The sequence below is a fragment of the Phacochoerus africanus genome, chromosome 3 (assembly GCF_016906955.1).
Source record: "Phacochoerus africanus isolate WHEZ1 chromosome 3, ROS_Pafr_v1, whole genome shotgun sequence".
Classification (NCBI taxonomy): Eukaryota; Metazoa; Chordata; class Mammalia; order Artiodactyla; family Suidae; genus Phacochoerus; species Phacochoerus africanus.
Genome location: NC_062546.1, coordinates 49,895,735 through 50,014,719, shown reverse-complemented (window position 1 = coordinate 50,014,719; position 118,985 = coordinate 49,895,735). Strand labels below are relative to the sequence as shown.

At 39.5% G+C, this 118,985-nt stretch overlaps 2 protein-coding genes across 2 annotated transcripts in view; both read left to right on the top strand.

The window, feature by feature from the left end:
- POTEA (POTE ankyrin domain family member A) overlaps positions 1–30,598 on the top strand; it is a 130,504-nt gene extending 99,906 nt beyond the window's left edge. The window contains 1 exon segment of the mRNA XM_047770205.1: positions 30,383–30,598. Within this exon segment, the coding sequence (XP_047626161.1) occupies positions 30,383–30,598 (216 nt within the window).
- Positions 30,599–39,951: 9,353 nt separating this feature from the next.
- LOC125121896 (ankyrin repeat domain-containing protein 26-like) lies at positions 39,952–116,643 on the top strand. The gene is given in 27 exon segments (XM_047770204.1): positions 39,952–40,355; positions 41,646–41,852; positions 44,204–44,318; positions 44,472–44,645; positions 44,849–44,955; positions 47,328–47,398; positions 49,726–49,759; positions 51,791–51,860; positions 61,590–61,594; positions 73,272–73,445; positions 75,478–75,511; positions 76,384–76,525; positions 80,975–81,036; positions 82,089–83,048; positions 84,733–84,885; positions 87,666–87,736; positions 88,080–88,173; positions 90,418–90,530; positions 92,163–92,292; positions 97,600–97,659; positions 97,661–97,735; positions 97,737–97,892; positions 98,474–98,637; positions 99,933–100,170; positions 111,324–111,369; positions 112,531–112,596; positions 116,375–116,643. Coding segments are annotated over 27 exon segments (4,194 nt in total).
- Positions 116,644–118,985: the final 2,342 nt, after the last annotated feature.

Genomic DNA, 118,985 nt, shown 5'->3' with positions numbered 1-118,985 from the left:
GAGGCTCAGCTGAGGACCAAAGGCAAGCCTCAAAGTCACAAGAAAAGCAACAGCAATGGCTGAGGAGGGCAAAGAGAGTGAGAGCTGCACAAATCATCTGCACCCACCACCCCAGACACCATAGCCTGAGAGTGCTTGGGTGGTGGGACTGTGGGCTGAGGACTTAGGATCTGGAGGTAAGTCCGGGGGAATGACTAGGAGTTGGAAGTGGGGGACGTCTAAGGGGCTAAAGAACACTGTGCCATGTGTCGTGGAGGGGTGTCTACGGGCTGGAGAGTGGAACACCACAGCAGAGAGAACCCAGAGAAGGTCTGGGTCCGCCAGCAACCCAGGAGCCACTGTTGGGGAGGGCGAGAGGGGGAGGGGCGGAACTGCCATAGGCAATCTCCCTGCACATATGTCTGCGGGCTTTCAGAGGGTAGGGAGCCGTGGTACACTTGCTGGGGGTGGCGAGAAGCCACCTGTTTTGAGCTACAGGAGCCTGGGCACTCTTGTGCAGGCTATGGAGTCGGGCACCTTTGTGTGGTAAGAGCAGTTGGGGGGCTAAGTGCAATGTGGTGCTTCTTGTGTGATCTACAGTGTCAGAAAAAGACCATGGTGGTCTTTCTCAGAGGCCAGAGGGAGGCGTGGCTGCCACCACTGGGGGCCGTGAGTGGGCTCCACCTGTGGCCCCAGTCACCTTAGGTGTGGCAAAAAAAAAAAAAAAGCAGAATAAATAATGCAGAGGAATGAATTAGACTCATGTCAATTGCCCAATCAGGACAGCAGACAGAAAACCAAATGAGAAAACATGAAAGCAATATAAGAGATCCATGCGATAATATAAAGAAGGTCAATCTATGAATAATAGGAATTCCAGAAGGAGAAGAAAAAATAACAGGGGATGAAAATATGGATGAAATTTATTGTCTGAACACTTCCAAATCTAAAGGAAACTGATCAAGATACAGGAAGCACAGACGGCCCCAAACAAGTTGGACACAAATAGGCCCACCGCAAGACATAGTATAATAAAAAATGACAAAAGTTAAAGAAAAAGAGAGGAAGGATTCTAAAGGCAGCAGGAGAAAAACAAAGCATTAATTATAAGGGAACCCCCATAAGGCCATCAGCTGATTTCTCTACAGAAACATTCCAGGCCAGAAGGGAGTGGAAAGATATATTTAAAGTGCTGAAAGGGAAAATTGCAACCTGGAATGCTCTATCCAGCAAGAATATCCTTTAAAATAGAAGGGGAGCCACACGGGAAATCCAAACTCTTGCCTTTGGAATGGATTAGCAATGAGATCCTGCAGTGTAGCACAGAGAACTATGTCTAGACACTTATGATGGAGCATGATAATGTGAGATAAAAGAATTATGTACATGTATGTGTAACTGGGTCACCATGATGTACAGTAGAAAAACAATAATGTATTGGGGAAATAAAAAATAAAATAAAAATAAAAATAAATAAGTTAAAAATAAATAAATAAAATAAAAGGGGAAATAAAGAATCTCTCCAACAAACCAAAGCTAAAAATACAGCCATACTAAACCCATTTTAAAAGAAATACTGAAAGGTTTTCTCTAAATAAAAAAAGAAGTAAGAAGAAATTGGATGGAGGAAACCACCATTGGAAAGCAATCACTTAAATATGGCAGCATACAGATCTAAAAGAGGAAAAAACAAACAAAAAAACTACTGTAAAAGCGATGATAAACACAAGGAACAGCAAAAGGACAAACATGAAAATGTTAAAAAAGGACTTCGAAGTCATAGAATGTAGGGAAGGAAAGCAAGAAAATATAGACTCCCTTTTTGAATAATGTGTTGGAGCCTATATGACTATCTGGCTAAAGCAAGCAGAGACAGGAAGGGGTTAACATACTTGAAAATCAGGGCAACCACAAATCCAAACCAAACATCCCATTCACAAAAACTAAACAGAAAAGTACTCCAGCATAAAATAAATGGCACTCTTCTAACCAAAAAAAGAAAGGAAGGCGAAACATAGACTCAACTGGAGAACAAGGTTTAAAATGGCAATGAAAGCATATCTACCAATAATTACCTTAAATGTCAATGGACTGAATGCTCCAATCAAAAGACAAACAGAGCAGCCGATTGGATAAAAAAGGAAAACCTACAATCTGCTGTTTACAAGAGATTCATCCTAGGGCAAAGGACACACAGACTGAAAGTGAGGGGATGAGAAAATATTGTTCATGCCAGTGGACAAGACAGGAAAGCAGGAGTTGCAATACTCCTATCAGACAAAATAGACCTTAAAATGAAGGCTATAAAGAAAGAAAAATGGACACTATTTAATGGTAAAAGGATTCATTCAAGAAGAGGATATTGCAATCGTCCATATATAGCCCCCTAAAATAGGAGCACCCAGATACCTCCAACAAATACTAACAGACAAAAAAGGAGAAAGTGATGGGAATACAATCATAGTAGGAGACATTAACACCCTGCTCATATCAATGGACACATCCTCTAGACGGAAAATCAATAAGGCAACAGGGAACCTAAATGACACATGAGAAGAGTTAGACTTAATTGACATTTTCAGGACATCATATCCAAAAATATCAGAATATGAATTCTTCTCAAGTGCACATAGAAATACTCAAAGACTGATCGCATACTGGGGTGCAAAGCTAACCACAACAAATTTAAGAGAATAGAAATTATTTCAAGTAATTTCTCTGGCCACAATGGCATGAAACTAGAAATCAACCACGGGAAAAGAAATGAGAAAAAGCACACTACATGGAGACTAAACAACATGCTAGCAGAAAACAAATGGGTCAATGAGGAAATCAAGAAAGAAATTAAAAAATGCCTCAAGACAAATGATAATGAAGACACAACCACTCAAAATCTATGGCATGCTGCAAAAGCAGTGCTCAAAGGGAAATTCATAGCAATACAGGCCTTCCTCAAAAAGGAAGAAAAATCTCAAACAACTTCACCCACCACCTAAATGAATTAGAAAAAGAACAAACAAAACCTAATCAGCGGAAGGAAGGAAATCATAAAGATCGAAGAGGAAATGTATAAAATAGAGATTCAAGAAACAAGAGAAAAAAAGCAATCAACCAAGAGCTGGTTCTTTGAAAAGGTAAACAAAATTGACAAACTTCTGGCTAGACTCACCAAGAAGAGGAGAGAAAAAACCCAAATAAACAAAATAAGAAATGAAAACCAAGACATCACAATGGATAATACAGAAACACACACACACACACACACACACACACACAAAGGGAGAAAATACTATGAACAATAGTATGCCAACAAATTTGACAACCTAGGAGAAATGGACAACTTTCTAGAGACTTACGGCCTGCCAACACTGATTCAAGAAGAAATAGATTAACTGAACAGACTGATCACTAGAAATGAAATTGAATAGATCATAAAAACACTCCCTACAAAATAATGTCCAGGAACAGATAACTTCACAGGTGAATTCTACCAAACATACAAAGAGGAACTTTTAGACATCCTCCTTAAACTTTTTCAAAAGGTTGAAGGAAGAACATTCCCAAAGACATTCTATGATGCCACCATCATCCTATTTCCAAAAAACCAGACCAAGATACCACCAAAAAAGAAAACTATAGGCCAATATCATTGATGAATATAGATGCAAAAATTCTCAACAAAATTTTAGCCAACCGAATTGAACAAGATATAAAAAAAAGATCATACACCACGACCAGACTGGATTCATCCCAGATTCACAAGAATGGTTCGACATATGCAAATCAACCAATGTCATACACCACAGTAACAAAAAAAAGTCAAAAACCACGTGATCATCTCAGTAGATGCAGAGAAAGCATTTGACAAAGTCCAACATCCACTCATGACCAAAACTCTTACCAAGGTGGGTATAGAGGGAACATACCTTAACATAATCAAAGCCATTTATGACAAACCCACAGCAAATATAACACTCAATGGAGAAAATCTGAAAGCCTTCCCACAAAAAGCAGGAACAAGACAAGGATGTGCACCCTCTCCACTGTTATTCAACATAGTATTGGATGTCCTAGCTACAGCCATCAGACAAACAAAAGAAATAAAAGGCATCCAAATAGGAAGAGAAGAGGAAAAACTGTCACTGGATGCAGATGACATAATACTCTATTTGGAAAACCTCAAGGCCTCAACCCCAAAATTACTTAAACTGATCAACAAATTCAGCAAAGTAGCAGGATATAAGATTAACATTCAGAAACCCATCACATTTCTGTATGCTAACAATGAAATACTAGAAAAGGAATACAAAAATACAACACCTTTTAAAATTGCACCCCCCAAAATCCAATACCTGGGAATACACCTGACAAAGGAGGTGAAAGACTTACATACTGAGAACTATAAAACATTAATCAAGGAAATCAAAGAAGATACAAAGAAATTGAAAGATATCCAATGCTCCTGGGTTGGAAAAATTGATATTTTACAAATGGCCATACTACCCAAAGCAATCCACAGATTCAATGCAATCCCTATCAAAGAACCCATGACATTTTTCACAGAACTAGAACAAACAATCCAAAAATTTATACAGAACCACAAAAGACCCAGAATGGCCAAAGCAATCCTGAGGAACCAAAAACCAAGCAGGAGGCATCACTCTCCCAGACTTCCAGAAATATTACAAGCCATAGTCTTCAAGACAGTGTGGTACTGGTACCAAAACAGATAGACCAATGGAACAGAACAGAGAACCCAGAAATAAACCCAGACACCTTTGGTCAAGCAATCTTTGACAAAGAGGGCAAGAATATAAAATGGGAAAAAGAAAGTCTGTTCAGCAAGAATTGCTGGGAAACCTGGACAGTGGCATGTAAATCAATGAAATGACAAAACACCCTCACACCATGCAGGAAAATAAACTCAAAATGACTGAATGACTTAAATATAAGACAAGACACCATCAAACTCCAGGAAGAGAACATAGGCAAAACATTCTCTGACATCAACCTTACAAATGTTTTCTTAGGTCAGTCTCCCAAAGCAACAGAAATAAAAGCAAAAGTAAACCAATGGCACCTAATGAAACTGAAAAGCTTTTGCACAGCAAAGGAAACCAAAAAGAAAACAGAAAGACAACTTACAGAATGGAAGAAAATAGTGTCAACAATGCAAATGACAAGGGCTTAATCTCTAAAATATACAAGCAAATTATACAACTGAACAGCAAAAAAGCAAACAACCCAGTGGAAAAATGGGCAAAAGCCCTGCATAGGCACTTCTACAACGAAAATATACAGATGGCCAACAAGTGCAAGAAAAAATGCTCAACATCCCTGATTATTAGAGAAATGCAAATCAAAACTATTATGAGGTACCACCTCACATCAGTCAGAATGGCCATCATTACTAAGTCCACAAATAACAAATGCTGCAGGAGGTATGGAGAAAAGGAAACCCTCCTGCACTGTTGGTGCAAATGGAAGCTGGTACAACCACTAGGGAGAAAGGTATGGAAGTGCCTTAGATAATTATACATAGAACCACCATATGATGCAGCAATCCCACTCGTGGGCATCTATCTGGACAAAACTTTCCTTAAAAAAGCGCATGCACCCCCCCCCATGTTCATTGCAGCACTATTCACAATAGCCAAGACATGGAAACAACCCAAATGGCCATCAACAGTCAAATGGATTAGGAAGACATGGTATATATCCACAATGGAAGACTACTGTGCCATAAAAAGGAACAAAATAATGCCATTTTCAGCAACATGGATGGAACTAGAAACGCTCATCCTCAGTGAAGTAAGTCAGAAAGAGAAAGACAAATACCATATGATATGACATATCTGGAATCTATTATATGGCACAAATGAACATCTCCTCAGAAAAGAAAATCATGGACTTGGAGAACAGACCAGTGGTGGCCAGGGGGGTGGGGGAGGGAGTTGGATGATCTGGGATTCTGGGGTTAATAGATGTAGACTATTTCCTTTGGAATGGATAGGCAATGAGATACTGCTGCAGAGCACTAGGAACTATGTCTAATCGCTTGTGACGAATCTATACATGTATGTGTAACTGGGTCAGTAGAAAACTGACAAAACACTGTACACCAGAAAACTGACAAAACACTGTACACCAGCTATAGTGGAAAAAATAAAAATCATTATAATAAAAAAGAAAACAGAAGAAAATTTTAAAGGTCTAAGGTTAGACAAAGAGTTCCTAGATGACACCAAAAGGAAAAAATTATAAATTAGAACTTAGCAAAATTTAAAACTTTTGCTCTACAAAAGACCATGTGATAAAGGTGAAAAGACAGTTATAGTCCAGGAGAAAACATTTACAAACCACTCACCTGCCAAAGAACTAGTCTCCATATAAACGACTCAAAACTCAACAGTAAAAAAAACAAAACAAAACAAACAAACAAACAAAAAACCAATTCCTATTAGAAAATGGTCAAAAGGGAGTTCCTATTGTGGCTCAGCAGAAAGGAATCTGACTAGTATCCATGGGGAAGCGGGTATGATCCCTGTCCTCATTGCCATGAGCTGTGATGTAGCTTGCAGATGCGGCTCAGATCTGGCATTGCTGTGGCTGTGGTGTACACCAACGCCTATAGCTCTGATTCGACCCCTAGCCTGGGCACCTCCATAGGCTGCGAGTGAGGCCCTAAAAAGACAAAAATTAAAAATAACAAAAATAAAAGAAAATGGACAAAAGACAGGTCAATGAAAAAGATATAGAAATGGCAAATAAGTACACAAAAAGATGTCCAGCATCATTAGCCAGTAGGAACACCTTAAAACACAACAAGATAGTCACTATACCCCTGCAAGAATGGCTAAAATGAAAACTAGAAACACTGCCATGTTCTGGCAAGGATGCAGAGACTCTGGATCACTCAACAGACTCTTGAGAATGTAAAATGATAAGGCACTCTCAAAAGTTTGGCACATTCTTAGAAAACTGAAACATGACGACCATACAGCCCAGTGACTGCACTCCTGGGCATTTGTCCCAGAGAAATAAAAAATTGCATTCACCAAAAATCCTGTACACCCATGTTTACGGCAGCCTTATTCATAACAGCCAAAACAACCCAGATACCCTTCAATGGGTGAATGATTAAACAAACTGTGGTACATCCATACCATGGATTAACTACCAAGAAATAAAAAGCAATGAATTTTGATACAATGACAACCATGAAGCTCCAGAGAATTATGTGAGTGAAAGAAAACCATTCGCAAAGGTTACATATTCTGTTATTCCATTTATATAACGTTCTTGAAATGACAAAGTTACAGAAAAAATGAAGAACCCATTCGTGGCTGTCAAGGGTTATAAAAAAGGCATGGTGATGAATGAGTGTGGCTACGGCTACAAAAAGGCATCCTTGTAGTGAGGGAAATTCCATGTTCTGCATCAATGACAATATCATGGCTCTGGTGTATCATAGTTTTGTAGAATGTTATCATTGAGGGAGAATGGGTAAAAGGGACATGGAATCTCTGTATTATTCCTTACTACTACAAAGAAATCTAAGAAACATCTCAAAATAAAAATTTTAATTCAAGATCATTTGCTTAAGGAACAAAAAAAAATGAACTACTTAGAACAGTTATATAAAAGAATCTTTCTAACAATAGATTTCAAGACAACAGTTTATCAACTGACAGTTTAAACTTAATCTTTAGCTGAATATTTACTTCCTTAAGAAATACAAACCATTTGAGAAATACCAGATGTCACCAGGTTAAAGGCATACACACATCTCAGAAATTCATTCATAAATTCATCCACCAAAATCAATGAACAAAATAAAATATAAAAATGTAGCACAAATATATAAAATTACATTATACTCTATTCTCTACCTCATAAAAATACCTTTTTAACAACACACCAAGCTTCACCTGCAACATTATACATGACTTCCAAAAGAGTTTTACTTCTATGCTTTTATCCGTTCCTTAATCTGAAATGTTTTCCTCTACTACTTTGACAAATTTCTTTTCATCTTTTAAGACTGGGCCTGCTTTGAGAAGACTTCCTTGATTATGGCTATCTTTTCCCAGATAAATAAGTCTCTCTTTCTCTGAAGCTAACTTAGTACCTTACAGACTTTTCCAGTGAATCTTAACATCTGAACTGGAAATTATTTCTTTACATGTCTATTATCTTTGCTTCTGGACTGTAGAGGACAAGCTCTTTTTGGTGGATGCTGTTTTTGTTTTGTTTCTTGCCCAAACCCACAGCATATGGAAGTTCCTGAGCCAAGGGTCAAGTCTGAGCCATAGCTGTGACCTACCCCACAGCTGCGGCAACGCTGGGTCCTATAACCCACTGTGCCACTGGGCCGAGGATTGAACTTGCAGCTCCTAAGAGACCCATGCCTCGGCAGTCTGATTGTTCACCCACTGTGCCATAGGGGGAACTCCAGGACAAGCTCTTAAAATCATCTTTGTATACACAGTTTTTATTTATTTTACTCGATAATTATTTATTGAGTTCCTGCTCAGTACTAGGCACTGGAGTTTAAAGAAGAAAGAAAAGGAGTTCCCTGTTGGCCTAGTGGTTAAGGACTCAGCACTGTCACTGCTGTGGCTCTGGTGCTACCAGAGGGGTGTCATGGACAGAACCTGGAGCCATGGAAAGTGGAGACTTAAAAATTTGTGCACAGAAAAGAAACCCTAAACAAAATGAAAAGACAACAGAATGGAGGAAAATACTTGCAAATGAAGTGACTGACAAAGGATTAATCTCCAAAATATATAAACAACTGAATCTCAATTTCACAAAAGTAATCAACCCCATCAAAAAATGGGCTACAGATGGAAAAAGACAATAAAAGAAGACCTACAATGGCAAAAAAAAACAAACAAACATGAAAAAGCGTTCAACATCACTAACTATTACAGAAATGAAAACCAAAACTACTATGAGGTACCACTTTACAACAGCCAGAATGGCCATCATCAAAAAGTCTACAAATGATGAATGCTGGAAAGGGTGTGGAGGAAAGGGAACCCTCTTAAACTGTTGTTGGGAATGTAAAGTGGTGAAACCACTATGGAAAACATTATGGAGCTTCCTCAAAAAATTAAAAATAGAATAATCATATGATCCAGCAATCCCTCTCCTGGGCATCTATCTGAAGAAAATCATGACTCAAATAGATACAAGTACCACAATGTTCATTCCAGCATGATTATACAATAGCCAAGACATGGAAGGAACCTAAATGTCCACTGAGAGAGAGTGGATAAAGAGGATGTACATATACACAATGGAATATTACTCAGCCATAAAAATGAATGAAATAATGGAAATTTCAGCAACATGGATGGACCTAGAAATTACCATACTAAGTGAACTTTGTCAGACAGCGAGATGCAAACATTATTGCAATTACTTACATGTGGAATCTAAAAAAAATCAAGGCCCACTGAAGCTACTTGTAGTAAATAAATGGTCTCACAGATGTTCAAAAACTTATAGTTACCATGGAGACAGGTTGGTGGGATAGGGAAAGACTGGGGTTTTGGGATGGAAATGTTCTAAAGTTAGGTTGTGATGACAGTTATATAACTATAAATATAATAAAATTCACTGAATTAAAACAAAACAAAACACCCCCACATACATATTTCTGAACAACCAATTGGTCAAAAAAGAAATTTAAAAAAAAAAACCTTAGGAATTCCTGCTGTGGTGCAGTGAGCTAATGATCCGGTTTGTCTTTGTGGTATTGTCAGTTTGATCCTGCATCAGCTCACTAGGTTTAGGGTCCATTGTTGCAGCACCTGTGGTGCAGGTCAGAGATGTGGTTCGGATTTGATCCCTACACTGGGAACATCCACGTGCCAAGGGTATGGCTGAAAAGGGGGAAAAAACAATCTTTTTTTTATTATTTTTTTAAATTTTTTTTTATTTTCCCACTGTACAGCAAGGGGGTCAGGTTATCCTTACATGTATACATTACAATTACATTTTCCCCCCAGCCTTTCTTCTGTTGTAACATGAGTATCTAGACAAAGTTCTCAATGCTATTCAGCAGGATCTCCTTGTAAATCTATTCTAAGTTGTGTCTGATAAGCCCAAGCTCCCGATCCCTCCCACTCCCTCCCCCTCCCATCAGGCAGCCACAAGTCTCTTCTCCAAGTCCATGATTTTCTTTTCTAAGGAGATGTTCATTTGTGCTGGATATTAGATTCCAGTTATAAGTGATATCATATGGTATTTGTCTTTGTCTTTCTGGCTCATTTCACTCAGTATGAGGTTCTCTAGCTCCATCCATGTTGCTGCAAATGGCATTATGTCATTCTTTTTTATGGCTGAGTAGTATTTCATTGTGTATGTATACCACCTCTTCCGAATCCAATCATCTGTCGATGGACATTTGGGTTGTTTCCATGTCCTGGCTACTGTGAATAGTGCTGCAATGAACATGCGGGTGCACGTGTCTCTTTTAAGTAGAGTTTTGTCCGGATAGATGCCCAAGAGTGGGATTGCGGGGTCATATGGAAGTTCTATGTATAGATTTCTAAGGTATCTCCAAACTGTTCTCCATAGTGGCTGTACCAGTTGACATTCCCACCAACAGTGTAGGAGGGTTCCCTTTTCTCCACACCCCCTCCAGCACGTGTTATTTGTGGATTTATTAATGATGGCCATTCTGACTGGTGTGAGGTGATATGTCATGGTAGTTTTGATTTGCATTTCTCTTATAGTCAGCGATGTTGAGCATTTTTTCATGTGTTTGTTGGCCATCTGTATATCTTCTTTGGAGAAATGTCTATTCAGGTCTTTTGCCCATTTTCCACTGATTGATTGGCTTTTTTGCTGCTGGGTTGTATAAGTTGTTTATATATTCTAGAGATTAAGCCCTTGTCGGTTGCATCATTTGAAACTCTTTTCTCCCATTCTGTAAGTTGTCTTTTTGTTTTCTTTTGGGTTTCCTTTGCTGTGCAAAAGCTTTTCAGTTTGATGAGGTCCCATGGGTTTATTTTTGCTCTAATTTCGATTGCTGTGGGAGACTGACCTGAGAAAATATTCATGAGGTTGATGTCAGAGAGTGTTTTGCCTATGTTTTCTTCTAGGAGTTTGATGGTGTCCTGTCGTATATTTAAGTCTTTCAGCCATTTGGAGTTTATTTTTGTGACATGGTGTGAGGGTGTGTTCTAGTTTCCTTGCTTTGCATGCAGCTGTCCAGGTTTCCCAGCAATGCTTGCTGAATAGACTTTCTTTTTCCCATTTGATGTTCTTGCCTCCCTTGTCAAAGATTAATTGACCATGGGTGTCAGGGTTTATTTCCGGGTTCTCTATTCTGTTCCATTGGTCTGTCTGTCTGTTTTGATACCAGTACCACACTGTTTTGATGACTGTGGCTTTGTAGTATTTCTTGAAGTCTGGGAGAGTTATGCCTCCTGCTTGGTTTTTGTTTCTCAGGATTGCTTTGGCGATTCTGGGTCTTTTGTGGTTCCATATAAATGTTTGGATTGTTTGTTCTAGTTCTGTGAAAAATGTCCTGGGGAATTTGATAGGGATTGCATTGAATCTGTAGATTGCTTTGGGTAGTATGGCCATTTTTACAATATTGATTTTCCCAATCCAGGAACATGGAATATCTTTCCATTTCTTTACATCTTCTTTGATTTCTTTGATTAAAGTTTTATAGTTCTCGGCGTATAGGTCCTTTACCTCCTTGGTCAGGTGTATTTCGAGGTATTGGATTTTGTGAGGTGCAATTTTAAAAGGCATTATATTTTTGTATTCCTTTTCTAATATTTCATTGCTGGTATACAGAAATGCAACTGACTTCTGAATGTTAATCTTCTATCCTGCTACTTTGCTGAATTTATGAATCAGTTCAAGTAGTTTTGGGGTTGAGTCCTTAGGGTTTTCTATGTATACTATCATGTCATCTGCATACAGTGACAGTTTGATCTCTTCTCTTCCTATATGGATGCCTTTTATTTCTTTGGTTTGTCTAATTGCTGTGGCTAGGAGTTCCAAAACTCTGTTGGAGAGCAGTGGTGAGAGTGGGCATCCCTGTCTTGTTCCAGATTGGAGTGAGAAGGCTTTCAGTTTTTCCCCATTGAGGATTATATTTGCTGTGGGTTTCTCATAAATGGCTTTGATTATATTCAGGAATGTTCCCTCTATACCCACTTTGGCGAGGGTCTTGATCATGAATGGATGTTGGACTTTGTCAAATGCTTTTTCTGCGTCTATTGAGATGATCATATGGTTTTTGACTTTTTTTTTTTGTTAATGTGGTGTATGATGCTGATTGATTTGTGTATGTTGAACCATCCTTGTGAACCTGGGATGAACCCAACCTGGTCATGGTGTATAATTTTTTTGGTATGTTGTTGGATTCGGTTGGCTAAGATTTTGTTGAGAATTTTTGCATCTATATTCATCAATGATATTGGGCGATAGTTTTCTTTTTTGGTGGTATCTCTGTCTGGTTTTGGAATGAGGGTGATGGTGGCATCATAGAATGTCTTTGGGAGTATTCCTTCTTCTTCAACCTTTTGAAAGAGTTTAAGGAGGATGGGCACCAGTTCCTCTTTATATGTTTGATAGAATTCACCTGTGAAGCCATCTGGTCCTGGACTTTTATTTGTAGGGAGTGTTTTTATGACCTCTTCAATTTCATTTCTAGTGATCGGTTTGTTCAGTTGGTCTGTTTCTTCTTGATTCAGTTTTGGCAGGCTGTAAGATTCTAGAAAATTGTCCATTTCTTCCAGATTGTCAAACTTGTTGCCATATAGTTGTTCATAGTATTCTCTTATGGTTTTTTGTATTTCTGCTGTATCCGTTGTGGTTTCTCCTTTTTCATTTATAATTTTGGTTATTTGGGTTCTTTCTCTCCTCTTTTTAGTGAGTCTGGCCAGGGGTTTGTCCATTTTGTTCACCTTTTCAAAGAACCAGCTCTTGGTTTTATTAATTTTCTCTATTGTTTTTTGAGTCTCTATTTTATGGATTTCTTCTTTGATCTTTATAATTTCCTTCCTTCTGCTGACTTTAGGACTTTTTTGTTCTTCTTTTTCTAATTCATTTAGGTGGAGGGTTAAGTTGTCCATTTGGGATCTTTCTTCTTTTTGGAGAAAGGCCTGTATTGCTATAAATTTCCCTCTGAGCACTGCTTTCGCAGCATCCCATAGATTTTGAGCGGTTGTGTCTTCACTATCATTTGTTTCAAGGTAGTTTTTAATTTCCTTCTTGATTTCCTCATTGACCCATTGGTTTTTTAGTAGCATGTTGTTTAGTCTCCATGCAGTAGGTTTTTTCTCTTTCCTTTTCCCATGGTTGATTTCCAATTTCATGGCATTGTGGTCAGAGAAGATACTTGAGATAATTTCTATGCTCCTAAATTTATTGAGATTAGCTTTGTGTCCCAATATGTGGTCGATTCTTGAGAATGTTCCATGAGCATTTGAGAAGAATGTGTATTCTGCTTTTTTTGGATGTAGTGTCCTGAATATATCAATTAAGTCTAACTTTTCTATTGTTTCCTTTAGGATCTCTGTTGCTTTATTGGTTTTCTGTCTAGAGGATCTGTCCATTGATGTGAGGGGGGTATTAAGGTCTCCTACTATGATTGTATTCTCATCAATATCTCCCTTTATGTCTGTTAATATTTGTTGTATGTATCTGGGTGCTCCTGTATTTGGGGCATATATGTTGACGATAGTAACATCCTCTCCTTGGATGGATCCCTTAATCATTAAGTAGTGTCCTTCTTTGTCTTTCTTTATGTCTTTTGTTTTAAAGTCTATTTTGTCTGATATGAGCTTTGCAACTCCTGCTTTTCTGTCTTGTCTATTGGCGTGAAATATTTTTCCCCACCCTTTCACTTTCAATCTATATGTATCTTTTGTCCTAAGGTGAGTTTCTTGTAGGCAGCATATTGAAGGTTTTTGCCTTTTTATCCACTCAGCCACTCTGTGTCTTTTGATTGGGGCATTCAGCCCATTGACATTTAAGGTGATAATTGATAGATGATTATTTATGGAAAAAACAATCTTAAGACAAATGAAAATGTAAGCCACAGGGGAAGTTCAAGACACATGAAAATGTAAACAAAATATACCAAAACTCATGAAATGCAGCAAAAGCAGGTCTAAGGGAGAAGCTCACAGAAATAAATGCCTACATTATGAAAAAAAAAAAGATTTTAAACAAACCAACTTTACACCTCATAGAACTAGAAAAAGAAGAATAAATTAATCTAAAGTTAACAGAAGGACAGAAATAATAAAGATCAGAGCAGAAAGAAATGAGATGAGAAAAATCATGGAAAATATCAGTGAAACTAAGAGTTTGTTTTTTGAAAAGAGAAACTAAATTGACAAACTTTAGTTAGACTAACATAGAAAGATAAAGGGAGGCCTTAAATAAAATATAAATGTGAGAGGAGATATCACAGCTGAAACCACAAAAATATAGAGGATTGTAGAAACATTTGTTTTACCGGCTGTGTGCTCAGCATGTGGAGGGTCCCAGGCTAGTGACTGAATCAAGCTGCAGCAACATTGGATCCTTTAGCCCACTGCACCAGGTCATGGATCAAACCCTGGCCTCTTCAGTGACCCAACCTCCTGCATTTGGATTTTTGACCCACTGGGACACAGTGGAAACTCCCATAAGAGACTATTACGAACAACTAGATACCAAAAAATAGAAGAAATGGACAGGAACATACAACCTACTAAGGCTGAATCATGAAGAAACAGAAGATCTAAACAGACCCATGCTGAGTAAGGAGATTGAATCAGTATTCAAAAGTTACCAATAAATATAATCTCCAGACCTGAGGGCGTCCCTGGTGAATTCCACCAAAGATGTAAAGAAGACTTAATACCAATACTTATCAAATTCTTCCAAAAACTGAAGAGAAGGGAACACTTCCAAACTCACTTTATAAGACCAGCATTACCCTGATGTCAAAACCAGACAGAGACACTACAAGGAAAGAAAATTACAACCAATATCTCTTCTGAACATAGATGGAAAAAGCATCAATAAAGTACTCGCAAACTGAATTCAACAGCACATTACAAGGATCATAAAGTACGATCAAATGGGGTTTGTTCCAGCGATGCAAGGAAGGCTCCACACACACAAATCAATAAATAGGATATACTACATTAACAGACTAAAGGATACAAATCATAGAATCACCTCAATAGAAAAATCATTTGACAAAATTCAACATCCTTTCATGATAAAATTCTTGGAGTTCTGGTTGTGCTGCAGGGAATAAGAATCTCCCTGCAGTGGCTCAGGCCCCTGAGGAAGTATGGGTTTGATCTCCAGCCCTGCAGAGTGGGTTAGAGGATCCAGCATTGCTGCAACTGCGGTGTAGGTTGGAACGGCAGCTTGCATTCAATGGATGGCTCAGGAAATTCCGTATAATACATATACAGATGCATCCATAGAACAAATATTCTTAACATATAAGGTTTATCACCAATGCACATCAACATAATAAAGGCCACACATGACAAGCCCACAGCTAACACCGTACTCAATGGTGGAGAGCTGAAAGGTTTTCCTCTGAGATCAAGAACAAAACAAGGATGCCCACTCTTGCCACTTTTTCTACTCAAGAGAGTAATGGAAGACTTAGCCAGAGCAAGTAAGCAAGAACAAGAAATAAAGGACATCCACATTGGAAAGGAAAAATAAAATTGTCACTATTTGCATATGATATGATATTGCATAGAGAGAACTCTAAAGATTCCATACAACCTGTTAGAATTAGTAAATCAATTCAGTCAAGTTTTGGGGTATGAAATCAACACACATAAATCAGTTGCCTATCTATAGACTAAAAATGATCTATCAGAAACAGCAATGAAGAACATAATTCCATTTACAAAAGCATCAAATATTACAATATCTAGAAATAAATTTAAACAAGGACATGAATGATCTGTACCCAGAAAACTATAAAACACTGTTGAAAGAAATCAAAGACACAAACAAATGGAAAATTATCACATGTTCATGGATTGAAATAATATTGTGAAATTATGCATACTACCCAAAGCAATCTAGGCTCAAGGCAATTCCTATCACCAGTGGCATGGTCCCCAGAAATAGGAAAATAATCCTAAAATTCTTAGAGAACCGCAAAGACCACAAAGAGCCAAAGCAATCTTGAACAAGCAGAACAAAGTTGAAAGCATCACACTTCCTGGTTTCAACATATTCTACAAAATTAGAGTAATAAAATCAGCATGATACTGGCACAAAATCACACATACAGACCAATGGAACAGAAAAGAGAGCCCACAAAGAAATCCACTTACTTAATAGCCACTTAATTTTCAACAAAGATGCCAGGAGCCCACAATGGAGAAAGGACAGTGTTTTCAATAAATGCTGTGAGAAAACTACTTTCCACATGCAAGTGATTAAAACTGGACCCTCATCTCACTCCATATGCGAAAATCAACTACAACATAATTAGAGGAACTTGGATGTAAGACCTGACACTGTAAAACTATTAGAAGAAAACCGAGCAGAAATGCTTCTTGGTATTGATCTGGACAATGTTTTTTGAATATGACCTCAAAAGTCCAGGGAACAAATGCAAAAATAGACAAATAGGATTGCATCCAATTCGAAAGCTTCTTCACAACAAAGGAAACCAAAAAGTGAAGACAACATGTGGAATAAGAAGAGATACTGGCAAACCTCAAACATTTGATAAGGGGGTTCATATCCAAATTATATAAAAAACTCAAGCAACTCAATAACAACTTGATCAAACAAACAACTTGATTCAAATTGGGCCAAGGACCTGAGTAGAAACTTCTTAAAAGAAGACAGAAGTGGCCAAGAAGTATATGAAAAGTTGCTCAAAATCACTAGCAATCAGGAAATGCAAATCAAAGCCACAGTGAGTTATGGCCTCACTTCTGTTAGGATGTCTGTAATCAAAAAGACAAGAGACAGCAAATGTTGGCAAGGCTGAAAAGAAAAGGGAATCCTTGTATACTGTCAGTGGAAATGATCATTGGTACAGCTCTTCTGGAAAACAGTATGCATATTGCTCAAAAAATTAAAACAAGAACCATCCTATGACCCAGCAATCCCAATTTGGGGTATATACCCAAAGGAAATGAAATCAGGATCTTGAAGAGATATCTGAACTCCTATGTTCACCTCAGCATTCATCAAAAAAGCCAAGTTATTAAAAAAAATAACCAATCGTTCACCGACTTATGGATGGAGAAAGAAGATGTGGTATATAAATACAACGGCCTGAATACAGTATTATTCAGCCATGAGAAAAAAAAAAAGGAAATACTGCCTTTAGTAAAAACATTATGCCCTCCATTATGCTGCAGGGCATTATGCTAAGTAAAATAAGCCAGAAAGGGAAAAGCAAATACTGTATGGTATCCCTTATATGTGGAATGTAAAAAAAAAAAAAAAATTGAACTCATGGAATCAAAGAGTCGAATAGTGGTTATCAGGGGCTTGCAAGTTGGGGATGGAAGAGGAGGGAGAAAGGGGGAGAGATGGTGGTCAAAGGATACAAAGTTGCAGTTTTGCGGGATGAATAAATCTAGAGATTAATGTACAGGCATGATGACTAATCTTAACAAGTCTATCAAACACTGAGAATGTTCTAAGAGACTGGATTTTAAGCAAGTTTATCTCATACAAAATGGTAACTATGTGTGGAGATGACATATTTATTTATTTATTTATTTATTTATTTATTTATTTATTTATTTTTTGTCTTTTGTCTTTGTAGGGCTGCACCGTGGCATATTGAGGCTCCCAGCCTAGGGGTCTAATTGGAGCTGCAGCTGCCGGCATACACCATAGCCACGTCTGTGACTTACACCACAGCTCATGGTAACGCCGGATCCTTAACCCACTGAGCAAGGCCAGGGATCAAACCTACAACCTCATGGTTCCCAGTCGGATTCATTTTCACTGCGCCACAACGGGAACTCCAGAGATGACATATTTATTAATCGACTTGACTGTAGTTATCATTTCACCATGTATTTGTACCTCAAATCCTCATGTTGTGCACCTTAAATACATAGCTTCTCTTTAAAAATACATAAATAGGAGTTCCAGCTGTAGCACAGTCGGTTAATGGTCTGGTTTGTCTCTGAGGTGTTACCTGTGGATCCCTGGCCCAGCACAGTGGGTGGTGAAACCAGTGTTTCTGCACCTTTGGTGAGGATTGCGGATGCGGCGTGGAATTCAGTCTCTGTCCCAGGAACTTCCGTGTGCCACAGGTGTGGCTAAAAATGAATATTTAAAAAATGAATAACTAGTCTGATATTCACAACTTTGTAATGTATCACAGAAATCAATGGATTCATGGGTGTATAAATGGACAGATTCTTAAATTGTTCTTGCAGAATTATTCTAAGTATTTTGCTCAAAGAGTTACCACACAGTTATTTTATCCTATTTTATCACCTTCACAAATATACTTGGTCAAAACTTTGCTTTGACGTGAGGAACATTTTGACAGAAATATTAACGGATACCCAGTGCTGGGATCCAGTAAGTATTTAAGTTGTTGTTAATATCTGAGACTTTCTTCTCTGCCCCATTTTACATTCTCTTAATTATAAAACCCTTAGATGCAGGTGTGACTTAAATCAGGGAACTGAAAAAATATTATTTAAAGGGGTCTTGCAAATACAAACAAATAAGATCCTATTTTTTTTTTTTTTCTTATTTGCCTGCCCTGTGGCATGTGGAGTTCCAGGCCAGGGATTGGATCCAGGCCACAGCTGCAACTTACGCCCGCTGTGGCAGTGAAGGATCCTTTAGCCCACTGTGCCCCACGGGGGGATTGAACCTGCTTCCTGGCAGTGCAGAGACACCGCCGATCCCCTTGAGCTACAGTGGCAAGTCTAAAATGCTACGTTTAAGATTATATAGTTTTATCTGTACTCATCATTTTTGGTATTATGGCTAGTTCAACTTGTGAAACAATACTGTTAGCACTAAAATAGCACATTTAGCATGACTAAAGCCAGATGATCAGTGGATATAGGCATGCTTGTTAAAAACATCAACTGAGTTCTAATTCTTAGGTACTTGTTAGCCTCTCATCTATTTCCGACATTGATGTCTGCTGACTGTGCTGCTATTGATGGAGAGTCTGTGATTTACACAGCGGTGGAAACACAGTGATGCTGCTGATTCAGAAGGGTAATTACTATTTGTTATGAAAGATAGACTATGAAGTGGTTGTCAAACTCTCTTTCAGAGAACTCATGCAGAAGCTGCTCAGAGGGAAGGAGAAGAGGATGATATTCATCTCTGCCAAATATAACAGCTTTACTTTACAGATTTCCTTCCTTCCTTTCTTTCCTCATCCTTTCCGTTTAAGATTTCATCTCAGCAGGAGTGTGTGGGATCAAAAGTTAGTTGGAGAATTCTATTATAGACTAATCACAGGAACCAAAAATAACATGAGATGGTATTGAGGACTTCTTCACCATGTTTTAGTCAGTTTTTAATGTAATGGAAAAAACATCTGGCTTTGTGATAGAAAGTGAAAAAAGCAGGAAATAAAATGAAATGCAGAAAATGTTCCCGTTTTTGTATGTGTACACACACACACACACACACACACACACACTAAAAAGGACTAGAAGAAAATGCCAATATATTAACTGTGATTATCTCTGGGGAATGGGATATTATGGTAGATTTAAATGTTCTTTCTAAATTTTCTGAAACAGACTTTAACAAATTTTACGTTCTGAGGGAACGGATATTTCAAAAATTAAACCATATATGTTAAAATATTATTTTGACCATCTTTAAATGGTGTGTCTCCTGGTAACATAAATATCTGGATTTTGATGTGCTCTAAGTTTAGCTTGGTACTTTTCTCCTTCAGCCTGATATAAATTAAATCATCTTCAAATACCAGAAACATGAAGTCACCCTGTGGTTCAGCGGGGGGAGGATCCCACATTGCTGCAGTTGCTGCACAGGTTTGATTCCTGACCTGGAAACTTCCACATGCCACTGGTGGGCAAAAAACAAAACAAAAACTCAAGTAAAATATCCCAGGACACTTGTACTAAACAATACAATACTGTTTGTTTATTTTATCTGGCACGTGGAATTTGGAAGAAAATCTTCTTGTTAAAGACCAACTACTACTTTTCCTTTACTAATATTGAAGAGGAAATGGTCTCTTTCTCTTTTTAAAAAAAATTTTTTTAATAATTTCTATTTACTTAGAAAGCAAAGAGACAAACATCAAACTGGAGGAAATATCCACTATACCTATATAATGAACGAGATATTAGAATCTATAATTAATAAAGAATTCCTATAAATCATTAAAAAATAGATGAAGCAACCAAATAGATAAATGGGTTAAATACATGGATAAAGATTTCACAGAACAGAAAATATGAAAAGTGAAACATATTACGTCATTTTTAGAAAATGCAAATTAAATGACAAAACATGTCACTTTTGTCTGATGCTATCAACTGTTGGTAAGGCTGCAAAGCAGGCAAAACTCATAACACACTGTTACAGGAAATATAAAGTGATCTCTGTACTTTTAAAAATTATACCTGTTTAATTAAATACTTTATTTAATAAGAAGTTATTTTTAAGTACTAAATTTGTTTTTTCTTTTAATGATTTTTATTTTTTCCATTAAAGCATAGCATGAATTAATGTTGAACTTTCTCAAATGGTATCTTTCTTAAATGTGCAACTTAGGAGAGCTTACATCTTGTCTGGAAAAGAAGGCAGCTATAAGACTGTTAAATTAGGTTGTGAAAGTACATACCTTGCGTTGTCAACAGAAAATTTAAAACATTAGTGTTATTTGTGGCAAAAACTGGCACAGCTTTCTATGAAAGCATCACAATTGGAGTGGAGTTCCCTGTTCTATTCTCCCTTAGAGCACCACCCTGGGAGGGCTAAGGTGCTGCATTCAGCAGTGGCAATTTTACAGTTATTTCTGTGATTCTTTGAATTTATTCATCCTTCTCACTGGACACTAAACTCCAAAGGGCAGAAGCCCATCTATTTTTTTTTCCTACCTTCTATTATTTCTGAAACCTCTCTGCTTGGCACAGAGTATAGGATAAAGACATATTTGCTGAGCAAGAAAATAAATAAATCTGAAAGATGAGAAGATACAATGAGTATATTGTTTTGGAGCTTTTGCAGTTTCTCTTCTAGCTTAATATGTAACCTCAAAACTAACGTATCATGTGCTGGTGAGATAACACCTTTTTTCATCCTCAATGTGAGAGGTGAGGACAGTGAAGGACAGAGCCTTCCCTTACGAAAAGAAAAAATTCATTTGTAGTTTTAATAAAAGTATCAAGGTTTCTGAATTCTCTACACATAGTCAATCATTTTAAGTTATAGTGACAAATTGGTTAAGTGTGGGGGACCTGGGACCTGGGGCCCTTTGCTCCAGTGGCTGCAATGCTTGCACCTGGACAAACATCTCCTTGAATGTTTAAAAAAATTAAAAATGTTTTTAAAAACATTTAAAAAAATACATATAAGCTATAAGGACTGAAGACAACTCTGGACAGGCAGCTTTGGGGCAAATTAGGGCCAAGAAGATACAAAATAATCAGGGAGTTCCTGTTGTGGCTCAGCAGAAACAAATCTGAGCAGCATCCATGAGGACCCGGTTTCAATCCCTGGTCTCGGTCAGTTGGTTAAGGGTCCAATGCTGCTGTGAGCTGTGGCATAGATTGCAGACATGGCTCAGATCCCACATTGCTGCCACTGCTCCAATTCAATCCCTATCCTGGGAACCTCCAATATGTCATGGGCCCAGCCCTAAAAAGAAAAAAAAAAAAAAAAAGATACAAAAGAATCTAAAAACCCAACTGCCACTTCTTAAGAGCCCAGAGCAAAAACAGGGTATGGGGAGCAAAAGCAAGTACTATGCCTGCCCCTGCATACAGCACCACCAAAGTGCTGGGCAGACCACCTCAGCCACCCCTCTGGCCTGACCTCTGGACCTGCCCCTACCCTCTCCCATATAAGGAACCAGATGTCCCCCCACCCCCAGAAAGGGAGCAAGCAAGGGAACCTGTTTGTTGTGCCACCCTCCACCCCTGAGGCAGAAGTGTCCCCTATAAAGCCTAACCCGAATTTTCCTGTCTGGCCTCTTATTAATTTCCATTGATTAAGGAGGCCAAGAGCCAAGAAGGCACACTTACCCAGCATGGTGACACTGCAACCGGAGGTTCAGGGGGCTGCTCATCATTCATGGGGAAGCTGTATTAGGTGGCCCCGGAGATGCCCAGATCCTCTTCCAGAAACAGGACAACTGCCCCACATTGGGTGCCGTAAAATCGCTTACCAACCTGGGCTCTTGGCCTCCTTCATCAGTGAAAATTCAAGAGGCCAAAGAAATTTAGGTTAAGTCTTTACTGGGGCTCCTCCTGCAGTGGGGAGAGTGAAGTCATAAAATGAGTCCCCTTGCTTCCTTGTTGGAGGTGGGGGGAGCTGGTTCCTTATATGGGGTGAAGGTAGAGGCAGGTTCAGGGTCAGGCCAGAGGGGTGGCTGAGGCGGTGATCTGGCCACACCGTTGGTGGTGCTGTGTGCAGGGTGTATGTGTAGCAACCTGCTCTTGCTTTCCACACCATGCTTTTGCTCTGGGCTTGTTGGCACAAGTCCCTCTGTCCAATGCACAGTGAGACTAAACAAACCAAAATGTCAGAGTTTGGAGAAGAGCAACGTGTATTGCAGAGCCATACAGGGAGATGAGTGGCTTGTGCCCCCAAATATCCCAAATTCCCTGAATCAAAATTCCAAAGCATTTTTATTTGTATTTGTAAAAAAAAAAAAAAAAAAAAATTTTTTTTTGGCCCTCCTGCAGCACACGGAGCTCCCAGGCCAGGGATCAGATTGATCCCTACTTGCGATGCAGCTGCAGATGCAGCGATGTTGGATCCTTAACCCACTGTTCTGGCCTGGGAATTGAACCTGTGTTCCAGTGCTCCAGACACCCCACCAATCCCTTTGCACAACAGTGGAACTCTGAAAAGGAAATCTCAAGGCAGGGTGAGGAAGGGGCATGGTTGGGTGATGTAAAGTTCTTGGTACAGAAATCCTTTGTTCTTGTGGCTGCCCAAGGAGGTCAGGTCAGGATGCTCCTGGAAATGTCCAACAAGATAAATGTTATACTTCAGAGAGGAGCTAAGGCAGAGGATCTGGGGGAAGGGCCTGCCCCAGGAAGGCCCCATAGAGTTCTGCTTCCATTCCAGGCTCTTCAGAAGTACCAGATGGGTTTTTAGCATCTTTGTAATTTTTGCCCATAATTGGCCCCAACTACTGCATGTTTCTGTTATTTTTAGTCACTGATAGTTACATTGTATTTTGTTGCTCAAGGAGAGGTTTGTCCAGGTGCAGGCACTGCACTGGATATGCTGCCCTGTATGAGCTAAAATAAATTCACTTTTTTCTGTGTCAATACATGCTATACAGAGAGTGAAGATATGAGTGAGCTCTGGTAGATAAAGAAAAGTGCTGAAATAAATACAGGTGAGAGCACAGAAAGCACAGAAAGAGGAACTAGGGCTTCCTTCATTCTTGGGTGGTGGGAACAGCAGAGTGTCCCTTCCCTGACTCCCCACACAGGGCTGGCTACTGATGCCCACTCAGGATGTGGGTACCTGCACAACCTAAATGACCAGGAGGAACTCGGTGGCAAGACGAAGGAGGACCACGCTTTTACTGTGAATGTAGAGTGAGGGCTGCCTGAAGTGACTAAGAACTTGGTGCAGAGAGAGGCTCCTAAAAGGATAAATGACACAGTCCCCTGACATTGGCAGGGCCTGGGCAAGTGCATAAACAGAAGCCCACAGACCCCACCTCTAAATCACTACGCTAGTTCATTGGCTATTAATTAGGAAGGTTCTACTCTCCTATCTTGAAAATATCCGTCCATACAGGTACCTATGTACTGTAGTGGGGGGAGGGTGGGGAGAAGGGCCCTCCCAGAACAAAGGCCACATGCAACATTAGCACCTGCACATGCATGCGCAGTTCTGTAACAATGTAACGTAACCTGAATCCATGGGTGCAAGCATATCTATAACTGTCCACTCAGGAATTACAGAATGTATGTTACCTTTTAAGGGGGACAAAGGGACCAAGGTGTAAAAGAAAAAAAATGGAGGGTATATAAGATGGTGTCCCACTGCATTTGGGGCTCAGCCTTTTGATATGAATCTGCTGAGCCAGTGCCAGCATGAATACATGCTGCGTCCTGGCAAAAAGCCTTCGTGTCCCATTTCTCTGTACATAAGTCCTGGAACATTTCTTGGGGGCTCATTTGGGATTCAGAGATGGTGATTTCACCTCCTTTGTCACTGGGCTGCAACCTTTGGGACACAGGGAGAGGTGACCTCCCCTGGCACCAGCAGGCTGATTGATCCATAGAAGACTAGCCCTCCCGTTGTGTCAGGGTATGGACACTGAGAGCACAACTCAACCCAGTGAGGAGCACCACCCGTCAGACTGGTAAGAACCCGGGTTCAATTTGGTGGCCTGCCCCTAAGAGGTAGAAGGGGAGCCTGATCATCTCCCAGAGTTAACCCTGGTATTTTCACAGGGGTTCTCATAAGAGGAGCCAGGAGAGGAAACCGCAACTCTAAGGCGATGGGCGGCGGTTTGGAGATGTTGTGTGAATGCGAGTGAATGAGACGGACAACAGGAGAGTTCCGACTTCACCAGACAGGCCGAAGTGAGTGTTGAGTCTCCATCCACAGTTCCATGGCAATCCTCATATGGCTTATGGTGCCTCTCTTTGGAGGGGTATAAACGCTCCATTATCTGTTGCATAATGTTTTATATATATAGATATAATTGTATAATGTATAATGTTGTATAATGTATATCTGCTGTATAATGTTGTATAGTGGAAATGATTATGTTTTGTATTTAAGATTACTAAATGGCAAAAATTTTGAGGCCAAACCCTAATAAATTTAACAATTGTAGTTTTTCAATCTTGCAACAATTTTTCAAAAAATCCTTCATGTTACTGCTGATATACAGTGCATGCAGATAGTATGGTGAGAGAAAAAAACTTGAAAATTAAAGCTCATCTATTAACTGGTATTGCTTTACATGCCTACACACACACACACACACACACACACACACACACGTCACCAGAACAATTCAAAATACCATTTCTATTTCCTATTAAAACACACTTTTAAAAAGCTGGATCTTATAGACTAGTACTCCCCAACCTTTCACATCAAATATCTGCTTTGACATACTGAGATTCAGACCAAGGAAAACTCTATGTGAGCACAACTCTCTTGTTCAGGTCAAGGCAGTTAAGGAAAGCAAGGTTTTTAAGCTATTTGCCAGGGCTGGTCAACACACAGTCTATCATGACTGTAAAACCGGCTACAACTTTCTAGAGATCTAATCTGGGGAGCTCTCTCAAAATGCACGTTAGGAGTTCCCAGTGTGGCTTAGTGGTGACGAACCCAACTGGTATCCATGAGGATGCAGGTTAAATCCCTGGCCTCGCTCAGTGGGTTAAGGCTCCAATGTTGACATGAGCTGTGGTGTAGGTCACAGATATGACTCAGAACTGGCATTGCTGTGACTGTGGCATAGGTTGGCAGCTGCAGCTCCATTTGGACCCCTAGTTGGACAACTTCCACGTGCCACAGGTGCGGCCCTAAAAAGGCACACACACACACACACACACACACAAATACATGTGCTAGAGCCATACCACTGAAATAATTATAAGGCCCTGGTGTCTAATTTTAAAAGGCTCCCCTAGGGTGCTGCTGCACCCCTTCCTATGACTTAGTGACAGTTAAAGCAATAACGCATGGGCCTCTGGATTTTGTCTTTGTCATAAGGTTGGGCTTTTCTTTGAAGGAGAAAGGGTGCAAAGAAAGAATAACTTTAAAAGTCCCAAATGTAGGAGTTCCCTGGTGGCTCATCAGGTTAAGGACCCAGCATTGTCTCTGCAGTTGGCTCAGGTTGCTCCTGTGGCACAGGTTCTATCCATGGCCCAGGAAGTTCTGAATGCCTCAGGTACCACAAAACAAACAAACAAACAAATAACAAACAAGCAAAAACTCAAATATAAAGTGGAAAGAATCTTCACTATGTGCTAAGCTACTTCTTGCCTCTCACACAAACACATCCAATTCTAAATAGAACTTGCCTTTTTTTTTGGTGGGGGGCTTTTTAGGGCTGCACTTGTGGCATATGGAAGTTGCCAAGCGAGGGGTTGAATTGCAGCTAAAGTTGCCAGGCGAGGGGTTGAATTGGAGCTGAAGTTATTGACCTACAGACCTGACCTGCACCACAGCCACAGCAATGCCAGATCCAAGCCAGTTCTGCAACCTACACCACAGCTCACAGCAACATTGGATCCTTCAACTTCTGAGGGGGGCCAAGGATTGAACCTGCATCCTCATGGATACTAATCGGGTTTATTACCACTGAGCCACAGTGGGAACTATGACAATACTTTTGAAATGTTCTCATATTAGTTTCTCATTTATTTCATTCTGCTAAGCAAGACTTCAAACAAATTTGCCATTATTAAAAATATAAATTTTTGCAAGAAAAAGTGTCTACAATTAGAAACACACCTAAATCATTACTTAGGACGTTGGCTATTATAAAAATAATGTAAGGAAATGGGAAAAGCCCTAGACACATATATGACTTATTGAAAAAAATAAGCACCTCTGTTTACTTAATACCAACCAAACTCATTTTATAACATTTTTTCACAGTCAAAACAAATTACTAAGGGTCCACAAGTATTAGAGAATAGGAAAAGGCAAATAAGAGCTCAATGAGCCAAACAATTATGATCAATTAATCTACGACAAAGGAGGCAAGAATATACAATGTAGAACAGGCAGCTTCTTTAATAAGAGGTACTGGGAAAATTGGACAGTGATGTGTAAATGAGTGAAATTAGAATATTCTCTACCACCACATATACATAAACAAAACTAAACTCAAATGGATTAAAGACTTAAAGGTAAGACTGGATACTAACTCCTAAGGAAAACATAGGTAGAACAAACACTATGCCCATAAATTGCAGCAACATATTATTGGCTCCAACTCGCTGAGGAATAGAAATGAAAACAAAAATAAACAAACAGGACCTAATTAAACTTAAAAGGAAACCACAAACAAAATAAAAAGACAACCTATGGAATAGGTTAAAATTGCAAATGATGTGACACAAAGGATTAGTTTCCAAAATATGAAAACTGCTCATACAGAGTTAAAAAAAAGAAGAAGAGAGAGGATGGGATTAAGATGGCAGAACAGAGGACTGGAGCTCAACTTCTCTCCTAAAAACAACAAAATTCACAACTAAAGCCTGAGCATTCTTTAACCCAAATGGACCGGAAACCTTAAAAAAGATATCCTATTCCAGAAGAAAAAGAGGAGGCCACATCAAGAGGTAGGAGGGGTGATTTCACTATATAAACAACCCCATACCTCCTGGGTGGGAAGCCCCACAGACTGGAAACTAACTGATCCACAGAGACTCACCTACAGGAGTTAGAGTTCTGAGCCACACATCAAACATATAGAGAACAGTTAACACCTATCCTTCTGAAACTATTTCAAAAAATTTCAGAGGAAAGGATACTCCCAAACTCATTCTATGAGGCCACCATCACCCTGGTACCAAAACCAGACAAAGATCCCACAAAAAAAGCAAACTACAGGCCAATTTCACTGATGAACATCGATGCAGAAATCCTCAACAAAATACTAGCAAACTGCAGCCAACAATACATTAAAAGCATTCTACATCATGATCAAGTGGGATTTATCCCAGGGATGCAAGGGTTCTTCAATACCCCCAAATCCGTCAGTGTGATATACAACATTAACAAACTGAAGAATAAAAACCATATGATCCTCTCCATAGACACAGAAAAAGCATTCGACAAAATCCAACCCCCATTTCTGATAAAAACCCTTCAGAAAGTGGGCATAACGGGAACCTACCTCAATATGATAAAGGCCATATATGACAAACCCACAGCAAACATCATTCTCAATGGTGAAAAGGTGCAAGAATTCCCACTGAGATCATGAACAAGACAAGGATGTCCACTCTCGCCACTACTCTTCAACACAGTTCTGGAAGTCCTAGCCACAGCAATCAGAGAAGTAAAAGACATAAAAGGAATCCAAATTGGAAAAGAAGAAGTAAAACTATCGCTATTTGCAGATGACATGATACTATACCTAGAGAATCCTAAAGACTTGACCAGAAAACTATTAGAGCTCATCCACGAATCTGGCAAAGTTGCAGGATACAAAATTAATACACAGAAGTCGACGGCATTTCTATACACTAACAACGAAAGAGCAGAAAGAGAAATTAGGGAAGCAATCCCATTTACCATCGCATCCAAAAGAATAAAATACCTAGGAGTTAACCTACCTAAAGAGACAAAAGACCTCCACTCTGAAAACTATAAGCCACTGATGAAAGAAATCAAAGATGACACAAATAGATGGAAAGATATACTATGCTCGTGGACTGGAAGAGTTAACATTATCAAAATGACTGTACTACCTGAAGCAATCTACAGATTCAATGCAATCCCTATCAAACTACCAAGGACATTTTTTCACAGAACTCGAACAAAATATTTTAAAGTTTGTTTGGAAACACAAAAGACCCAGGAGAGCCAAAGACATCCTGAAAAAGAAAAATGGAGCTGGAGGAATCAGGCTCCCAGTCTTCAGACTAGGCTACAAAGCAACAATCATCAAAACTACATGGTACTGGCACAAAGACAGAAATATAGATCAGTGGAACAGGATAGAAAGCCCAGAATTCAACCCATGCACCTACAGCCAACTCATCTATGACAAAGGAGGCAAGGATATACAATGGAGAAAGGACAGCTTGTTCAATAAGTGGCACTGGGAAAACTGGACAGCCACATGGAAAACAATGAAATTAGAACACTTCCTAACAGCATGCACAAAAATAAACTCCAAATGGGTTAAAGACCTAGATATAAGACCAGACACTATAAAACTCTTAGAGGAACACAGAGGCCAAACACTCTCCGACATAAACCACAGCAACATCTCCTCAGATCCACCTCTCAGAGTACTGACGATAAAAACAAAAATAAACAAATGGGACCTAATCAAACTCAAAGTTTCTGCACAGCAAAGGAAACCCTAAACAACACAAAAAGACAACCCACAGAATGGGAGAAAATCTTTGCAAGTGAATCGACTGACAAGGGATCCATCTCCAAAATTTATAAACAACTTCTGCAACTCCATACCAAAAAAACAAACAACCCCATCCAAAAATGGGCAGAAGATCTAAAGAGACAGTTCTCCAAAGAAGACATACAGATGGCCAAGAAACACATGAAAAGATGTTCCACATCACTCATTATTAGAGAGATGCAAATCAAAACCACTCTGACACCAGCCAGAATGGCCATCATCCAAAAGTCTACAAACAATAAGTGCTGGAGAGGGTGTGGAGAAAAAGGAACCCTAGTACACTGTTGGTGGGATTGTAAACTGGTGCAACCATGGTGGAAAGCAGTATGGAGATGCCTCAGAAAACTAAACATAGAACTACCATTTGATCCAGCAATCCCACTCCTGGGCACCTACCCAGAGAAAACCATGACTCGCAAAGACACGTGTACTCCACTGCTCATTGCAGCACTATTTACAATAGCCAAAACATGGAAACAACCTAAATGCCCATCGACAGAGGAGTGGATCAAGAAGAGGTGGTACATATACACGATGGAATATTACTCAGCCATTAAAAAGAACAAAATACCAGCATTTTTTGCAACATGGATGGACCTAGAAACTATCATGCTAAGTGAAGTCAGCCGTACAATGAGACACCAACATCAAATGCTTTCACTGACATGTGGAATCTGAAAAAAGGACAGACCGAACTTCTTTGCAGAACAGATGCTGACTCACAGACATTGAAAAACTTATGGTCTCCGGAGGAGACAGTTTGGGACGTGGCGGTATGTGCTTGGGCTGTGGGATGGAAATCCTGTGAAATTAGATTGTTATGATCATTATACAACTACAGATGTGATAAATTCATTTGAGTAATAAGAAATATAAAAAAAGTTAACAAACACGAAGTCCCTCACACACAAAAAAAGAGGACTGAAACAGCTTCAGGTCCCACTGCCTAAGGACCTAGAGAGAAAGACTTTGAATTCCTCCGCTGAGCCCACTCACCTGGCAGGCTTGTTCAAGAGTCCAGGCTTGCGGAGAAGAAGGGGGGCCTTCCAGAAAGCCCAGCCTCACCTCGCTCATCAATGGTCGCTGCAGGTTGCGGAGAAACGCCACTTGCACCTGCGGAGCTGGATGCAGTCCCTCCCAGGCCGCCCTGCCTGCGGGCCCCACGCACCGGCCACCAGCCACCGACTCCATCGGGCTGCCCAGCAAGGCCAGCATAGGCAGCAGGAGCAGAAGGAGCGCCGGCCGGCAGATGGCCAAGACATCTGGGAACCGACTGCACTGGAAATCCCACGCAAGGCGCGCTAAACATGGCCGCCACGCGCGAGTGGGCGGAGCTCAGGGAGCGCCGTGACCTCGTGCTCCCGCGACGCGCGACGCGCGACGCACGACGCACGGGGGCACGCTGGCGTGGAGTGGGCAGTGTACGTGAGGATTTGGCTGGTCTCAGGCAAGAGTCGTGGGGAAGGAAGCAGCGGGGCTGCGGACGGAGCCGCAGCGCGCCTCACTTCCTTCTCCCTGGAGCTGCTTGGTGACCTGGAGTGCCTGGGACTCCACGGCCTTCGTACTCCATGCCCTTCGTGCAGCCGTACAGCGGACACGCAGCAAACTCTTTAGTTGCCACTCTTTAGTTTAAGGTAGAACTGCTCAGCCATACTTAAGGCTTCTCAGACTTCTTTTTTAAGTTGAAGTGTAGTTGATTTACAGTGTGTTCACCTCTGCTGTACAGAAACGTGACTCCGTTATACATAGATGCACATTCTTTTGGACATACTCTTTTCCTTTACGGTTTATGCCATGGTATTGAGTACAGGTTCTTCTGCTATAGAGTAGGACCTTGCTGTTCCACCATTTTGTATTTAATAGTTTGCGTCTGCTAGTCCCGAACTCCCAGTCTAACCCTGCCCTGCCGCCCTCGAGAGAAATCACAAGCCTGTTTTCTATTTGTGAGCCTGTTTCCTTGATGAGTTCCCTAGTGTCATATATTGGATCCCACCTATAAGCGGTATTATATGGTATCTGTCTCTTACTGGCTTCCTTCACTTAGTATGATAATCTCTAGGTCTACTCATGTTGCTGCAGAGGGCATTCCGTCTTTCTGTTTTACGGCTGATAATACTCTGTTGTGTGTATGTGCTCCATCTTTATCACCTGCAGGTGGACATTCAGGTTATTTTCATGTCTTGGCTGTGGTGAATAGTGCTGCTAGGAACATAGAGATGCAGGTATCTTTTCCAATGACAGTTTTTTCCCAGTCCATATCCAGAGGTGAGATTGCCATATTAGAAGAACTGTTTTTCGCTTTTGGAGGAACCTCCATACTGTTTGGCATCGTGGCTGCACCAGCTTCCATTTCCACCCACAGTGTAGGAAGGTTCCCTTTTCTCCACACCCTCTCCAGCGTTCATGAGAACCATTCTTACCAGTGTGAGATGAGTGGTTTTGATTTGTAGTTCTCTAATCATTAAAATGTTTATTTAGTTCTGCCTCTTTTTCAATGGGGTTGTTTTGTTTGTTTTCTTTTCTTTTCTTTTGCGTTTAGGAGCTATATTTAGGAAATCAAGCCTTTGTTGGTCACAGCTTTTGCAAATATTTTCTGCCAGAAGTTGTCTTTTCGTTTATGGTTTCCTTGGCTGTGCAAAAACTTGTAAATTTGATTAGCTCAGGCCTTGTCCTTTTGGGCAGGCTACCTTTCCTAGAAACTGTGGCACTTTTCTGTTCTTATTTGGTTTCGTGTAGCTCTGTCTCACCTAGAATGGAGAGCAGAATCTGTCTTTTATTGCTCTTTCCAGAACCTGCCAGGACAGTGCCTGCATGTTCTAGGGACAGTCAATGCTGTCTTCCTGACTGGTTGTTTGAGTGAGCAAGTGAATCTTGTGATGTTTTCTGAAATTGGGTTTTTGTGTCATTGTGTCTTCTTTTTATAGGAAGGAGACAAAAAGCCAGGAACAGGGAGAAAAAGAAACCAGGACTGATGTTATGGACAGTATCCCACAAGAGCCACCAAATCATGACCATTTTACCTCTGTTAATGGAGCACACAGCAAGAATAGACGTGGTGAGTTAGTGACTATCTATGGATTTTCTTTCCATGCATAAAATCTAGTATAGGATTTCTCTCATGGCTCAGTGGGTTAAGGATCTGGCCATTGTCACCGCAGTTGCAGAGGCTCCATTCCTGTCCCAGTAACGTCCACATGCCATGGGTGCAGCTTTCAAAACATGAAAATACAAAACTTTAAAAAGCTAGTAGAAAAACTTCAAAGTGTGGGGATCAAATACGATATTTATTTCTTTTAAAGTAGTTTTTCTTTTGTTTTGTTTTTTCTTCAAACATTTCCCAACAACCACCAACTTTGTCTTCCTGAGAATGCTTTAACCTTCGAAAATTCTTTTCTGTTCATGTAATTTATTGACATATTCATGAGTGGAGAGAGATTTATGTGTATCTAAAATTCATCCATTAACCCAAGTTCCCAGTCCATCCCACTCCTTCCCCCTTGCAGTTCCTGTTGTGGTTCAGTGGCCTTGGCAGCATCTCTGAAGTGCTGTGACGTGGGTGCCCCGCACAGTGGGTTATGGATCCAGCGTTGCCACAGTTGTGGCTTAGGTCATGACTGTGGCTCGGATCTGATCCCTGGCCTCGGAGCTCCATACAAGCTGGTGGGCGGGGCCAGGGGGCTGCAAACAAACAAACAAAATCCCTGTGCATATCTGAATCCTTTCTTGACCAACAATAAATGCATTTACATAAAATTTGTTTAAATAACCAATTCTCCTTGCTCACATAAAATATTCTTTGACTGAGAAAAATGATAAATAGCCTAAGTTGCATAACGAGACAGTGGTCAGACCAGGGTGAAATGGGTCAGGAAAGACCTTCATTCATTCATGTGCTACACAAATGTATTTTCAGCCCCTGTTAGGGGCTAGGCAGCAGGGCTCTGAAGATACAAACACAGAAGCCCATAGGCCCTTCTGGGACGCCTTCACATGCTGCAGGGAAATGATTATACAGAGTGTATGTGCAAGATGAATGGGAATTTAGAGGGAGGTGCCAAAGTCTAAACTGGGTGAGTTATTGTCACTGGACACTTGGAGCCTCCGAAGGGATTTGCGACATATAGGGTTTCTCAGAAACAGTTTTATCTGGAAGAGGTAAAAGATAAGCATTGTTGGAAAGCAACTGAAAGGCCCTGGTACATACAAATAACTAACCTGTGACACTGATCCTGCAAATAGGAAAGGCCACGGGAGACGTGTCCAGACTTCCCTGGGACCCACTTTTTACTGGGTGGTTTTAGGGCACGGTAACAAAGGCACTTAATCCTGGGGCTGGGTCTTCATGGTTCTCCGTGGGAGGGGCGTGCTTTCAGCAAGATTGCATACTGTGTGTTAACTCTGGTTGTTAATGCCCAGACAAAAAGGGGTTGTGGTTCCAGGCCTATGGAAGGAAAGGAGTGGTTGTATGGATTCTGAGGGAGCCTGATGTGATGAGTCCTCGTGTCAGCATTTGAGAGCAGGCAAAACTACCAAAAAATTTGGTCCAATCCCCTCACTTCATATATTTATTTATTTTACAGCCACACCTTCAGCATATGGACATTCCTGGGCAAGGGTTTAAGTCGGAGCTACAGCTGCCAGCCTACACCAGAGCCACAGCAACACCAGGTCCAAGTCATATCTATGACCATTTATGGCAGCGTCAGATCCTTAACCCACTGAGTGAGGCCAGGGATCAGATCTGCATCCTCAGAGAGAGTGTGTTGGGTGCTTAACGCACTGAGCCGCAATGGGAACTCCCAATTCCTTGACTGTAAAGATTAAAAAAAAAGTTACTGAGTTGGCCAAGCTCTTAACAACTGCCCTCTTCTCTAGGAATAAATTATCAAATGTAATGTCCTATGAGATGATGCTCTCGTATACTCCACAACACTTAATGGGAAGTCTTGTTTTGTTCATTTGCACAGCAGACGGGTAATGATGTTTCTTAGCTGGAACTTGTGTGTTTCTTGTGTTTATATAGTCAAAAGTCAAATGCTGACTAAGAACAGATAACTACTTTCCTTTTGCATCGCTTGGGTTCAGTGATCCAAGGACTTAAACTATCGTTTTCCATCATTTACTTTGTTTTGCAGAATTTGGAACGCTGGGGAACCACACTGTCCTTTTTACAAAGTACACAATCTGATTCTTCCTCAGACTGTGAGTGAGAATCAACATCCATCAACATCTAAAGAAGGTGTGTATTAACATGCGTGATGTAAATCACCCAAAACAGGATACGAAGGCTGAATTGGTCAGTAATGTTCGTGACTGTGCACACATATCTTACGTGTATTCATCAAGAAACCACTCTTCCTTGAGATGGAAGAAATGATAGAGATGGAGAGAGAGAAATAGAGGGGGTGTGGGGGGGAGAGAGAGAGAGAAATGAAAGACTGAATATCAGTTCTGAGACCAAAGATTAATTTGTCTGAAAAAAGAACCTCTTTTTCTGGGTTCCCATCATGGCTCAGCGGGTTAAGAACCAGACTAGTATCCATGAGGATTTGGGTTCAATCCCTGGCCTTGCTCAGTGGGTTAAGGATCCAGCTTTGCCATGCACTGCAGTACGGGTCACAGACACCCATGTTGCTCGGGGCTGTGTTGTAGGCCGGCAGGCGCAGCTCCAATTCGACCCCTAGCCTGGGAACTTCCATATGCCTCAGGGGCAAAACTTCCTTTGTGAAGCAGCGTTTCATCTGAAGTAAACAATGGGACATTCTTAAAATCCACCGCAACCTTAGACTTCCAAGGGCTTTGCAGAAATGTACAGCTCACATTGTGTAGAGAGAGAAAGGTTTGCAGGGATTTTCACACAGAGTCACTCTTCTGCAAAACTCCACCTCAAACTCGTTGCGAGAATCTTCAACTCAGAGTACACGCAGCACCTCACCCTTTGCTGGGAACCTCCCTAGATAAATCTAGGTTCTAAATTCTGCTTGCCCAAGGAGTGTGCTATAACGATCAATCTCTTGGTAACATCAAGTGCAGATATTGCTGGAAACCATTTCTGTTTGTCCACACTACAGGCTTTCTCAGATTAGCATTTCGAAAGGTATTGAGAAATGTAATCACCAGAACCAATTAGCATTTCGAAAGGTATTGAGAAATGTAATCACCAGAACCAATCACCTTGTTGACCTTCATTCAATCAAGTATTTGCTTAGATTCAGTAGTAAACTTCCTCTTTCCCTGATTACTTCCTAAAGTGCCAGACTAGTTTGTAAAATGTGTAACCCAGGTGGAAACATCCAAAGAGGGACAGACTTTGTTATTCACTAAGCCATTCCTCAGTCCGTTCAGTGTTGGCCAAGTGCCTTTCACGTGTCAGAGAAGGGGGCAGCAGGTGTTGACACTGTTGAGATTAAGGACCCAGTTCTGCCTTAGGGAGCTCCCAGTCCAGCTATTAGGACATGAATAGATTCTTAGGCAGATTTGTCCACTGAAGAGAATGGAATGAATGACCCCCAACTCTCCTGTTGTGTGGGTTACCCCTTTGAAATCTAACAGGGTTTTTTTGTTTGTTTTTTTTGTTTTTGCTGTGATGCAATTTTACAACTTGTTCTGTTATTTTAGTAGTAATCAAGATGCAAAATATGGAGTTCCCGTCGTGGCGCAGTGGTTAACGAATCCGACTAGGAACCATGAGGTTGCGGGTTCGGTCCCTGCCCTTGCTCAGTGGGTTAACGATCCGGCATTGCCGTGAGCTGTGGTGTAGGTTGCAGACGCGGCTCGGATCCCGCGTTGCTGTGGCTTTGGCGTAGGCCGGCGGCTACAGCTCCGATTAGACCCCTAGCCTGAGAACCTCCATATGCCGTGGGAGCGGCCCAAGAAATACCAAAAAAAAAAGACAAAAAATAAAGTTAAAAAAAAAGATGCAAAATAACGAACATTATTGAGCACCTAGTGTAACCAGGTGGTAAGGAGGTCAGAGCAGGCAGACTCATAAGATGACCCCCCTCAGAGTTCTCGTTGTGGTGCCATGGGTTAAGAACCTGACATGGTGTCCGTGAGGATGTGGGATCAATCCCTGGCCTTGTTCAGTGGGTTAGGGACCCGGCACCACTGCAAGCTGTGCCACAGGTGAAAGCAGCAACTGATTCAACCCCTCGTCTGAGAACTTCCATATGCCATGGATGTAGCCCTAAAAAGAAAAAAAAAAGATAGGGTCCTCAACTACCCCCACTTCCTTATATTCATGGCCTGAAATACTCTTTTCCTCTTAAGTGTGGTCAGGACCTTGCTCCTAACCAGTAACATATGGCCAAAGTGATGGATGTCACTTCTACCCTTAGGTTAGGAAAGACTGTGACTTCTGTCTCTGTTGCCTTCCTGACTTCCAGACTTTGGTGATGCAAACTGCCATATTGGAGAGGCCCACCTGGCAAGGAACTGAAGGTGGCTTCCAGCCAACAGCAGGCTGGGAACTGAAGCCCTAGTTTACCAGCCCATGAAGGACTTAATCCTGCCAACAACCTTGTGAGTCTGGAAGCAGTTCCTTCCCCAGCGAAGCCTTCAGATGAGACTTGAACCTTGGCTGACATCTTGATTGCAGCTTGTGAAAGACTCTGACAAAGAGGGCCCAGGCAAGCTGTGACCAGATCCCTGCCTCACAGAAACTGAGATCATGCATGTGTCTTGCTATAAACCGGTGAGTTTTAGAGCACTTTGTTATGCAGCAATAGATAACTAATGGGGAAACTCTTCTTGTTCCTAAGGAGTGGAGAAGATAGATGGAGTCAGACAGAACACTCTTGCACAATTAAAAGTGCCAGCTTTAGTAATTGGCAGAGGTGTAAATCAGGAACTCAAGTCTATGATTCTGGCTCCCCGCCCCCCCCCCCACCCACTTCCCTGCAGCATATGGAGTTCCCAGGCCAGGGATCAGATCTGAGCTGCACTTGCAACCTATGCTGCACCTGCAGCAACACCGGATCCTTAACCTACTGTGTCGGCCCAGGGATGGAAATTTCGTCCTGGCGCTGCCACAGTGGGAACTCTGATTCCAGCCATTTATTTCTTGTCTCATGCTAATGTGATTTCTGCTCTCATTTTTCACGTACATTTTCCATTCGGAATGGCTCTTAAGCAACCCCATCTGTTTAATCCTCACGCCATATTCCACCTGAAAAGAAGAATAATGATACCCATTGTACTGCCCAACTTGTTAACGTGTTACTCGAGGGTAGAAAGAGTATTTCATGGCTTAGTCCTCTTTCAAGCACCCAGGTTCTGCCCTTTCCTATGGGGGAGGGCTCAAAAATATGAATGGTGAACTGCATCCTCATGGTTAGTAAAAGAGCAAGAAACACATGAAAGACCTCTCTCTCTGTCTCTCTCTCTATCTTTTTTTTTTTATCTTTTTAGTGCCACACCCTCAACACGTGGAAGTTCCCAGGCTAGGGGTTGAATCGGAGTTGCAGCTGCTGGCCTATAACCATAGCCCACAGCAATGCTGGTTCCCTGATCCATTGAATAAGGCCGGGGATTGAACCTGCATCCTCATGGATACTTGAGGGGTTCATTACCCCTGAGCCACACTGGGAACTCCCATACCTCTCATTTTTAAAAAGACCCAGTGAGTCTGCAGGAGTTGGGGTAGGGACAGGTGGCGGCCAGAGAAATCTCATACAGGCTCTGAGGCACAAGGCAGAAGCCAAATAGAAGTCTTGGAAGACTTCCACAGGTGTTATTTACTGTGACACTGTGTACTTCCTCCAGAAGCTTTCCAGAATCACTGAAACAGCAGCTTTGAGTGTTCTTTTTCTCCCACCTTTGTTCAGCTTAGAATCCCTAGGTTCTCATCATCACGGAAAATTTCAGAAGGACCTAGTGCAAGCAGGCACCACTGTCCAGAGAGGGCTTCGGCTGAAAGTGTGGTGCAGCCCTCACCAATGACCCTGTGACTGTTGCGTATTTTGGAGATTGAGCTCTTGTCGGTTGCATCCTTTGCAACTATGTTTTCCCATGATGTAGGTTGTTTTTTTCTTTTGTTTATGGTTTCTTTTGCTGTGCAGAAGCTTGTCAGTTTGGTTGGGTCCCCTGTGTTTATTTTCATTTTTATTTATGTTGCCTTAGGGGACTCACCTAAGAAACCATTTGTTCAGTTTATGTCAGAGAATGCTTTACTTATGTTCTGTCCTAGGAGTATTATGGTAATTTGTCTTAATAGTTAAGTGTCTAAGCGGTTTTGAGATAGCATGAGGCTCTGCTCTAGTGTCATTGATTTACAGGCAACTGTCCTGGTTTCCCAGCACCACTTGCTGAAGAGACTGTCTTTTTCCCATTGTATATTCTCACCTCTTTGTCAAAGATTAATTGACTGATTTAAATCTTTTAAGCCATTTTTAGATTATTATGTGCATATCGTGAGGGAGTGTTCTGACTTCCTTGATTTACCTATGGCTGTTCAATGTTCCTAATACCACTTGCTGAAGAGACTGTCTTTCCCCTTTGTTGAAGATTAATTGTCCATAGGTGTATGGGCTTCTTTCTGGTCTCTCTATTCTGTTGATGCCTGTCTGTGTTTTTGTGCCAGTGTCACACTCTTTCAATTACTGTAGCTTTGTCACATTTTCTGAAGTCTGAGAGAGTTATGCCACCTCCTGTATTCTTTTCCTTCAGGATTGCTTTTGCAGTTGTGGGTCTCTTGTGGTTCCACATCAATTTGAGGATTATTTGTTCCAGTTCTGTGGAAAATGTCCTGGATAGTTTGATAGGGATCACATCAAAATCTGTAGATTGCTTTGGGTATTATGGTTTTGTTTTGTTTTGTTTTCTCCCTTTATGCCACATCCAGGACATATGGAAGTTCCCAGACCAGGGATTGACTCTAACCCTCAGCTGTGATCCACACTGCAGCAGTAGCAGCGCCGGATCCTTTAATCCACTGTGCCAGGCAGGGATCAATCTGTGCCTCTGCAATTACCCTAGTGGCTGTGGTTGGATTTTTTACCCACTGCTCCTTGGTGGGAACTCTCAGTATGGCCATTTCAAGATTATCAACTCTTTCAATCCAAGAGCAGAATATCTTTCCATTCTTTGAATCATTGTCCATTCCCTTTATTAATGTTTTATGGTTCTCGGCATATAATTCTTTCACCTTCTTGGTCAGGTATATTCCTAAGTATTTTATATTTTTTAATGCAATTTTTAAAGGGATTTTTTTTTAACTCTCCCTTTCTGATATTTTATTGTTAATGTGAAGAAATGCAGTTGATTTCTTTATGTTAGTGTTGCGTCCTGCTACATTGCTGAATTCATTGTTCAGTTCTAGCGGTTTTTATGTGCAGTCTGTAGGCTTTACTATCTCTCTCCATATATATATATATAGTACCATGTCGTCTGCATATAATGACGATTTTACCTCTTCCCTTCCAATTTGGATACTTTTAATTTCTTTTTCTTATCTGGTGAGAGTGGGCACATACTTCCCCTCCCCCCCAGATTTCAATTTTCACCAGTTCAGAAATCACCCAGGTAGGGCATATGGACCTCCCTGGCCTGACTGGGTGACATTCCTGACAGCTCTTGGTGGTGGTGGGGTGGTTTCTGCCTTTCCCTTCCTGGGGTCTCTAGTGCTCTTCTTTGCTTCTCAGGCCTAACAGTATATGTTGATGCACAAAGAAGAATCAGCCCCTTCCTTGATCCTTAGGGTGTATCACAGCCAGGGCCCAGACTTGAAGCTTTCCCATGCCCCTGGGGTGTATGCAGCAGGCCAGGAGACAGGGCAGAGTCTTGGCCAGGCAGCCTTGCAACTTCACCCGCAGTTGCCAGCTTGCAGAACAGAGCCACAGTCAGCTCTGAGGCTGGTGGACACCGGCCAGACTTGGCCCTGTTCCCAGAGCAGGGTGTATGTCAAGGGTGCAGCTTGGGTGGCAGCAGCAGGATTTGGGTGGAGGTGGGAAGCCAGCTCCAAAAACCTGCATCAGGTGGGCTCCGGGAAGTGGTGCCCCGAGGAAGATGAAGGTGGGCTCTGGCATGATCCTCTTGCTGACTTTGCTCTCTGGGGCCGCTCCGGGTAAGTTGACTCCTCTCTCCTAGCTGCTCAGAAGCCCAAGCAGCACGGAGCCATCCCCAGAGTCAGTGGGGCATGTACTTGCCCGGCGGAGCTCTCCCAGGCTTCCCAGCCCATGTTGATTCTTTCGCCCTGCACCATCCCCAGCATCCGGCAGGCCCCCACTCTCCAGGAAGGTGCCTGCAGTCAGCAGGGGCACGAAGCCACCTGATTAGTGGGGAGCGGGGTTTGAGTGTGGGTGGGTAGGGGATGCAGGGAGCTCTTTGCCTGAGGCGGGACCTGCTGCGAATCCCTCAGCCACCACAGGTCTAGGCGCCTGATTTCTTCCTGTGGACATTATGCAAAATCATGAAGTCTTGGAGCTGCAGGAAAATTAGCACATTCTGGCTTTGGCTTTTCAAATCTTTTAGTAAGGCTTTCCTAAGACTATCATTAAAAAATAGTCAGTGGAGTTCCAGTCGTGGCGCAGTGGTTAACGAATCCGACTAGGAACCATGAGGTTGCGGCTTCGGTCCCTGCCCTTGCTCAGTGGGTTAACAATCCGGCGTTGCCGTGAGCTGTGGTGTAGGTTGCAGACGCGGCTCGGATCCCGTGTTGCTGTGGCTCTGGCGTAGGCCGGTGGCTACAGCTCTGATTCAACCCCTAGCCTGGGAACCTCCATATGCCGCGGGAGCGGCCCAAGAAATAGCAACAACAAAGACAAAAAAAGACAAAAAAAATAGAGAAAGAAAAGAGCTAGAAAAGTTTATTAGATCACTAAATTTCCTAATTAACCTCTGCCAAGGTAAAATTGACTTAGGGAATGCAAAGGAACCACAAAGAAAATGCAAACATTTATACAGAGTAATCAAGGCAATTGACAGGGGTGGTTTTAAGGGTGCCATGTCTGGAAGAGGCTTTAGCCTGGAAAGCAGAGCAAATGGGTCAGAGGGGCACAGGATTAGGGCTGGGCCACTGGGCCCAGTGCTAATTTCCTTGCAGGCCTCTGCTTCCCAAACACCCCTCCTGAGGTGACCAATCCCATGCCATGCAGACTCCTAGCATCTTGTGCCTCTAGTCACCGGCTGCCCCTCCCCCTCCTGGTGCGCATACACACTGTGTTGAGAAGTGTTGCTTGGATACATTTACTCTGAGCTGAAAGATTCTAAACTGCCTGCCTTGCCAGTTGAATGCTGAGGCGAGACCGGTGATTTGAATCACTTGCGTTGGACTCAGTGTTTGGGAAGGGGTGAGGGGTGGTGAGCTGTGTCTGAAGCCCATTTTCTTTAAAATGAAGAGGATTTTTGGCCTCAGGTTTAGGAAGGATGTGTCACCCACATCCCCTTCCACCCTCCCATGGGGGGAGCGCATTAATAGGGTCAGCTACCAGCCCGGGTACCACATCCGGAACAAGAGTCTCAAGAAGATCCACAAAGCTGCCAGCTTGGGCAACGTAGCTGGAGTCCAGCATATTCTGTTGCTCAAGAAAAATGGCTTGGATGATAGAGACAGGAAGAACAGGTAACCATGGGTGGGAGGATGAGAAATTTAAAATTGACGTCTTGAGTTCCCATTGTGGCTCAGCAGTAACGAACCCGACTAGTATCCATAAGGATATGGGTTTGATCCCTGACCTTGCTCAGCGAGATAAATATCCGGCACTGCTGTGAGTTTTGGTGTAGGTTGCAGACACGCATTGGATCCTGCTGTTGCTGTGGTTGTAGTGCAGGCCAGCAGCTGCAGCTCCGATTTGACCTCTAGCTTAGGAACTTCCATGTGCCACTTGTGTGGCCCTAAAAAGTGATAAAAGGCAAAAAAAAATAAAATAAAAAATAAAAAAACAAAACAAAACCCCAGAAAACAGAAAACAAACCAAGCCAAAACAAAACCAGAAAGAAAATAAAGTCAAAGTATCGATTTAGCCATAGTTGAAGGTCTTCCTCCCTTCTTTCAAATAAAAGCTTTTCTAAATGTAGGACATTGTACAAGATAACCTACCTGTCCTTTTGAACACCTACAATAGTATTAAATACTAATATTTGATCATTGTAAATGTCTGATTTCATATTTATAAGTAGAAATGTTGAATCCAATAAGCCATCCCTATTCGTCTGAATTTTCTTGGGCTTACAGTTCCTGAATATTAGAATGAGAAGTACTTTTTCAGGTGTTCCCATTGTAGCTCAGTGGGTGAAGAACCTGAATACTATCCATGAGGATGTGGGTTCAACCCCTGGCCTCACCTGATGGGTTAAGGATCCGGTATTGCCATGTACTATGGTGTAGGTCACACGCTGCTCGGATCCCTGTGGTTGTGGCTGTGACATAGGCTGGCAACTGTAGCTCCAACTCGATGGGTTGGATCCCTTGCCTAGGAACTTCCACATGCCACCACCATGTGAGGCCTGAAAACAACCAAAAAGAAGTACTTTCCAAAAAATTCTTGTTTTGTTTTGTCATTTTAGTTCCTTTTCCCCATTATGGTTTTTTGTTGTTGTTGTTATTTAGAAAATAATGAATTATAGCTGATTTACAATATTTCCTGTAATGCTTTTAAGAACCAAAATGTATTTCAGTGCCTACCATGTGACTACAAGTGCAGTAGACCCATTGTAGAGACCAATATTTCACTTAATCCACACGGCACCGTGGATTGTATGATGCCCTACTATTTTATGTACCAATAAAAAATTTTAGGAGTTCTCTTGTGGTACATACAGCAGGTTAAGGATCTGACATAATCATTGAAGTGAAGTGGCTTGGGTCGTTGCTATGGTGTCGATTTGATCCCTGGTCTGGGAACTTCCACCTGCTGCCAGTGCAGCCAAAAAAAAAAAAAAAAAGAAAGAAAAAGAAAAAAGAAATTTTTAAAAAATGCTGCTGCCAACCCACAGATACTGAGAACACATTATGGGTTACCAGTGGGGAGATGGAAAGGGAGGTGGTATTAAGAGGTACAAACTATTAGGTTTAAAACAAGCTACAGGGATGTGTTGTACAACACAAGAAATATAGCCAGTATTTTATAATTACTATAAAAGGAGTATAACAGTTACAATCTATGAATCACTATAGTGCACCATAATACACCTGTAACATATATAATATTATATATTAACCATACTTCAATTTTAAAAAATCCAAACCTGAAAAAAGACATTAGGATAATTAGCCCAGTAGGAAAAATGAGAAATGATAACAAATAATGCTGGAGAAACAGTAAAAACTAATGCTGCCAATTACAGTTCTAAGACATGGTGAATGATCCATTACATTCCAGTGTCAGAGAAGTTAAAACGTGAGAAAGTGAGCATGTTAGAATCATTGAAGTACAGTGTTATTTATAATCCTGAAAACATATCTGCAAAGAAGGCACACTGTTTTACTGCTCTGAAATACTGTGTTTGCAAAATAACAGTCATAGTAATAATTACATTACTATTATATTTAACAATGACCAAGCTGGTATCTGTGCAAGAATCTGCTCTAAACGCTTTGCATAGCTTCTCATTTAAGCATCACTGTGGTGTCCTGTGCAATAACTGCTGCCTTAACCACATTCTGTTGATGAGGAAATGGAGGTGCAGAAAGGCTGCATGACAGCTAAGAAGTTACAGAGTTCAAGTAGAATTCGAACCCAAGTTGAGCTGAATCTCAAGGTCATGTTCTTTATCTTCAAAGAGGTTGTTCTTTCGTTAAAGTGCTGAGTATTAAGAGATAAGAAGTGTTCTTGCTCCAGAAGAAAACGAAGTCTATGTCTTCAAGGGATAGGAACAGCATGTTAGCAAATGTTTACAGTAATGTAAATCACTGTATGTTTTGAAAGAGTACACTACAGTTTCCTAAGAAGTCCTCTCACTTTCCTTTCGTAGGACTGCTCTCCATTTGGCCTGTGCCAAAGGCCATCCAGCAGTGGTATCTCTCTTAGTAGAGAGGAAATGCCAGCTGAACCTCTGTGACAATGAGAACAGGACAGCACTGATGAAGGTATGGAGTGGCCAACCATGTCCCCGGGAGATGGATGTGATTTCATGACTTAGAGTCAAAATGAGTCTATCTCATTGAAATCTAAGGAATTGGTGAAACTTGTGGCATGGTTCCTTTGAATTTACCATCTATTTCTTGGCATAATACTGACAGGCCACCCAGTGCCGGGAAGAAGAATGTGCAAATATTCTTCTGGAACACGGGGCTGACCCAGATGTCGTGGACGTCAATGGCAGCACTGCCCTCCACTATGCTGCCCTTGATCAGAATTCCTCCATGGCAGCAAAGCTGCTTTCACACAATGCCAACATTGAGGCAAAAAACAAGGTATGGCTCACCTGACTTCCTTTTGTTAAATACAAGTTGTTGTTTTTTATTTCCAGCGTTTTATTGATAATATGTATACTGAATACTGTCCCTCAGGCCCTGTTACTATGGAAACCATGTCAGGGGAATCTTTTCTACATGTTTAAATTCAGTTTAGAAAAATGTAATGTTGCACAATATAAACTGTTCTTGCTGTTTTACAGGATGGCCTTACACCACTCTTACTTGCTGTCACTGAAAACCAACAGCAAATGGTGGAATTTCTAATAAAGAATGGAGCAAACGTCCATGTGACTGATAAGAAGAAAAGGTACTGTAGTCTGATCTTTAAAATCAAACAAACAAAAAACAAAAATCTTGGTGCTGTTTTAGAATGGTAACAGAAAAGATGAAATTAATAGGAAGTGGATTAAGTTATACTCAAGACATCATCAGTTAGGTAGAAAAGCAGTTATTCTGAGAGGTATCATGAACATCAGTATAGAGCAGGATTTTGTATTCCTTTATAATAGCGACGAATGCCACCTGCAGCCTGATTTTTCTTGTGGTCATATGACCATATATCAGCTAAGGAATTTCATACTGGTTGTCTTAGTTTTATAAAGTATGGACTCTAATTTTTAATTTACATAGTATTCATTTCTGAATTCTTTTATCAACTTATTTTAACCTCTGCTTTGAATATGTTTTTCCTTAACAGATGCATGTTAAACGTAAAGGAGTTGGTTTTGTCTTTTTTATTTATTTTTTTGCCACACCTGTTGGCATGCGGAGTTCCCTGGCCAGGCATCAAACCTGTGCCACAGCTATAGCCAGAACCAGTGCAGTGACAATGCCAGATTCTTAACCCGCCGAGGCACAAGGGAACCCCTGAGTTTGTCATTGGAATGACTCTTTGCTTTACATTGCTTTCTTTGAAGAATACTGATTTTTTTTTTCCAATTTTAATGACTTTTATTTTATTTCCATCATAGCTGGTTCACAGTGTTCTGTCAGTTTTCTACTGTACAGCAAGGTGACTCAGCCACACATACATATATATACATTCTTTTTTCTCACGTTATCATGCTCCAGCATAAGTGACTAGACACAGTTCCCAGTGCTATACAGCAGGATCTCTGCTTATCCATTCCAAAGGCAATAGTTTGCATCTATCAATGCAGAATACTGCTGGTATTAGATTACTCTAAGTGATTATTAATCAGTGCTACCAGATATTATGGACTCCTCGATTTTTATTTTTTCCATTTCTAGTATATTTTAGTGTTTTTCTTTCTACTTGATACAGTTAGAAGGAAGAAAATTAGCTTGGATTGAATAAATACTTCCCTTAATGAAGGCAAGTTGTAGGTGGGTGATAAAGAGGAAAGAGATGGGCTTTGGATTGAGACTGGGTTTACTTGCTAGCCTTCCTACTTGTTAGGTGTATGACCTTGGGAACAGTACTTACTATCAATGGACATGTTTCCTGATATGAAAAGGGAGGATATTAATATATCCTCCCAGGGCTATTGTATGTAAGAAAGATGCTATTTAATTTAGTGCCTAACACACATTTATTTGTTTCATTAACGGTAACCATGACTGTTTTTATTGGCATTATTATTAATAAGTATTGTTTTAAGCCTGCAAATAGCTTTTCCTTAAACTGACCTCTAGCTGACTTTGAAGAACAATATATCAGACTAAGGAAGAAATGGCGAATTCATTCTTTAAGTACTTACTTTAGATAAAGTGCCTCAACATAATTTCCTGTTCATCAAAAATTTAATTTTTAATTTAATTTAATTTTTCTTTGTGTGGCTGCACCTGTGGCATATGGAAATTTCCAGGTCAGGGGTTGAATTAGAACTGCAACTGAGGCCTGCACTTCAGCCACAGCAGCACTGGATCCAAGCCTCACTTGCAAGCTATGGCCTAGCTTGCAGCAATACTGTAGCCCGAACTCACTGAGTGAAGCCAGGGATTAAACCTGCATCCTCACCAAGACAGTGTTGGGGTCTTAATCCACTGAGCCACAATGAGAACTCCAATCAAGGATTTTCATCTAGCAACTTCTGTTACATGCTCTCCAAGTGTGGCAGGAGGCTTCTGTTTTCGTCCCTTCCTTCTAGCCTTGGAGGGAATTTATAAGGATGAACCTTGGAGCACGTAAACGGTCAATTCTGCACGATAGGCAAGATTTTAATAACTTGGTAAAACATATAAAATTAGCTGTTGAAGTAAGTTAACTGAAGTTCCTAAATCTCTCTGTTATTTTAGAACAGCTCTCATGCTTGCTCTAATGTATGAATCAACAGCTACAGTGAAGCTTCTTCTTGAGCAAGGGATTGATGTCTTTGCTCAAGACGTCTATGGATGGACTGCAGAAGACTATGCTCTTCCTGCGTAAGTATTTACATTAAGATGCCAGTTACCCCTCAACTGAGGTTAAAAATAGTTGAACAGTTCCTTGTTACATGACAGGTGAGAGTACAGGGGAGAGTTGGATGCAGGTTTGGGAATGCCGGAGAGATATTCCACATCATCAGCTGGAAACCAGGACAAAGTATATGGGGCAGCTAACATTTTGACATGAGTTCTGATATTGTCTTGAATTACTCTTAAGAATTTAATATATTTGATAATTGTTTTTCATTTAGTATTAAAATAGTAATATTATTTACTTATTTTTATACATAGCAATTGCCACCTGATTTCTGAATATAAAGAAGAAAAGCAACATAAAGGTCCTTCTCTAAATGGCAACCCAGGTAATACTTCTGATAATAAATTACTCGTAGTGATCCTACCATAGATAAAGTAAGAGTAAGGAAGTTTTGATAATGAAAGAACAGTGCAACATACATTGTGTAAATTGCATGTGTATTATTATTTTTAAAATTAATTTCTAAATAATCTAGCGTTCAGAATTCTTAAGTAATCAATTGCAGGTAATTGAACGTCAAAGACAGTGTTGTCTAGACAAAAAAAAAAAAAAAAAGGAATTCCCATCATGGCGCAGTGGTTAACGAATCCGACTAGGAACCATGAAGTTGTGGGTTCGATCCCTGGCCTTGCTCAGTGGGTTAAGGATCCGGTGTTGCCATGAGCTGTGGTATAGGTTGCAGACACGGCTCGGATCCCAAGTTGCTGTGGCTCTGGCGAAGGCCAGCAGCTACAGCTCTGATTAGACCCCTAGCCCGGGAACTTCCATATGCTACGGGAGCAGCTCAAGAAAAGGCAAAAAGACAAAAAAAAAAAAAAAAGAACAGTATTGTCTGAAAAGAAATTCATTCATTTAACTGGCTCCTAAAAACCCATATTATATCTTTGTGTAAATAAGAGAGAAGATTTTTTTTCCTTTTTTTTTTCTTTTTTTGTTGTTGTTGTTGTTGTTGTTGTTGTTGCTATTTCTTGGGCCGCTCCCGCGGCATGTGGAGGTTCCCAGGCTAGGGGTCTAATCGGAGCTGCAGCCACCGGCCTACGCCAGAGCCACAGCAACGCGGGATCTGAGCCATGTCTGCAACCTACATCACAGCTCACGGCAACGCCGGATCATTAACCCACTGAGCAAGGGCAGGGGCCAAACCCGCAACCTCATGGTTCCTAGTCGGATTCGTTAACCACTGCGCCACGACGGGAACTCCTTTTTTTTTCATTTTTATGGCCATACCTGCAGCATATGGAAGTTCCTGAGCTAGGGGTTGAATTAGAGCTGCAGCTTTGGCGTAAGCCTCAGCCATGACATTACCATAGTCGACAAGTATCTGCCAACTATCCCCGCCTTGTGGCAATACTGGAATGGCAATCCACTGAGCACGGCCTGGGATCAAGGCCACATCGTAACAGAGACAACATCAGGTCCTTCATTGGATGTCACAATTGGAACTCCGAGGAAAAAAAATTATAATTTATGGCTGCACCTGTTGCATATGGAAGTTCCCAGGCCAGGAATTGAATCCAAAGCACACCTGCAGTAATGCCAGATCCTCTAACCCACTGTGCCAGGCTGAGAATTGAACCTGCACCTCCACAGTGACCCGAGCTGCTGCAGTCGGATTCTTAACCTGCTGCACCACAGTGGAAACTCCTGCAAGAGAAAAAAACAGTTCTAAATTAGTATGTTGTATTTCCTCTATAATCACATTATATCGAATTGGTCTTGTTATAAAAATGGCTCTTTGATTTTTACAACAAATGGATTACATTTAGTAAATGTGTGTTAGTAGATGAGTGTTGGTGATTAGTTTCACTGCAAAAGTTACCATGTCTAAAATTGGGAACTCAGCGATTCCTTCCAGTAATGTCATAATATAAAGCCTAATATAAAGCTTAATGAGTTCTGTTTTAAAAATAGAATAAAGATTGTCTTTGAAGTATAGGGATGACCCAGTTTTAATTCCCATTTGCTAAATCCCTGTGTCTATTTTAATGATAACCAAAAGTCATCACCAAAAGTCTAGTTTCCACCCCTCACCATCCAGTTGACCCCCCTTTCCCTATTTTATCTCCTCCATGCCCCTTTCAAGAGATTATATTTCATAAAACTGAAATCACAAAGTCTTTGCTGCTTATCTTGCAATTAGAAGAGGGGCAGAAAGAGTTTGTTTCCTAGGTTTTGCCATGCTCTCAGATACAGTGCCTGCAGACGAAGCTTTCGTGTGAGAGGATGTTTTCATCCTGAACTGAAGAGCTGGAGAAGTTGTGTTACGTCACAGCAAAATACGTGTATGCGCTTCCGACTTGTCCAAGTGATGGAAGTCCAGAAGTATGCTTCTATTTAAGTTGCTATTGTCAGTTTATGGCACTGATTCTACTAATGGTATCTTTTTCTGTCAGTCTCATGGAGTTTGGTTAGGATTATGGCCATTGTAAATAGCAGTTCACTTTTAGGTATTGAATTTTGGTAAATACCACTCTTTTATTTTGCATTTGGTAAATATCAAGGAGGGGAAAGGGTTCTTTTGCATTCATTGCCTATCAGGAATATGATCGATAGTCACCCCAGTGTAGTTTCCAGGTGTGGTCCCAAAGGAACATGTTTTAACAAAGCATCAGTTTTAAAATGTCTTTTACTTTTTTTCTTTTTTTTTAATAGTGTGTGAAAGTTCTGAAGAAGACTCTTTAAGCAGGTAGGATTTTATGGATTTTTTTAAACTAAAAGGTTAACTAAGAGAACACAGAGAAAAGAAGCTAACATCTTTTGTTACCTCATAGACTCATCACAACTGCTTTGCAAAGTAACTGTTCTACTGTAGTCTACGCTTCATTAATTAGGTGACTGGGGTTTAGGGAGGTTGAATGATTATCCTCTGATTCTATAGTTAAGAGGTAGCTGACCTGTGATTTGACCATCAGCCTGCCTGACTCCCAGACCCACTTTCTCAACCCTCGGTAGAGATTGAGAAATCCACGCAGCACTAGGGTCAAGACCCTCATCGGATCCACTCCGAAAGTCAAACCTAGTGATGTGTGAACTCTGATTTAGAGTTTTCCTAAGAAGCCTGGTTAGTCTCAGTCTTTGTCCCGGTGTATTTGATAGTCACAGTGGGACCTAGTACCTTGTTTTTCCCATTAAAGTGTTAGGGCAGAATCTAGGTATCTGTGGCCACAGAACCATAGGATTTTACACAGGCAAGGCCTCATTAGGCAAGTTTTCTTAGTTATCATGATATCGACTCACCTTAGGATGAATTTTTTTAATAGGAGGAGCGTGTCTATGAATATAGACTGTGTTAGGTTAATTAAGTTCAACATCTATAGAGAGCATATTTCTAATTGATTTCTCTACTTACTGACTTCCAAACCTGGTTTTCTCTTCAGGCTAGAGTCTCTTTTCCTCTTAGGAATCAGTCATAGGCCTCAGTTGGCTCGCTGGCACCGTGCCTGTATTGGGAGTGGATGACTGAGGCTCCGGTTAGCCTGTTTGCCAGAAACCGGAAATAGAGGCTCCTACTCATGGTCATTTGAGCCCATCCTTGTTTTAAAAATCCTTGCCTTCATAGGCTGAAACCTTAAAGGCTGGAGACGGACCTTGAGCCCTGCAGAAGAGTGACCTGGGAGAGGAGCCTGTAGGAAGGAAGATGTAGAGCGATACACAAGAAAGAGAAGCATAGCTATCCGGACTCCATTTTTTATAGTCCTCTCTCTCCTTGGGTCTCTGAGTGCCTGGGAGGGTTTTGAAGAGCTAGCTAGTTTATGTGGACCTGAACCACCACCAGGGCCTGTATAGGAAAAATAATTAGACTTTATAGTTTTTAATGATTCATCTCTCTGGGAATAGGTTAGCATATAAATTAAGCCTATGCATTTGTTCTGTGACTTTTCATTTTCAGCCACACCCTCCGCATATGGAAGTTCCAGAGCCAGGGTTTGAATCTGAGCCACAGCTGCTCCCTATGCAACAGCTGTAGCAATGCTGGGTCCTTAACCCTTGGGTGAAAGGGGGAGCTCCTTTCTTTGACTTGCACACATTTCAGGAAACTCCCTGTTTTAGAGTAAAGGGAAGGCATGGGGCCTTCTTGATAAGTTTTTTTCCTGCTGAAGGACAAAGATTGCCTTTTTTTGACAGACACAGATTAGTCTTTGAACCAGGGGCAGGCGATAGAAAAGGAACATTGCATTTCTCCACCTTGTTTTAGGTCAAGTTCATTCTAATTCAAGTAAACAAAATTTATGTCAATCATGAATTGGATTTTCACCTCAGTGTTAGGACATTTGGTGAAAACAAATCATTCCTAGATTCTGCTAGTATATTGGCTTTCACTCTCTGTTATGGAAACTAAGAACAGGTGGTTACTAGATATTTCACAGGTTGGGAGAGGTGGAATCAGAAATTGGTAACTAAAAGATGTTTTAAAACAGAAGCCACATTTTAATTATGTTGGGAGTATCACTTAATCCATAGATGGCCAATCTTATTACTTTTGTTGTTATTGTTTAAGGAAATGAACTCAACTCTACCCAGTATTCTGTGAGAACCTGTATAGGAAAAGAATCTGAAAAAGAACGGATATGTGTATATGTGTAACTAAATCACTTTGGTGTACAGTAGACATTACCACGAGTTTGTAAATCACCTATACTTCAATTAAATATAAAAAATAAGGGGGAAAAAAAAAGAAATGAACTCACTCACTTTCTTGTATATATTTGCTCTAAAGGTTTTCCAACAGACCTGGTGCTGATGATTCATGGCTTATATCAGACAAAGTCCTTGATTCGGATACCGAGGTACGGTGCTCTTGTAAATTAGTTTACCTGATGAATTTGATTTTGTGTGGTATTTACTCTGTAAAATTTAACAGTGTTCTACCTATCATTACTTTATGTTTGTAATGGCAAGTTGGTCAGAGCAAACCATTTTATAAGTATGACCAGTTGAGGGTTTTTGTGTGCTTGTTTGTTTTTATTTTGTTTTTGTTTTTTTTCTTTGGTAGGTAGGGGTAAAGAAAAGAATAACTAGAAAATATATAGTGACAGGACAAGCTGTTTTGGGGAAAAGCTTTCCCACAATGGAGGAAATACGAGATTTCCTCAAGGATAAGGATTGTTACTATGACTTTTAAACCACACTGACATGAGTTTTATCATAGTCATGCCTAAATGAAATCTTTAGTGGATACAGTTACTTATTGTAATAAATACGGAATCTTCCTGGAGCCTTTTAGTTTCAAAACTATACAGCATGTATCATCCAGGTTTTTTTGTTTTGTTTTGTTTTTCCCCTTGGACACTTTTTATGTTAGCATCCAAAGGGTTGTTAGGAGGTTGCTTGTTTGTCTGTGTTTTGCTCCACTTCTATCTTTGGTTCCGCATTAAGACTGAAAGAATGGAATTCCCTGGGGGCCTAGTAGTTAAGGATTTTGCATGGTCACTGCTGTGGTGCAAGTTCGCAACCTGGCCCAGGAACTTCGGCTTGCTGAATTCCTTCCACAGGTCCTGAATGTGGCCAAAATCATAATTTTTTTTTTAAGACTAAAAGCATTAGTTGAAATGGTGGAAATTTAGAAATTAAAATTCTATTTCTCAAAATCTGTATTTATTATAAAGGGATTCCATTTTATTTTCCAAATCTTTCCTTTAAGAGTATATTCAAAATTCTTTTTCTAATTGAAGAATACATGTTTTCTCTAAAATAACAACCAGATCTAGAAGCAGAGTGTTTTAATAACCATGTGGTACACTTTACAACGTCAGAATTTTTTGGACTGTAGCTTTTACAGATATCTACTGAGAGTTCTTGTGTCACATTCTAAAATTTCAGATTTCAGATATTTTGTATTATAGTGATGTCAATATTTATTTTCAATCCCCTGCCTCAGTATAAACTGCTAGAGATTGGAAACGTCATTGTCCACCTCCTGGAACACCTAGAATAAGGTCTTGGAGTTCCCGTTGTGGCACAGTGGAAATGAATCCGACTAGGAACCAAGAGGTTGTGGGTTTGATCCCTGGCCTTGCTCAGTGGGTTAAGGATCTGGTGTTGCCGTGAGCTGTGCTGTGGGTCATAGAAGTAGCTCGGATCTGGCGTTGCTGTGGCTGTGGTATAGGCCAGCAGCTGTAGCTCCATTTCAACCCCTGCCCTGGGCAGCTCCATGTGCCGCACAGGTGTGGCCCTAAAAAGCAAAAAAAAAAAAAGGTCTTGAAAGTAAGAAGCATTTTAGTATTTTTTGAATGTGAATGAGTCCATAGACAGATGGAGTTTTGTATCATGTTACAGGTAATGTAATATGCATAATATATCGTAATTAAATCCATTTCAATTCTGAAAATGTGACTTCAAATTTATACTCCGTTTTAATGTTTACAGTGCCTACATTCGGTTGAGTTATGTTGCAGAAGTATGTCATAAATAACAAGGACATAAATAAGAAATATGTGATAAATGAAAAAACGGTTACACTATCTTTCTCAGTATCCCAATTGTGATTTTAGAATTTGGAATTAAAATTCTTAATGTTTTTTTCAGCTCCATCTCATGTTGCATTAAATACATCATTTTCAACCATTCGTTCTCCTTAGAATTCTGGTTACCCGTTCTTTCTCCAGGTGGAAAGTTGATGTGTTAGGAACAGTTCTATATCTATTTCTCACTCTCTCTCATAAAAATTTGCAGCATCCAGTGAGTGATAGATGATCATGTTCAACTACATGAATGACTTATTTTACAGTGATAAAATTGAAGTCTTTATTACAGTAGAATTTATTTCTTATTTTTTATTTTATTTTTATTTATTTATTGTTTTAATTGTTATGTCCCCAATACAGTTTTTTTTTTTCTGCTGTACAGCATGGTGACCCAGTTACACAAACATGTACACATTCTCTTTTCCCACATTATCCTTCTCCATCATAAGTGACTAGACATAGTTCCCAGTGCTACACAGCAGCATCTCATTGCTAATCCATTCCAAAGGCAATTGTTGGCATCTGTTAACCCCAAGCTCCCAAACCACCCCACTCCCTCCCCCTTGGCAACCACAAGTCTCTTCTCCAAGTCCATGATTTTCTTTTCAGTGGAAAGGTTCATTTGTGCTGTACACTAGATCCCAGTTATAAGCGATATCATATGGTATTTGTCTTTCTCATTCTGACTTACTTCACTCAGGATGAGAGTCTCTAGTCCCATCCATGTTGCTGCAAATGGCATTATTTTGTTCTTTTTTATGGCTGAGTAGTATTCCATTGTGTATACATACCACCTCTTCCTGATCCAGTCATCTGTCGATGGGCATTTGGGTTGTTTCCATGTCTTGGCTATTGTGAATGGTGCTGCAGTGAACGTGCGGGTGCATGTGTTTTTGTTTTTTTTTTTTTTAAGGAAAGTTTTGTCCGGATAAATGCCCAAGAGTGGGACTGCTGGGTCATATGGTAGTTCAATGTATAGTTTTCTAAGGTACCTCCATACTGTTCTCCATAGTGGTTGTACCAGCTTCCATTCCTACCCACAGTGCAGGAGGTTTCCCTTTTCTCCACACCCCCTCCGGCATTTGTTATTTGTGGACTTAGTAATGATGGCCATTCTGACTGGTGTGAGGTGGTATCTCATGGTAGTTTTGATTTGCATTTCTCTACTAATCAGGGATGTTGAGCATTTTTTCATGTGCTTGTTGCCCACTGGTACATTTTCTTTGTAGAAATGTCTATGCAGGTCTTTTGCCCATTTTTCTATTGGGTTGTTGGCTTTTTTGCCATTTGGTTGTATAAGTTATTTCTTTATTTTAGAGATTAAGCCCTTGTCAGTTGCATTGTTTGACACTATTTTCTTCCATTCTCTAAGTTGTCTTTTTGGCTTCTTTTTGGTTTCCTATGCTGTGCAAAAGCTTGTCCGTTTGGTTAGGTCCCATTGGTTTACTTTTGCTTTTATTTCTGTTGTTTGGGAGACTTACCTGAGAAAGCATTTGTAAGGTTGATGTCAGAGGATGTTTTCCTATGTTCTCTTCCAGGAGTTTGATGGTGTCCTGTCTTATATTTAGGTCTTTCAGCCATTTGGAGTTTATTTTCCTGCATGGTGTGAGGGTGTTTTCTCATTTCACTGATTTACATGCTGCTGTCCAGGTTTCCAAGCAATACTTGCTGAACAGACTTTCTTTTTCCCATTTTATGCTCTTGCCTCCTTTGTCAAAGATTTGTTGACCATAGGTGCCTAGGTTTATTTCTGCATTCTCTGTTCTGTTCCATTGGTCTGTCTGTCTGTTCTGGTACCAGTACCACACTGTCTTGATGATGGTGGCTTTGTAATATGGCCTGAAGTCTGGAAGAGTTATGCCTCCTGCTTGGTTTTGGTTCCTCAGGATTGCTTTGGCAATTCTGGGTCTTTGGTGGTTGCATATAGATGTTTGGATTGTTTGTTCTAGTTCTGTGAAAAATGTCATGGATACTTTGATAGGGATTGCCTTGAATCTGTAGGTTGCTTTGGGTAGTAAGGCCATTTTTACAGTATTAATTTTTCCAACCCAGGAGCATGGAATAGCTTTCCATTTCTTCATGTCTTCAATTGCCTTGATTAATGTTTTATATAGTTCTCAGCAGAAAAGTCTTTCACCTCCTTGGTCAGGTGTATTCCCAGGTATTTGATTTTGGGGGGTACAATTTTAAAAGGTGTTGTATTTTTGTATTCCTTTTCTAATATTTCATTGTTAGCGTACAGAAATGTGACAAATTTCTGAATGTTAACCTCACATCCTGCTACTTTGCTGATTGTGTTGATCAGTTCAAGTAGTTTTTGGGTTGCATCCTTAGGGTTTTCTATATAGAGTATCATGTCATCTGCATCCAGTGACAGTTTTAGCTCTTCTCTTCCTATTTGGATGGCTTTTATTTCTTTCGTGTGTCTCATTGCTGTGGCTAGAGCTTCCAGTACTATGTTGAATAACAGTGGTGAGAGTGGGCATTCTTGTCTTGTTCCAGATTTCAGTGGGAGGGCTTTCAACTTTTCTCCATTGAGTAATATATTTGCTATGGGTTTGTCATAAATAGCTTTGATTATGTGAAGGTATGTTCCCTCTATGCCCACTTTGGTAGGAGTTTTGATCATGAGTGGATATTGTACTTTGTCAAATTTATTAATTTTTTAAAACAATCATTTCTTTTTTTCTTTTTTCTTTTTAGGGCCACACCTATAGCATTTGGAAGTTCCCAGGCTAGGGGTCAAATCAGAGCTACATCTGTAGGCATATGCCACAGCCACAACTATGCTAGCTGCAAGCTGCATCTGTGACCTACACTACAGCTTGCAGCAATATAGGATCCTTAACCCACTGAGCAGGGTCAAGGATCAAAGAACCCACATCCTCATGGCTACTATGGTGGGTTCTTAACCCACTGAGCCCCAAGAGGAATTCTAATAGTAGTATTTACAAACAAATAGTTGTAGAGCAATACAAATCAATGTTATTAAGGATTCACTATGAACAGAAGCCTATGTTTTATATTTAATATATTTTGATGTTTTTATGAAGTTGCTAGAGAACTGTATATACGTATAAATTACATACCTTTTATATATAATGAAAACATATAAAATAGAGGCTTTTGATTGTAGTATATCCCTAACAGTACTGATATATTAATGATATAGTACATATAAATGCTGAAATATAGGTATATTCTCCACATACTTTATTATACTTCTGTTTTCCTTTTTTCTTAAGTTTGTATTTCACTAGTCATGTCTCATATATCCTTTCTTCCTCCTCCCCCACGTTTACCCCAACGTAATTTGTCCTTGCAGACAGTGTCTCTTCTTCTAGTCCATCTCTCTCTGTCTCTCTTGTGAGCATGTTTGGTTATGACTTTCAGGCTAAGATATATATGGCTTTCATAGACGCACGGTCACTCTTCATTTTTTCCTCACCTTCAGCCTTAGCTTTTTGACAAACGGAAAAGAAGCAGCTATTGCTATTTGTAGTTATAACCCATCTAAATAAGACACTGCTAAAAACCAAACTCTCCTGTTTCCCTCACAAGAGATAATTCATGCACATATAAATCATGCAAGCACATTTGCAAATATAGCAGTTAATTTCAGTTTCTTAATGTTAGTTTTTTCAGTAGTACTCTAAGTCACCAGGACTAATTTTTTTCTATTTCCTTTTTTTCTGAGCACTTTGAAATTATTTTATTTTTAAATTTTCTCTATTTTTTATCAAGGTATAGTTGATTTACAGTATTCTGCTCATTCCTGCTGTACAGCAAAGTGACCAACTTATACACATATGTACATTCCCTTTCTTATATTATCTTCTGTCACACTCTATCCTAAAAGATTGGAGATAGTTCCTGTGCTGTACAGTAGGATCTTTTTGTTTATCTATTCTAAATGTAATAGTTTGCATCTACTAGAAGGAAGAAATTGTTTCAGATTTCAATTAAGAAAAGAAAGCTAAGTCCTGAACAGAGTGCTCAGACTCTTCTCAATGACATGTTGCTGAAGACGTGTGGATGAAGGACGGAAAGAAAACTTGATCTTCACCTTTTTTTGGCCATGGAAATTCATTTTAATTGGAATTTCTTTATTTTTAAATAATCCTAACTTTAACTTAATAAGATGATGTGTTAGATTTAGTCTAGCAAAACCTGTATTCATAGATAATGCAGGGTGAGCGTGTTTTAGGCCCTATCAGATTTATTTCAAATGAAGAATTTTGGGCCCTTCTGCCTCTTGTGGTTTCTACCTTACTGTTTGGTGAAAACTTAACTTATTAACTACTTTTATCTTACTGTTTGGTATAATCTAAGTAGGTGTTTTCAATCTTTTGAGAATAAGAAGAGAGGAAATAAATAATCAATTTATCTAGTCTTTCAACTATTATAATCTCTAATTATGTACTTGAGGTTCTTAATCTCTACTCATTACATGAAAAAAATCTTAAGCTGCAATTTGTTTCTCAAAGAAAAACAAGTATATAGAGGTTTTCTCTGGAGAGTTCTGATTTATTTTTTCCTAATAATATCTGCCCATAATGGACACATATGCACATATCAAATGAATGAAATCATGATGTGTGATTTTTTTCTAATATAAACTACTTGTTACTATAAAATCACAGGATGGAAAAATTACTAGCAGAGTATACATAATTATCTCTGGAAGAGAATTTTTTTACTTTCAAAACATCACCAGCAATAGGTACACTTCATGTTATTTTGAGAAACTTTATTATCTTCAGTATTTCTATTGTTAAACTAACATGTAAATTCTTTCCTATCTCAAACTCAGAAATCTTGGTAATAGTATGCTGATCTGAGGAGAATTATAAAAAGAATTTTCAGAGTTTTATATTCCTCTCATACATGAGAGTAGTACTAAAATGTCCCATAAATCCACCCATAATCACATAAGCATTTACAATTTACAACTGGCCTTTTAAGATTCATTTTTTTTTCAGTCTTTTGTCTTTTTAGGACCACACCCGTGCCATATTGAGGTTGCCAGGCTAGGGGTCGAATCAGAGCTGTAGCTGCCGGCCTATGCCACAGCCACAGCAACACAGGATCCGAGTCGTGTCTGCGACCTACCCCACAGATCACAGCAACTCTGGATCTTTAACCTGCTGAGCAAGGCCAGGGATTGAGCCTGTGTCCTCATGGATGCCAGTCAGGTTCATTTCTGCTGAGCAACGATGAGAACTCCAAGATTAAAATTTTTAAAAGGGTATTCTTATAGCATCTTAATTTGGTGTTTTTAACAATTAAATCTTTTCTTTAAAGTTAAAAATGCTTATTACTATAATATCCCAGAAATGAGTATTTGTATATGTTTATGAAAGCGTATATTTTATATCCTTGAAAGAAATGTTGAAATATGTATTTGAAAAATTGAATTTCAATAGTTTTCTTCTTTTGCTCTTGTTTTATTTTCAAAATTTCAGAATTCTGTGTGTTTGCATTATTTAATTATACCACGTTAGTATATTTTGCAGATATTTCTCTTAATATCGTATGCTTTTCCTGAAAAAGTGTGTCTATTTCTATGCCAAATGTGTTCATCCAGATCTTTCTTCTAAGTCTCCTGAGTGCCTTAAGTTTGTAATGCCCCAAACTGACAACCTCGTTCCTTTATTATATATCAACTTGGTAACCAACAAGGATCTATGGTATATCAGAGGGAACTATACTCAATATTTTGTAATAACCTATAATGGAAAAAATCTGAGAAAGAATGTATATATAAAACGGACTCACTTTGCTGTACCCTTGAAACTCATACAACATTGTAATTGACTATACTTCAATTTACACAAAGACTTTGGGAGTTTGGGCAGTGCCACAACAGGAACATCGGTGTTTGGGGAGCCCTGGGACGCAATTTGGATCCCTGGCCAGGCACAGTGGCTTAAGAATCCAGTGTGGTGGCTGTGGCATATTGAGACTCAGATATGATCCCTGGCTCTGGAACTCCATATGCTAAGGGGTAGCCAAGAAATAAAAGAAAAAGCGAAAGAATAGAAAAGATTTGTCCCTGAATCTTTCCTGATTCTTTGCACATATTTCTGTCGTCCTTTTTCCCCATCCTAGTAAAGAGCATCACCGAAACACTGAAGCAAGAAAAATCTGGACTCCAACCCTCCCTGAAATCACTGTATCCATTTACTCACCAAGTTCAGTATTTCCTACCTGCCTACATTTTTTTCATATCTTCTTTCCATAACTTACTGTCTCACCTGTAATTTTGAAATACACTTCTAGTTTTGCTTCCCTGGTGGTCAGCTTTGCTGTTTCTCAACATTGCTGCTGGACTCACCATTCTATAATGTGTTTGTGATGATGTAACTCCCCTACCCATCTGTGGATTCCCATCACATAAAGGAGGAAGTTCATGTTCTAGGAATGATACCGCCTTCTTTCAGTTTGGTTCTGATCCTTGAGTTTTGTCTCTCCATACCATTTCCACTGACTGTGTTCTGGTTGTCCACATGACTTATGTTGTTTCACGCCTTGTCCTTTTGGGCAGACTGCCTTTTTTAGAATTCCCTTTCTCATCCCCACTCTGCCCCTCGTCTGTCTTCTAAGACACAGCCCTGTCTTGGCAGCATTTCCTGCGCTCCCCAGATCCAGCTGACTCTTCTCTCCTTTATATGTAGTCTACCATATTCTGTTACTTTGCAAGATTCTCCTCATGAACCCCCAGTGTGTTATAGCTCAACCAAGGCTTAGAAGTCATAAGGACTCGGTGTGGGTTCAGAATTTTAAGTGTATCTAAAATCTAAAGCATTACTGCAAATAAGCCTGTGGCCAAATCTGTGTTACTTTGATAATATATGGATATGTAAAACTCCTAGTGTGATTCAGAGAAAAAACAGCTTAAATTGTAATTTTTTTCCACTTCCTCCGTGAAAAGATAGTGCCTTGAGACTTAAAACTGTGATTACATTTGGACTGTCAATTAGATCTAGATCTTCAAGGAACATATCTGGCGAAATAAAAGCATGGCAATAATAAAGACTATGTCGGGTCATGATAACAAGAGTTTGGTGTAGAGATGTTTGACTAAGTACAAACCACTTTGGATAGTCAAAGTGGCATGCATTGAGTACCTTTGTGGCAGTATTACCTGTTCTAAGGTGACAGCTCTGAAAAGAGGTAAGAAGGGCCTGATCTCTTAGACATAGGCAGTTGCTACAGAGTGGTACTGCGCCATGCTTGGAGTCCAAAGACACAGTAGCATCCTGGTTCTATCACTTACTAACTTTGGGATCTTGGAAAAGCTTGTCCAACCTCTTTGAGTATCAGTGACCTTGTTCATAAAAATGGTACTGATTCCTGCCTTTCAGGTAAGTATCGTAAATGGATGTGATAACAAATGTGAAAACACATTGTGAACTGTAAAGGTTGCAGTTAAGTAATGTAAGACAAAGTGATCACAGTGGCAGAGTTCCTGTTACGGTGTACGGGTTAGGGATTCGGCCTTGTCTCTATGATGGCACAGGTTTGATCCTCCCCCTGGAAATCCATATGCCTTGGGTATTTCTGAAAAGAAGAAAAAAAAAGAAAGAAAGAAAAAAAAAAAAGATCACAGTGGCAATTAGTGGCTTCCTGAATGTTGAGGGTATTTTTTGTTTGGGTATTTTTTTGGGGGGGTGGGGGGGGCAAGTTTGCAGCATGTGAAAATTCCCAGGCCAGTGATCAAATCAGTGCTACAGCAGAAACCCAAGCTACAGCATTAACAAGCCTGATCCTTACCTCGCTGTGCCAGAAGGGAACGCTGAGGATACCTTATCCAACCTGAAGGAAACTAAAATGGTAGTGGTGTTAAGAATGGGAACGTTAGAACAGGCATCTTGACTTCTAACTTGGGCTATGTTAGGTTTCAGTAGACTATGACCAGAGATTTCCTACAGGTAAATATTGCTTTGGTACTTGAGGCCCTCTCAAGATCTTAAATGTTTTGACCTTAAACAATTCCTACAATGATCTGTTTCTACTCAGCAGGGTTTATACTCCATGGTTCCTTTTCAGGCCAAGTAAGTCATTTTAATGTTAAATGTTTTTTCTAACCTTGGAAATATTTTGAATTTATAGCGGATATACCTCTTAAAGAGCTTGTTTAGATCTATGTATTTTTAAAATATCCTCTTCTTTTGGTTGAGATTGAAAAGTAGGGTTATGTGTTAATACTTTGTTGAGATGTGCATGTAAGTCAGTATTTTGTTAGTGAAAATTTTTGCTCTGGCTTTCCATGGTCTAGTTTCCAAAGTCAGTTGCCAAATGAGAATAAAAGATGGTCTTGATCTGGAGAGCATATGTGTCAAGTTTTCTATTTAAAGGTTTGTGTTTTCCATCCATGCTTCTGTTACATTGAAAGGAGGAAATTACAAATATTCAGTAGGAAACCCAGGTACTTTCTTAGAAAGAGATGAGGAAATCTTTATGCAGCTCATTATCGATATTAATTTTAACAGAGTATCTCTGAGAGTCTTCCACAGAAGTATGCTGATCATTTACCTGGAGCTGCAGGTCAAATAGGTAAAAATAGAGTAAATGGAGAAATAGAAGGTAAGAACTATATTTTGTAAAAAAGACATTTGACCGAATGATGATTTAAACCAGGTATTTTGATATCTTCTTTTTTTCAAACATTATTCTGTATTGGTGTTTTATGACTTGCATGCTTTATTTACTTGCTATTTATTTATTTGTTTATTGGCTGCACCTGCAACATAAGGAAGTTCCCAGGCCAAGATTAAACCTGAGCCACAGCAGTGACAAACCTGAATCCTCAAACACTAGGCCACCAGGGAACTCCCTGATATACTCGAATAGCCAAAGAAAAACACCTGTTGAATGCGTGGTGAAGAAAAAGACCAGAAAGGAAAGGAAGTTGTTTGGCTTCTCAGGTGTCTGTCAGCAACAGTTTAAATTGAGAGTCCTGTTTAAGTAACTAAATGAGTAACTCCATTGCAGGATGCTCTACAACCTAAGGAAAGTCAGGGAATAGGGAAGAGGAAGAGAGAAGTAAAGGATGAGTGAGACAGAGATTGCAGGGAGGAAATGAAGGAAAAGGAAGCAGGAGGCTGTGGTGGAAGGCAGCAAAGTAAAATATTTGTATACTATTTCCTAGAAAAAGGAAGGGAGGGTATTTGAAATGTGGCATGAATATCCAGCAGCAGAACCTGTCAGAGAAGAACAGCAAAATATTCCCACTCTTACTGTCCTGATGGTTAGAGGCATCCAGGATGCAAGTCCTTGGTCGAGTGTTATCCTCCGCATGTGGACATGGGCATATGTGCTCAACTGTAAATATATATACATTAATGTCATAGGAAATGCTGCTGCTTTGTGGGATGGTGTCCTATGGACCAAAAGGAGAGAATTGGAAAGAATAGAACAGGGTGCCTTATGGAGAGATCGAGGAAGCTGTCGCATGATGAGTCCATTCGAAATTTACAACTTCTAATGCAGATTGAGGTTTCCTGAAGTGTTACAGTAAGGACCTTGAGGCTAGATTTCAGAAGGATGGTTTAAGTTGAAGTAATATAGAAGCAGACTTAGTATAGACCAGACGTTCTCAAGTTTTAATGAGTGAACTTGCACCTCATGAAAAGTGTACCTCCCAAGCAGCAGATGTTGGACTTTGCATTTCTAACAAGCTCTCAAGGGATGCCCAGGTCGCTGGATTTCAGGCCAGACTCACAGTCGCCAGGGTGTCATCTTGGATTAGAGAAATCTGGGAGAAATGCCATTGGATAGTTCAAGACATGACTTGATCAAGGAAAAGTGTTATTTTGTTTTTCTTTCTTTCTTCCCTTCTTTTTTTGGCCTTGCCCCAGGCCTGGGGAAGTTCCTGGGCCAGGGATGGAACCTGTACCAGAGCAGCGACCCAAGCCACTGCAGCAACAATGCCAGGTCCTTAACCTGCTGGGCCACAGAGAACTCCTGTTTTTCCTTCTGACCATGTTTATAGCCAGAAGGAAGCGAGGAGTTGAAGTGGAAATTATCCATGTAAAATACTACTGCCAAGCCAGAAGGATAAAAGACATGGTGGGGATGAGCCATCAAAAGCAAAGCATGTAAAGGGGGAAGAATTCAGACCACAGATCTAGAGATTGTCTTTGAAGAGGGAAGGACATAGTGAAAGGAAGGAGGGAGGAAAGAAAGGCATGAAGTAGATGATTTTGGAGTTAATGAGGAAACTCGAGAGAATACCTTATAAATGGCTTTAGTGTATTTGCATGGAAACGAAATAAGATCATCGCTGCTCCAAAGAATACTGGAGAATCGGGGTAAACCACAGCCACTCTTCATAACTGTTTGGCATCAAAGATATATGCTGTATAGGTATTGATTTTATGCACATAAGCTTCATTTGCATATGGAAGCATTGGCAATTGTTTTTATTTTTTTATTATTTTTTTATTTGTATTTTTTTTTTGGTCTTTTTGCCTTTTCTAGGGCCACTCCTGTGGCACATGGAGGTTCCCAGACTAGGGGTCTAACCGGAGCTGTAGCCGCCGGCCTATGCCAGAGCCACAGCAACACGGGATCCGAGCTGCGTCTGCACCCTACACCACAACTCATCACAATGCCAGATCCTTAACCCACTGAACAAGGGCAGGGATCGAACCCGCAACCTCATGGTTCCTAGTCAGATTTGTTAACCACTGTGCCACAATGGGAACTCCTGTTTTTGTTTTTAAAGATAGCTATTTTTGTTAATGCAGCTCTTTCCCCAAAACCCTTTTCAACATTAGCATGTTACACCAAACCAAGTTGATTTTGGAAATGAAAGAAGTTAATAGTGTTCATTCCATCAGTGCTAAATTTGGTATTGTCAGTAAATATAAACCTGATCTTCAAATAAAAAAAGATCTTTAAGAATGCTGTAGCAGAAAAGAAAATCATGGACTTGGAGAATAGACTTGTGGCTGCCCAAGGGGAGAGGGAGGGAGTGGGAGGGATCGGGAGCTTGGAGTTATCAGATACAACTTAGAATAGATTTACAAGGAGATCCTGCTGAGTAGCATTGAGAACTATGTGTAGATACTCATACTGCAACAGAACAAAGGGTGGGAAAAAAAAATGTGTACATGTAAGAGTAACTTGATCCCCATGATGTACAGCGGGGAAAAAAATTTTAAAAAAATTAAAAAAAGAATGCTGTAGCAATTTTGATAATTGTATTTCAATATCAAAAATTTCATATATGTCATTTCTTAGATGTGTGTTATATACCTTCTTGCACGAGTGGATCAAGGAACATTCTCATGGCTGAAGCAGAGGATCCAAGAAATGGAGGCATACCAGAAACCCCCATGGGTATGCAGAAAAATGAGGTTTTTTTGTTTGTTTGTTTTGTCTTTTTTGCTATTTCTTTGGGCTGCTCCTGCGGCATATGGAGGTTCCCAGGCTAGGGGTCGAATTGGAGCTGCAGCCCCCGGCCTGTGCCAGAGCCACAGCAACGAGAGATCCAAGCCGCATCTGCAACCTACACCACAGCTCACGGCAACACCGGATTGTTAACCCACTGAGCAAGGGCAGGGATCGAACACGCAACCTCATGGTTCCTAGTCGGATTCGTTAACCACTGCGCCACGACGGGAACTTCAGAAAAATGAATATCTTTATGAACTGTTATTCTACAAGTGTTATCTCCAAGCTGACCAACTCAGAACACCTTCTCTGATGAGAAATACATTCAACAGTCATATTTTTATGACTGGCTAGTATTCCATTGTGTATATGTACCACATCTTAATCCATTCATCTCTCAATGGACATTTAGGTTATTTCCATGGCTTCACTATTGTGGATAGTGCTGCAGTGAACATAGGGGTGCATGTATCTTTTTTAATGAAAACTGTGTCTGGATATATGCTCAAGAGTGGGATCGCTGGATCATACAGTAGTTCCGTTTTTATTTTTCTGAGGAGTCTCCATACTGTTTTCCATAGCAGTTGTACCAATTTACGTTCCCAACAACAGTGTTGGAAGTTTCCCTTTTCTCCACACCCTCTCCAGCATTTGGTATTTGTAGACTTATTCGCGATGGCCATTCTGACTAGAGTGAGGTAGTACCTCAGTGTAGTTTTGATTTGCATTTCTCTAATAATTAGTGATGTTGAGCATTTTTTCATGTGGCTGTTGGCCAGCCATATACCTTCTTCAGAGATATGTGTGTTTAGGTCTTCTGCCCCTTTTTCAATGGGCTTGTTTGCCTCTTGGCTGTTAGGTGTATGAGTTGTGTGTATATTTTAGAACTTAAGCTGTTGTCAACTTCATCATTTGCAACTATTTTCTCCCATTCTGTAGGTTGTCTTTTCATTTTTTTAAATGATTTCTTTGCTGTGCAAAAGCTTGTCAGTTTGATTAGGTCCCATTTGTTCATTTTTGTTTTTATTTTTATTGAGTTGCAAGAAACCATTTGTACGGTTGATTTCAGAGATTCTTTTGCCTATGTTCTCTTCTCGGAATTTTATGGTATCGTGTCTTATGTTTAAGTCTTTAAGCTTTTTGAGTTCATTAATTTTTTTGCATGGCATGAGGATGTATTCTAATGTCATTGGTTTACATGCAGCTGTCGAGTTTTTTCGCTGGCATCACTTGCTAAAGAGATTGTCTTTTTCCCATTTTATATTCTTGTTGCCTTTGTCAAAAATTAATTGTCCATATGCGTCTGTGTTTATTTCTGGGCTTTCTGTTCTGCTCCATCTGTCCATATACCTGATTTTGTTCTGGTCCCTCATTGTCTTGATTACTGTACCTTTATAATGTTGTCTGAAGGTTTGGAGAGTTATGCTTCCTGCTTTTTTCTGTCCCCTCAGGGCTGCTTTGGGAACTCTGCATCTTTTCCAATTCCATATAAACTTTTGGATTGTTTGTTCAAATTCCGTGAAAAATGTCATGGGTAAATTGTTAAAGATCAGATTAAATCTGTAAATTGCTTTGGGTAGTACAGCCATTTTAACGGTATTAATTCTTCTAATCATGGAGTATCTTTCCATTTCTTTGAATCCTGTTTAATTTCCTTGCTTAAAGTTTTCTACTTCTCAGCCTAAAAAACTTTTAATCTCTTTTTTCAGATTTATTCCTGGGATTAATTTTCAGTGGTGTGATTTTGAAAGTTATTTTTATACTGATTTTATAGTATATTATTGTTAATGTGCAGATATGCAACTTATTTCTGAATGTGAATCTTGTATCCTGCTACATTGCTGAATTGGTTGATCAGTTCGAGTATTTTTTGTGTGGAGTCTTTGGCATTTTCTATATAGAGTATCATGTCATTTGCCTATAGTGACAGTTTTACCTCTTCTCTTCCAATTTGGATACATTTTTTTTTTCTTTTGTTTGTCTGATTGCTATGGATAGGAATTCCAGGACTATGTTGAATAAAAGTGTTGAGAGTGAGCTTACTTTGGGCTTATTTTCTTATTCCAGATTTTAGCAAGAAGGCATTGAGATTTTATCTGTTAAGTATTATATTTGCTGTGGTTTTGTCATCAATGGCTTTTATTATGTTAAGATATGTGCCTCTGTACCCACCTTGGTTGGTGAGAGTTTTTTTTATCATGAATGGATGCTGGATGTTCTGCAGTGCTTTTCCTGCACCTCTTAAGATGATCATGTGGTTTTTGACTTTTCCATTGTGAGTGAAATGTATGACATTGATTGCTTTGGGTTATGTTAAACATCCTTGTGCACCTGGGATGAATCCCACTTGTTCATGATGCATGATTTTGTTTGTGTGTTGATGGATCCACCTGGGCTAAAATTTTGTAGAGAATTTTTGTATTTATATTCATCAAAGATACGGGTCTATAGTATACTTTTTTTCAGTATTTCTTTATGATTCAGGTATTATGGTGATGTTGGCTTCATAGAATGTCTTGGGAATGTTCCTTCTTCTTCAGTCTTTGAGAAAAGTTTAAGAAGAATGGGTTTAAGTTGTACTTTGTATATGTTCTGTATTTCACCTGTGAAGGGATCTGTTCCTGGACTTTTTTGTGAGGAGTGTTTTTATTACATATTCAATTTCATTTTCATTTGTAGTGACTGGTCTGATTTAGTTTTGGCGGGTTGTATGTCTCTAGAAAGTTGTCCCCTTCTTCTGTGTTGTCACATTTGTTGGCATATAATTGTTCATAGTATTCTCTTATGGTTTTTTGTACTTCTGCAGTATCCATTGAGATTTCTCCTTTTTCGTGCTTCATTTTGTTTATTTGAGCTCTTTTTCTCCTCTTCTTGGTGAGTCTGGCCAGAGGCGTGGCAATTTTGTTTACCCTTTCAAAGAACCAGCTCTTTGTTTTATTGATTTTTTTCTATTGTTTTTTGAATCTCTATTTTATTGAACTTTATGATTTCCTTCCTTCTGTGACTTTAGGTTTTGTTGGTTCTTCTTTTTCTAGACCTGCCTCAGTCTAGTGATGGCAAAAGCCCTTTTGATTTGCCACTTGCCCACTCCAAGGAGATGAACCACATGATTCAAAGAAAAAATCATGATGTTTCTGCTGTTAAAAAAACTTCTAGTGAAATCACACCAGTACAAGATTGGTCCAAGAAGCCGTGGCATGCAAGTAATGTCTGTGCTAAAGAAAGTAAAAGCATCAGACCCAAATTAGAAACTTGGAATTTTCAACCAAATAGTAACAGAACATCCAAAATATATTTAAAAGAAGAATTACAGCAAGATGTGCAAAGGTTTAAGAATGAGGTAGGCATGTTACACGTACAGTTCCAGGCTTTGGACAAGAAAAAAATCAACTGCAAAAAGGTTAAGCTTCATTTGTATTGACTTTTTTAAAATCATTATCAGTTTTCCAATCCATTCTGATTTTCCACTTATGAAGATAATTTCTGTATAAAACAAGGTCATCCAAATATGTACTTGAGTGGAAAGAAACTATTTCTGCCATCTAAATAACAGGAGTTCTGGAACCTATTTTCATGGATTTTTGTTCCTTAAACCCAAGTCTCTCTCTATCAGTCTTCTATGTGACTGTGAAACTATTGTAGCAACCATGTGACCTTCTGAGCCAGAATAAGCACAAAAGAAGTTGCTTGAGAAATATAATAAGCTGGAGGTTTTTTCCCTTTAAAATGTTGTGGCTTAAAAATAAATTGCATTTCCATAGAATGAGAAGGAATCAGTGACTGAGAGAAGGGACATAAACATGTATTTCCACTAAATTAATCTCTTCCTTGTGCTTTAATGCATGCAAACTTATCTGCTTGACTTAGTTCCTCAGCACTTAGAATTCCCACATGGCCGCTTTGAAATATTTTGAATAACAAATGCTTGTACCCTTACATGTTACATAATTACCACTTTCAGGTGTTTCTGTTGAGTCAGACCTTTACCTTATGTTGTTTCACAAAATATAGTAAGGTTTGCTACATTTTACTCCCATATGAATTTATCATATAGGTAGTGTAAACCCTCAGCAAAAAAATTCAGTGTTCGTCTCCAAAAGAGAAAACTGAGTATTGAGTTACATTGAGTTTTTTTTTTTTCTTCCAGCAATAGATTTTTTTTTTAATTTGTTTGGTTGTTCTTTTTTATAAGACGAATTCAGTGTTCGTCTCCAAAAGAGAAAACTGAGTATTGAGTTACATTGAGTTTTTTTTTTTCTTCCAGCAATAGATTTTTTTTTTAATTTGTTTGGTTGTTCTTTTTTATAAGACGAATTCAGTGTTCGTCTCCAAAAGAGAAAACTGAGTATTGAGTTACATTGAGTTTTTTTTTTTTTCTTCCAGCAATAGATTTTTTTTTAATTTGTTTGGTTGTTCATTGAGTTTTGAAGATAGACAAACATAGAGATAGTCTCCTTTAAAAAATAAAGGAGATGAGCCCTGCCCCAAGGAAGACATTAAATTATTTTGCCAACGTCACACTTTTAACCTTCCTAATTAATTTGATGAGTTTATTTGGTAAGTTATCAGATTTGATGTTACAGAATTATATCATCTCTTGCTGCTATGAAATGCTAGGGAATCTCCATTAGGGCCTTTGGGCAAATCATTTATCTTTCTTGGTTTTATTCCCATTATCAGTAAGTAGTGGGGCTAAAGTAGATAATTACTTCTGTACCCTCTAGCTGTCAGATTTTATGGTTATTGAATATGAAATTGGGAAGCATTACTCATTCTCCAGAATTCCATACTAACAGTTCATCAGTTTCAGTCTGCTGCTTGTGTTTTGGCAAGCGTTGGTTCATGTATTTTGGTGAACATCATCACTCTTGATATCCCCGGGACCCAAATAGAAAAGAATTGTGGGAGTTCCCGTCGTGGCGCAGTGGTTAACGAATCCGACTAGGAACCATGAGGTTGCGGGTTCGATCCCTGCCCTTGCTCAGTGGGTTAAGGATCGGCATTGCCATGAGCTGTGGTGTAGGTTGCAGACGCTGCTCAGATCCCTCGTTGCTGTGGCTCTGGCGTAGGCCGGAGGCTACAGCTCCGATTGGACTCCTAGCCTGGGAACCTCCATATGCGCTCCGCTCATAGGAGCGGTCCTAGAAATAGCAAAAAGACAACAACAACAAAAAAGAATTGTAAAATGCATTGGAGGAAGCATAGATTTAATGTGGAAAGAAGAATGTTTCCTTTTTGTTCCCAAGTGGCACAGCCTCTAAATCTGGCTGATTCATGGAAGATCCAGGTGGGAACGACAGAAGAGGACAAATTCTGTGTCCTGGCCTTGTTATTTCTCTGTCTCTGCCAGTCAGATGGGGAAGACTGGATGTGACTAAGAAACATAACACCACCTTAGAAAGCTGTTTTTGAAATTTTGGAAATTCTATTTCTTTTCCTCAAACCGAACAAAATAGAATTTACAAAAGTTACCATGGCTTGTAATGAGAAAGTAAACATAAAAATATTTTTAGCAGTTAAAACTAGAGCATACTCTGAGGCGAATGACAAATAATGACGACAGAAAGTTCTTTATAGTGAATAAAGTAGTAATAGTCATCCTCAGTGTCAAACTTTCATGAAAGGTTGAAAAAGAAAAGAAGTAGCACAGAAGCAGTATGATGGCAATATCAGAAAACAAACGTGGCACTGATGATGACAGTGGATTAATGCAACAGAGAGAGAGAGGAAAAAGTAATCACCAGTGGTTTCCTACTGTGGAGAATGAAGATTCTGATAGGTAACTACCTATATCAGTATTTAACAGTAGGTTATTGTTATTTTCTTGTAAAACCCATTGTATTTGAATTAATGTTCATGATTGACAAATTTTATCCCTAGTATAACTTTTAATATTCTTGTGCCTTAGCCTTCATATTAAATTGTTTAACACTCCACCTTATTACAGTATTAGAGTATTCTGTATTGACTATATCCTGACCTTTTCCATGAGTTGTCTATTTAAAGACGTTTAATGTTACTGATTAGCATCCTTTCATTTCAACTTGAAGACTCCTTTCAGTATTTCTTGTGAGGCAGGTCTAGTGGTGATAAACTCCATCAACTGTGGTTTCTCTGGGAAAATGAATCTCACCTTGATTTTTGAAAGATAGCTTTTCTGGATAGAGTATTCTTGATCGGCATTTTGTTTTCCTTTTAGCATGCTGCACATGCCATCCTACTCTCTTGAAATCCATTGAGACATTTAGTGGGGTTCCCTTATAATTTAAAAGCTTCTTTGCTCTTACTGCCTTTAATATTCTTTGTCTTGGACTTGACAGTTTTAGTGTAATGTTTCTTGGTGAAGGTTTCTTTATGTTGAGTTTGGTGATCTATGAGGTTTAGGAACTTGGCCGTCCAAATCTCTCCCCAGGTTTAGGAAGTCCTCAGCTATTTTTTTCTTTAGGTAAGCTTTCTGTCACCTTCTCCCTATCTTTTCATCTGCCTGTCTTCAACTTTCTCCCTGTCTTAACTGCATTAATTCAGGAAGTGTTGCTTTTGATGGTACCTGGTAATTCACGTAGGCTTTCTTGACAATTTTCATTCTTTTTTACATTGTTCTCCTCTGATTGGATCAATTCAAAGTTCCTGTCTCTGAACTCAGAGGTCCTTTCTTCTGCTTCGATTCTGCTGTCAGTGCTCTTCATTGTGTTTTGCCTTTTATTCATCATATTCTTTAGCCCCCAAATTTCCACTTGGTCCTTTTTAAGCATTATTCTTTCTTTCTTTCTTTGTGTCATTTTAGGACTATACCTATGGCATAAGGATGTTCCCAAGCTAGGGGTGTGATCGGAGCTGCAGCTGCCGGCCTATGCCACAGCCACAGCAACGCCAGATCCCAGCCACATCTACGAGCTACACCACAGCTCACAGCAATGCCGGATCCTTGACCCACTGTGTAAGGCCAGGGGTTGAGCCTTCAGCCTCAGGGTTCCTAGTCAGATTCATTTCCACCGTGCCACTGTGGGAACTCCTAATTATTATTATTTCTATCTCTTTGTTAACCTTTTCATTTCATTTATTATTTTCCTGATTTTATTGGGTTGTCTTTCTGTGTTTTCTTTTAGCTCCCTGAGTTTCCTTAAAACTGCTATTTTGGCTCTTTATCATGTAGAACACAGATCTTCATGTCTTTGGGATTGGTTAGTGGACCATTATTGTGATCCTTTGGTGGTATCATGCTTTCTTGATTTTTCAAGTTCCTGGAAGTTTTGCGCTGCTGTCTTTGCCTTTCAAGTAGCAGTCACCTCTCCTAGTCTTTAATAAATGCCCTCTCCAGTGTGTCCAACTTTGTGTTTTTTGCCCCAGTGGTGTGCTGGAACTTCTCTGCTGGAAACATGGATTTCCACAAAGGCTCTCTATTCTATATAAAATGTTTCATGTGGAGCTTCCTGGAAGTGTCTAAGTGTGGCAGGAGCCAGTTCATGGGTCAGGCTGGGTCCAAGGCTGGAATATGCTCTGTTTGTCTCTTACTCGATATATAAGGTGGGCAGGACTCTTTCCAGAACCTTTGGTGTCTTCTGATAGATCCTGTAACTTCCATGAAGCCATTTTTGTCCATGGATGGATTCCCCATTTTGGGTGGCGGGGGAGCAGGATGAGGCACCTTTTTTTGTAGCCATGATGCCACTGTCACCCCAGAATGTGGATATTATAAAAGTAATTTTTCCACCTCAAGACATTTCCTTGATTGCTTTTTTCAGGTTATATGTGCCCTGTGCTATTTTTTAAAAATCATTTAAATTGAGCATTATTATACTTGAAAACAAAAGAAAATATAGTATACATCTAAATATTACTCCCATGTCTGAATCATTTGTTTTAACCATTGAACTCCAGATTTTTAGTGTAAGGTTCTTCAGAATGTCTTTCCAGACCCATCTCTCTACTTGTGTCCATGTATTTTGTGCTTTACCTTCCAGGTTCCTTGGAAACACCTAGATGTCATGTTCCTAATCATTGTGCTCACATTCTTATCTCCAAGTAGAAAGCGTTTCTCCCATTTCTTTTCCTCATGATCTCCTCTGTTTGATTTCACCTCCTCTCTAAAACCTTCCTTACAATCCCTTACAACTCTTACATACCACATTGTATCAGAATTGTAAACGTCTTTGAAGCAAGAGTTTGTGTTTCCTTGAATATTGTTGGTACTTCATAGCAGGTTTTTTTTTTTTCTGAATTAATAAATTGCTTAAGGTGGATAAGAGTAGGAATTTTATTAAAAAATTTTTTTTATTCTCTATGGGTCAAATTATTAGAAAACATTGGCTTTAAAATGGATTTTTTTTAAAGCGGCAGTTCTGGCATGCATATGAAAGAAGTATGGAAAAATGAAAGAGAAAAGTGGTCATCAGAAGAACCTGTGGTTCCACCAATATTTGAGAAGGCTGATTCACCACTGACTGTTGATTCACTCCACGTGAATGATGGCAGAAGCTTAAGTGAAAGAGATCAGGATGATGGCAGGTAAAACTGACAGATTCTTTATTTCTAGGTGAAAAAAAGATTAGCACTGACTACTTTTTCTAGGAATGGAGTAGCATAATATAATATACAGGCCATGGCAAGAGAATTCTCAGCTATTTCACTTGAACACTGCTGAATGGCTAACTTGAGGATGAGGGCCTTTGACTGGAAGTAGTTGCAGTGGCCCCACGGAAGCCACACTGGAGTGAATATGAGTAAACAGCTCCTTAGAGAATATTTACTGGGAAAAGGGGTAGAGAACCGTATGATAACTGAAGAGGAATGTGAGTTCATGGGCGTTTTCTTTCTTTTCTTATGTTAAGATGGGTATTTTGTGGGTGTTTTTGTATGTTGGAAATGATCTGGACGAGGACATTTGCATTTGCAACCTGAGAAAGCGTATTGATGGTATGCCATTGCCTTTAAAGTAGTATAGTACACTAACTGTACACAATCCTTCTATTCATGTAGTTTAATGCTAAGGATTTGTTCACTGGATGTGAAGTGTAATACTCTTAAATAATTGAATATGCAGATGATTACTTAGAAGTTATATATATGTATTAAAATTATATAAGCATAAATATACAAACATCTAGGCCATCCTGAATAGGATTTAATCATTCCTTGATGATTCTAGATATTACAGGGTCCTCGATAGTATCATCATGCATAACTGTGATTTTGTGAGGTACTCTAAAACATCAGACTCTGTTAACTGCATAATTGTTTAGATTCTAGGGAATAAGGGATGATTTTGTTTAGATACAACAGACGAGTAAACTATGTAACAGTCTATTGCAGATGACTTCTTTTGGATTATAAAGTTCTAAATGGCAAAAGCCATGTTTCCTGTGCCAAAACTGTCTTTGACACATATCGTTTGCTCAATAAAGATACAGTAAATGCATGAATAAACAGCTCAATGGGTGAATGAATGCCCATTGATGAACTTCTCTTGAAAAAGCAAATCTTCATTGAAAGTAGATCTCTAGGAGTTCCTGTCATGGCGCAGTGTTTAACGAACCCAACTGGGAGCCATGAGGTTGCGGGTTCGATCCCTGGCCTTGCTCAGTGGGTTAAGGATCCGTCGTTGCTGTGAGCTGTGGGGTAAGTCACAGACACAGCTCAGATCCTGTGTTGCTGTGGCTGTGGCATAGGCCGACGGCTACAGCTCTGATTAGACCCCTAGCCTGGCAACCTCCATATGCCGTGGGTGCGGCCCTAGAAAAGACAAAAAATTAAAAAATGTAAAAAATTAAAGAAAGTAGATCTCTAATATTGCCTAGGTCTAAAGTCTTTATTTTTAAAAACATGAGCAAGATTCAGAAATGAGTTGTAATTATAGCTAGACATGGCATAATAATGTAGATTCATTTGCTATCATATGACTTTAAAACACTTAAATATTACTGTCTCAGCCTGCTCTGAAACACAAGTGTTGAAGGTTTCCTGGGTTTGAAATCTGGGTCTGTTCCTAAAGAGCTCTTCAGGCTTGGGCAAGTTGCTTGGCCTCTCTGTGCCTCATTTTCTCTCTGTGTAAAGTACCCATTGTATCACCTCTCTCCCAGAATTGTTGTGAGGATTAAAATGCCTTTTAGACCTATAAAGGGCTTATAATAATGCATAGTAGTTGCTTAGTTAGTCCTTAAAAAATTAATACCGTGATTTTTAAAAGAGTTTCTTTCAGAAAAAGTCTTAAGTGATACTTTCCAAATAAGTGAGTGCCATAAAAGCTAGTTTTTATTTAAAATGACAGCGAAAACCCCTAATATCCGTCTTCCTATCACGTAATGCAAGTAATGTTCTTACTGTTTTTCTTTTGTCAGCTTGATCTAACATTAATGCTTTTGTTAATATTATTATTGGTATGTTTGCTTTGTCCTTAAATGTTACTGTTCATTTTATAGAAATCCCTTTTGTAGAATCTTTATTGCCAAAGCGATGATTTTATATAAAAAATGACTTTAGGTATTCTTTGTATTTTAAGTATTTAACATTTGCCTGAAAAGAATGGTTTGTTATTTTTCAGGCCTATAAAGAAAACACCTAATGAAAAGAACAAGGTATCGTAAAAAATTAATTATAAAAAATATGATCCTGTAGTAAAAGGTAGTTTGTCAAATGTATGGTGGAGGGAGTTGCTGTGTGGTCCAGTGTGTTAAGGATCCAGTGTTGGTGCAGCTGTGGCAAAGGATATAGCTGAGGCTCAGATGTGATACCTGGCCCAGGAACCTCCATATTCTATGCATGCAGCCACAAAAAAAAAAAAAAAAAAAAGAAAGAAAGAAAAAAGAAAAAGGAGTAGAGGAAAAGTAGAGAGGAGTTCATTTGCAGCCCAGCAGGTTAAGGACTCAGTATTTTTATGGCTACAGCTGTGGTTGCTGTTACGGCATGGCTTTGATCCCTAGTCAGGAATTTCCACATGCTGTGGGCAGGATAAAAAAGAAAGAAAGGAAGAAAAAAGAAAAAATAGAAAAGCTTGCTTTGTTGCAGAGACTTTTGTTTTGAACAAACAGTTTAGGCGTTCCTGTTGTGGCTCCATGGGGTAAGGCCCCAATGCTGTCCCTGTGAGGATGCAGGTTCAATCACTGGCCTCACCCAGTAGGTTAAGGATTCCAGCATTGCCACAAGGTGCAGCATAGGTTGCAGATGTGACTTGGATCCCTGTTGTGCTGGCTATGGCATAGGCCTGCAGCTGCAGCTCCCATTTGACTCCTAGCCCGGGTACATCCATATGCTGTGGTGTGGCTGGAAAAACAAACAAACAAAAGTTTAGAAACACTATTAATAAATGTATCCTTTTCATGAAAGTTATTTTAAAGAAGTATCTTATGTTTTTGCTTTCATAAAATATGGATATTTATCATCTCTGTACACCTATTATTTTTTAATAAATATTTGGGAGACTTTGTGAAAGATTATTTTTTATTTGTAGGTCAAAGAGCAAATTAATTCTGTGGATGACCTTGAGGACTTAACTCAGTTCTCTGAAACGGCTTCCAAGGATCGTGAGTTGCTTTCCTCTAAATCTATGAATGCTATGTTGCTAATTGAACAACTTGGCATGGAGTGTAAAGGTAGGCCTGTTGTATACATAGAAAGCCTTTTTGTGTATAGTGTAGTAACACACACACACAGCTTGTCTAGTACTGCGCATGGGCTACAGGTATGTTATTGTGCTGTCCTTCTCACAAAAATGATTTGTATTAATACATAATGAGTTATTATATGCTCTCAGGCAAAGGGCTATGATAATTCGCACTCACTGCGCTTTTGTGATTCTACTTTTCTCCTGGGCTTTCACCCAAGGTCCGGTTATCATTTCCCTCCTAGAATACTGAAGTACATAACTTCCGTCATTTCCCTCCTAGAATATTTGGGTAACCTGAGAACTTTTTTCCTTGCCACTCCATCTCCTAAAACCTTGGTCTCCACTGTAACCATAATTATTATGTATTTTGAAAATGTTGGTTTTGTCATGGTACCCCCTTGCTTAAAATCCAGTTGCTGCTTCTCTTTGCTGTCTGGTTAAAGCCACAATCCTTTAACTTTATCTTGTGCCCGTTTTATACCCTTCTTTCCACATGAATTTTAGAATCAGCTTGTCTGTTTCCTTAAGAATAATCTGCTCATCTATTGGAAATTAGTTTCGGATTATGTTGAACTGACAGATTCATTTGGGGGAGAATTGACTTCTTAACAGTGTTGAATTTTCAACCCTTGAACAGTTTTTTTCTCCACTTATAGTGATCTTCCTTGATTTTCTCAGGAATATTTTGTAGTTTTTAGTGTACAGATTTTTTCCATCTTTTATGAGAGTAACTGGATTTCTTTTTTCTCAGTGCAGTTGTAATTATTATATTTTAAACTTTAATTTCTGCGTGTTTATTCTGATTATAGAATTAGAGTTGGTTTCTGTGCATGGATTCTGAGTGCTCCAACTTTAGTGAACTCATGCATTGTAAGTCCTAGTGGATTTTTGTAGATTCTCTCAGATTTTCTAAGTAAGCAAAGGTCGTCAAGGTTTTTCATTCGTAAACTACTATCTGACTAAAGGTAGTTCATATTTAAGACTTGCAGCCAGCACATTCTCTGTCCAGCTAATCAGCACTGCCATTGAGCCATGAGTACATAACCACAAACAACAGGTAAATTAGTGGACACGGCTGCAGTTCAGAACTTTATTTACCGAAGCAAGCAGCCTGGCCCACAAGGTGGAATTAACTAACTCCTATTACGTAGCCATGTTGCCTGCTGCTTAGCAGTCTGTTTTGCTTCTTCATTTCCCCTCCAGTGCCTTCTGTGTCTTTATTTTGATTCATTGCACTGGCCGGAAATTCTAATATTGTGCTGAATAGGAGTAGAAGGAGCTCTTCCTGTCTTGTTCCTTAACTCCTGGGAAGATCATTCAGTTTTTCATCATTACATATGATGTAAACTGTGGGATTGTGATAGATCTTTATCAAATAGAAGTTCCCTTGTATTCCCAGTTTGCCGGAGGGTTTTTATCAGGAAAGGAAGTTGAGTTTTGTCACATGCCTCTTTTATTTACTGTTATGGTCCTAGGATGTTTCTTTTTTAGTTGGTTCATATGGTGATTAACATTAATAGATTTTTAAATGTTAAAGCAACCCTGCATTCTTAGGCTATACCTAATCTGGTCATGATAAATTATCCTTTTAATGTATTTTCAGGTTTAATTTGGGGATTTTTGTTTTTGTTTTTTGGTTTGTTTGTTTGTTTTTGTATTGGTCTTTATTAAGTGCTGCTCCCATGGCATATGGCAGTTCCAGGCTAGGGGTCAAAGCAGAGCTCCAGTGCAGGCCTATATACCATAGCTACAGCAACGTGAGATCTGACTGGCTTCCACAACCTATGTGTCAGCTTGCAGCAATGGTGGATCCTTAACCCACTGAGTAAGACCAGGAATCAAACCCACATCCTCATGGATATTTGTCTCATTCTTAACCCACTGAACCACAATGAGAATTCCTGCTTATTTTTAATTTAGAATGTTTACCTCCATTTTCATGACATAGTTTTCTTTCTTCTAATACCCTTGTCTGCTTTTGTTTTCAGGATAATGCTAGTTTTATAGAACGTATTGGAACATATTTCTCATTTTCATTTTTTGAGGAGAGTTTATGTGGAATTAGTTTTTTTTTTTTTCTTTTTCTTTCTTTATTTTGCACATGGAAGTTCCCAGGCTCAGGGCAATGCTGGATACTTAACCCACCGAGTGAGGCCAGGGATCAAACCTGCATCCTCATGGATACTAGTTAAATTTGCTACCACTGAGCCATAACAGGAATTCCTGGTATTGTTATTTCTTACTCAAATATATGGTAGAATTCATCAGTGTAGCTATTTGGACTTGGAATTTTCCTTGTGGAAAGGACTTTAACTAGGACTTTCATTTGTGTTTTAGATTCAGGGCTCTTTAGCTTATTTTTTTCTCCCTCCCTCTTTCTTCCTTCCTTCCTTCCTTTCTTCCTTCCTTCCTTCTTTCTTTCTTTCTCCTTTTAGGCCCCACCCAGGGCTTATGGAAGTTCCCAGGCCAAGGGGTTGAGTCAGAGCCACAGATACCAGACTTTGCCACAACCATAGCAACCCTGGATCTGCAGCGCCAGATCGTTAACCCACTGAGCAAGGACATGGATCAAACCTGTTCGTCATGGATACTATTCGGTTTCTAACCCACTGAGCAAAAATGGGGACTCCTATTTTTTCTTTCTTGATTGAGCATTGGTAATTTCTCTCTTTCAAGCAATTTACTCACGTCATCTGAGTTTTCAGTTTTATTTACATAATGTTTATAATATTACCCTGTCATTCCATTGCTATTTGTAGAATCTGTAGCAATATCATATTAGCCATTTTGGAAATTGTTAATTTGTGCATTCTCTCACTTTTTTTTTCCCCTCACCAGCCCGGCTTGATGTTTATCACTTTTATTCATCCCCTGAAAACAAGTGGTTGCATTGATTTTCCACATTGTTTTATTTGTTTTCTTTCTCATTGATGTTCATCTTTGATCGTTATGATTTCCTTTCTTCTGCCTTCTTGGGTTTGCTTTGCTTTTTTTCTGATTTTTCATGGTCAAGGTGAAGGTCATTGATTTGAGACTTTTCTTCCTTTGTAGTATAGACAAGCAGTACTATAAATTCTTATGTAAGTAAGCAGCATTTCCTAAATTGTAGCATGATATGTTTTCATTTTCGTTCAGTTTAAAATACTTTGCAATTCCTCTTTTCATTGCCTCTTTGACTCGAGGGTTATTTAGATGTGTGTTATTTAGTTCCCGAATATTTGCGTATTTTCCAGAGATAGGTTTGTTCTTGATTTACAGGTTGATTACTTGGTAGTTAGAGAACATACTTAGTATGATTTCAATCCTTTTACCTTACTCCTTTTGTTAAGATTTATTTTACGACCTAGAATAGAGTCCTTTTTGGTAAGTGTTGCATAGCCACTTTTAAAGAATATTGATGTTCAAGTCTAATATCTGTGTGCTGATTTTCTGCCTGTCCTTTCTCTCACTTAATTGAGTGAGGGGTAATGAAATCTCAGACTATGATTGTGAATTTGTCTGTTTCTCTTTGCAGTTCTCTCAATTTCTGCTTCGGTTTTTTTTTTTAATTATTTTCATGTATTTTTTATCAATTAATTCACTTTTTGGCCCTGCCTGTGGCATAAGGAAGTTCCCAGGCCAGGGATAGAACCCACATCACAGCAGCAACCCGAGTCACTGCAGTGACAACCCCAGGTCCTTAACCCAGTGCACTGCCAGGGAACTCCCTCCTCTCATGTTCTGACCTAAGATCTCCATCTGCTTTGCTTTCACCAAACTCTCAGCATCATCCCTTCTACTTAGGGAGCCTGGTGGCCTCCACTTCAGTTCCTTCTCCTTGTGTCATGACCTGGAAATTCTCTCAAGGCAGTGAGATGGGGTGTTCTTTGGGCTAAGTTCATGTGTTTTCAGGGATCATTGTCCTTCATTGCCTGAAGCCCTTTGTCTTGAATATCATTTTTAGTGTATTCTGTTTGTTTTGCTTTTGCTTATTTCAGGTCGGAGGGGAACTTGGTACCTGTTCCTCTGGCTAGAATCAGATTGCAAGAGCATGTGGGATGTGCTGCAGACTGTCTGCAGTGTGCTTCTTCCTCCTTTGCTCCGTGCTTCCTGCTCAGCCTTCTTGTCTCAGTGTAGCCGTCTCTTCCTTGGGGAAATCTTCCCTGACCTAGTCTACATCAGGTTCTGTGATATGAGCCTAGACCTCTCTTGTCTTATAGGACCTATCTGCATTTATCGTTATGTGTCTTTCTCTTCTACGAGACTTTAAGCTAAATAAGAGCCAGTTGTCTTATCTGTTTTAACTGCTGAGCTTCATAGCATGCCTTCCACGTCATAGATACTCAATATGTATTTGTTCAAGGTACAGATGAGTGAATGTACAAAGTACATGGTCCTTTATCTACAAAAATTACTCATATATTTTATTTCTCTTTTTCTTTTCTTCTGAATGCAGATTCTGTTAGCTTATTGAAAAATCAGGAGTTTGCAGGCAGATCCAAGGCACTGCAGTTGCAGGTAACAAACCTACATGTTTGTACCGCTGACACACTGCCAATCCCTTTGAGCCCCAGCGGGAACTCCAACAAAGTAACATTCTTGATTCAAATCCCTGTGTGCATTTTGGTTTTTTGTTTGTTTGTTCTGCTTTGTTGGGGCTGCCTCTACCACATGCAAAAGTTCCTGGGCCAGGGACTGAACCCACACCACGGCAGTGACCCTAGCCATTTCATATCTATTACTATTTAAAACATTTTAAAGAGGCATTAAAGTTATTGCAGCAGCAAATAATCTCATGATTTTCTCAGAAGCGCTCTATAAATTTTACCTGATTGACCATTCGTGTACTCGCCATTAGTGAAACATAAGGCTTATTTTGTGTTTATATATTTATACCACAGAAGTAGTTGTGGTCTAGTGTAGAGGACTCATAGTAGAAACAGAAGACCTGGGGGACATCCTGCAGCTTGCTTATATGTTTAAGTTCTTCATTCCAGAGTTGTCATAGTGAGTTAACTGCTGATGATAGAAGTTCTTAGCATAGTGACTAGATTTGTCAGTTGTCAGTGGATGTAACTCCTGTTAACTGTAAAAATATTAGGAAAGTGGAGTATTTAGGAAACTTTCTCTGGAAAAAATGTTTGGGAAATTCAGTCTGTTCAAACTATGTACAGAGATAATGCTCTCCCTGTGGGGTGGCTGTATAGCTGAGATGCCAGATGGAATTCTTCAATGTAGTCAGATGTATTCATCTTTTCTTTTAAGCCTTTTGGGTTTCTTGTAATTCAGAGAAAGGCCCTTCTAATTCTGAGCTTTTTAAAAATTCTCTTGTGGTTTCTTTTTTATTCTCTTGGATTCATTGTCTTCAGTCATTTTTTTTAATTTGGGGAGATTCCTGCTGTGTAAAGTTTGAGGGATGTATCCCACTTTCATTTTTTCCTATTGGATATCCATTTACTGCAATCTTCTCATTGTATAAATATATAGTCTAGTCTTTCATTTCAGAGGAAATCAGGTGTCAATTTGAGTACTTTTGAGTCCCAGCTGAACGTCTCCTTTGTTTTACTTAGGAAGCTGAGAGTCTCGAGAAAGCAAAAAAACTGTTGTCTGAAAACCACATGTCACAGAATGAAATTGCCATGTTAAAACAGAAAATAGAGGTAATAAAAAATCATAGCCAGGAAATGGGAAAGAAATGTTTTAGGGACATTAAAATTGCAAAAAATAAGTTTGCTAAACTTCAAGAGAGAGTAAAACTTGAGGACATATTAACAAAAACAATCTTGGAATGCAGTAGACAGCTTAATGTTCTGACAGCTGAGAATACAAGGCTGAAGTCTGAACTGGACAATGAAAGACAAAATAAAGAAAGACCTGAAAGGCAAGTTGAATCATCCCACTCTGGATTGGCTACTGCCACACATGATCAAGAACAAAGTCAGACATCAGAAAGAGACCTGGAACTTGCCTTCCAGAGAGCAGAAGATAAGTGCTTCCCCTTCCAAGATGAAATAAATTTGGATTTGTCTAACCTGAAAGATAGCAAGGTGCATTCCCAGCAACTGTCTACAACTGAAGGAAAATCCAATAGCCTAGAAACCGAGCTCCATCACAGGAGAGATGCTCTCGGAGAAAAGTCTTTGGTGTTTGAACCTGTACCTGTACAGAGAGACCTAAGCCAAGCACAGTGTCAGAAGAAGGAAATTGCACACATGCCTCCAAGTGAACAAGGCAAAGTGAAGAAGTACATGGGCGAGCAGCAAGAGTCCTTGAAGGAGAGATCATCCCAACTAGAGAGTGAAAACCTGTTGCTGCGACAGCAGCTGGATGACTTGCAAAACGAAGTCGACAGCAAGGAGAAAATGGTAATTAATCTCCAGGACCAGTGTCTGGATATTATCAAAAAATTCCAAGCTGAAAGTGAAAAACCACATCTGATGCTGAAGGAAAGAAACAAGGAGTTACCCGAGGAATGCAGTCACCTAAAAGAGAGGAGGAATCAGTATGAAAATGAGAAAACGGAAAGAGAAGTAAGTATCCAGAAAGAAAGAGAATTGTCAGACTTCCTGAGGGAAAATTCAGAGTAATATTTGATGATGGCCACATTTGACTCTAGCTGAATATAAGAAATAATATAGGTTTATATAGGCTATATAGACATTTTATATATATATATATGTATATGTGTGTGTGTGTGTGTGTGTGTATATATATAAAATATAGGCTATAAATCAGCCTAAGAGCATAGCTTGTATCCAGCAAACAAAAATTAGACCTGAGAGTGCTTGATGCTGAGTAAAGACAAGATGTCACCTAAGAAATTTTAAGAGATTAAGTTATAAATTGTTAATAGATACAGACAGATATTAATAATTTATTCTTACACTGCTGGGATGATCATTTCAATCTTTATTGTCACTCATTGTAATACCTTGGTGGAAAAGATAAATGCAATGCTCATACCTAGTATGAGTATTTTGATATTAATATTCATTTGGGTGGATGACCTTGACAGCCCCATCCAGATTCCCAGATGGACTGATGTGTAGGTGCTGTACCTCATAGTGCTTTTTTCCTTCAGTAGGTTTTCATACCTTTTTCATTGGTACAATGTTATTCATGTTCATTTGAATTAAATTTGGAAATAGTTCAGTCTCAAATCATGTGTTCTTATAACCTCTCTACTCTTTAAAGGCATCCGCTTTTCATTAAATCATCATTTGGGACAAATGTGGTGCGTTTTAACAAAACTGCATTTGATTTCATCTTCCCACTGCTACTGATAATTTACTTTGAACATTTGTACCAATGATTTGCTCATAATTCTCATTTTATGGCTCAATTACTATTATTCGGCTATGAGTTTGTCCAACACATAACACACGTTAACTTTGCCTTGGATTCCTATCCTCAGAGTAATGAGAGGTGGCAGGATTCGTGAGAGGCTAGAATAGAGCGGGTTGGGGGGAGGGCTGTAGGGGCTGTAGTCAGGGAGGCAGATGGAGGCCCGGTTATCAAAGGGCCCTGAAGTCCATGGGCATGACCTCATTTGAGCACCAAATTGAATCTGTGAGGAACTCTGGTTTGGTTTGGTTTAGTTTGGTTTGAGTTTTACTGAAGTATATTTATGGTGAGAACTCTGAAGTTAATGGAAGCAAGGAGGGAAAATGTTCAACAAAGTGGAATTTACCACTACCTCTTAGGACTGCACACCTATTTTTTTTTCCTCTTTTTTTTTTTTTTTTTTTTTTTTGAGGTGGGCTGTACCCTCTGCTTGGGGAAGTTCCTGGGCAAGGGATCCAGCACATACCACAGCAGTGATCCAAGCCACTACAGTGACAATACTGGATCCTTAAAACACTGGGCCCAAGAGAATGCCTTTATTCTTTTTTATTCTTTCTTTTTTTTCACCTCCATTTCTTTATGAGACTTCAGGAGTTAGTAGAGCTCTGCAAATTCATTGGCGGGGTTGGGGGAGTGGGTAGCAGGCCTGAATCTGTCCTCTAATAACTTAACATCAATAAGGCAGGAGGATAACATCTGCTGTAACTTTAACCAAATTCAGTGAGCTGGAAGGTGTGCATGTGAAGGAAAGGAGAAGGCGAATTGATGTCTGTGGTGATAGTTTTCAAAGTACATATATTGGAGTTAACTGTTACTAATGTAACTAATAATAAGGTGATTTATAAAACCAGTGACAGAGTATCTTACTAGGTGGTTGTGGGACAACTTCAACAAGAACTGGCTGATTCCCTAACAAAGCAGTCCCTGTCTGAGGCTTTATTGGAGCTGATGTCGCCTGATCGTGCTAAATTAGAAGATGAGACACAGGATTTAAAGAAGAAACTACGTCAAATCACAAGTCGAGTATGTATGAGATTGTTAAATGTTAATGAATGACATAAAATGCTTTAGGATACTAATTCCCATGGATAGCTTTCTTTTGTATTTTCGTTACAATTATTTTATTTCAATTTTATTATCTTAATTACACACTTATTTCTTAAACACTGCTTTTATTCTGCTCTTTGTATGCTATATTTTTCTTATTCTATTTCCCCTTTGGAAAGTAGACAGTGATGCACACTCCTCAGAGAAGTTGAGAGACTTTGCTTTTTCTGTTAAACAGTACTTTTTAGTGATATCTCTATAACGATGATCAGACAAGCCAGATAAAATCAGAGGAGAATGTTTAATGGCATGATCGGAAAAAATTGTAAGTGTAATTTTGGTGAAGGGTATGGCATCTGTGTATATTTATTTTGTTGATTTCAGATTCACTTGTGCAGAGAGGTCATTCTACAAACCAGTTGAAATTAGGCTTTGCCTTTCTTTTCTTTTCAATTTAGCTCTGTTGTTGAAATAGGGAGATATTCAGATCTTGTGTGGCATGTGCTCCCAAAAGAGAGAATTAAGAAAATTATCTAGATCCTGCCATTGGATTTTTTTAAAAACTTCAGAGACATAATTCATGTATCTATAATTCACCCGTTTAAATTGTATATTTTGGTATTTCCTATTTTAGAGGGTTATGCTACTATCACAACAATCAAATTTAGAATGCTTCCATCACCCCAAAATGAAACCCTGCATCCCTTAGCGATCACCCACAGCTCCCCACCTCCCTCAGCACCAAGCAGGTACCAGGCTAATTTCTCCATAGATGTGCCCATTCCAGGTGTTGCATATAACTGGAATCACATGGTATGTGGTCCATGATTAGTTTTTTGCATTTGACATAAAGTTTTCAAAGTTTTACCATGTTACGGACCATTATCAGCACTTCCATTTCATTCATTGTTGAGCTATACTCTGTTATATAGTTAAAACATTGATCCCTTCATCCGTTGATGGGCCTTTGTGTGTTTCCACTTTGGGGCTATAAAGAATGCCACTGTAAACATTCATTTTCAAGTTAGGGTGTGGACCTGTGTGGATAATTTCCCTGCTGTTGGATTTTATCCTCTGAGTGAATTGGCTGATTTCACCTGTTCCTGGCCTTTCCTCATGCTGTCCTTTCTGTCTTTTCAGTTTCTTTTCCTCTCGCCTAATCCTCCATTCATGTGGACCTGCTCCCAGTCTCTCCTTCTGCAGAAAGCTTGTTTTTTCCATTGTTCACCCTGTCCTCTTCAGCCCTTGTCATCTGGTCTGTGCAGGACAATTTAGCCCTTCATGTCACACTGCTTTAATGTGTTGTCATGAGTGATAATCTTGTCTTAGTATACATTTGTCTTTCAGGGAATGTTACAGGATATGCATGGCATAAATTGAACATATTTTATCCTAACAGTTATTAGGATAAAGTACTTAATGCCATACCAATAATTCCTTCTTAGAGATAAGATATAATGAAACTTTTGTTAAAATTTTTTAAGCATGAAATATAAGATCAAAAGCACTTAATCTAATAGAGAAGAATTGCTCAATTAAATGCTAATTTTTCTCCCTCACTATGAAAGAAAAATTCTGATTTGCTTTCCTTCATTATGCAGCCCAAACTGGGATTTACAGATTGAGAGAATTTCACCAATTGTAATGCTCTGGGGGTAGCAATTCTGATTTTGATAGGCCATAACCTTAATTTTCTCACCTGAGTGCTAGAGCAGCCGGACATAAACAGTTGCTGGGAATAAATTGGTTCAGAACTTTGGGAAATATCCATGCCAATGAATTAACGTTTCCTCTAACAGTCATGTACTATCAGTCAGTACTACTCAATCAAGATGCTCTTTGCATCGTAGTCCATGGTCACTGGCCAGTGAGTAGGACAGAGAGGAAGTAAGTTATAAATTATTATAAGAGGAAAAAAATAGTAGTGGGTTGGTGGAATTAGTGTAAGTTTTTGAAGTTCTGGGCATCTGCTCTGGGCCTCAGGCTCCCCATTGTCTGCCACTTTCAGTGGTATGAAGGGGGATTTCCACGTGACTTGTGGAGAAGATCGTGTCCATTGGCATGCTCTCTGCGGAAACATTAAATTGTTTAGAACATACACCAGAGCAACAGTTGTAATGCTGATTGCAAACACTTAGCACTTCCTATGTGCCACCTGCTCTTCTAAGGACATTATATGTATTCCCCAGTTTAAGCTTCCCAACATCCCAGTGAGGTAGATGCTATTATTATCTCCATTTTACGGATGGAGAAACTGAGACAGAAAATGTAAGTGGTATGCTCAAGGGCACATGGCTAATAATGGGTGGGGTTGGGACTGAGAACCACACATCCTGGCTCCTGTGTAGATACTGTCTCTCTAACTAGTCCACAAGACTTTCATAATCCCTGGACTGGCCATGGTCACTGACATATGTGGATATTTAATGTTGTAGTTGATGTGGAACTTGGAAGACCAAAATATAATTGTTTACTGTAAGGTAATTCTGTCTTTTCCCTCTTTGGCCAGTTTATCAGTGAGTATATGCATTTGATAAAATATAATTTAAAGCATGAATAATGTTGTGTTTTAGTACTAGAAGAGAGGTCAATAACTTGTAAAGGACCAGATGGCAGATATTTCAGGCTTTGTGGGCCATAGGGTCTCTGTCATAACAGTTCAACTCCATTCTTATGGCACAAAAAAGGAGTCATAAAAGACAAATGGGTGAAGGTGTATTTGTAGGTAAAACACAACTTCGTTTTCTTTATTTTAGTTGCAAGAAGCACAAGAACTACATATAGAGGCCGTGAAGTCTACCGAGAAGATGAAGGATCACATGCAAAAGTACAGTAGAGCAGCACAGAGAATAACTTGAGTATAAGTATAAAGCAGATAAGCAGTATAGTATAAGAATTATATCAGGAATGATAATAAAGAATGCGTTATTGTGAAGCTGGGTAAAAAATTCAGTTTTGGGGTGTTTTGGAATGCAACGTACTTCCCCATTATTTCTGAATTTTTCACATTATCCACAAAACACAACTCGAAAATTGGCACGATTGCCAAATCATCTACTTTTCAAAACTTTAGAACTTATATAAATGACTCTGTAGATGTTGGTTTACAAATTGTGAGGTATTTTTAAAATCTATGTATGCAAATAATTATTGTAAAATACCCATTTTAGGCTTGAAATTGAATCTGCCAACTTGAAAGTGACGAACAAAAAGCACGTGGGCGAAATTGAACAGCTTCATGGAAACCCGCCAAGTACAAGTGTGGTAAGTCAGTCTTCTAATCCCTGTCATACTGAAAAGGAATTTTAATTGTTTTACTAGTAGTATATAAGGATATTTTATAAAATAGGAAATGTCTTATTGATAAAATGTATTTATTGGATTTACATTGATGGTCCTTGCTGCTATAGCATAATTTCTCTCTATCAAGGACATTAACTGAATTCAGAAAGTTAGTGATTTTTGTACTAAGATTTTAAATAAAAAATTGTGCCAGAGCTCCCTTTGTGGCTCAGCAGGTGAAGAACCTAACTGGTATCCATGAGGATGCAGCCTTGATCAGTGGGTGAAGGATCTGGTGTTGCCATGATCTCTACTGTAGGTCTCAGCTGCAGTTCTGCTGTACCCCCTAGCCTGGGAACTTCCATATGCCACAGGGGTAGTCATTAAAAAACAAACAAGCAAAACAGTATAGAAAGGTTTAGGACTGAACCCCAAGGGTTACTGTCATTTAGACACAAGTGTGTTTAGAGAAGCATGGCTTTAGCTTATCAGTTGCTGCAAGAAAAGTAAAGCAGGATCAAAGAGTAAAGGAAAAGGTCATTGATGACACTCAAAAAAATGGTTGGTGAAGTTGCAAGGCTGACAATCAGATTTTCCTAATTAACTCGGAGTTCAGAATTCTCTTTTGGCACAGCAATTTAAGGATCCACTGTTGTCACTGCAGTGGCTTGGGTTGCTTCTGTGGTGCGGATTTGATCCCTGATCTGGGAACTTTGACGTCCCAGGGGCACAGCCAAAAAAAAATCCTGTTTTAGGGTAAAAGAAGAGAATAATTGATGAAAACCTGAATTTTCGAATGAGACCATGCATTAAAGAATGTTAAAATCCAACGGAAGGGGAGAAATTTAAAAAGCTACAAGAGGGAGTTCCCGACGTGGCACAGTGGTTAACGAATCCGACTAGGAACCATGAGGTTAAGGGTTCAATCCCTGGCCTTGCTCGATGGGTTAAGGATCGGCATTGCCGTGAGCTGTGGTGTAGGTTGCAGACGCGGCTCGGATCCTGCATTGCTGTGGCTCTGGCGTAGGCTGGTGGCTACAGCTCGGATCAGACCCCTAGCCTGGGAACCTCCCATATGTCGCAGGAGAGGCCCAAGAAATGCCAAAAAGACAAAAAAAATAAAATAAAATAAAATAAAAAATAAAAAGCTACAAGAATCGAGGAAGAGTTATATTTTTATATACTGTATAGGAAAGACTTAAACTTTAAAGAGAAAAATAGCTAATGAAAAAAGGAAGGGAGTTTTCTTGTGGTGTAGCGGGTTAAGGATCCTTCATCGTCACTGCAGCAGCTTGGGTCACAGCTGTGGCTCAGTTTCGATCTCTGGCCCAGGAACTTCCATGTGCTGCAGGCCCAGCCCCACCCTACCCCCCCAAAAAAAGAAAGAAAAGATGAAACTGAAACTTACGCAAGAAGGCCTATGGATAATGTATCTAATCCCATGGCCATGTGATCATAAAAACAAAATGTAATGGGCATTGAGTGGGAATTCTTCAGAGATGATTTTAGTAAGATGTGATGAACAAAACCTGGAGTATTATGAACTATGGATGAAAATGTTGCTAGGGCATTTTTAGAAACCGAATTCTAAATATAACCACTCTTTGAAAAAGATTTTTATCAACTCTTAGTCTTTTATGTGTCAAAACCTCTGTTTTTAACACATAAATTTTGGCAATTTCAGTTCCAGAAAAAATGAAGAAATCATGAAAATGAAAAATCAGTTGTTTTAACAAAAGCCATTATTTATGAATTCTGTACTTATGACATCAAGTTTATGAACTACGGTTCACTATAAACACTTATGACTCATGGACTCATAAGAAATATATATGTCTATATAAATACACATATATGTTATGTAGGTATGTATAACATATATACACATGTATGTCTAGCATATATGGTATATGATGTAATGTGTGTACATATATACTTATATATAATATAAAATATATGTATTTTTTCAGACAATCTCCTGGCATATGGAAGTGTCCGGGCCAGGGATCCAATCAAGCTGCAACGGTGAACTACACAACAGACACAGTAACACTAGATCCTTAACCCATTGTACCAGGCCGATCAAACCCACAGCTGCGTAGAGATAGCATCAGATCCTTAACTTGCTGCACCACAGTGGGAACTCCAAAAAAATAACATTTTTAAGAAAGACAAATAAGTGTCTAGATAGGAAAAAATAACTTTGCTTATTTTTTTTTTTCAAAGTCTGTGGATGGAAAGGAACAATTAAAGCAACTGAGGGAGTTCATACCGTTTCTGGAAAGCAGTTTGGATCAGGAAAAGAAGAAAACTGATGGATTAGAAAAAGAGCTTACTGGGTAAGATTTTAATATTTCAGATCATTTCAACTATTAATGAATTATTATTTTATTAAAGCCTAGAAACAGACACATTCTATATATGCATTTTCATAATTAAAGAAATTTCCCTTTTGAAAATGTACCATGGAAACTAAAGCACAGTCTGAAACTTTTTTGAATGCCGCACTATTACGTTTACTCTCTAATGATTTCCAAAACCGTCGTGACAGTCCTGCTGCTTATAGTCACCCTAGTCTTCATCGTCTACCTTGAATTCTTATTTTTGCAGGCTATCCTTGCTCTTTTCGGTGATCTTCCTTCTTTTAGTAGTGTTCTTCCCCTTCAGCATTCAAGTATTTTAATATCTAAAACCCCATTGGTGTCATGTTTAATAACATGGAAGATTATCTTGATTTGGCTTATGTTTTCTTTCTGCTCTATTAGTTAGAAAATATACATGCAAATATATATATATATATTTATGTATTTGAAGTATGACTTAAAGTACAATAATCTTAGTGATCATGTTTTGACCACTCAGAAAATAAAGAAAAGACTAGTGTTTCCCATTGTCTGTGAAGCCCCCACCTATTTGCTGAGTACACTTCACCCTCAACATCCCTGGATTCAACCAACTTCAGAAAAAAATTCTAGATAGTTGCAAAAGCAAAACTTGGGTTGGGCTCAGGCTGGGCAACTATTTACATAGTACTTACATTGCATTTACAACTATTTGGGTAGAATTTACATTGTATTAGATTTTAGAAGGATCTAGAGAAGATCGAATGTGTATACTTGAGGATATGCAGGGTATATGCAGATACCGCACCATTTTCTAGAAAGGACTTGAGGATTTCAGTATCCACAGGGTATGTGAGGGTCTTGGAAGCAAAACGCTGTGGATGCTGAGGGTTAATTCTGCTTAGAGCTGTTCCCTGATTCTCAGCAATATTGTTTTCTCATATAACTTTCTCTTTGTTGCTTTGCATATTGTTAACACCGCACTAACCAAGATTTCCAGATCTCTTAAAACAGTCTTGAGGAGGCTGTTACACATTCTCTCTCTGCTGATTTCCTTTCTTCTAAAGCCTGGCGGGTTTTTTTCCCCCACAACTCAGACTCCAAAGATTTTTCTCTCTTGTTTCTTTTTTCTATTTTGAGTGAGTGACTTGATGTTTTCTGTGTGCACTTTATTTTCTTCTTGTAGGCTGTGATCAGTAGGTACCCAAATGTATTTTTGTATCTTTTCAAAACATTCACATATAAGTATGTTCTTCTTCTTCACCTTGGGTGCTGATCTCTGGTGTATTACTAGTATTTAATAAGACAATAAGTTAATGTTTCATATTAACATACTAAAAATGGATGTAAATAAAAACTTATTTATAAGAAATCTATATGAATTGTGATATGTACATGCATATACTAACACTTTCCCTACTGTATATGTTTCTAAAATTTTTGATGTTATTTATCTGAAATTATAATTTAGTTATTATATTTTCAAACCATATTAGATCAAACAAATGAGAAAGGACCATAATTTATAGGTTTTTTTACATTACATGGTAGAAGATATATCTGTTTTAAGTCATTATTAAATATTTACTCTTAAAGAACTTGACTTATTCATTCTATACATTTCTACAGATTGAAGGAACGCTTGGAAATGGCAAGAAGGGAAGTAAATGAAGATGAAAAAGGAGAGCTTAGTGCCCATGGTGTTGTAAAAAGCAGTCCAACTGAAATGGATATTCAGATAGATACGCTAAAACATAAGGTAATTTGTATTCACTTTGGGGCCCCCAAAAACTCTTAATTTGGGGAATTATAAATCACTTAGTGCTTTGAGCAGTGAACCATAGATTTTCCCTTTAATTTCATAGATGTTATGTGAGTAAGACAGACACCTTTTTCCCTATTCAAAAGAGCACACTGTTAGTTCCCTTCTTTCTTGAACCCTGGCCAGTGATGTGAAGCCGAACAGCACACCCTTCCTGATCCCAAAGCATCAGCTATTTTTTGGTAACAGCTTTAGTGAAATATAAAACATTCATGTAAATTGTACCGTTCAGTGACATAGAATGTATTCCTAGAGTTATACAGTTGTCACCACAATCAGTTTTAGAACATTGTTATCACCCAACAAAGAAACCCTATACCTTCTAGCCAACACCCTGTGCCAGTGTCCCCTTCCCCACTCTTCCCAAACCTGGGGAACCACTACTCTCTTCCCTGTCTCTGTAAGAGGATTTGCCTTTTCTGGGTATTTCATATCAATAGAGTCACACAGTGTTTTCAAGGTACATCGATTTTGTAGCATGTATCGGCACTTCATTTCTTTTTATTGCTGAACATTACAACATGTTAGGGACAGACCACATTTATTTATCCATTTATCAGGTGCTAGACCTTTGAGTTGTTTCCACTTTTTGGCTATTGTTAATAATGCCAGTGTGAACATTTGTAATATAACAGCAGGTTTCGGTATAAATGCATGTTTCCTTCCTTTTGGGAATATAGTCATGACTGGCCTTGCTGTATCATATGGTCATTGTTTAGCTTTTTGAGGAACTGCCATACTGTTTTCCAGAGTGGCTGCACCATTTTACATTTTTATCCAAAGTGTGTAAGCATTTCAATTTCTATACATGCTTGTCAACACTTACTATGACCTGTTGTTTTGCTTATAGCCATCCTAGTAGGTGTGAAGTGGCCTCTCATTGTGGTTTGGATTTGTATTTTTCTGATGACTAATATTGTTAAGGATCTCTTCATGTGCTTATGATGCACTTGTGTATCTTCTTCCAAGAAATGTCTGTTCAAGTGTTTGCCCACTTTTAAATTGGTTTTGCTTTATTACTGAATTGGAAGGGGTTTTTTGTATCCTGGATACCATTTTTTTTTTTTTTTTTTACCAGATACAGGATGTTCACATGTTTTCTCCCCTTCAGGAGATTGCCTTTTCAGCTTCTTCGTGGGGTCTTTTGAAGCACAGACATATTTAATATTGAGGAAGTTCAGTTAATCTATTTTTTGTCTTTTGGTGTCATATCTAAGAATTGTCAAATCCAGTCATGAAGATAACACCTGTGTTTTCCTCTAAAGAATTTTTGTAGTTATAGCTCTTGGATTTTGAATTAATTTTTACATATGGTATGAGGTAGGGGTTTCATTTTATTCTGTTCTATGCGGATATCCAGTTGTCCCAGTACCATTTGTTTAAATGGAATTATCTGTCACTCTTACTGACAGTCAACTGACTGTAACTGTGAGGGTTTCTTTTTAGATCCTCAGTGGTAATGCACTGATCTGTATGCCAGTGTGCCAGTACTAAGTGCCAGTACTGTCAGATTTTATGGGAACGCTTTCCCCAGTCATCCTACAGGTTAACAGTTGTTTTATGTAATAATAACAGGTCAGTGTAGTGGGATGATTTTTAACCACTGCTGTGGAGATGTTCTGCTTCTGAAGGAACTGTGGCCAGCTTAGGCCTGCTGACTCCATGACATGATGGAAAGTAGGCTTACAAAGATAAAGTCCATTTCTCTTCTGCCCTCTATCAGAACTACTACTCTAACCCAGTGCCTCCCACTTCACTCCAGTTTTTCTCAAATCTTGGTCATAGGATCTGCTGCCTTGGTCCTCTCTGTGCGCTCTTATGTTTAACTCATTATAATTCATAGACTCATCCATAAGTTTTTTTGCCGTCTGGGAGGAGAAAATTAAGTCTGTGCTGTCAGCTTTCCTCTTTGGTAGTCTCTCTAATCCATCCTCTTGCAGTTCACAACTCAATCCTCTTTTGACTTGGTTCTTGTGCGCACCACTCTTCGTGGTGATCGTGTTCTTGGCTCTCAGAATTCACAGGTCCTTGTTTCCACCTCCTTTTACTTAAAGGGATGCGTAGCCGTGTTTATAAGTAATACATAATTAATGGAATAAAGGTTTCATGCCATCCAAAGAAAAATACTCAAGAGTGCAGCTGTTAAAAATCAGATAATATTGAGAATTTGCTTGTGGCACAGCTGGTTAAGTCTCCAGTGTTGTTACAGCAGCGGCCCAGGTTGCTACTGTGACACAGGTTCAATCCCAGGCCCAAGTGCGCTCCCCCCAAAAAAACAGGTAATATTTAGTCAGTTTATCAGAGACAAATAATAAATCCATAATTTGTATTTCACAATTTCAAAGACTGTTTGTGTGATATGGAGAAGCATTGTGGTAGAACATAAGAGGAGATAGTGTTACCTCCTCATGCGGACAAGCTTTAAGCAGAGAGAAAATTGTATTTAACTTAAATACCACCAAAGGACACTACGTATGTTTTACTAGTGTGGAAATTAAAAATGCTTCCATAGGGTTTATTTCCTCCCTGAGGAAAGGAACATGAATGCAGATTGAGTGCTAGATTATTAAATACTCAAAGCTGCCTATCTCTGGAATTTCAGTTAAATGAAATGAGTTAAAAAGTCTGATTTTGGTTATTATACCGATGATTTCTAGTTGTTTTTCAGGTACTGTACTTCTAATCATGTGCCTCCTTGCTTATAAGTTTTCCTTAGCCTCAATCTTGAGACTTTTTAAGGTGGCTCACGTGCCAATTTATAAGAAATTGTAATTAAAGGGAACCCTAAAAAGCTTTCTCCTCAGAAGTTCTTAAGTGTCTCTTCTAGATATCTGCTTCTTCTCCTCAGTGTTTTTTGTCATTAAGAAATTAATCTGGTAGATTTTTTTTTCTTTTTGTCTTTTTAGGGCCAAACACAGCATATGGAATGTCCCAGGCTAGGAGTCAAATCGGAACTACATACAAATCAGAACCATCCTATGCCACAGCCGCAACAATGCCAGATGTGAGCCGTGTCTGTTACCTACACCACAGCTCTCAGCGACACCAGATACTTAACCCACTCAGCGAGGCCAGGAGTCAAACCTGCACCCTCACGGATGTTAGATTCGTTTCTGCTAAACCACGGTGGGAACTCCTTAAAATAATCTCTGCATTTATTAGATTCCTGGTTATAGGATCCCAGATTCTACTGTATTTATGAGATATTTCTTATGATCATTTTTAATACAGTTTCCTGTTTATCCGTTTTTCCCTGACAACTTCCCAGAGGTTCATAATCTACACCGGGAAGAACATGGCCAGGACAGTGGCCTCTGTTCCCCTGAGCTTCAGCTGAGGGAGCAAGAAGGCCAGGGTCTGGAATCACTTGAAGATGTGTCCACTCACTCATCTGATTGGTGGTGGTGGTGGGTGGCTAGAACTTTGGTTGGGCCAGACAAGTGCAACCCCTGCCCTGAACACCTGGGGTCTCTTTCCGGCCTGAGCTCCTTCACAACAGTGGCCTGGGATCCCAGGGTAAGGGCCAAGGAGAAGCTGTATTGTCTTTTCTAACCTAGGCTTGCAGTTCACAGAGCATTTTCCCCGTATTCTGCTCATTAGGAGCAAGTCACTTAAGGTTGCCCCATGTCAGACCTTTTTTATAAGGTGGGTTTTCTAAAACTTACCTTTACATTTAAAAACCAGCCTTATATCTGCTCACTGGCCACAATTTTTTATATTCCATCCACATGAAAAGGACACTTATTCCTACCTAGTTCTCCCACAACTCTCAATTATGATGGTGTCAGGCTCAGGCTCAAGTCCCAGATTGTACCATCTTCATCAGATACAGATACAGCTAAGGTACCTGGGTGTGGTTTTTAGTGTTAGCCCCTTGATTACAGTCCTCTCACTATGAAGATGTGGGAAATAAAGGGTGCAGTTATCTACCACCCACACACCCACCATTCTTGGCCTCTTTTAGTCAACAGTGGTAGCAGTATTTTTACTTCCACAGTTCTCTTTAAAACTTTGAGTTTCCTCTGAATTTTATTGGGGTACATTCCATTGCAAAAGCTGCCCTTACATGAATCTTTTTGAGGTAAGCTCTTCACCTTGAGCTCCCTGTGAAGTTCTCATGGGACAAAACCATTCAATTCTTATGCTTTAATATCTTTAACAGAATTTGAGGCAGACATGAAATCTTTCCAAGGTCTTAACAAGGGGATTTATAGTCTTGGCTTCATCTGTAGACCATGGTTTCCTGGCAGTACCCTGGATGTGATCTTAGCCAGGAAGCCATTTCTTTATTTTAGTTGTATTTGACAGCTGGACACATGCAAGTGCTGTAAATGGGATACAGATATTTGAACCCAGTGAGTCCTGGTTTCTTTAGGTTAATCATCTTTTCTTGTTGGCTGTCACTGTCAGCCTGTTCAAGGGCCATCAGTCTTCCCTTAACCATCTTGCAAAGCCCTTGCGTTTTTATCCTTACTCTTCACTACATCATTGTACCTACAGCCAGTGAGTCCTTCCCAACTCAGTGTCACTGAAATACCAGTGAGTACTTTGGTTTGTTTTGGTTTCATTTGTTCTCTTATTTTCTGGAAAGTAACAAAGACTTACAAACCTTGAGGCATTGTTTGGTTCAGGAAACTTGTGTGCATCATCTCACTAAACTTTTACACTAGGAGATATGATTTCTCCTTCACTCTGTGAAACATTTCTCCTTGGAATGCAGGTCAAATGAGCATAAAATATTTGTAGTTCTGAAAAAAGGCTTATGACATTGGAATGCAGACTAAAAAGATTATTTCATTAGAGTCTTGTTTTCAAAATGTTGTTTGGGGAGCCATTTATTAACTCAGCTCTGAAGAATTCAGTATCTCTACAACTTCCTTAAAAATCATGGACAGCTAAGATAAGGGGGAAGTACTAAGGGACTTTTTTACTAAGAGATGACTTATAGTCGTTTTACGGAGAAAAGATATGCAATAATTATAGACACATAAAATATAAAATCAAGTGCAAATGTGTAATACAGATGATGACAGGAATGATTTTATTTTGGTGACTCAGTGGTTTGAAATTTTTCATTTTCTGCATAATTCAAGATTCTACATTCTACAGTGTAGATAGCATTTTATTGTAACTGAATTTATTTCAAAATGTGATACTGGTTGTGAGTTAAGCTATTCTCAACCTACTTCCCTCATTACACTGTATTACTCAGTGTCATTATTATTCTTCACTCTGTCATATCAGAGTGATGGTCCGAGAGCACAGCAGTGAACTGCATGTTCCAAATGTCTACATCTGGATGCAAAAAAATCAAGTTCTTCAACAGGAATTATTATGTACGAAAGGAATGCAGAAGAGATGTGGAAAACTCGGGGAGAATAAAAAAAAAATTGGAACAAGCAGTAGTAAACCTCAAGAGTCACATAGAAATGAATATGGTGGAACGCAGTCAGGTAGAGCACTGTGAACAGGAGATTGAAGAAGGAGCAAGACAGGAGATAGAAGAACAGTTAACAAAAGTCCGCTTATTCCTACAGGTGGATGTATTGATCTTGAATGTGCTATAATTCACTTCCCTCTAAATTACAACATGGATGTATACATTTTATGTGTTTCCTCTGCTTCTCTTCTAATAGTTAGTTTTGTAGATTTCCGAGTGGAAGATGGCATTTTTTTCTCCCTTAAGATATTTCAGTTTCCGTCATTATTATCACTAAGTTGAGCTTTTAGATTACAGTGATTCAGATGACAAAATCACACCAATTGGTATAATGCAAGGCTATTTGGAGGATAAGAAAATATTGTGATTGAAAAATTGTGCTGTACTCTTGGATTACTCATACATTGTATTTCTCAATTTTTTTTAAATTTTAAAGTGATCCTATGATTCTTTGTGTTATCACATGACATGAGCACTAATATAACAGCAATTCAACTTTAATTTTATAATTCAGATATAATTCAGTTAACATTGATGATAAACATTTTAAAGTGAGCTTCTTTTTCAACACATTTACATTTGCTCTCTGAATCGTTGACTCCAAACTAAATGAGTAAATATACTAGAGTTACTCAGGTTATAATTATTTTTTAAATGTTTCCTTTTAATCTGCTTTAGACACAAGCAGTGTCTCAAGAAAACTTAGAGCAATATCTGAAATCTCAATGCTCCAAAGAAAACACTTTTCATGAATCTTCTAGTAAAACGAAATTGGAAAAATATAAGAAACTCTACCTAGAAGAATTAAAATTGAGAAAGTCGCTGGGAAAAAAACTGAACAAGTAAGTTAAAACATAGAGTCATAAGCTAAGTGCTTTAGCGTCTTTGCAATGTAGAGAGTGATATTATTTTAAAATTTCTTGTTGGAATTTCTATAAACAGGAGTGTTATCAAGTTGAACTATTTTTTGGAAGATGATACCTTAAACCAAAAGGGTTACATTCTGGCTTTTGATGAATTTACTTTCTTGATTACGATATTTGCTTTCATCACCAGAGGATGCTGTGAAGGCAAACTCTGATGTATCCTCTTAAATTTTTCTAATCTATATAAAGGCATGCATGTGAAAGGGGGAAAATTAACATAGGGGTAAAGGGCAGTATACTTCACTTAGTGGCTAAGAACAATACAGTGGCCTGCCTGTGGAAAACAGAAAGGGCAGATCCCACCTCCCATACTTTGGTAACTACTGTTATGACCTACAGGTGTCCCCACTATCCAAATGTAGAATGTTTCTATGAAATCTTTTTTTAAATTCTTTTGATGGCCACATCTGCAGCATATGGAAGTTCCTGGACGGGAGGTCGAATCAGAGCTGCAACTGCCAGCCTACTCCACAGTCACAGCAAAGCAGGATCTGAGCCACGTCTGGGACCTACAGCACAGCCCACGCCTACACCAGATACTTAACCCACTGAGAGAGGCCAGGGATGGAATACGCATCTTCGTGGATACTAGTTGGGTTCATTAACACTGAGCCACAATCGGAACTCCCCCTATGAAGTCTTTTCTATAACCCAAATGGCATAAAGCAAAGAAGCAGTTAGCTGAGGACACTTCTTGCTAGTGGGTGCATAAAATAAATATGCATAAATAAAGCACAGATGCTTCTGGCACAGTTAAAAGCCACGGAGGCTTGATGCTGAGATGCTAAATGTACTTCCTGGGGGAGGAGCTTCATGGGTCTGCTCTCCCTGCTTGAGTTGCAGTGCCTCTGAGATGGCTCTCTGTAGAAAGAACACTGACCACTGTTTTGGGTCTTTGCCTCTTTTCATAAAATCAGAAATCCTCTTCAGATTTTTTTTTCAGTTATCATCAAAAACATGCCCATGTAAACCTTTCCTTAAAGCAAAGAACATATACTTTTGGGAAGCAGGGGATACTTGTAGCTACCTCTGGAACTGTCTCCGTTCTTTTTGATCAAGGCATATATGTCCTTCTGCCCTGAGACATTTTCTGAGTCAAAACATAGTTCAGTGGGACATTCCATTTATTATTATGGGGGCAACTTAATAAGGTGCCTATCAATTAGGAATCATCTGAGGAAAATGAAATGAATGAAATTTGCATTTTGCAGACTTCACAGGATTAAGGAGAGGCTGGCTGAGACCAGTACGAAACCTCTGTTGAAGAAACAGCGGAACAGATCTTTACCCCAAACATTTACTACAAGTCCAGTCCTGGAGCCACCTGGTGCTGAAAATATTCCCAATAGCTCCGTGTTCAGAAGAAATCTTAAAACAAGAGAAACCTTAAAGTCTTCTACCTCACGTTCACGACCTTCATTTGACAGCATTGTGACTGACTTGATGAAGGTTAGTTAAATTATCCTTTCTTCCTTGTGTTTCAGATTTCTGATATAATTTGTGTTTTTAATTGGTGAAATTCAGATTTGTTTATTTGACTTATGCACACTTAGTAAAAGCCATAATTATTTGTGCTAATAAAGAAAGAAGACAAATTTTGCCATTTTTTAAGTCCCTGGATTTCTCCTTTTAAGAGATACCTATCATAACTTTATTCAATAAATGTAACTAATTGACAAATTTAAATTTCTTGAAAAGCTGCATTTAAATGCTTTTTTTTTTCTTTTTAGGGCTACATTTGCAGCATATGGAAGTTTCCTCTGCCACAGCCACAGCAGCGTAGGCTCCAAGCCGTGTCTGTGACCTATATCACAGTTCAGGCAGCCCTGGATCCTCAACCCACTGATGGAGGCCATGGATCAAAGCTACTTCCTCATAGATACTAGTTGGGTTTGTTACTGCTGAGCCACAAGAGGAACTCCTTAGATGCTATTTTAGAAATTAAATATTATTGTCAAATAACCAAAGATACACTTTCAGATGCTTGGCATACTTGATTACAGCTTGGCCATAGTTGACAGTAATTTTCAAATTCTGTTGCACGTTAGTTTTCCTACCCCTCAGCATAAGTGAATGGCTGGCATTCAAGCACTGAACCCCACATGGATGTTTATTACTTAAAGGAAGCTATGATAAAGGCTTTGTACAAATGAAGTGAACTTTTAACACTAAATTAACAGGTTTAGTTCCCATCATGGCTCAGTGGGTTAAGAACCCAACACAGTGTCCGAGAGGATGCAGGTTCAATCCCTGGCCTTGCTCATTGGATTAAGGAGCAGGCATTGCCCCAAGCTGTGGCATAGGTCACACATGTGACTCAGATCTGGTGTTGGCATGCCAGTGGTGTAGCCATCAACCTCAGCTCTGATTCGACCCCTGGCCTAGAAACTTCCATTGCCACTGGTGCAGCCATAAAAATAAAAGGTTCATTTCTGCTTATTTTTTTCTTTTTCTTTTTCTTTTTTTCCTTTGTGGTGACCCTGCAGCATTTGGAGTTTCTGGGCCAGGGGTCAGATCTGAGCCACAGTTGGGACCTATGCCACAGGTCAGGCAATGCAGATCCTTTAACCCACTGTGGGGTCCGAGGTTAAACCTGCATCCTGGCATTGCAGAGATGCTGCCCATCCCATTGCGCCAAAGCAGGAACTCCCTCATTTCTGTGTTTAACTTAAAACTTTGGTCATTTTCTTACATGAAAGTACATTCTTAATTTCTGTTTTACTGGTGGCATTTTAATTTCAATTTTTATAAAATGTCTTGCTCAGCAGTTGTAGTGCATTCCTAAATATATGTTAAATAAAGGCACTATTTAAACTTTTTAAATGAAGTTCACCTATGTCTCTGTCTTGCCATGACTTAGATGAATGATGTCTAAGATGGCAATGATGGGGCGTCTGTAAACTGCAACAACTTTACATTGTGTGTCAGTGCTATTAAAATAGCCACTTTAATCAGGGTGTTTTCATGATGTTCCTGATGTAAAGTAGCTTGGGCCCTCCTTAAATGATGTTTCAACTTGTTTCCTCACTTGGTGTCATGTCATAATAAATCATAGAAGAGCAAAGTTAAGATGCTTAGCACTGCAGCTCAGCTGGGCCTGAATGCTTCAGAGTGTTGAAACTGGACTCTAGGGTACAAAAATAAAATACACGTCATACACTTCTGTCAGTAGATAAGCAGGATGCAAACTTAAAATATTCTCATTAGTTGACACCCAAAAAATCATGACATGCATCATTTTACAAGATGAGGAAGAAAGGGTTTGTGTGCAGAAGACAGAAGTCACGCAAGAGAAAAAATGCTGAGGCATTTCACACTTTAATTTTTTGGACGAAAGGGGTGTTTATTGTTTAGTATTTCTCGTTAAATTGAAAGATAGTTCATTTTAGACGTAATGTTGTAATTCTGAGATTTACATAGCTCCCTTGTGGGGCCTTCTCTGTCAAATCATGCTAGAGTTAATAAGAGAGATTTAAAAATATTCCCTCAAGAGGCAAAGACATGTCTCCGTGATCACTATAGACAGGATGCCTTAAAAGAGTTCTTCTACAGGTACTGTTTTCTGAATTCTCAGTCAGAAGGAAGGGGCCTTCTAGAATTGCTGTGGCTGTAACTATTTCTACTAGGAAAACATAAAATAATCCTCTGAGAGGAGTTAACATACTGTCTAAAATGTCAGAAAGGGGTGGGTTTTGATCAAGGAGCTGAAAAATGAAGTAGAGCAGGACCTCATTGCTCATCCCCTCCAAAGGCCATGGTTTGCATCTACTAAGCCCCAACTCCGCCCTCATCACACTCCCTCCCCCTCCATCTTGGCAGCCACAGGTCTGCTCTCCATGCCCAAGAGTTTGTTTCTTTTCTGTAGATTGGCTCACTGCTGCCATATATTAGATTCCAGATAGAAGTGACATCATCTGGTATTTCTCTTTTGCTTTTGACTTAAAGATGAACGTTTGGCATGACACATGATGTGTCTCAACAGAATTTTTTTTTTAATTATTTATTATTATTTATTTCCCACTGTACAGCAAGGGGGTCAGGTTATCCTTACATGTATACATTACAATTACATTTACATTTTTCCCCCAGCCTTTCTTCTGTTGCAACATGAGTATCTAGACAAAGTTCTCAATGCTATTCAGCAGGATCTCCTTGTAAATCTATTCTAAGTTGTGTCTGATAAGCCCAAGCTCCCGATCCCTCCCACTCCCTCCCCCTCCCATCAGGCAGCCACAAGTCTCTTCTCCAAGTCCATGATTTTCTTTTCTAAGGAGATGTTCATTTGTGCTGGATATTAGATTCCAGTTATAAGTGATATCATATGGTATTTGTCTTTGTCTTTCTGGCTCATTTCACTCAGTATGAGATTCTCTAGTTCCACCCATGTTGCTGCAAATGGCATGATGTCATTCTTTTTTATGGCTGAGTAGTATTCCATTGTGTATGTATACCACCTCTTCCGAATCCAATCATCTGTCGATGGACATTTGGGTTGTTTCCATGTCCTGGCTACTGTGAATAGTGCTGCAATGAACATGCGGGTGCATGTGTCCCTTTTAAGGAGAGTTTTGTCCGGATAGATGCCCAAGAGTGGGATTGCGGGGTCATATGGAAGTTCTATGTATAGATTTCTAAGGTATCTCCAAACTGTTCTCCATAGTGGCTGTACCAGTTGACATTCCCACCAACAGTGTAGGAGGGTTCCCTTTTCTCCACACCCCCTCCAGCACGTGTTATTTGTGGATTTATTAATGATGGCCATTCTGACTGGTGTGAGGTGATATGTCATGGTAGTTTTGATTTGCATTTCTCTTATAGTCAGCGATGTTGAGCATTTTTTCATGTGTTTGTTGGCCATCTGTATATCTTCTTTGGAGAAATGTCTATTGAGGTCTTTTGCCCATTTTTCCACTGATTGATTGGCTTTTTTGCTGCTGGGTTGTATAAGTTGTTTATATATTCTAGAGATTAAGCCCTTGTCGGTTGCATCATTTGAAACTCTTTTCTCCCATTCTGTAAGTTGTCTTTTTGTTTTCTTTTGGGTTTCCTTTGCTGTGCAAAAGCTTTTCAGTTTGATGAGGTCCCATGGGTTTATTTTTGCTCTAATTTCGATTGCTGTGGGAGACTGACCTGAGAAAATATTCATGATGTTGATGTCAGAGAGTGTTTTGCCTATGTTTTCTTCTAGGAGTTTGATGGTGTCCTGTCGTATATTTAAGTCTTTCAGCCATTTGGAGTTTATTTTTGTGCATGGTGTGAGGGTGTGTTCTAGTTTCCTTGCTTTGCATGCAGCTGTCCAGGTTTCCCAGCAATGCTTGCTGAATAGACTTTTTTTTTCCCATTTGATGTTCTTGCCTCCCTTGTCAAGGATTAATTGACCATAGGTGTCAGGGTTTATTTCCGGGTTCTCTCTTCTGTTCCATTGGTCTGTCTGTCTGTTTTGATACCAGTACCACACTGTTTTGATGACTGTGGCTTTGTAGTATTTCTTGAAGTCTGGGAGAGTTATGCCTCCTGCTTGGTTTTTGTTTCTCAGGATTGCTTTGGCGATTCTGGGTCTTTTGTGGTTCCATATAAATGTTTGGATTGTTTGTTCTAGTTCTGTGAAAAATGTCCTGGGGAATTTGATAGGGATTGCATTGAATCTGTAGATTGCTTTGGGTAGTATGGCCATTTTTACAATATTGATTTTCCCAATCCAGGAACATGGAATATCTTTCCATTTCTTTACATCTTCTTTGATTTCTTTGATTAAAGTTTTATAGCTCTCGGCATATAGGTCCTTTACCTCCTTGGTCAGGTGTATTCCGAGGTATTTGATTTTGTGAGGTGCAATTTTAAAAGGCATTATATTTTTGTATTCCTTTTCTAATATTTCATTGCTGGTATACAGAAATGCAACTGACTTCTGAATGTTAATCTTCTATCCTGCTACTTTGCTGAATTTATGAATCAGTTCAAGTAGTTTTGGGGTTGAGTCCTTAGGGTTTTCTATGTATACTATCATGTCATCTGCATACAGTGACAGTTTGATCTCTTCTCTTCCTATATGGATGCCTTTTATTTCTTTGGTTTGTCTAATTGCTGTGGCTAGGAGTTCCAAAACTCTGTTGGAGAGCAGTGGTGAGAGTGGGCATCCCTGTCTTTTCCAGATTGGAGTGAGAAGGCTTTCAGTTTTTCCCCATTGAGGATTATATTTGCTGTGGGTTTCTCATAAATGGCTTTGATTATATTCAGGAATGTTCCCTCTATACCCACTTTGGCGAGGGTCTTGATCATGAATGGATGTTGGACTTTGTCAAATGCTTTTTCTGCATCTATTGAGATGATCATATGATTTTTTACTTTTTTTTTTGTTAATGTGGTGTATGATGCTGATTGATTTGCGTATGTTGAACCATCCTTGTGAACCTGGGATGAACCCTACCTGGTCATGGTGTATAATTTTTTTGGTATGTTGTTGGATTCGGTTGGCTAAGATTTTGTTGAGAATTTTTGCATCTATATTCATCAATGATATTGGGCGATAGTTTTCTTTTTTGGTGGTATCTCTGTCTGGTTTTGGAATGAGGGTGATGGTGGCATCATAGAATGTCTTTGGGAGTATTCCTTCTTCTTCAACCTTTTGAAAGAGTTTAAGGAGGATGGGCATCAATTCCTCTTTATATGTTTGATAAAATTCACCTGTGAAGCCATCTGGTCCTGGACTTTTATTTGTAGGGAGTGATTTTATGACCTCTTCAATTTCATTTCTAGTGATCAGTCTGTTCAGTTGGTCTGTTTCTACTTGATTCAGTTTTGGCAGGCTGTAAGATTCTAGAAAATTGTCCATTTCTTCCAGATTGTCAAACTTGTTGCCATATAGTTGTTCATAGTATTCTCTTATGGTTTTTTGTATTTCTGCTGTATCCGTTGTGATTTCTCCTTTTTCATTTATAATTTTGGTTATTTGGGTTCTTTCTCTCCTCTTTTTAGTGAGTCTGGCCAGGGGTTTGTCCATTTTGTTCACCTTTTCAAAGAACCAGCTCTTGGTTTTATTAATTTTCTCTATTGTTTTTTGAGTCTCTATTTTATTGATTTCTTCTTTGATCTTTATAATTTCCTTCCTTCTGCTGACTTTAGGACTTTTTTGTTCTTCTTTTTCTAATTCATTTAGGTGGAGGGTTAAGTTATCCATTTGGGATCTTTCTTCTTTTTGGAGAAAGGCCTGTATTGCTATAAATTCCCCTCTGAGCACTGCTTTCGCAGCATCCCATAGATTTTGAGCGGTTGTGTCTTCACTATCATTTGTTTCAAGGTAGTTTTTAATTTCTTTCTTGATTTCCTCATTGACCCATTGGTTTTTTAGTAGCATGTTGTTTAGTCTCCATGCAGTAGGTTTTTTCTCTTTCCTTTTCCCATGGTTGATTTCCAATTTCATGGCATTGTGGTCAGAGAAGATACTTGAGATAATTTCTATGCTCCTAAATTTATTGAGATTAGCTTTGTGTCCCAATATGTGGTCGATTCTTGAGAATGTTCCATGAGCATTTGAGAAGAATGTGTATTCTGCTTTTTTTGGATGTAGTGTCCTGAATATATCAATTAAGTCTAACTTTTCTATTGTTTCCTTTAGGATCTCTGTTGCTTTATTGGTTTTCTGTCTAGAGGATCTGTCCATTGATGTGAGGGGGGTATTAAGGTCTCCTACTATGATTGTATTCTCATCAATATCTCCCTTTATGTCTGTTAATATTTGTTGTATGTATCTGGGTGCTCCTGTATTTGGGGCATATATGTTGACGATAGTAACATCCTCTCCTTGGATGGATCCCTTAATCATTAAGTAGAGTCCTTCTTTGTCTTTCTTTATGTCTTTTGTTTTAAAGTCTACTTTGTCTGATATGAGCGTTGCGACTCCTGCTTTTCTGTCTTGTCTATTGGCGTGAAATATTTTTCCCCACCCTTTCACTTTCAATCTATATGTATCTTTTGTCCTAAGGTGAGTTTCTTGTAGGCAGCATATTGAAGGTTTTTGCCTTTTTATCCACTCAGCCACTCTGTGTCTTTTGATTGGGGCATTCAGCCCATTGACATTTAAGGTGATAATTGATAGATGATTATTTATTGCCATTTGAACCTCGTGTTCCAGTTGATTCTATGGTTCTCCATTCTTCCTTTCTTTTTTTGGTTGGATGGTCTCCTGTTATTATCTGCTTGAGTGTTTTTTTTTTTCATTTTTTGCAAATGCAATATTTGGTTTTGGCTTGTGGTTGCCCTGTTTTTTAAGTATGCTAACCCCTTCCCATAATTGTGTGTTTTAGCCTGATGGTCCTGTAAGTTCAAACCCTTCATTACTATATTAAAATTAAGAAGAGAAACATACAAACAAACAAAAAGGGTTATTTACTTCCTAACATCCCTTGCCCACATTTTATGGTTTTGATGACTCTTTTTTATTTTTTCTTTTTAATTTTATTTTGTTTGAGGCCTGTTCATGATTAAATCTGTATGCTGGCTTATTTGAGTGACTGCTCTCTGATTGCGATTTCCTCAGTCCTAGTTCTTCCTCTTCTTCTTTTTTTTTTTTTTTCTTTTCTTTTTTCTTCCCTTTCCTTCCTTTCTTTTTGGTTTAGAGAAGCCCTTTCAATATTTCCTTTAACCTGGGTTTTGTGTTGCAGTATTCTTTAAGTTTTTGTTTGTTGGAAAAAATTTTTATTTCCCCTTCTATTTTAAATGATATTCTTGCTGGATAGAGTATTCTAGGTTGCATATTTTTTCCTTTGAGCACTTTAAATATCTCTTGCCATTCCCTCCTGGCCTGTAGTGTTTCTCAACAGAATATTGAGTGACATTTCCTTTCAGAAATAAGCCTCCAGTTTACATCACCAAGGCAGTGCCGTCCACGCTGAAGTTTAACTCTGATCACACGATCACAACAGTTAAGCGAGTTTCTCAGAAGTCAGAGGCAGAGTTCAGACAACGTGTTTATTGTTTTACTTCTGTGCTCCATATAATCCCACATGTCCCACTTTGTTTTGTCCACATGGACCAGTGAGCAGGCATTTTATCTTTTGAAAGATAAGGGTAACTGCTCAACTTCTTCCAGTCCTTTTTCATTCATTTTTCCTCCCTGTACGTCATTTTTCAGCAGCTTAATCAACTTAATCCTCAGTACTTTACTCTGCAGCAAAATAGATGTATTTAATGCTAACAAGCTAACCAGTGTAATTTCCTTCACACATGAACCTACTTACAAGTGGATAATGAAGTGGTTTACATGGCTTGGTTTTATTATATTTCCCTAGTTGCATTTACTTTTATAACTTTCAAAATAAGAATGATGTCAAATTTTAACTTAAAAGTATCAATAATTACTGAAAGTATATTAGAAAGGCATGTGTATGTCTATGTGTGTGGCATGTATGCTTTTCTCAAATTAGTCTCAAAAAGAGAGTGCAACTTTATTTTCTAGCCCATTACCTGAAATTTCATCTAACGGGAATACGTTATGGTTGGTTGAATGGACGTATATTTGTACTTGCTGTGCTTTGTACTGTGATTGGCTCTACTATATTTCTCTGTCAAAAATACTCCTTACTAACTTTCCCTGGTTCAGAATAGGGTTTGGGAGTTCTATGGATCCTGTAAGCTGAAGCATAGGTCCAGATGCGGCTCCAATTTGACCCCTAACCTGGAACTTCTATATGCCACAGTTGTGGCTGAAAAAAGAAAGAGGAAAAAAAGAAAAAACAAACAAAAAAAAAGCTAGAGGTTGTTTTGAACAGCGTACATTAATTACAATGTCAGGGAAGAAGGAAACATTTCTATGAGTGTTTTCTGGTCATCGTCCTTGTTGAAACTGTGATGAGGTAGCTAGCCATTGACACTTCTCCTTGTAAGGACAGAATGTAGGAAGGAGTCAGGCAGGTGGTGATCAGCTAAGTAGCCTCATCACTAACACATACTGATGAATTGTAGGACAGAGTTTAGATGTGCAGCCACCCTGGGCTTCGGGATTCTTCATCCCCAATCAGGCCCTTTGCCTCTCAGTCCTAAAGAGAGGAAGCAAATGCTTGACACCTCTGCCGGGGGCGTGCTGCTTCCTGCAGATGTGAGACCCAAATGCTCTGGGAAGACACATCTTTTGAAAGAAAAGATTCAGAACCAAGCAAGCTCTCCTTAGTTCCTTCTTACAAACTCTCCCACTAGGTAAATCTCCTTTCCTCTCCTGATGTGGGTAGAGGAGGTCTGAGTCCTCAGGTGGAAACTTTAGGCCAAGGAAGTGAAGTTCACCTATAATTTCTGACTGGATTTAAATTGCAGTTGGGGTTGAGCTCCTCTCTCTTGTATATACCAGGTAATGATGAGAGATTGGAGAGAAGGATGCTAGGTGGTCAAGAGAAATCTGTTTTATATTCTAAGGATGGCCATAAATTACCTCCAAGGTGGATAATTCATTTGTTGGCTGACTTTGGTAAAATACATTTTATTTGGAGGAAATGAATATTGTTTTAAGGAAGAATCTCTGTTTCAGCCGGCTTGATACCATTAAAGATTTTCTCCTTCAAGTTGCCTGTCCTTTGGTTAAACAAAAGTGTGCTTTAGAAATTGAGTGTATTGACCACATATAATAGGAATTGCATTGATAATTTACTCTTGTCCATGCCTTTAAAACATATAATTTAGTTAGAAAGTTATCATTTCATGTCTCATACCTCAAACATTATTTGTCTACATGACAGTCTTCCATATTTTCTCTCAGTTCTAGTTTAAAATCTGTCTTTTTCCCTAATCCGAGGAAGGAGCTGTCATACACCTCTAGACTGAGCAAGAAGGCCTTTTGCTTTGTGACCCCAGGCAAGCTGCAGTCTCTCGGCCTGCCTTACTTACCTCTTGTCAAATTAAGTTCTAACTAAATCAGTCACTTTCCTCCCTTAAGTTATTTTTCAAAAAAAACCCTTTCTTTCTGAAAAGTATTTTTTTGCATGAAACTGTATTATATAAAACAGAGACAAGCATAGAGCTGTTCAGCCAAAGGAAAGAAGGAGAGTCTGAAGCTGAAACTTCTTTGGCCCTCAGTCCTGAAGTGCCCCCCTTCTTTTTCAATGGGACAGAGTTTGGAAACTAAAGGTTAAGAGGGAAGCCTTGTAGTTAAAAATCTTACACTTAACAGCCTGCAGAATCCTTGTTTTCTTATCTAATTTTCTCACCTTTCTTTGACTTTGCGAAATGGAAAAGTTGAAAGAACATTGCAGGTGTGTTCCTTTGATTAATGTTGGACTAAACTACTTCCTTCATCTGAACACAGTTCTCACGTAGAAATCAGCATAAAGGTCTCAAAAGTACACACTGAGGACAAGAGCTTTGGGCAGAAACGACAGTAATCTTACACTGGTAGTTCCCTAATCCAACATGTGTAAAATGTGATTTACATTTTTGCATAGTGTTTATTATAAAATAATTTTATAAAAATATAAGTATGTATAGGCAGTATAAAATTTTTTCAATAAGGCTTTCTCCGTTCACCTGTTATCAGCTGTGACTTTCATAAGACCTATCTAGGAGTGCAGTCACATTACTCACTTTATTCGGCCTCTCTGTAATGCTGCTGTAAGAAAAATGTTATGGAGAACAGTCTGAAAATGTTGGAAAACATGTGAGGCAAACATTTGTCTTGGCACGTACACTTGACCAGGGCATTGTCTGTCATGGTATCCTTATCACCTCAGCATTGGCTTCAGTATGCTATTTTAGATCCTGCTGAGCGAGAGGATGCATTTTGTATGAAACATGTAATAAAAAGAATACTCTAGGTGGAGGCACTTGCAATATAGTTTGAAATAGCCTCAGGCATTTCAGAACAAAGTGGATAAATATAATTAGATGTTTCCAAAAGCCGGCCCTCATTTCTAGAATGGAAACAAAGTCCCAGAGTTACAATTCAAGAATTATATATTGTTTTCCTTGTTTCTAATTCTAGAAAGTCATGATTAGAAACCCAGGGTGAAAACCGGCCTAGCCCCTCTCTTATTCCTTTCTTCCAGCAAGTTTTGGGTTTTTTGTTTTTGCCACTAAAATTTTCACATGACATTATAACAGAACCACTTTCTTCATTTTATGTATTTAAGATTCTATGTTGAAAAATTATTACCATGGAACAGACCTTACAATTTTAGTTTCATAAAAGTATAAGAATGGAAAGCTCATTTTAAGGAAAAATCCATTGGTTAAACTTTAATAAAGGGAAGTTTTTCTAAGAATTGCAAAGTAACACATTCAGTGTAAAATTTGACTTGAATAGCTTAAACTTCTTTGTCCCAGAAAGATCAAGCATCAGCCTCTGAAATTATGTATATTCAATACACCAATATTTATTGTACTTTGGATCAGATTAATGCAAACAGCATTGCATATGTATGTTCTCTATTAGCGAAAATCAAAATAGGTAGGAATTTATTTTATTTCATTCATTTGCTTATTTTTCTATTTGAGCAATCCCCAAGTTAGGTCTCATCTGAAAGTATTATTTACAGGCCATATTTCATAAGCCATATATAGCATTTGTACAAAAATGCTCTTGTTTAACTTCAACATTATAAATAACATTTGACTTATTTCAGAGTCAGCGGAAGATGGAAAAATATATAAATAGAGCATTAGCAGAAGGTATGTTGTCAAAATTTATGAATTACATTTAGACATTGATTTCTGAAATCAACTATAAATAGTAAATGGCAACTCTTTCCATTGATTGCATAACAGATACTACGGTAAGTATTTTTCCTATACATATTACATGAAAAGTATAAAACAATAAGCATTTATAATGAAAAATATACTCATTCATTATTTATGCATCATGTTCCTTAGCATTCAACAAATTCTCAAAAAGCCTATTTGTTTTTCTTTGTGGCTCTATTCTTTATTTCTGCCTTCCTCATGGCCTGGTCCGCCTGCACACTGACACTGTTCTGAGAAAACAGGGGGTTCACCACCTTCTCAACTTTCTGGTAGTGATCGAGGCCAAAAAACCCAGACTCAGGCCATCACAGTTCATGCAGCTTTCACTTGGTGGGTGACATTTGAATTTCCTGTCATTAAAGTTGTCATTGGTTTAGCTTTTGCCCCCAGGAAAAGTTCCAAATTCCTTCCTGTGGAATAAAAACACCCAAGTCAGTTTGGTTCCTGAGGAAGCATTCTGCCTTATCTCCCTCCTACCCTCCTCTGCCCCTTTCCTCTGTCTGGCATCTAGTCAAATAGACAGCTGGCAATTCTGAACAGCTCTTGCTCACCTCTGCTCTTTGTGTTTGCTTCTTCCCTCCAGTTCCCATAGTTTTGCCAGGTGTCTACTTCCATATCACCTCCACGCAAAAGCTGACAATATTGACACCAAGTTGGATGTCCCTTCTGAGGGTTCCAGTCATGCGCTGTTTTCTACCTGTCATAGGACTTACGACTCTGTATGGAAATTGCCTGTTTGTCTAGTTTTCCAGTTTAGAGTATATGATTATTCAGGGTGGCCTGTGTCACCTTCCACTCGTAATTCCAGTGCCTGTCACAGTACCTCAGCACATGGCTATTGACTAAATGAGTGAGGAGTGAGAAAAGCAGAAGCTCTGAGAGTCGGCCTTGAGAGCAGTGCGCTCAGCATGTAACCATGGGCAAACGATAAACTAGTCATTGTGTATTTTGTGCTGTAATCGTATATAGATATTTTTCATTCTTCTTAACACTTAGAAAGGTCTCTGTTCTTTTTAACTCCCTTATATTTTAGTTAACTAGAAAGGATTTTAAATGAAAAATGCCATTCTTTCCTTTTCTCTCCAGGCATTGCTGAACTTGATTCTGTGTACCGGAGAGCTTCTCATCTAAGATCTAGTGATGAGCCCTTTTGTAAACATGACACAATATGTATAGATTTTGAAGAAAATTTACATTGTCTGAAAAAGAAATAGTAGAACTTTATATCTACTGGACAGTTAACATAACATTTTTGTTTTTTCCCATTAAAATAAAAATCCTTATCGAAGCAAATATTTTTGTGTCATATGTGTACAAGAATTTTTATAGTATTTTCCATCATTTTTCTCTGTATGTAACATTTAAGGAGATTTTGTGAATAAAACCCAGCACTGTTGAGTTTTTCATACTCCAGCTGAACCCAGATACCAGCTATTTAATCAGCAGCCAAACCACCAAACCTGTCATTAATCTTTAGCTGTGTTGGGAGTTCCTATTGTGGCACAGTGGAAGTGAATACGACTAGGATCCACGAGGTCACAGGTTGGATCCCTGGCCTTGCTCAGTGGGTATGAGCTGTGGTGTTGGTCACAGAATTGGCTTGGATGCCATGTTGCTGTGGCTGTGGTCTAGGCTGACAGCTATAGCTCTGATTCAAACCCTACCCTGGGAACTGCCATATGCCACAGGTGCAGCCCTGAGAAACAAAGAAAAAATATATATTTAGCAGTGTTGATTAGATAGATTTCTTGTAGTTTCCAGTTTTATCGCTATATATAAAGATAAAGATTTAGACAGACATGATTTGAATATACTGAGGCTGTGGCTGTTGTCAATGTGTTGATGTATTACAGTTGTTGCAGAGTCATAAAACTCATTCTATATAACTTTAAACTCCGATACATAGATCTTTCCTCATGTGGCAATAAGATTTGCCTAAGGCTTTTCCCCTTTTCTAATTTGTTTTTAAATTTACTTTTTGGAAACAGTTTTAAAATTAGAATTGTTTCGAAGCCCCTGACTCAAATAGACATCATCACCAAACTACCATATCTCCCATATATTTCTCTAAGGTACCATTTATCTTTCTCCCATAAGTGTTTACTCTCCCCCCACCAAGAAGTCATTTCTTTTTCAGAGAATGCCTATAAAGCATCCCCTATAAAGCCTAGCCTCAATATTCCTGTCTGGTCTCTTATCAATTTCCATTGATTAAGGAGGCCAAGAGCCAAGAAGGCACACTTACCCATGGTGACACTGCAGCCGGAGGTTCAGGGGGCTGCTCATCACTCATGGGGAAGCAGCATTAGGTGGCCCCGGAGATGCCCAGATCCTCTTCCAGAAACAGGACAACTGCCCCACATCAGGTGCCATAAAATCTCTTACCAACCTGGACTCTTGGCCTCTTTCATCAATGAAAATTGAAGAGACCAGACATGAAATTCAGGCAAGTCTTTATTAGGGCCCCAAAATACAGTGGATGTTTTAACAAAAATAAATGTACTCTTACCATATGATCTAGCGCTTGTGCTCCGATTTACACAAATAAGCTAAAAACATGTCCATATAAAAATACTCAAATGTTCGTAGAATGTTTATTCAGAATTGCCAAAAATTAAAAGTAACTAAGATGTCCTTCAAAGGGTGAAAGAAACAAATCCATATAAATTTATTTATTTAATGATAAATAAACTTTGGTAAGTACATAGAATGGATTTGTTTCTTTCCACGACTGCACCTGCAGCATCTGGAAGTTCCCAGGCTAGGGGATCAAATCGGAGTTTCAGCTGCAGGCATACCCGACAGCCACAGCCATACCAGATCCTTAACCTACTGAGTGAGGCCAGGAATCAAACCTGCATCCTCAGAGAGACAGTGTTGTGTTCTTAACCCACTGAATGGGAACTCCATAGCACGGAATATGAATAGGTAGTATAAAGAAACAATCTGTCAAGAAACATAAGAAAGAAATGTAAAAGTGTATTTCTTAGTGAATGAAGCCAGTCTGTAAGAGCTACATGGTGGATAATTCCAGCTATATGGCATTCTGGAGAAGATAAAACTATGGAGACATAAAAAGATCAGTCTTCGTCAGGGGCTCAGCGGAGGGGGGAAGTATTAACAGGTGAAGTAGAGGCGCTTTGTGAATGATGAACTATTGGTTATGATGCTGTGACGGTAGATACAGGTAACCATATATTTGTCAAAACCCCTGAACTTTCTGTACAGTAGGAAGAGTGAACTCCAATGTAAATTATGCAGTTTTATTAGCAGTCATGTATTAACACTGGTTCATGAAATGCAGCACAGAAATGCAAGATCTTAATAACAGTAGAAACTGAGCGCGGGAGCAAGGAGGTATACGGGAACTCCGTGTGATCTACTCAGTTTTCTGTAACTTAAAACGTCTCTAAAAACAAAGTATATATATTTTTTTAATTGTGGGATTTGAAACTGGTGGTCTCATCTTCTTTATACAGATTGAAATTTGGGTTTGTGTTTTTTTTCTAAGTACGCAGTGGTCTTTTGACATTGGTTGGTTGGTTTTACTTGGAAACTTCATCATGTAGAACCGGACATTTGTAAAATCTTTAGCCAAGGGTGTCTGACAGGAAATCCAATGATTTGGACTATGCATTCCCTGCCATTCATAAGGAGGTTTTCATTAGAACCCAAAGCACCATAGCAAGTATCACTCTGATATTGGCTACCAAGCCTAATGATAAATGCCAGAAAGACCACAGAGATTCTGTCCTCAAAGTCACTTACTATATTTACATAACGCAAAAACAGTGTTACCATACTAGGGTTCTTTTAGACTTTTAAAAAACTAAATCTACAAACATGCCACATACTTTTTATTAATAGATCCTGAATGTTTTGGAGTTCAGACATGATCAAGTATTAAACAGGAGAGCTGTAATCTTAGACTGTGCATAGTATATAATATTTTGTAATTTCTCAAGGTCTTTCAAACTGATTGTGAGAATTGAGTATACTAAACCAGGCCTACTTTCAAAGCCTAAGTGTTAATAACTTCTTGATAATATGTTCCATAAATTCTTTAGTTGAATTTGTATACAAACAGTGTCTATACATTCAGTACTGTGCATAACATAGTGAATGACAGTGAAGAAATCAAATGTGCTTCTCTTCCACAGGCAGCACGTGGAAGTTCCCAAGCTAGGGATGGAACCTGTGCCAGAGCCACAGTGGTAAGAACACAGGAACCCTTAAACTGCTAGGCCATCAGAGAACCCCCTATATGTGTTTTTTTGGAAAAGGCCAGAGTAGTTCTATGACTGGATATTTTGGTGTTTTTGTTTGTTTGTTTTTTGATGGGATTACACTTCACCATCCACTTTTGCCACATTTCAAACATACATACACTCATAGTGTTGCACTGTACAAATGTACCCCCCACCACACACACACACCCACACGTGCGCTCGCGTTTATTTACTTTCCGTCTGCTGTTGGATTTCATGCTGAAATCCATGTTCTCATGGCCTGACCCCAAGAGCATTTGCCCAACGAAGCTGTTTGCTGTGCTTGGAATTTGTCTTGGTCTGTTTCAGAGACAAGTTTTTATTTCCACTTGTATGGGGTTGACTCTCTCCTTCCCTTCTAGCTTCTGGGCTTTGTATGTCTGCTCTCCACTGACCTTTTTGGTTGGCAAGGATGGCATCCTGCATAGTTGCTCTCCCAGAGCTTGCCTGGGTTCCTTTTGCCAGTCCCCGAAGTCTCTCCCTCCATCCTTCCCTCCTTCCGCCTGTGCGGGGAGGCAAGGTGGTGCGGGGGTTGAGGGAGGAAGAGAAGAGACGGTGGAGGGGAACCCGAGATCTCTCTCACTAGTGCTGCCCTGGCAGCCAGGGTCTCTGTGGAATTCCCACGCCCGGGAATCACAGAGGGGAGTGATTGTAACTCCTAGGCAACAGCAGCAGCATCGGTCCAGCTACTACCTACTCCCTGCCACCCTCTGTCCATGTGCTGCCCGGTACCCTGCTGAGCAGTGCTGAACCAGGAGGTAGCTCGGTGACCAAAGCTTGGAGGTCACTCAAGACGCCCCTGCCTCGCCCCAGACGAACTGGGGCATTTACCCAAAAAGGGTGCTGTGTCACTGCCAGCTGGCCAGCCATTAACAACCATCCTGGTGACATTTGCAGCGGGTGTCGGGTGCCACCTGGTGGCCGCTTTTAGATCGTCCCTTCCATCTGGCGCTTGGGTTACCTTCCCCTGGGATGGGCCTCAGCTGCTGTCACCAGGGATGCTGGAGGCAACTGCCCAAGTAGTGCAGAGGCGTGGACGCGTCCTTCTCTCCCCAGAGACTGGGCAGTGCAGGTCTATGAGGGAGCGACCATTGTTGCGCTCCCCACCCAGGCTCTAGCTAGGCCCACCAGGCAAGATGGACCAGCATCCGCTCTTGGTCCTCTGGCCCCAGGACCGACACTACCGGGGCCAGGCAGCCATGCTAGCAAGGGAGAGGGGGTTCTGTGCCTGGACTGCCTGTGGCTTGGTGGTCTGGCCTTCTCCCAGGTCACCCTTCTGATCCTAAGGGCTCCTGGCCCTTCCAGAGTCCCACCCAGGAGACCTTAGAACCTAGGCCTGGTGGCCTCTGAAGCTGAGGCCTGAGGACACACCATCAACCAGAGACATGTGCGTCCCCAGGCCTTTACAACCAGTTTGGTTAGGTACAGAGGGGGTGGTGTGTCATGGGGGGGAAGGGGTGGAAAATGCCTCCACCTGTCTGTTGCCCCACTTCTAGCTGCCTTGAGCCCAGTCACCGAGAAGGCCCCTCAACATCCTGTCTTGGGTCACTTGCCACCGAAGGTCCCTGCCATTTTAGTTTCTCAGCACTGAGGGAGACAATCAGGAAATGTCTTCAACATGTGAAAAAAACTAAAATTCAAGATAGAAGTCATCTGGACCATTAAAGTTCCAGATGAACTAAGGGTAAGATACAGTCCTGGCCCTGGAAGGAGGAAGGAGGCGAGAGAAGAAACAGACCTTTGGCAAATCTGACCTACATGTGGCCTGTTTAATCCTTTCCATTCAATTGTTTAGGAACTTTTCACATAGGAATCCATTCAGGAAGCTTTCTGTGTCTGGCCCAAAGGCCTCCTAGAGCCCCAGGCTGGGGAGGAAATCAAAGCACGATCACCACACTGGGTGGGGGTCCCAGGTGAGGCCAGGACAGCAAGGAGAAGGGTGGGGATCACGAAAGGCTTCATGGAGGAGGTGACATCTGATTTGGGTCTTCAAGGACAAACCATCATCCAGCCAGGGCTTGGAATTGAGCAGAAATTGAACATGTGATGAATGAATGAATGAATGAATGAATGCGTGTCCCTCTCACTAGGCACAAGAAGGGCAACCTACCAATGCCGAGGTGTAGAACCACAGGATGCACCTCGGGAACAGGGCAGCAGCTGCTGCTCGGTGCCTGCCTGGCCCCAAGTGTGGGCATCTCTGCCACCACACCCTGTGTCCCAGCTGCTCAGGGAACCCTTGTATGTCCTCTGACCTGGGATGCTGTGGTCATCCTCAGTAAGGCATGCCTGTGTGGCCTTGATCCCACATGGGCTGGTCTCACATCAAGGGGCTCTGTGAAGGGGAGGTTGACTGCTGCTCCAGGTCAGGAGGGGGAGGGGGAGGATGGCAGGGAGTCTGCGGGAGGACCATGTCTGTACCACTCAAATCATCTACACAGTCAACCTAACACCATTTTTAGTGGTATTCTTCATAAAAATAGCAAACGAATCCTAAAATTTGCATGGAACCACAAACCCAAACAGCCAAGCCACCCTGAGAAAAAACAAATCCAGATGGCCCTCCTCTGGTCTCCAGAAATTAGGTCAATCTGATTAGTCACCTTGCTACCAACCTAAAGGTCAGATCTCATATTGCCACCACATGTGACACAACAAGGACATCCCTGGGAGGAGACAGCCTGATAGCACCTGTTCCTGCACCCACTCTTGTGGCCTCAGTCTCAGACACAGACTCGCCCCAAAGCCTCAGCTGGGGGCATTTTCACATCGCTCCATTATCCGTGAGCATTTCAGGGCTCTGGACTGGTAGTGAGAGCAGGCAGGTCTTCTTACTGCAGGTTCAGTTTCCTTCTCATAATCCTGGGTCTTATATCTCACTGCATTCTAGCTTTATATTGCATTTCATTCAAACCACCCATGTTTCCAGAGGAAAGATAAGTTGATCTTAAGAACATAAATTTATAAATTGTCAAGGGACAATTTTGATGATGCTCTAGGTGAATTTATATATTATATTTGATCTTTTCTAGTTTAATACATTACCTGAACTACAAATTGCTTTATTCCTTTCTGTGAAATTTTATTCTTTAAAACACAATGGGTCTGCAATAGAATGATTTAGCGCTAGTTCTGTGTCTTTAAAGTTGCTTTAGTATTTTGGTACATTTCAAATATTTTACAATAATGAGATTTTAGCAGATGATCAGAAAAATGACTTTGTTTTATCCTATCATAGTAATGGGATAACAATTTTTTTGTCTTGTTACCAAA